The sequence below is a fragment of the Rhinatrema bivittatum genome, chromosome 2 (assembly GCF_901001135.1).
Source record: "Rhinatrema bivittatum chromosome 2, aRhiBiv1.1, whole genome shotgun sequence".
NCBI classification, from domain to species: domain Eukaryota; kingdom Metazoa; phylum Chordata; class Amphibia; order Gymnophiona; family Rhinatrematidae; genus Rhinatrema; species Rhinatrema bivittatum.
This window is the reverse complement of record NC_042616.1, coordinates 340,716,998-340,861,176: the sequence shown is the minus strand read 5'-3', so window position 1 is coordinate 340,861,176 and position 144,179 is coordinate 340,716,998. Positions and strand designations below refer to the sequence as shown.

At 44.5% G+C, this 144,179-nt stretch overlaps 1 long non-coding RNA gene across 1 annotated transcript; it reads left to right on the top strand.

The window, feature by feature from the left end:
- Nucleotides 1-30,063: 30,063 nt before the first annotated feature.
- On the top strand, nt 30,064-143,855 carry LOC115086132. The gene is made up of 3 exons (XR_003855096.1): nt 30,064-30,266; nt 40,244-40,329; nt 142,097-143,855. It is a non-coding gene; the product is annotated as an uncharacterized LOC115086132 (long non-coding RNA).
- The last annotated feature ends 324 nt before the right edge of the window (nt 143,856-144,179 follow it).

Below are 144,179 nucleotides of genomic sequence, written 5' to 3'. Positions count from 1 at the left end.
TGCCTCAGGGATCTGTATTGGGACCTTTACTTTTCAATATATTTATAAATGATCTGGAAAGAAATACGACGAGTGAGATAATCAAATTTGCAGATGACACAAAATTGTTCAGAGTAGTTAAATCACAAGCAGATTGTGATAAATTGCAGGAAGAACTTGTGAGCCAGGAAAATTGGGCATCCAAATGGCAGATGAAATTTAATGTGGACAAGTGCAAGGTGATGCATATAGGGAAAAATAACCCATGCTATAATTTTCACAATGTTGGGTTCCATATTAGGTGCTACAACCCAAGAAAGAGATCTAGGTGTCATAGTGGATAACACATTGAAATCATCGGTTCAGTGTGCTGCAGCAGTCAAAAAAGCAAACAGAATGTTGGGAATTATTAGAAATGGAATGGTGAATAAAACGGAAAATGTCATAAAGCCTCTATATCACTCCATGGTGAGACCGCACCTTGAATACTGTGTACAATTCTGGTCGCCGCATCTCAAAAAAGATATAATTGTGATGGAGAAGGTACAGAGAAAGGCTACCAAAATGATAAGGGGAATGGAACAACTCCCCTATGAGGAAAGACTATAGAGGTTAGGACTTTTCAGCTTGGAGAAGAGACGACTGAGGGGGGATATGATAGAGATATTTAAAATCATGAGAGGTCTAGAACGGGTAGATGTGAATCGGTTATTTACTCTTTCGGATAGTAGAAAGACTATGGGGCACTCCATGAAGTTAGCATGGGGCACATTTAAAACTAATCGGAGAAAGTTCTTTTTTACTCAACGAACAATTAAACTCTGGAATTTGTTTCCAGAGGATGTGGTTAGTGCAGTTAGTATAGCTGTGTTTAAAAAAGGATTGGATAAGTTCTTGGAGGAGAAAGCCATTACCTGCTATTAAGTTCACTTAGAGAATAGCCACTGCGCCACTGCCATTAGCAATGGTAGTATGGAATAGACTTAGTTTTTGGGTACTTGCCAGGTTCTTATGGCCTGGATTGGCCACTGTTGGAAACAGGATGCTGGGCTTGATGGACCCTTGGTCTGGCCCAGTATGGCATTTTCTTACGTTCTTATGTGATGAGGACAAAAACAGTAAATGAATTCAAAAGGACATGGGATAAACACTATGGATCCTTAGAAGCTAGATGATGGAAATGAAGAAAGAGGTGTATGGGGGTAACCTGCACAGACCAGCAGTTACTACTCTTAACAGAAGGCATGGGGTAATCTGCAAGAAGAGGCATTTACTACCATGGGCAACTTACTGGGCAGACTGGATGGACCATTTGGTCTTTATCTGCCATCATTATTATATTACTATGTACAATAATTTCCTATGGAAAGCACTCCACAACCTGAAATTTTAAGAAAACAATAAAGTAACTTTCCTTCTGATAGAGGAAATGACAAATGCTAGAATAGCATCTCCACTGCAGTGATTGTGGGACATTAGAATTGCTAGTGCTTCTGGATCTGCTACAAATAAAATACATCCAAAATGGTGCCCCCTATCGTAGGGATGCTGACTTGCTCCATTTTTTTCAGGCCTTGTTTTACTGAACATGGATTTGTAGTTCTGATTTCTATTTAGATCTATGAGCACATTCTCCCACCTCAAGGTAGGTAATGGAATTAAACTTTATTTTCTCTTTAAAAGGGAAGTCAGAAAAAGTAAGATAAAACATCAGAGGAAAGCCAGTTATGTTGTACATTGTAAATCTTAAATGGAAAACAGTGAAAATTAAATGTTCAAAGGCAAAGCAACCTAGACAAGGAAGGAGCAGAGCAGAACACAGAAAGAAGCTTAGCGAGAGGCAAACTAATCACATAGAGCAGCACTAGTGAAATGAGCAGTGATAGAGGTCAACCGCAGAAAAGGATATATAAACTAAAAGGATGAAAATCTAAAGGAATGAAAATATGAAATATACATTAAATACATGTGTAGTATCCTTAAATACTTAAAAACTTAATTCTTAGCAAAAAAAATTATATTAAGCAGTAGAATACTAATAGTAATTTTCAAATAAACTACAAATCAGATTTTACAGCTTGTGATTTCACAGCTCTCATTGTCAGCGATGTGTTCAGTGATGCTAAAGGATAAGCAACCACATACTGTTGCCATGCTGCCCGCAGCCGGAGCTAAGGCAGCCTCTTACCTGTGGCCCGGAGGCCGCCATCATGCTGGTGTGGCAGGAGCTGCGCTGGGGTGCACCCTCGCGGCAGGAGGCCACAGCCGACGTCCCCTTCACCACAGCAGGGAGCCGCAGACTTCAGCCGGGCCTTCCGTGGCATGGGGCCGTCACCTACGCCGTCTTCGGCAGGCCTGAGACCTGCTCCTTGGTGACAGGATGCCGCCTTTGCTCCACCTCCTCAAGTGGCAGGACGCCGTTGCTTCTATGTCGGGCCTGGTCGGGCCAGCTCCTGCACGTCAGCATCTTCAGCAGGGCCGCTGTCCAGTGTCTTGCACTTCCTCTCTTCCTGCTTCCTTAGGCACGGGGCCGCGCCTCCTCACTGGTTTTAAAGGGCCAGTGAGGGATAGGCCCTCCTGGCTTCACCTGATGACATCACTTTGGATCCACCTCCTTAACCCTACAAAAGGGCTCCATTGCCATTCAGTCTTTGCCTTCACAAGAGCTGGTCTTCCTGGACTTCCTGCATTCTTCGCTCCTGCTTGGCTTCTTTTTCATGTCCTTTGTGGGATCCCTCGTCGTCATCATTTGTCCTGGTCTCTGCTGATGCCTCGTCTGTTCTGATGTCTACATTGCCCCACGCCTGATGTTCCATGATCCTGTCTTCATGTCCTGATGTTCGTTCTATCCAGATGTCTTCCCTGACTTGGCCTTGATCCGTCCCAGCATGGTCTGTGACCAGCCCGGCTGGGCTGTGTAGGGCACGCTGCAGCTCAGTGGTCCATGATCACCCCCACTGGGGTCTGTAGGGCACTGGTGGGTCTTCTTTCATCTAGCGGATGTTCCTTCCTGAGTGTGATATCCCTGCTATTACCTTACCAGTTCAACTGTGCCACATACTAGGATTTAACACCTGTGAACGACATAATATTTCCCAGGATCCGTTAGTAAAAACATGGACACAATACTTGAGTCAATAATAATTCACATAAATCCCGGGATATAGTAGATTTGAATACTATGGCTAAAGTCCAAAATCAGTTTCAAATGCCAATTGTGTCACAATTATAATAGAGACGCAGAAGCCTATTATGACAGGTCATCACAATACTTGAGTAACATCGCACATTCCCCACTCACTGCTGTTCTACCTGGAAATGGTTATCTTTGTCTTAGAAATGTTACTTCCCAAAACCCAATTTCTTGCAACTATACCTATTACACACACAATAGCACGTGGGTATTCATAAAGGAACCATTCTACCTAGACCTCCCATCTCTGACCTTCTACGAAAATATAATTGTTCGACTGCCACTTCCCCTTCCATGACTGAAAGCTCACTCTGTCTAACATGTGTAATGACTTTAACAGAAGCTGTACACCTGGCTACAGAAACCCAGTACACTCACACCTTCAATTCCACATACATTGCCTGCACAGTCCTTAGGTCTGAACTCAACTTCCCTCGCATTCCTTGTATTCTACGAGGAGGACGATTCAATTCTCCATTTGTTTATGGTCCTTATGACAGTACTAATTATTCTGTGATACAAAATTTTATGAACCTTTATGTTGGACACTATTGGTTATGTAATGAAATAGTTTTTCTCAAACTCCCCATGTCATATGATTTTTGTGTGTTGGTTACATTTAATTACTTTACAGAAATTGTTCCACTGTTAAAACCCACTCATGACCGCTCTCATAGAAGTGTTCCTCAACTGTCCCTGAAGAACAAGCAATTCAACTTTCATTAGATTATATTAACTCTACTTATCCTTTAACAAAAACTAGATTAGATGCACTTAGTTATACTTCTTGGTTACCCTTTGCCCAACCTGCAGTAGCTGCTGAGTTAGGAATGGCTATTAGATGTTTGCAATCAGTAATACATGTAATGACACATGAGCTAGGAATTGCATTCAGAACTTTACAACACACTGTTGATGAACTTACCATTGTTTCTAAGTATAACCAACATGGTTTTGATTATATACAGCACAAGGTGGCTTATGCACTATTTTAAACAGTTCAGAATGTTGTACAGTCATAGTAAATCATTTTAATATTGTACATAATGCTATGCAAAAGATACAAGACTTAGCTAGACTTCAAGTAAGTGATTTTGAAGGAGGTTTGTCAGTGCTGTGGTGGAACACTTTCTCTTCCTGGTTCTCTGGTTTAGGCAGTCACCTGCAAGGCCTTGTTAGCTTTGCCATTGGATTCCTTGCCCTATGCCTACTGTTATGTTTCTGTCTTCCATGTATTTGCTCATGCCTGCAAAGACTTTGACCAAAGATGCCTTTCACTTCCAAGATAATGGTTTCTTAGAATAACATTGTGCAAACCCAATGTGCAGAGCCACGTGCTCCCGAGATAGAATCCCTTATGTAAACTAGTGGTATAAACAGTTTGCTAGGCAATGACGGGTAAGATTCAGGTAGCCTACCACTAGGATGGGCCATACTGGACAACCTAAGACAGCCAGATATGGGCAATCCGGAGTGAAGAATTATTAGCAATAATTCTTCAAGAGGGGAATGAGAATAATCTGGATTAAATAATAAAATAAAAGAACAGCTCAGCACAAGTAAAGAATGCATTTCTATTTAATATGAGCAAATAACCTTGAGTGAGAAACTGAAACAGCTGGTGTAGAAATTCGACCACATCTCAAGGCCTGACTGCTGAACAGGGAAGAAGGGAGTGTAGCAGATACTGCACCTGGCAGCCTTAGTTTCAGCAAAAGTTTCAGTAATATTCCACTCCAAAAAAGGAGCAGTTCTGAAAAAAGAAAAAGAAAGAAAAACATTGCCAGCAATACATGTATATAACAAAGTAATGTATCTTGTAGAAACTGAGTAGGGTTTGAAGCACGCCACTGTTAGGCTGTTTCAGCTACTCCCAAGAAACTGTTGTATCCTTTCTTGCTTTCCTTTCTTGTTTTTATTTTATTGCTATTTTGCTAATAAAGATTATTCATAGTGATAAAAAGCTGAGAGTTTTCTTTAGTAGCCAGCCTTCTGCCCATGAGGTATGGGTCTTAGGCTTTGAACTTCCCGAGTGACAAAGGCCTCAGGTAATGATTTGAACTCCCTGAGTGACTAAGGCTTCAGATAATGAACAGCAGTGGAGTGCTTCTCCCTGTGAGCAGAGCACTGTGTCGCAGTGTCTACTGGTCTGATGGATGTCTTTACTAACCAGCGGGCACTGAAGGGTCTTCTCTGCTCATCCCAGGGGAAATGAGCAGTGAAAGGACTGTGACAGCAATCTCAAAGAAATGATAGCACAGCAATTTATACTTCTTTAAAGCAGAAGTACTGTATGTGTTGCACTGCAATGGAAGGGAGCGCTAGGGGGCGCTCCCCAGTGCGGGACGAGGAGTGTGTGCCCTTGCAGCAAGATGGGTCCTCGTCTGGGATGGATTGGAGACCAGTAGGGATGTGAATCGTTTTAGGACGATTAAAATTATCGTCCGATAATTTTAATATCGTCTTAAACCGTTATGGAACACAATACAATACAGATTCTAACGATTTATCGTTATAAATCGTTAGAATCGTGAGCCGGCACACTAAAACCCCCTAAAACCCACCCCCGACCCTTTAAATTAAATCCCCCACCCTCCCGAACCCCCCCCCCAATAACTTAAATAACCTGCGGGTCCAGCGGCGGTCCGAAACGGCAGCGGTCCGGAACGGGCTCCTGCTCCTGAATCTTGTCGTCTTCAGCCGGCGCCATTTTCCAAAATGGCGCCGAAAAATGGCGGCGGCCATAGACGAAAAAGATTGGACGGCAGGAGGTCCTTCCGGACCCCCGCTGGACTTTTGGCAAGTCTCGTGGGGGTCAGGAGGCCCCCCACAAGCTGGCCAAAAGTTCCTGGAGGTCCAGCGGGGGTCAGGGAGCGATTTCCCGCCGCGAATCGTTTTCGTACGGAAAATGGCGCCGGCAGGAGATCGACTGCAGGAGGTCGTTCAGCGAGGGTTCCGGCGCCTCGCTGAACGACCTCCTGCAGTCGATCTCCTGCCGGCGCCATTTTCCGTACGAAAACGATTCGCGGCGGGAAATCGCTCCCTGACCCCCGCTGGACCTCCAGGAACTTTTGGCCAGCTTGTGGGGGGCCTCCTGACCCCCACGAGACTTGCCAAAAGTCCAGCGGGGGTCCGGAAGGACCTCCTGCCGTCCAATCTTTTTCGTCTATGGCCGCCGCCATTTTTCGGCGCCATTTTGGAAAATGGCGCCGGCTGAAGACGACAAGATTCAGGAGCAGGAGCCCGTTCCGGACCGCTGCCGTTCCGGACCACCGCTGGACCCGCAGGTTATTTAAGTTATTTGGGGGGGGGTTCGGGAGGGTGGGGGATTTAATTTAAAGGGTCGGGGGTGGGTTTTAGGGGGTTTTAATGTGCCGGTTTTTCGATTTTTCGATTTTTAACGATTTTTCACGATATTTTACCCCCCCAAACGGCAACAATACGATTCCCTCCCCCTCCCAGCCGAAATCAATCGTTAAGACGATCGAGGACACGATTCACATCCCTAGAGACCAGGCCCCTGCCGACCTACACACTTCGGTGAGACCAACCATGCAAGGTTGGCATCTGAGTAGTCCTCTGACCACTCCAAGCCCTTTTGGACCTGCTTCTGATTAACAGCAGAGGCGGCAGGCTGGACATAAGGCAGAGGTGGTTGAGGACTTGAACATGGATGCTGATGAAGACAGGATGCAGATGAGGATCAGGCTCAGATGAAGATCAGACTCAGACAAAGTGAGGATGAGACAAGTTAAAACCAGGATAAAACTCAGGATGAAGAAGACTCCGGAAAGGCGCTAACACCCACAGCCAGGGAAGAGGCTGCAGTGGCCGGAACAGCCCTCAGGCTATCCACTGGAGCACTACCTGCCAGAGGCTAGGCATAGCCAGAGGCCAGAACATCGGAGGACAATGTACAAGACGGGCCTCCAAGGCGAAGATCCCAGACATCATGGCAAACTCGCCAGACACTCAGCGAAGGGCAGCCAGGATGAGCGAGTGAGACATCTTGAAGACTCCGGTCCCTGGGGGAGACAGGAAAGAACATGATAGGAGCAGCTGTGAGGTGGTATATCTGGATGACATCCTGGTTTTCTCGCAAGACCTTCAGAGCTACCAATTGGACGTCGCTAATGTCTTACAAAGATTGAGAGACAACCAGTTATATGCTAAACTGGAGAAGTGCTCCTTTCACCAGGAGTCTGTTCCCTTTCTAGGCTATGTGGTCTCCAGCAGAGGATTTCAGATGGATCCCCAAAAAACCAAGAGCATTCGGGACTGGCTACAACCCACCAGTCTCAAGGTGCTGCGAAGATTCTTGGGTTTTCACCAACTATTATAGATCGTTCATTCAACACTACTCTATGTTGACCATTCCTCTTACGGCGATGACTTGAAAGGGAGCCAATCCCTCACAGTGGTCTCCTGAAGCCGTGACAGCCTTTCAAAGAGACATTCCTGCAAGAACCATGCTTGCGCCACCCGGACCCCTGACAACCTTTCATTGTAGAGGTAGATGCTTCTGACATCGGGGTGGGGGCCGCCCTAGTCAACACTCTGCCAACCACATGTTACATCCTTGTTCATTTTTTCCCATCGTTTTTCCCCTGCAGAGAGAAATTACGGAATTGGGGAAAAGGAACTTTTAGCAATAAAGTTGGCCTTCGAGGAGTGGTGTCCATGGCTCGAGGGAGCGCAACATCAAATCACAGTCTATACTAGGGATGTGAATCGTTTTTCAACGATTAAAATTATCGTCCGATAATTTTAATATCGTCTTAAATCGTTATAGAACACAATACAATAGAAATTCTAACGATTTATCGTTAAAAATCGTTAAATTGTGTTAGTGCGCACTAACGGGAGTTAGTGCGCACTAACAGAAAATGATACAAATTGACACTTTCCAGGTCAGTAAAGGTCAGTTAGGAATGAATATGTATTCCTATTGGCTGGCTGCCCTCTTATCTATTGATGTTACCAAGGTTCCCACTGAGGTGATGGTTGGGGGGATGGGAAATGGAAATGGAAACTCAGGAACACTAACAGAAAATGATACAAATTATTGACACTTTCCAGGTCAGTAAAGGTCAGTAAGGAATGAATATGTATTCCTATTGGCTGGCTGCACTCTTATCTATTGATGTTACCAAGGTTCCAACTGAGGTGATGGTTGGGGGGATGGGAAATGGAAACTGTTGGTAGTTGACAAAAAAAGTAATGTGATCAGTCAATATGACTAGAACTTGTGCCCTATTCCTGATACCAGGGGTGTTGTGATCTTCCTGCACTTAGTGCCCTATCCCTGATACCAGGGGTGTTGTGATCTTCCTGCACACAGTGCCCTAACCCTGACACCAGGGGTGTTGTGATCTTCCTCCACACAGTGCCCTATCCCTATTAATACCAGGAGTGTTGTGATCTTCCTGCACACAGTGCCCTAACCCTGATACCAGGGGTGTTGTGATCTTCCTGCACACAGTGCCCTACCCTGATACCAGGGGTGTTGTGATCTTCCTGCGCACAGTGCCCTAACCCTGATACCAGGGGTGTTGTGATCTTCCTGCACACAGTGCCCTAACCCTGATACCAGGGGTGTTGTGATCTTCCTGCACACAGTGCCCTATCCCTATTAATACCAGGAGTGTTGTGATCTTCCTGCACACAGTGCCCTATCCCTAATACCAGGAGTGTTGTGATCTTCCTGCACAAAGTGCCCTAACCCTGACACCAGGGGTGTTGTGATCTTCCTGCACACAGTGCCCTATCCCTGATACCAGGGGTGTTTATTTATTTATTTATTTATTTATTTAACATTTTTAATATACCGGCATTCGTAGGACACATCATGTCGGTTCACAATTAACTGAGAAAGGAAATTACATTGAACAGGGGGGTTTAACTGGGAGATATTGGATAATAATTGGATAAAAAGAACAAGGTAAATAGCGAAGTACGAGAGAAAAAGAAAGCAAGCATGGATAACTTAAATTGGAAAGATATGGATTTAAAATTACATATGTGAACTTATTTACAAAGTTGGGGGGAGAGGTGAGGGGAGAGGGAAAGGGGGGAGAATATATGCGAAAGAGGAGGTAAGGATAAGGGAGGGATTTAAAAGGTAAGGAAAGCGGGGAAGGGGAAGGCTGTAGAGGCTAATGGCGGGGAGAGGGGGGGGGAGTGGAGGGAGGGAGTGAGGGTGAGCATGGGGAGTACTGGAAGGGTTACCAGGGTGGGAAAGGTGGGAAGGGCTGTATATAGAATGCAGAATCCTGCATGCGTGGGAGGCCTAGGGTTGAGAGGAGTTGGGGTAGGCCTGTTTAAACAGCCATGTTTTTATTCCTTTTTTGAAGTGGCTCAGGGATGGTTCTAGGCGGAGTTTGGCCGGGAGGGAGTTCCAGAGGGAGGGGCCCGCGATAGAGAAGGCTCTTTCCCTGGTGGCGGTGAGGTGCCCAGTTTTGAGTGAGGGGGTTTGGAGGGTGCCGGCGAGGGCGTTTCTGGTGGGGCGGTTCGATTGCCGGAATTGAGGCATATCTTCAAGCCAGGGGGAGCTGTTTTTGTATAGAGTGTTATGTAGGATGGTAAGTGTTTTGTATTGGGAACGGAATGCAATGGGGAGCCAGTGGAGATTTTGTAGTATGGGAGTGATATGATCGGATTTTCTTGTGTTTGTTAGGATACGTGCCATAGCGTTTTGGAGGATTTGCAGAGGTTTAGTAGTAGAGGCTGGGAGGCCTAAGAAAAGGGCATTGCAATAATCGAGTTTGGATAACATGGTGGTTTGCATAACGGTGCGGAAATCATGGGCGTGAAGGAGGGGCTTCAGTTTTTTGAGGGTTTGGAGTTTGAAGAAGCCTCCTTTTAGCAGTGATTTAATGTGGGATTTCAAGTTTAGTTGGTTGTCTAGGTAAACTCCTAAGTCTCTGACGCTATGTGGTAGTGATTGAGCTTGTGAGGCGTTTTGGATCATATATTGGATCGAGTCGGAAGATTGATTTGTTAGGATAAGGATTTCAGTTTTGGAGGTGTTGAGTGCAAGGTGGAGATTGGAGAGGAGTGAGTTGATAGAGGTCAGACAAGTTTCCCAGTACTGCAGGGTTTCGTTGAGGGATCTTTGAATGGGAATCAATATTTGTACGTCGTCTGCGTATAGGAAAAATTTCAGTCCTAGTTTAGAGAGTAAGTGGCAGAGTGGGAGTAAGTAAATATTGAAGAGGGTGGATGATAGGGAGGAGCCTTGTGGGACGCCCTGCGTGAGGGGAATGTGAGCGGATTCGAAGTCATCGAGTTTGACTAGGTACATTCTATGATCTAGGTAAGAGGAGAACCACGATAGGGCTGTGTTTGATATGCCTATCTCGGATAAGCGTGATAGTAGGATTTGATGGTTCACAGTATCAAATGCGGCTGAGATATCTAGGAGGGCAAGGATGTAGGATTGGCTGTGGTCCATGCCCTTAAGGATAGTATCTGTTATGGCGAGTAGGAGTTTTTCGGTGCTTCGATCTTGGCGAAAGCCATATTGGGCGGGGTGTAAAATATTGTTCTCTTCTAGGAATTCTGTGAGTTGGGTGTTGACCACCTTCTCCATGATTTTGGAGATAAAAGGTAGATTAGATATGGGTCTGTAGTTTGCAGGATCATTGTGGTCAAGGGTGGGTTTTTTTAGTAGAGGCTTTACAATAGCAAGCTTAAGGGGGTCGGGGACTTTGCCGGTGGTGATGGAGCAATTTATAATGTCTGCTATCGGTTTTGCAATGGCGGTAGGAATGGTAAGGAGGATTTTTGATGGGATGGTGTCTGCGGTGTGGGTGGCTGGTCGCATCTTTTTTAGTATGGATTCAATTTCCTTCAATGAGGTGAGGTCAAGGGAGTTGAGGGTACCTCCATTGTGGAGAGGTAGTGGGTCTGTTGGGGCAGGGTTGGATGGGAGCCGAGTTAAGATTTTGGAGATTTTATTTTTAAAATAGTCAGCAAGCTTCTCACATTTCTCTAAGCTGTTTTTAATCTTCCTGCACGCAGTGCCCTATCCCTGATACCAGGAGTGTTGTGATCTTCCTGCACACAGTGCCCTATCCCTATTAATACCAGGAGTGTTGTGATCTTCCTGCACACAGTGCCCTAACCCTGACACCAGGGGTGTTGTGATCTTCCTGCACACAGTGCCCTATCCCTATTAATACCAGGAGTGTTGTGATCTTCCTGCACACAGTGCCCTATCCCTATTAATACCAGGAGTGTTGTGATCTTCCTGCACACAGTGCCCTATCCCTATTAATACCAGGAGTGTTGTGATCTTCCTGCATGCAGTGCCCTATCCCTGATACCAGGGGTGTTGTGATCTTCCTGCACACAGTGCCCTATTCCTGATACCAGGAGTGTTGTGATCTTCCTGCAAGCAGTGCCCTATCCCTGATGCCGGGATGTGTGCAAGAAGATCACAACACCCCCGGTAACCGGGATAGGGCACTGCATGCAGGAAGATCACAACACCCCCGGTATCAGGAATAGGGCACTGTGTGCAGGAAGATCACAACACTCCTGGTATTAATAGGGATAGGGCACTGCATGCAGGAAGATCACAACATCCCTGGTATCAGGGATAGGGCACTGTGTGCAGGAAGATCACAACACCCCTGGTATCAGGAATAGGGCACTGTGTGCAGGAAGATCACAACACCCCTGGTATCAGGGATAGGGCACTGCGTGCAGGAAGATCACAACACCCCTGGTATTAGGGATAGGGCACTATGTGCAGGAAGATCACAACACTCCTGGTATTAATAGGGATAGGGCACACCATTCACTTGCTGGGACTTGGGGGAAGGGAGGAGTGAGGGACAGGCAACTCCCCCCTGTCTGTGAAGCCAGCCTCTCACTAATAATGCAGGGAGGGAGCTGTCTCCGCCTTCACCATCCTCCCACCCCCCACTCACCCACACACCATTCACTTGCTGGGACTTGGGGGAAGGGAGGAGTGAGGGACAGGCAGCTCCCCCCTGTCTGTGAAGCCAGCCTCTCACTAATAATGCAGGGAGGGAGCTGTCTCCGCCTTCACCATCCTCCCACCCCCCACTCACCCACACACCATTCACTGGCTGGGACATGGGGGAGGGGAGGAGTGAGGGTCAGGCAGCTCCCCCCTGTCTGTGAAGCCAGCCTCTCACTAGTAATGCAGGCGGGATAGGGCACTGCATGCAGGAAGATCACAACACCCCTGGTATCAGGGTTAGGGCACTGTATGCAGGAAGATCACAACACTCCTGGTATTAATAGGGATAGGGCACTGTGTGCAGGAAGATCACAACACCCCTGGTGTCAGGGTTAGGGCACTGTGTGCAGGAAGATCACAACACTCCTGGTATTAATAGGGATAGGTCACTGTGTGCAGGAAGATCACAACACTCCTGGTATTAATAGGGATAGGGCACTGTGTGCAGGAAGATCACAACACTCCTGGTATTAATAGGGATAGGGCACTGTGTGCAGGAAGATCACAACACCCCTGGTATCAGGGTTAGGGCACTGTGTGCAGGAAGATCACAACACCCCTGGTATCAGGGTTAGGGCACAAGTTCTAGCCACATTGACTGATCACATTACTTTTTTTGTCAAGCTACCAACTGTTTCCATTTCCCATCCCCCATATATTGTCAGTGGGAACCTTGGTAACATGAATAAATAAGAGGGCAGCCAATAGGAATACATATTCATTCCTAAACTGACCTTAACTGACCTGAAAAGTGTCAAATTGTATCATTTTCTGTTAGTGCGCACTAACGGGAGTTAGTGCACACTAACTCCCGGTTAGTGCGCACTAACCGGGAGTTAGTGCGCACTAATCGGAAAAAACGATTTTTTAACGATTTTTTAACTAAAAAATCGTGCCAAACACGATTTTCTTCTCCTGCCAGACGATTTCAATCGTTAAGACGATAGGGGACACGATTCACATCCCTAGTCTATACCGACCCCAAGAATCTCAAGTACCCTCATCACACTCAATGCCTGAATCACAGGCAGGCTCGCTAGTCTCTATTTTTTAACCAGTTTGATTTTCTCTTGCGGTACCAGCCAGCTGAAAAAAATACCTGAGCTGATGCGCTGTCCCGCTCATTTGTCTTAGATGTTCCAGATACTCCACGCCACATTATTGACCCTTCAAGGGTGTTCCTCTATGCTGGGAAAACTATGGTCCTGCAACTACTCAGAAAGAAGATCCTCAAATGGGCACATGAATCTCTGTTCACCGGCCATACTGGGCAAGCCAGAACGCTGTCCACATTACAAACATTCTACTGGTGGCCGACTATGAAGAAAGATGTATATGCTTACGTAAAATCGAGCCCTACCTGTGCCCATCAAAAACCACCAGCAGGCTGCCCCTGGGGGCTTCTCCAACCACTCCCTGAGCCTAGCAAGCCATGGACACATATAGCCATGGACTTCATTGTTGATCCACCTCCATCCAGCGGTAATAACACCATATGGGTCACCATAAACCGTTTTTCAAAGATGGCACATTTCGTGGCGCTATCTGGACTACCTTCGGTCCCAGAATTAGCGAAACTATTCATCTGCCACATCTTTCGCCTTCATGGCCTACCAAGACACATCCTCTCGGATCGAGGGGTCCAATTTACAGCAAAATTCTGGAGGTCATTGTGCAAGAAGTTCGACATATCTCTGGATCTTACATCTGCCTACCATCCACAGGCCAATGGATAAACCGAGAGAACGAACCGCACCGTAAAACAGTTTCTTCGGGCGTACATAATTTCCAGACAGAATGATTGGTCTGAACTGCTCCCCTGGGCCGAGTTTGCATTAAACTCACACCAGTTGGCGTCCACTGGATCTTCGCCCTTCCAAATTGTCTACAGACACCAACCACTACCGCCTCTTCTAGTGCCTCTGTCGGCACTAGAAGAGTGCCCACTGCACAGATTTCAGCATGGGAATTGCATCAGCTCTGGGAGCACACCAAACAGCTCCTCCATCAGGCTAGCCAGAAGGCTAAAATGTTTTACGATGCTCATCATCGGGCAGCTCCTCAGTTGCATCCTGGAGATAAATTATGGCTCAGTATGCCTGAAACTTCCTTCCGCTCGATTTGCACCCAGATACATCGGCCCATTCTTGGTACTCGCTGCTGGGTCCAGTTACTTACAGCCTCCAGTTACCTCCTTCACTTAAAATCCACAACGCCTTCCACATCTCTCTCTTAAAGCCGCTCATTCTGTTGGAGTTCTCACAAAAAACACCTGAACCTCAACCTCTCGCAGTTACAGAGGACATCACTTACCAGGTCAAGGACATCCTGGATGTCAGAAAACGCAGCAGCTGTTGGGAGTACCTTATCTCATGGCATGGTTTCAGTCTGAGGAGAACAGTTGGGAATCCATGATCAATATTCTCAACAAGGAATTGATCAAGCAATTCCACAAATCTCATCCTAGGAAACCAAAACTTCTGGGGAGGGGCCCTAAGAAGGGGGGTACTCTTACGCCCATCAGTCACAGACAGCTGTGACCACTATTGCTCACCTCTTTCTTTGCTGCCTTGTCAGTATTGGTGAGAACGGTGACCTCTGCCAGCGTTTGCCGACCTGCTTGGCGTTCCCGGGACAGCATGTGCGCTGCCGCCCGCCATCTTGCCCCAGGAATCACATAGGCGCATGTGCGCATGCTAGGGCCACTATTGTACACATCTTGGCGGGAACCTCGGGATGTCCCCTCCTGATGACGTCTTCACTCTGCTGTTCTTATCCCGACTGGCCCTGCCTATCGATGAGTTAGCAAGGAGTTCCCTTGTTGCTGAATCCGCTCTTGCTCACGGACTTCCTGTTCCTGCATTTGGCGTGAGACACCTTGGGTACCTGCTCCTCGGGGGCCCTTCCTTGTCTCTGGCTATCCACTCCTCAGAGGGCCTTCTGCCTTGGACTGCTGCCTGTCACGCTCCTTGGGACCCTTCCTGGAACTACTCTTCAGTGAGTACCTAACTCCACAGATCTACTCTACCAACTCTTGTGGGATCCTCTCCAGTGTATCCCATTCCTCTACTGCTTCATCTCCAGGATTCTCTCCCTTGGTGTACCCTGCACTGCAGGCCACTACCATACCATCACTACGGAGAGACTACTTGGGTATTTCCTGTGCTACCAGTCACTACCATATCGTCACTACTGAGAGACTCCTTCGGTGTACCTGTGCTGCAGGTCACGACCTGTCATCACTATGAAGAGACTTCCTTGGCATACCCCACCCTGCGGGCTACTACCGGATCTCCTTCTCTGAGGTATTCCCTCCGGGTATACCCCTCTACTCTGACCTCACCACTTCTCCTGCACTCCTACTCCGTGAGCTGTGTTCTACCTATCTAATAAAGACTATTCCACAGCTGTCTCTGAAGTCTGCTGGGACCACGCCTCCCGATAGTGAGGCTCACTGGGCTCCTCCCTATGGGTGGTGACACCTCTCACCTCAGCCCAGGGTCCACATACTAACAAACCATAACACCTTACCATAGGATGTGAATATAGAGCACTGATCCAACCCACAAAATTTAGATCCATGTCATATTTTTTAAGCACCTCGAACATAAAAGGTCAGGACAGCTTATCAAAAGCCTTCCCAGCATCAAGTGCCACCAATAAACCCTGGAATTTTTGTCTTCGAGCCATTGAGATAACATGAAAAGCCCTTCTGGTGTTAGCCGTGGATAAATGTCCCTTCACAAAATCTGTCTGATACTCCTGCACCAGCCAAGGGATTATCCCTTCCAGCCGCAGCTGCATAACCTTGGCCATTATTTTAATGTCCGCATTTAGGAGAGAAATGGGCCTACAGGAGCCAGAATCTAGCTCATCCTGCCCTTTTAGGGTATAAGCACTATAGTAGCGTCGGTCAATGTGTGTGTGCAAGTCAGATCTTCCCGTAAATGTTCAAGCGCACTTGCCAGCGGGAGAGCCAAATCCAAAAAGAAAGTCTTATAAAGTCAAGCAGAAATCCATCTGGACCTGGACTCTTGCCGACTGGAAGCTGCTTAACCACCTTATCCATCTCCTTCAGCATAACTGGTGCTCTAAGGCTCTCATTCGGTTGCTCAGCAATTTTAGGCAGATTGACCTTCTCCACATAAGCCACAATGTTGTCTATCATACAAGACTTCCTGTCATCATACAGGTCCTCGTAATATGCACAATAAGTATTATTAATAACTTTAAGATTATTGGATACCTCCCCGTTTGCAACACGTGTTATCATGATAAGTGTGCCCCTCGCCATCCTTCTCAACAAGCTGGCCAGTAACTTTCCTGCTTTGTTATCATACTTGTAGAACCTTTGACAAGTGAAGCGCCTAGCCTTCTCTATCGAGTCAATTTGGAGCAGTTCTAATTCTTGCTTTTGCCCCAATAGCTGCCTCCAGAGCTTCTTAGAACACCTTTACTTATGTAACAGTTCCAACTGCGCAATATCCCTTTCCAATGACCTTTCTCGGGTGACACGTGCCTTTATGAAGTAACTAGTATAATATATAATCCTACCTTGAAGAACAACTTTCAGTGTTTCCCATAAAACCACTGGATTAGTCATCCCCCTCGTGTATTTCTTGAAATACTTTAACCTCACCTGCGATTATGACCTCAAAATCTTCCGGGCCCAACACTGATATTAAACTACCTGTTTCACCCGTCGGTCACAGATGGCTACGACCTCTCATGCTCACCTCTTTTTTCGCTGCACCATCAAATCTAGGACAAGTGGCAACCTCTGCCAGTCACCGCCGACCTTCCTGGCATTCCCAGGATGATGTGGGTGCTGCTGACTGCCATCTTGCTTCTGGAGTCACATAGGTGCACACGCACGGGCCAGCTATGTATACGTCATGGCGGGAACCTCGGGGGCGTCCCCTCCGGATAATGTAGTCTCGCTACCTGCACTTAAGCAGACTGGCCCTATGGACTGATGAGTTAGCAGTTTCCTCATTGCTGAATCCACTACTCTTGGACTTTGGTTCCAGTTCCTGGTTTGCTGTAAGGACACTCCGAGTACCCGCTCCTCGGGGGCTCTTCCGCGTTCCTAGGCTATCCACTCCTCAGAGGGCCTCCCTGCCTTTGAACTTCTGTTTGTTCTACTTCTCAGGACTTTCCTTGGAAACACGCCTCATGAGTACTTTCTTCGTACTTTTGAAAGGACTACCTCTTGGGCCTTCCTGTCCTGCTTTGTGACCTTTGAGCCTTATAGATTCACCTAGTCAGCATTGTGCCTGTTTGGACCTTTTTGTTTATTGTTGCCTGTTCTAGTCCTGTCCTTGTCCAGTACTTGTCTGGTCTTGTCTTGTCCTATCCTGTTCTTGCCAGCCCTTGTCCTGCCCTGCCCTGCCCTTGCCCTGTCATGCCCTGCCCTTGTTCAGTTCCTTTTCTGTTTCCCAGAACTTGCCCTTGCCTTTTGTCTCAGGCTTTGTCCTTGTCCTCTGGTCCCAGCCTGCCTTTGATTCTAGTCTGTGGATTCTGCCCTGCCTGAATACTCTCCTGTCTGCCCTCAGTCCCAGCCTGTGCCTTGTTTCAGCTCCTGGCCCCCACCTTGTTCTAGCTTCCAGCCTGTGATGTGTTCCAGCACCAACCATACTTCCAATTAGGTCCTGCTAGCCACCAAAACCCAAAGGCTCAACCTGCAGGGGAGGTGGCTGGTATAGGCAGAAGACCCAGTCTAGCCTTGCCCCAATCTGGCCCTCCTCCTGCTGGGGGAAATCCCAGCCCAGCCTGCCTGACCCATGACAATATACTTTGGACTGTTTCTATCCCCTGGTGATGGCATTTTGTAGGTTACATCTACATAGATATTGGATCCTTTGATCTCCTGAAAGCAACCTATAGTAACTCATCTTTTCCTTTCTCATTATCAGGATGATACAGAACGATGCATTCGGCCAAGCACACTGTTAAGCCCCCGTTTGGCCACGCGTTTTAGACGTGCTATTATTACCCCTTATACTGTAAGGGGTAGTAATAGCGCGTGGAAAATGCGCAGCCAATCACCCAAAACTAATAACACTCATGACATGCAAATGCATGTTGATGAGCCTATTAAGTTATTACCCTGGAATACTGAAAGTAAAATGTGCAGCCAAGCTGCACATTTTACTCTCAGAAATTAATGCCTGCCCAAGGGCAGGCGTTCACCTTAGAAAGCACTGGGAAAATGTACGGAAAAACAGAAAAGACAGCTTTTCTGTACACCCTCCAACTTAATATCATAGTGATATTAAGTCAGAGGCACCAAAAATAAAAAAATCCAAAAAATCTAAAAAAAAAAAAAAAGAAATTTTTGCCGGCGTCCGTTTTCCAAACCCGTGGCTGTCAGCGGGTTCGAAAACCAACACCAGTAAAATTAAGCATCGGTTGTCGGAGCTGCTGACAGCTGCCGCTTCTGCTAATAAGGAGGCGCTAGGGACACGCTATTGTCCCTAGCGCCTCCTTATTAGTGTGACTCCTAATTTATAGAATCGCGTGCCCAGGAGAAGTGCCTGGGCATGCATGGGGAGAGCGGGCGCTCAACTAGGAGCACCGGCTCTCCCGCATGTTTTACTGAATCAGCCTGTTGGTATTTCAATGACCTATTTTGTCCCCGATATATAAACCTTCCATGTTGGTTTTTTACCTCATTCTCTCATTTCCTTTTTGTTCTTTCCTAAGAATTGCACAAGCCTCTATCACTATCCAACTAGTTCCCTTGCTTTCCCCACTTCAGATTATTCCATTTCACATCTGTTTTAAAAGTGTTCATACTTACTATTGCTTCAATGTACCCACTTGCTAGAAGACTTTCTACACTCTACTCATTTTCAAGCCCACATTCTGATTACTATGGGGGTAACTTTATAACTGCCCGCATTTGTCCAAAGCTTGCAGGTACATTTTATTCACAAACTTTACACTTATTTTAAAAGAAAAAGTACATGCATGCTTTACCTTTGAAACTTAACCTACAAAACTAGTAACTACCCACACATATATTTAAACTTGCTAAAGTGGTGTGGGTAGCTTTTCTGAGAAAATATATGTGCATACTTTTCAAAATGCTTGTCTCCAAATTCCGCACTGCAAGTAAAAGTATACACAGAGAGGCCCTAGGAATGTTCTTTTATGTGCATATAGGACAGGTAATAACCTCTTTTCTGCAAGTAAAATCACTGTTTTATGCATGGAAATTACAGCACTTTTAAAAGCACCCTACCTATATTCTGTTTAATGTGGACCTTTGTAATCCCCTCTTCCCCAAAGAACCTCCTGTTCTAATGTCCATGTTCCATAACATGATTTAACATTTACTGAAATAACAGAATATCAACTTAACATAGTTAAAGCTAAAAAAAGAAAGATTGATCAAATACAATTTACAGATAGATATGCCTCAATTCTAAATCAGGTTACTGCTCACATGACTAGGATGCTTCCTGATACTTATGCTACTGTGTTTAAACTTTATGAAAGAATGTCTGGCAGAGCTAATTGAGATGAATCTCAAAGCCTTTCTGCTGTCTCTGATAAACCAACAGATAAGTACTGCCATTAGTAAAGATTTAGAACCATGTCTCACATGTCTACTATCATTCCATCTCCAGGAGCAGACAATTGCATTTTTTTTTTTTTTTTTGTAGGGATGAAGACTTGGCTACCCACACTGTTTCCCTTTGAAATTGCCTGCAAAGTCCATGGATGAAAAAGGATCTATGTACTTTGCAACAACAAGGGCCATTGAAAATTGTCCCTACTGGGGTCCTATCAACCCATATTATTGTTCCCTGCTCTGTACCACCACTATAGGATAAATGAAACCCTTAGCTCTTCGGTGCTGTTATTATGGTTAAACACAGAAATTCTATGCTAGAACTGCAAACATTTTGAGAGGTACATAGTAATTTAAATGTGTTTATGCTTAGTGGATGGAAAAATAAAACAATCCATATTGGAGGTAATTTTCAAAAGGATTTACATGCAGAAATCTGGGTTTTCCATGTATAAATGGATTTTTTAAAAATCGCCACTTTTTCGCCCTTCACACTTCTGAAATTTCACTGAATTTTCAAAAGGTTTTAATTACATAAATGGACTTTAGGCGAGTTAATGGGCTTCTGAGAAGTGTTACAATATATGCTACTGTTATGTGTATCTCCTTTGAAAATTCACTCCATTATCATTTGTCTCAACCCTCTCTCTCTCTCACTCTCTGTCTTGTAGGTAGTTGTATCTCTGAGGACAGTATAATCTGAAACACCAAAAGAATGAAGCATGAGGCCTGAAAAACCCAAAGAAAGGTTTATCATCAAATTGAACTTTGAAATCAATTAGCGGCTACTGCATATGTATACTGGGACTTTGAAACTGCATGAAGAATTCATTTCTAAGCATAATTAAAGCTGTATGATGTACTCAGATCACTGTGCATTTTGGGATGGCTGTATTACAGGCCAGAATAACTAATGATGCTGTTTCATTATTTAACTGAGGATTTACCATAGAGTATACAGAAAAGCTTTCACAATGGCTGTTTCATAAAGTTGCTGTGTTATTCTGGAACATTTAAAATTAAAATAAATTGTAACAACCACACTAAACTTTAGCAGTTAAGAGCTAATTTAATAATTATCCTGCCAAATATAATGTTGCAAACAGGGCAAATAATCATGACTGATGAGGTATTTATGATTTGACTTAAAAGCTGATAAATTTTTGTCTTTTGGACTCTAACACCACTTAGGGTAGAGTCACTTAAGGTTTTGCAAAGATCAAAATTTGTTTCTTTTAAAGCAAGCTGATACTGTACAGGCCATACCTGCAATTGAAAACAGTCAGCACTCCAGAGTGGATAAGAGGGTAATAAGAGATAACGACCACGAGGTCCATCTGCTGGGTCCATTTTTCTTACCTCTACAATATTGTGAATATGGCTTTAACCATAATTCCTCACCACTAAACATCCTTTTAATTGCCTCATCCTTTCTTGTATTAGTTTATCTTTTCTGGTTCTACCACTTCCACCAGGAGTCTCTTCCAAGCATCTAGGTACCTTCCACCTTTCTGTGAAGAAAAATGTCCTTACTGTCCTGCTCCATTGTCTATCCACTGTCAATAGCACTATTTTGGCTTCTGTCTAAATCCTGCTTGCAAATTTCATATAAAAACTGTTGGAGACCTGTTTCACATTGCAGCTTTCTCTGCCTATCAAGAACTACTTCAAAAATAGTTTACAAAGTTTCCTTGTGCCTACCTCAGTTTAATCTGTGCTCCACTGAGGTATTTTGATTTCTTTTCTTCTAACTCCTCAGAGCTGGATTCACTCCTCCATTGTGTCCTTCTCCATGGCTGCCCTAGAGAGGAAATAATAACAACATTTATTTCTTACATGCTTTCTTGTGGGAGACAGTCAGAGCATGCTACAGCATAATAAAACATAAAATAAATAAAAACCAAATGCAAACTTCTTTTCCCAACTTATAATAAACAACCTAACATTAAACATCCAACATCCAATATCACTCCAAACCCCCCAATATCTCTCTACAAATAAACTCCCCTCTCTCTCTAATGACCTTACCTATGCTGCCAGTGAGGCTAGAACCTCCGCCCACCTAAATCTCAGAGGCTCCTCCCCCAGAGCCCCACTCATGCTTTTATTTGCTATGTTTTCTGGAAGTTGTATTTTTCCTTCCTGCCTCTTTTCTTATAATCTGGGGGCCAGTACCTGCTTGTTACTCACCTTCACTGATGAATCTAAGGGTCCTTTTTGTCTCCTTTAGACCTGATGGAATGGAAGCTTCATTACGCATTACTCCTAAATCTGTGCCAGTAATAAAACATAAAGATGATGGACTGAAGAAACAGCAAGGTAGGCTGTCTAACAAAGCCGTGAGGGCAACAGAACAGAATTAGCAGCCAGATGTCTGATCTGGATTCCTTTATTGAGCAGAGACACAAATTTGTAAACAAGCCTGACTCAGGCCGAGTTTCGCCCTCTTACAGTGGGGCTGCGTCAGGGGCTTAGCTCTATCGTTTTATGGTTTCTGAGTATCCAGGTTTCAGATATAGCTATACATCAAATGGTCTCAAGTCAAAAAAGATATCCTGTGCCGCAGTGTGATTAATGAGCAATGCTCTCCAATGTATTTGATGCGCTGAAGGATCCTATGCACACATCAGCAACTCTGTCTCTCTCCGATCGTCATGATGTATAGCTATATCTGAAACCTGGATAGTAATTCTGTACTGTTGCCATAAAACATAAAGATGCTCATGTACTGTTGAGCTGCGATGGAAGAGAGCACCAGGGGGCGCTCCCCAGCACGGTACGAGAGTTATATGTCCTTGCGGAGATACGGTCCTTGTCTGGGAACTGGAGAACCAAGGACCTCCACCGGACCTGCACGCTTCCATGAGGCCACGAACCTGCCGATGGGTAACGGCAAGAAGCGGCAGGCAGGACAGAGGTCATGGGCGGATAGAGACATCTGGCATTGAGGAATATGAAGACGAAGACATTGAGGAAGACGAACACTCAGGCATTGAGGAAGATGAAGACTCAGGCGTTGAGGAAGACAAAGACTCAGACAAGGCAAGGTATGGTCAGGCAAGGCAAGGTTAAAATCAAGTGTTTAAAAGTCCAGAACCTCCAGGCAAGCAATGTCCCTCCAGCGCCCTACACAGCCCAGCCGGACAAGTCATGGACCAGACTGAAGGACGAGCCTGCCCAGGAAAGGAAGACATCAGGCTTACGGACATCAAGGCAAGGCAGACATCAAACATCAGGAACAAGGCAGGTCTGATGAAGGACGAGAAGACTCCTTGGTGCCGTCAGATGGAAAGAACCACCAGCGCCTTACCCTACTCAACCCTGCCGAGCTGGTCACGGACCATAAGGGACAGGTCAGAGTGGAGCTGAGGACAACTGGATGAAGACATCAGGAACATCTAAAACAAAAAATGTCAGGAACACTGGGACATCAAGGAAAGCTGGAACACTGGACACAGCAGGAGAGACTGGAACATGGAATATCCAGAGAAGAGACCAGGAACGAAGAGGGATCCCAAGAAGACGACAAATGCCAAGCAGGAGCAGGAAACGAGGGTCCTCAGGAGACCAGCTCCAGGAGGACAAGTTCCAGGGAGTAACTTGCTCCTTGCGAAGGCAAGGCATGACTGACCTGAGTAGCCTTTTGTAGGCAGAAGAGGTGGATCCAGGAAGGGAGGTCATCCAGGGCCCACTCCCTCACTCGCCCTATAAGAAGGGCAGAGAGGCGCAGCCCTGCGCCTAGGGAAAGCAGGAAGGAGACACAGCAGGACCCTGGACAGCGCCCTGCTGAGAGAGGAAGAGCCGGAGCTGGGCCATGCAGGCCCCAATGTGGAGGCAGTGTCCTGACGCCGAGGAGCATGTCAGAGGCCTGCCATGAGACGGCATGGGAGGCGGCTCCATGCCGCAGGAGAGCTGGCTGACGTCCGCGGCTCCTGCCGCAGTGAAGACAAGATTGTCGGAGGCCTCTTGCCACATGGGGGATCCCGGCACGGCTCCTGCCATGCCAGCACGATGGCGGCCCAGGCCGCAGAGGTAAGAGGCCTCCCGTGGCTCTGGCCACTGGGGGAATCACAACATGTACTAAAGCTTAGCATGTAAACAGGAAGGATAACTTTCAAACAATGTGTGTATGCATACATGTGTGTATGCATACATGTGTGTATGCATACATGTGTGTATGTGCATGAAGAAAAAGAACACCGAATCGCTATTAGCCACACTAGCGGACACCATTATCTTCAATCTTGAAAAAGGCCAACCTTGCCTCCTCGCACTTCTGGATCTTTCCGCAGCGTTCGACACCGTGAATCACTCTAGCCTACTACAACGTCTAACAGACATCGGCATCACAGGAGCAGCCTTCAACTGGTTTAAATCCTTCCTGGAGAACAGAACATTTAAAGTCAAGATAAACAACGAAGAGTCTCATCCCATTCAAGCCAAAATGGGGGTACCACAGGGCTCCTCACTCTCCCCCACCCTCTTCAACATTTATCTTCTCCCACTCTGTCAACTTCTTACCAACCTCAAGCTTACCCACTTCCTATACGCGGATGATATACAAATTCTCATCCCCATAACAGACACCCTACACAAGACCATGAACTACTGGAATAAATGCCTCTCAACCATCAACGAGCTTCTAACCAGCCTCAACCTGGTCCTAAATACTAACAAAACGGAAATCCTAATAATAGCACCGGAACTATTTACACCTAGCTCCAGCAACTCTCCAGACACATCAGGATACACCACCTCACCTCAAGTCAGAGATCTGGGTGTACTCCTAGACAACAGACTCAGCCTCAGTAAATTCGTAAACAACACCACAAAAGAATGCTTCTTTAAATTACAAGTTTTAAAGAAACTAAAGCCACTTCTACGCTACAGAGATTTCCGCACAGTACTCCAAGCCATCATTCTCCCGAAGTTGGACTACTGCAATTCACTCCTGCTGGGACTTCCCGCCTGCTCCACAAAACCCCTACAGATGGTCTTAAATGCCACAGCAAGAATTCTCACCAATGCCAAAAAAAAAGACCACATCACCCCGATCCTCCAACACCTCCATTGGCTTCCCATCAAATACAGGATACAGTTTAAAACCAGCATGATGATTCATAAGGCCCTACATAACATCTCCCCACTCAACCTAACATTCCAGCTCCAACTACACACTTCTAAAAAGCCGACGAGAAGGGCATATCAAAACAGATTGATCACCCAACCCGCAAAATCCTCCCTGAGAAAACGCGCTTTATCCACAGCGGGCCCGTCACTCTGGAACTCACTACCTCCAGACCTCCGCCTCGAGCCATGCCATAACACTTTTAAGGTGAAACTCAAGACTTGGCTCTTCCTTCAAGCATTCCCAGAGAGCTAAGAACAAGATATAATCAACCTACTGTCCTATAGCATTAATGCAATGTTTATTTTACACTATTTATTATTGGCCTTATTTATATGTTTCATAGGTGAACTTAGTTTGTTTTTTCGACTTATTATATAGCAATCGTTTGAAATGTTCTATGTAAATCGTTTGATATGTTCCATGTAAACCGCCACACGGCGGTAGTTATTTCAGTTACCTGTGAACCGGAGTGATATGTATTTTATACAGGAACTTCCGGTATATAAAAACCAAAAATAAATAAATAAATAAATGTATGCAACCGTGTATAGTTTTACCATTATTTTATAACATGCACTTATCACATGTGTGCATAGTTCCTTATTGTTATTTTTGTTTCATTGTAAGTCGCCCTAGAGGTGTTAGTTTTAGTTCCCTGTAAACCGGTGCGATATGTATATTATACAGGATCATCGGTATATAAAAACAAAAAATAAATAAATAAATAAATGTTTACCCCCTAAACATATGCACGAATGTAGGCCAACACATAAATACATGCAATGCATTGAAATTACATATTTCAATACATTGAACACGCATACTTTACCCACCTATTTTTTAAATGTACGCGTGTATATTTTACGTGTGAAAATAAAGTAAGACTTACTTATGAGCCAGAATTTTAAAACATTGTATTAAATTACATTATGTGATTATTTTAAAACAGTATTGTAAATTGGTGTATTTTTAAAAATGTGTGAGTGAAATTACCAATTTAACTAATTATTCCACTAGTTTGCCCAGTCCTCTCCAGGTCTCTGAGAGCCTCCTGGTTCTTCAACCTGAATTTCCCCCCAGTTCACCCAGAATTCCAATCCAGTCAGTAATACACAATAAACAAGTTTATCACTTACAGCAGATACTTACAGGTGTAAAAATAAGTACATATGTTGGAAAATGTATGTGGGTAAGTATCTTTTAAAATAGCAACCTTCATGCTTGTTGACCCTGCCTAGGAATGCCCTTAGCCCACCCCTTATATGTGCATGCGAAAGTGAAAATACACATGTAGTTCGGACTTTTATAAAATATATGAGTAGCAGCTACTTACACACACATATCCTAATTTTTATGCATGTAATATTTTGAAAATTCACATTTAAAGCTATTTAACGTGCACTCAGAATAGCATAATATATAGTAAGGCTCTGGTGTGCACACTAAACTGGTCCCAGAAGACATTAGCTTTTGTGACCCTAGGGTCCCTAAAATCCTAAATTCTCTAGATTGTTTTTATTCAGCTTAGAAATTTTCACATCATTCTTCAGATATCCTCCTCAAATGTCAGTCTGGACTGGGCAGCATTTTCCTATAAAAGCAGTGCAGCACACGGAGCAGTGTGGCTTTCTTTACTTGTCTTTCCTAGGATTAAGATGAACTTTGGATTCTCCTCTACTTTTAGGCCCCACAGCCTGCCACCAGGGGAAAAATGATCATTTTTGCAGTTTGGTTGGATTTTTCAAACATGAGGAAGATTGGTGCATTGTTGTGTAACCCAGAGGTGTTGCTCAGGAGGTGGACTCTTGGGCAGAGGTGGGGTTGATGCTACCCACAGGGCGAGCCCTACGGATCCCCACAATCGGCAGGTGGAGCAAGCTAATTGATGGAGGCCGGCTGAAGCTTCGCCAATACCAGCCCTTGTTCCCCACAGGTTGAGCCCTTGGGTACCGAGGCTGTATGGTCTTAGGTGGGCCTCTGTCTGAGGTCTTCCCAGAAGCGATGTGAGAATCAGCCAGGGGCCAGCAGCAGTGACTGAGATTGGAGAACAAGTCCAGATGAGGCTGAGTTCAGGAGACCTGGGCACCAAAGGAATTGGGAGCAAGACAGGGGGCACCCGAGTAAGAGCAGGCCGGAGCCTGAGAGGCCAAGTCCAGAGTAGATGCAGTAGAGGCATGGTAGAACAGACTGAGATCAGGGCAGGCAGCAGGCAAGGAGAAGTGGCAAAGGGACATGGGTCAAACCAGGACTCTAACAGGAATGTAGTCAGATGAAACAGAGGTCAAGCCAGGGATCAATCAGAAGTGTAGACAGATGAAGCAGGGGTCAAGCTAGGGATCAATCAGAAGCGAGACATGCAGCAAAGTCACAGAACTCAGGGACAGGAACAGTTATAAGGAGCAAGGCAGGATCAGGAATCAGGAACACAGACGAAGCAGGAACAAACCGGGAACCAGGAACACAGAGGAAACGCAGGAACGAGCAAATAAGTAAACGACTAGCGTGGAGACCTGTTGCCAAGGCAAGGAAGCAGTGTCTGGGCCCAGCCTTATAGACCCAGACCCAGTTACATAATCCGTGGCTGCGGGGTGGTTTCCTGCCACGGCCCCTTTAAAAGTAGACCAGGTGCACGCGCGCCTAGGGAGAGGCGTGGCGTGAGATGACGGCGTCTCCCCGCGGAGCTGGGACATCCGTGGAGGACCTGAGAGCAACAGAGGCAGCCCGAGCATGGAGGCGGCTGGCCATGGCTGCCAGAGAGGTGGAACCAGGCGCTGGAGCAGACAAATGGGAGTAAGTAGGCCCGACCGCGAGCCTGCCGCGGCCGGCACACGCAACCAGAGGCATATCTGTTCTGGCTGGTAGGTGGCTGAAACAGGATTCAGGGATTTGGCTGGTGTGTCTGAGGAGGATTGGGAACTTGGAGGACCCGATGAGGTATCCTTTGGCAGAGGAACATTTTTCTTTACATTTTCTTTTTCCCTGTCAGGGAAATAATGCTTGAAGCAGCATTGTGCTCCTACCATTGTGGCCTAGAGAGGGAGCAGATTATAGACTGCAGAGCAACCATGGCAGAGGCTTGCTGTCTCCTGCAGTGCAGAGTCCTTTGAGCTGCTGCCGGGAGGACTTGGCATTCCCTTCCCTGGCTTGGCAGGCTCTGAAGAGGGTAGAGCAAGCAAGCAGCAGTTTCCCTCTAGGCTGTGGCGGTGAAAGAGGCCATCGTTGGGTTGGTTTCATTTAGTGGCAGTGCCACTGCTGTGAGAGGCCTTGTTTCAGTGTTCCCTGGCACTACAGGAAGTTGGATTGCCAGTACTGGAATTACAGTGACATCACTTCCGGTTTCAGGGCATTGCTGTGTATTCAATTAAAAGGTAAATAAAACTTTAAATAAGTAAAGTCCTGAGCCGAGGTTGGAAAGACCTCCAGAGACTCAATTTTCAGAGCCCAGAATTTAAGTTTGTGATCCCAGCGTCCTCACACAGAATTAATTAAAATACATAGAAATATACAAAAATAAAGTTAAACACCTGACATAAGGAAGACCTAATTTCGATCAGAAAAGAGTTTTGATGGTTTATTTATTTATTTATTTTTTTAATAACGTTATTCGAATAAACATCACAACGGTTTACATAGAACTGAAGAGAAATACAATTAGAAAACATAGCGGTTTTAATACCTGGAAATGAGGACTAAAAATGTCTAAAACAGCAAAATAGATTTAAATAACTGTGGAGGGCACCAAAATAGTGTTTTTGTACTTTCTGTATTTTTGAGATCCTGTGCCTGCCTCGGGAGGATTTTCCCCCTACCTGGGAAGGTGCTGTGACTCCCTTGTGAAGTGCTGTTTCTTTTGGTCCTGATTCTCTGGGAGCAATTCAGTTATCTACCAATTCCTGCCCAGTGTGAGGGTAAAGGTTTGACATTTTTGAATATTTTTAGAGACTTTGCCACCTAAAGTCTAGAGAAGTTTTTACTATCTGAGAGAGAAATAACAGATCCCAGCCCTACTAGGAGCCCAATTCCTAACAGCCAGGAGTGTTAAGGTTTCCCAGTGCTTTCCATCCATAGGGACACTCTCACTGATGTAGCTATTAAACTGAGAAAAGGCACTTTTGGACTGATTATTTTGTATGAAGATTATATAAAGAATTTTGGTTTGTGAATTGGACTTTGATTATTTTTGGTTGTGGTACATTTTTGTTGAATACCCAACCAGAGAGTCCAGCGTCTTTCTTCAGTGGTAAAAGTGCCTTCAAGCACGGATGTGCCAAGCGCGAGAACAGTGGAGTTTGCAACCCAGGAGAAACTGAGATACTATCAGGCCCATACAGTAAGCTGCGCGGGAGAGCCTGCGCTCTGAGGTGAGCGCCCGCTCTCCCAACGCGTGCCCAAGCACCTCTCCTGGGCACGTGATTCAGTATTTAAATTAGGGCCCGCACTAATAAGGAGGCGCTAGGGACACTAGCGCATCCCTAGCGCCTCCTTATTGGTGGAAACGGCGGCTGTCCTCTGAGTTAATATCGCTATGATATTAAGTCGGAGGGTGTACAGAAAAGCACCCTCCGACATGTTTTCCATGCGCTATTACCCCTTACTGTATAAGGGGTAATAATAGCGTGTCAATGGTGCTAATGGTGCGCTCGGCCGAGTGCACCGTTCTGTATTGGCCTGTATGTGATCTGGAGATGGAGAGTTGAGAGTGAGATGTGGCCCGGGACCGTTATTGGGCCCCTGCATTTTGGAAGGTCCCTGAATGGGGGGGGGGGGGGCTACACATGTAAATGTTAAAATTAATGCACATGTATATATAAATAATGAAATATCAGATGCAAATTAGGCTTTAGTAAGAGTACACTAAATAGCCTGTTTTACTTTCCTCCATCTGCTTTTTAGCATGGGTTCTGTTCTGTCCCCATTAATGGGTACATGTTTGTGTTTGTAGATAGTGTAGCCCACCTGTGTTTACCACAGCCCCTCCTTACTAGTAATTGTGACACTTTCAGTAACCCAGCAGAGAAGTCTGAAAGCTCTGCCTTTAAAAGGGAGTATGCCTTTAACAAAAGCCCCCTCCTTTCAGGTTCCCTCCTGAGTCACTGGGTCCTGGGCTCTCTGCTATTGGCTCTCGCCCTTACCTCAGCTGAGGAGAATTTCTCCGGTATTCATTGCCATGACAGTGGGTTAGTCCCAGCCAAGCCAGCAGCAGACTTACGTGCCTGTAACCGTTGTTACAGAACAGCTTTTTACGTTCCTCCTACCGCTTATTTATAAGACTAATCAGCCTCAACCCCACGTTCTCTTTCCCTGCGCCCCAAGAATCTTCACCTTCCTTCCCCTGCCTTCATCCAGCTGCAAGGATCTCTGCCAGTGGCACAGACGTTTGAAACCAGCTCTTGTAAGTAGTTATAAATTAGCTTTACAATAAAGATTTCAAACTTAAAGATCTTTGTGTGAGGACTGATTGGGTGGAACGTTAGCTGCTTTGAATGAGGGAACTTGGAAAGTTTCTGTGAAACAAAACAGTAAAAAAGCTGTATAGTGAAATGCTGTACAGTTGAGAACTGTACAGGTTCACTAAGGCCAAAAATGTAACACCTACCTTGGACCTGGCTCAATTAATAGGATGAATTGTGGGTTTCAAGATGCAGGAGATGTGACTGTAAAAGATGGAGGATGTCATGGGAAAGACAGAGGAAAGAGAGAAAGTGAGAAAGTGAGAGACAGATAATGTTCTACCCTGATGAAGGGCTTCCAAAAATGTCAAATTTGGTAGTATGCTAGAAAATCAGAGGGTGTCAATTGATGGGTTTGTATTAATGTTGTAAATGGTATATGATCCTGTCGTCCCCCCCCCCCCCCCCCCACACTAAGATGTTCAGTTCAGAATATGCCCTTCGCTTTCCAGGTCTGGAATGAGTGTTGTGGTTGGCAAGGTGGAAAAGCGCTGTTATGAAACAAATGGGTCATAAAGTGGAAAGATTTATTTCCCACTGGTTTAGTTTTCCATTTGCCCCATATATTCAATGTTTGTCTGGTGGTTGGAAACATATGGGGACAAGATCTCCACATCTTCAGATCTCGCCAAGGGACGGCAGTTAACGGCATCCCGTCCATCCTAGATTGTTCTATAACTTCCCACTGTTTTATGTCTGTTGCGCCAATCGGTAGCAGATGGCTGCGACCTCTGCTGCTCACCTCTCTTTTCCCTGCACCAGCGATTCTCAATGCCATGGTGGCCTCAGACTGCAAATGCCGCCTTACTCGGCGTTCCTGCGATGGCATGGGCAATTCCGTCCACCATCCTGAATCGAGGATTACCTAGGGCACGCGCACGCACGCCAGGCCCTCTCTTATTCACATCATGGCGGGAACCTCGGGAGCATCCCCTCCGCATAACGTCACTCGCCAGTGTATTTAACCCATCCAGCCTATGCTTCCTACGAGTTAGTAAGGACTTCCTTCCTGCTTATTTCACTCCTCGTGGAGACGCTTAATTCGCTACTCTGAACTCGTTACTGAACTCGTGGACTTAGAACGCTCCTCGTGGGCCTTGTCAAATTCTGGCTATCCGCTCCTCGGAGGGCCTTCCTGCCTGGAGATTTCATCTACCCTGGTTCGGGATCCTGTCTAGTTCAGCGTTTTGAGTACGTTGCTCGTTTCTACCATCCTACTGAAGGAACTGCCGGTGTACCCCGTGTCCCGGGCCACGACCGTGCTTTTCTCAGCTACCTTCATCTACACTACGGAGTGAATACTGTCATCTACCTTGCTCTGCTGACCTCCTGCACCTCTCTGAACTTCTACCTGATGATTCTCAGCATATCCCACGCTGCAGGCCACTACCGGATCTACCCTGAGAGGTGTGTCATCAGGAGAGGAGTTCCTGGCATACCCCGCTCAGCTGGCCACTACCAGGGATATCATCATTGAGCAACCCTACTACTCAGGACTGTGTCTTAACTTCATTTGGTGGGTATTACCCATGTTCCAGTTTAATAAAGTCTCTTATTTCTGTGTCTGTCTCAGCCGAGGCCACGCCTATCGTAGTGAGTCCCCACAGGGCTCCTCCCTATGGGTGGAGTCAGCTCTCACTACGATCCAGGGTCCACAATAATACCGGATAATAACAGATTGCTACCTCCATGGACCCGGCTCAGGTCTCAGCCCTGCAGGCCATTCCTGGCCTGGCCCAACGTGTTGCTGAGCAACAGAAGACCTTAGAGACTTTCGCTAATACTTTTAATCAGTTGAATTCCTGACTGAATAATTCCACTACGTCTGACAAAGATGCTTCATCGCAAGTGGTTTTCACACGAACTGCAGTACCTTTACCAGCCCCCACTCACTTCTCAGGAGACCCCCTGTTGTCTAGGGGCTTTCTCAACCAGCACTGTATGCACTTATCTCTACAACCAACTTACTTCCCTAATGTATTGGCCAAGACCATGTATATCCTGTCTCTTTTAGATGGGAAAGCCCTGGCCTGGACTTCACCTCTCTGGGAACGCAATGACCCAATCCTCAGTGACTTGCCAGGTTTTCTTGCTCTCTTCAAGTCAGTATTCGATGACCCAGCTCGCAAGACTGTTGCTCAGTCTTGCGAGCTAGGTCATCGAATACTGACACCTTCAACAAGGAGCTAAGCCACTTCCAGACTATGTTATTGAATTTAAGACTGTGTCTTCAGAGCTTCATTGGGGCCTGGGGTGCTTGCGTGCAATTTTCCTAGAGGGTCTTCACTCCCTCATCAAGGATGAATTGGCAGCACATAAGAAAATGCCATACTGGGTCAGACCAAGGGTCCATCAAGCCCAGCATCCTGTTTCCAACAGTGGCCAATCCAGGCCATAAGAACCTGGCAAGTACCCAAAAACTAAGTCTATTCCATGTTACCATTGCTAATGGCAGTGGCTATTCTCTAAGTGAACTTAATAACAGGTAATGGACTTCTCCTCCAAGAACTTATCCAATCCTTTTTTAAACACAGCTATACTAACTGCACTAACCACATCCTCTGGCAACAAATTCCAGAGTTTAATTATGCGTTGAGTAAAAAAGAACTTTCTCCAATTAGTTTTAAATGTGCCCCATGCTAACTTCATGGAGTGCCCCCTAGTCTTTCTACTATCCGAAAGAGTAAATAACTGATTCACATCTACCCGTTCTAGACCTCTCATGATTTTAAACACCTCTATCATCATCTATCATCTATCAGTCGTCTCTTCTCCAAATCATTACATGATTTGCTTGATACCTTGGACTCACTTATTGACCTTGCAGGCAGAATTGATCACCGCCTGCGTGAACGTTCATCGGAGGTAAAGAGTCCTAAGAAATATTCATCAGGGAGTATGCACTCATGATCAACACCTGCAACTCAGTCTCAGCTGTCTCTTATCACTGAAGAAGATGAACCCATGCAATTAGGACGCAGCCATCTAACTGCCAAGAAGAGACGCTACCGTAAGAGATTAGGTCTCTGTATGTACTCCGGACAACCTGGCCATGCGGTTCAATCCTGTCCCATCTGTCCGGGAAATATGCAGACCAAGGATCTGTGGTAGGACTCTTCCTAGGTCTTACTACACCATCTCCTCCACTGACTCTCCCAGTCTCAATCATTTCTGGGACCCTGGAATTTCAGACTCTTGCACTTGTTGATTCCAGAGCAGGTGGCAACTTTATACTTAAAAGACTTGTGAAACATCTTCGGATTCCTATCCTTCCAACACCAAGCCACTGCTTCTCTCCTCTATACTTGGCGAGCCATTACCCGGAGAAGTTTCCTATACCCCACAACCGATATGCCTGCGCACTGGTTCTCTTCATACTGAGACCATCTCATTTTTGGTCCTTGACAAAGCCATTCATCCAGTAATACTTGGTCTTCCATGGCTGCAAGATCACACACCCCAGTTTGACTGAGGCACTCTGGAACTATCACAATGGGGAATGGCTTGTCATGACAGATGCTTGAAGAATGTAGCACCTATGCCCTGCATGACAACCTCTCCTTCTCTCTCAGGTTTGCCACTATAATACTTTGCATTTCAAGACATGATTTTGAAAAAAGCAGCAGACATATTACCACTATTAATTTAAAGCCTGACTCGGAGCCCCCTAGAGGAAGGGTATACCAACTTTCTCTCTCACAGACTGAGGCCATGTCGGCCTATATTCAAGAAAATTTGCAAAAAGGATTTATCTGGCCTTCCAAGTCACCTGCCAGAGCTGGATTATTTTCATTGGAAAGAAGGATGGATGTAGCCACTGCCATTAACAATGGTTACATGGAATAGACTTAGTTTTTGGGTACTTGCCAGGTTCTTATGGCCTGGATTGGCCACTGTTGGAAACAGGATGCTGGGCTTGATGGACCCTTGGTCTGACCCAGTATGGCATTTTCTTATGTTCTTATGTTCTTATGTTCTTCGTCCATGTATAGGCTACAGAGGACTTAATGAAATTACTGTAAAGGACCGATATCCTTTACTTCTGATTTCAGACAGACTACAGGGAGCCAAGATTTTCATGAAACTAGACCTAAAAGGGGCATATAATCTGGTCCGCATTTGTCAAGGAGACGAGTGGAAGATGGCCTTTAATACTCGCGATGGCCACTTCGAGTACTTGGTCATGCCCTTTGCCTGTATAAAGCTCTGGCCGTATTCCAAAATATGATGAATGAGATTCTGCGAGATATACTTTACCAATGTGTGGTTGAATATTTAGATGACATACTAATTTTCTCCCAAGATCTACAAAGTCATCAGGTAGATGTCACTAGAGTCCTACAAAGACTACGGGATAACCGTCTCTATGCTAAGCTTGAAAAGTGTGCCTTCCACCAGGAGTCTGTTCCCTTTTTGGGCTACGTGGTGTCCAGTAGAGGTTTCCAGATGGATCCACAACAGACCAAAAGCATACAAGGCTGGCCTCAACCCACTGGTCTCAAAGCACTAGGCTTCCCCAATTATCACACATTCATCCACCACTACTCTACCTTGACTACACTACTTTCTGCCATGACAAAGAAGGGAGCCAGTCCTTCGCAGTGGTCTCCCGAAGCTGTTGGTGCTTTTCAAACCCTCACGGAGGCTTTTCTCCAGCTGTATCCTCGACATCCATTTACAGTCGAGGTTGATGCCTCTGATGTCAGTGTAGGAGCCATTCTTAGCCAGAACAGTGATACCCATACTCTTGCACCACCTGTGCAAGACAAACGCCTCCAGCTGGTCGCCCTTGGGGCCTTCTCCAGCCTTTACCAGCTCCAGAGGAACCATGGACACACATCGCGATGGACTTCATCATTGACCTGCCAGTGTCCAGCAGAAACAACACCATATGGGTCACAGTAGACTGCTTCTAGAAAATAGCACACTTCGTGGCATTACCTGGACTACCATCTGCCCCAGAATTGGCAAAGCTGTTTATACGGCATATCTTTCACCTGCACGGCATGCCGAAGCATATCCTATCGGATAGAGGCATACAGTTCACGGCTAAGTTCTGGAGAGCTCTTTATAAGAAATTTGATATTTCTTTAGACCTGACATCAGCTTACAATCCACAATCAAATGGTCAAACTAAAAGAACGAACCGTACACTTAAACAGTTCATCCACTCCTACGTAAACTCCAGACAAAACGACTGGACAGAGTTACTCCCCTGGACCGAGTTCACCCTGAATTTGCATCCATCAGCCGCTACTGGATCAACACCATTCCAGATAGTGTATGGCCATTACCTCCGCTACCAATAACCTTGTCAGTTTCATCTCCAGTAGCCCAGGCTTCGGCTGAAGAACTCCATCATCTCTGGGAACAAACCAAAGGCCTTTTGCAGAAGGCAGGACAGCGGGCCAAGAAATGTTATGATGCTCATCACAGAGCAGCACCTCAATTTCAACCTGGAGACAAGGTATGGCTCAGTACCAAATTCATCCATCTCAAGCTGCCATCTGTTCAATTTGCTCCACACTACATTGGGCCTTTCACCGTTCTCCACCGCTGAGACCTGTAACTTACAGCTTGCAACTACCCTCTTCCATGAAGATACACAATGCCTTAGGGGTGTGCATTCGTTTTGAAGGCATATGTAAAACGCAACTTATATTTTTAAAAGACGTGTGTCATCAGGAGAGGAGTTCCTGGCGTACCCTGCTCTGCAGGCCACTACCATGGATATCATCATTGAGTAACCCTACTACTCTGGACTATCTTAACTTCACTCGTTGGGTATTACCCACATTCCAATCTAATAAAGTCTCTTACTTCTTTGTCTGTCTCAGTGAGGCCACACTTATTGTAGTGAGTCCCCACAGGGCTCCTCCCTGTGGGTGGAGTCAGCTCTCACTAGGATCCAGGCTCCATAACCATACCAGATAATAACAATGTCTACTGCTTGATGCCAGATTATTAAAGGTTTCACCTGTGCCGCCACATAGTACCAGGTAAGATTGGGCACTCCAAACCCCCATCTGCCTTGTTTTGATAAAGAACCTGTCTATTGACCCTGGGTGGCCTTCTTTTCTAGATAAAACTAAACACCTTTTTTCCCAATACTTAAGAGTAGCATTAGATATAAGTATAGGTAGGGACTGGAACAGGTATAGCAATCTGGGAAGGAAATTATTTTTGATAGTCGAATAATGAATTGTAGTTTACAAGATGTTTCACAACCTTATTCTTCCTGTTGTTCACCAGTAAAAATGTTTATGCAAAAAAAAAGTGAGAGACAGAGAGAGAAGAAAGCCAGGAAAGAAAATAAGAGAGAGAAAGTACAAGGGACAGAAAGAGAAAGGAGAAGTAAATGGGGTAGTGCTAGGAGAGAGGAACAGAGGAGGAAGCTAAAGATTTCCTGGGGTAGAAAGAGGACAGGACCAGCAAAGGTGAGCAAGGAGGCAACCAAGGCTATTGATCTTTGCACTCTTTTCTTGGAAACCCTTTTTAATGTGCTGATATCAATGTTAAATGTGTTTTATTGTCCTGCTCATAACTCCAAGGCTACTGATGTCTGATACTATTCTTTTTGTAAACCCCGGTATGCCAAGGTTCACCTTTCAAGCCTCGGGGAACATTGTAGTTACTGTCCCGACATGGGGAAATAAATCTCCAAGGCCATGAGCTGGGGGCAGGATAACCTGCAGGGCCAGTACCAGGCTGAGGCCATGCCATATAAATAATAAATAATAAACCACTCTCCAAACTCAAGTTGTGCTCCAAATAATAGAATCTTCAGGATCAAACATAATGACAGTGAAAGTTCAAGTAGATGCAGAAGTCAAAAAGAATTACAGTTCCAGAAATCTTAATTCTTTTCCTTATAGCTCCTCTCCTTAAATAAATTATTTCTTACAGCAACACAGTAGTCCTGGTTACTTTGTTTCTCTTCTCCTTAGTCTTTGCACATGCACAAGCTAGCCTGGTACTCTCCTGAGTATCCTTAGTCAGCAAAATAGTTACCCACAAAATGTCCTGCTCAACTCAAGGAAAAATCCATCTGGGACAGCCTCAGGATCCTCCGAGCTCCAAAACAAGTTCCCTCTGGCACAGTTTTACTTCCAGACTGTATTGTGCTCTCTACTTCTCGCCTCTGGGGATATTTAGGAGAAAATCCCTGAGCTCCTGCTGCTCCCATCTGATATTTTGGGTGAGAATCACAGCTCCATTCTACTCTGGAACAGCCCGACTCAGGAGAATCAGGGTCTTTTATTACCTCTGTTGCATAAATGAACCCCTCAGGGGATGTACCCTCTGTCCATTAAGAAGGCAGGTTACACCTCCTGACACATAGCTGGCCCAGGGCTCTGGAATAGTTCTGTGCTGGTTCCAGCTTAACTTTTTGCCCCATGCACATCCTGTGCCCTTCCAGCAGATGTTTACCACTATTCAATACCATTCAAGGCTCCCATCAAGAGGAAACCTGCATTTTACCATCAAATCACATTCTGTGGCATAGGTGCCTCATTTTCTAAATCTGCTCCTCTGCTGTCAGAGAGTCTTGTGGGGTTTCTTCCGCGCCTGCCTCTGTGGTGATTGTTCCAGAATCTAGCTCCTGTTTCTCCATCTGTTCTTCTGGGCTATCCAATTCCTCCTCTATGTCATCTACCTCCTCAAAAGATATAGGAGGTGCATGCTTTGGAGAGTACCTGCCTTCTTTACATCTAATCCATTTCCCTTCTCACATCCCTTCTTCCCCCTCCTGCTTTGTCATTCTCACAGCGCTGTGGAGATTCTAGCAGAAGAACAGTAGCTACATATTTAACCTGGACTAAACAACAGTACTTGTGTTGGGGGAAGGTCTTTGATCAAGTGCACAGCTTTGGGAGGGATGAGCATGGAGTGGTAAGGGTGGAAGGGGACAACTACCTACCCATCCAAATCAATCTTTGCAGTTAATGGGGAGACAGATGTCATAATCAGATTGCCCACACATTCCTCTTGTATTTTTCATGCCATTGCTATTGGTGCCAGTTCCCCTCTTTTTGTGTCCTGAGATGCTCTTGCCACTAGGGATGTGAATTGTGTGATTGATCGTCTTAACGATCGAATTTGGCTGGGGGGGGGGGGGGGAGAATCTGATCGCCTTAGATTTTTAGGTTAAAAAATTGTTTTATCGGGGGAGGGGGAGGGCGGGAAAACCAGCACACCAAAACAACCCTAAAACCCACCCCGACCCTTTAAAATAAATCCTCCACCCTCCCGAACCCCCTCAAAATGTTTTAAATTACCTGGGGTCCAGTGGGGGGGGGGTCCCGGTGCGATCTCCCGCTCTCTGGCCACGGCTGCGTTAAGAGAAATGGCGCCGGTGGCCCTTTGCCCTTATCATATGACAGGGCAAAGGTAGCGCCGGCGCCATTTTGGTTCCTGTGACCCGACGTCACGAGTGCAGGAGATCGCTCCCGGACCCCCGCTGGACCCCCAGGGACTTTTGGCCAGCTTGGGGGGGGGGCCTCCTGACCCCCAAAAGACTTGCCAAAAGTCCAGCGGGGGTCCGGGAGCGACCTTCTGCACTAGGGCCGTATTGCCAATATTCAAAATGGCACCGGCGCTACCTTTGCCCTCACTATGTCGACATAGTGAGGGCAAAGGTAGCGCCGGCGCCATTTTGAATATTGGCAATTCAGCGCCATTTTGAATATTGGCAAATCAGCCAATCATCGTCATTAATCATTAAAGAGTGTGAAACAATAGAAATTCCCCCGATTTATCGTAAAAAAAATCGTTAATCGTCTTAGTGCGCACTAACGGGAGTTAGTGTGCACTAACAGGAAGTTAGTGCACACTACCCATTGTTAGTGTGCACTAACAGAAAATGATACAATTTGACACTTTTCAGGTCAGTTAAGGTCATTTAGGAATGAATATGTATTCCTATTAGCTACCCTCTTATTTATTGATGTTACCAAGGTTCCCACTGAGGTGACGGTTTAATATATGGGGGATGGGAAATGGAAACGGTTGGTAGCTTGACAAAGGGGAGGGAAAGGAGGAGGTGAAGGGCCAAGCTGTCCCACTCCCTGGTCTCTGAAGGACAGATCTCTTCAGAAAATCAGAGCTGCTGAATGCAGGGGCTGTATCCCCCTTCACATCCCTCTCCCCCCCCCCCCCCAGTCACTGTGCTCAAGTTTGCAGTACCTGTGTTAAACTAAACTTCTTTTTTTTCACTAGAGTAGAATAAAATAAAATGAAGTACTTTGTGTATTAAACTAAAGAAACTTTACATAAAATGAAATTAAGTACTTCTCTATATGCTACTTTAGTGAAACAAAACATTTAATAAAGAAACTTGCAACCTGAGCTTCAAAATATTAACATACTATAGAAAAACTAAACAAAAAACTTTATTATTCATTTATTATATTTACAGTGGTTAAATTTAAAGAGCATGCTGAGGCTAGACTGGCTACTGGCTAGTGGCTACTGCTGGCACTTTTTTTCTCTTTCTGGCTAGTGCGTGCTATATCTGGTAGCAAAATGGCCATGGGGGACAGCACCAAGCATGCGCGGCTTAGTGCGCACCTCTAGCTAATGAACATTTCCTCAAATGTTACTTTTAAACCATTAAGTAACAATTTTTGATAGTGTGCACTAACTTGCGTTAGTGCGCACTATTCAGAAAAACAATTTTTTTACCAAAAAAATCATGCCGATCAGATTTTTTTCTCCCCCAGCCAAACCCGATCGTTAAAACGATAGGGCACATGATTCACCTCCCTACTGAAGCCTGCCTGCAAGTTTCATTACACTTGGATAGAAAATCCTAATATTAGAGGCCAAAATGGGGTGCATTGCTTCTCCCATTGCCTTGATAGAAAATTACTGACAGAATGACACAAATATACAAATATATATATTTTTTTTGTTACAGAATCGAACAAAACACATCGCTAAGCCAAACAAACCGAATGTAAAGAACCAAATTGAAAATATTTTCTCAGCACATCCCTAAAATGGGTAAGTGGTTAAAGATAGGATTATTTGACTAAGACACCATGGTTTTATCCTCTGTGACCTCCTTAAACCCAAGCCCATTTCTCCTCTGCAGGGTAAACTATGAACAGACTTATGTTGGCTAATCGGTGTAACTCCAGAGCAAACCTATAGGCCCCCTCATTTGAAGGACAGAGAGTAATTTGAACACTAGTTCTCTCATACTCTGAGGCTATTGTACTAACTGGCAAAAATTAGTGTGCCGTATAGACTATTTAGTACATGCTATTTTTATACTGGTATTTATATGTAAAGAAGCCCTGTAGAAAAATACTGTGGTCCATATTCAGCAATAGTCCATATAGCAAAGTTAACCAGATAAACTTATCTGGCTAACTTGGAGGTATATTCAATAGTGCAGTCAGCACCATTTTGGAAGCTGGCATCGACCAGCCCAGAGCCTAAGAGGCTCTCCACCAGACATCAGAGATAACCTCTAAGGTATGGCTGGATCTGGGTGGGCCCAGGTAGACACCAGGGAACTTTTCTATGTAAGAGGAGTCCAAGAAAGTAACTAGAGTTGGGGGCAACTAGAAACCATGTGTTTCATCTATGGAAGGGGAGGTCCAGGAGGGTTGGATGCCTTGTGGAGAAGAAACCATGGAAGGTTGTTAGAACAGTGGGGTAATTCTTTTCAAGGGAAATCTGGGATGGGGCGGGACATTACCATGCAAATTTAAAATCTTTTATTAGACTTTTGACCCTGCTGGGCTGCCTGTAGAGGCAGTGGGGAGGGAGGGGGGCAGGGGTCTAACCAGAGTGAGAAAGTATTTTACCCTGTTAGGAGGGATCATTTGGGTAGCTGGTGGCCCTTTGAATGCAGCCCTGTAGCATCGGGATGTGCGCTAACATCCCAGTGCTCTGGTGAAAAATTGATTATACCTTTTGATTTGTAGACAGCTTTTCAGCAAATAAAGTAGCTTTAGCAAACCATATTAATTGATTTCACTGGTTTACACATTTTTAGAAGTCATTGATGTTGATGTGCTAAATTCAAATAGGAGAATTAAAGCAGCTTATTGGCTACTTTTCCATTTTTCATCTATGTTTATTGCATAGATAAGAGTTTTAATCATAAATTGTAAACTTAGATCTATTTGTGTATTTATGATTGCAAAATATTTTACGTTTGGTTTATGTAACACTTTGAAAATTAAATCAGCAAAAGGATTATAGAAATAAAATGTACTATGAAACAAAAGGAAAAAATCTATTATGTATATACTGTAAATATGTACATAGTTTAGTCCTTATTCAGTGGCTACTCTGCTCTTCTTGGCTTCTCTCTTCTATTCATTAAATGGAACATATCTTGTCACTGTCCAGCAATAGTCTACAAGCATTGATGGGCTCCATTTGCCCTGATACCATTTTTCCATTGCTGGTGAAATTACCCACCATGCTCATCACTCACTTCTCTGCAGTTTGGTGGAAAAAAAGTCTAGATAACAATGCAAAAAATGTATCTTTAGTGACATGTTGCAGGCAATGCTTTTGTATGCCTTGAGATTTTCCACCAACTCCTCATAGTTGGCTGTAGGGATATACAGCAGGGACGGATTAATCTCATTCAGTATTCGTATTCGTCGGGACCCAAATCTGTTGCATCCATTCTCGTGGGACCCCGATCCATTGATTAGTTACATATGTATTTGTTTCCCAAAAAAACTCCATCCCAACACTTTAAATTTAATTAACTACAACCCCCCACCCTCCTGACACCCCCCCCCCCCCCCCAAGACTTGCCAAAAGTCCCTGATTGTCCACCGGGTGTCCTGGAGCGATCTCCTGCACTCAGGCTGTTGGCTGCCGGTAATCAAAATGGTGCCAATAGCCTTTGCCCTTCTATGTCACAGGGGCTACTGGTGCCATTGGTCGGCCCCTGTCACATGGTAGGAGCACAAGATGGTACTCTTACTGGAGATGTTTAAGTCCCAAGGGCACACAAACTTATTTATTCTCTTTGGGGCAATCATCCAGCTAGCACTTACTCCCATGCTTAACTCTCTATCTTAGGGTGGTTCTTTCTGTGAAGGAAAGCTCCCGCTTGTGGCCCAGACAGTGGTGTGATATTCACCATGTGCTGTAAGTAGCTGCTTCACACAAGGGTGCGAGATGCTGGGATAAACCAGGCAGGACCAGGCTCTGGGTGTTAAAATAAAGTTTAATGATTTTGCAACAATTAAATTAAAGTCCAATTTGTCCATAATATTGAAGTTGTTGACTGATGGTACAAATGTGAGTTTCTTTTTAGGTAGGTGTCCTTTATTTCAGGCATCTGGGTGAAGATTTCCATGGTGATGTTAAGTGCACAAAGCACTCCCAGTGCCTAAATGGAGGGGGGTCCCCTAAATTGGAGGGGTGCCCCCAAACACAGAAAAACAGTCCTATCTGAATCCATCTTATTCCGGGCACCCAGCCTGTCCTGGTCTCTTAAGCGGAGATCCGATTGAGGTCTCTCAGTCTTGATCATTCTCCTTAGTTTTGTTTTTGGGGCTTCTCTTGAAGGAAAAGTCTTTAGAAAGAGGGGACCAGGCTATCTCAGTTCTGGATCCCCTTGGGGAGGGGTGAGTCAGAGAAAACCTTCCCACAAAGCAATTGTCCAAAATACTTTCTTAATGCAAAACTGGATACATCTTCAGCCATCAAAATCTCTCTCAGAAGATGCTGTCACCACTCTTGCACACCTAGGGAGTAGAGTGAAGCTCACAGGTCTTCAGTCCTCTGAACTGAGAGACTCAAAGGGAATTCCGGCCCAAAATCTATTTCTCTGTAACTAATAGAAGAGGGACCCTCTGGCACAGAGAGCATGATGAAGGATCTCTTCATAAAGTTGAAGAACGACATCCTCACTGATAAGAGGCTTTCTAAAACTGACCACAAAGGAAACTAAAATGACTGTACTACATATCCAAACCCTTCAGGTTGGGAGGGGCAGAGACGGATGGAAGGCTCATAGATGTAAGGGTTCTAAGCAAGAACTTAGGGCCATCTAGTAGCTGGCCCAAGGGGATGCCACACATGCAAAACAGCTTATTTTAATTTGGGGAGGTTTTAGGCCAAATTATTGCATGATATCATGAATATCACTCAATTTCACCATGATATGGGTATATCACAAGATAGCATTTTATGGATGATAAATGCTGTTTTTCGCATGTTTTACATTATTAGAGCTTAATAAATTAAACCCTTTATTTTTTATCACAATTTAAATTGTACACCACTTTGATTTGTAAAACAGAAAGGCAGTTTATCAAATAAAGTAAAGTAATTACACCTCATTGAGGTATTAACATTTTTTGCAGATTTGACATTGCGAAGCAAATTTTGCTCAATAGTTTTATAATGCACTAATACTTAATGAGCTGCTTTGCAAAATTTTGCATCACAGCAGCTCATTATTAAGTTAAATAATTTTTTGCAAGTATAAAATTTACTATATGTGAAGCCCAAACATTTTGCAAAAACATGCACTAAAATGGAAAATAGTGTACATTTATACTAATAACATGCACTATTTGCTGTTTTAGCATGCAGAACAGATTTTTACTGGTTAGTACATCAAATTCATTGTCCTGACTAGCATGAGGACCAGAAGTGAAATCAGCAAGCCTTTTTTTAAAAAATGAAATAAAAATGTGACTACTGACATGAACTTTGAAAGTGCAGCTATTATCTTTTGGTATGTAATCCACTTTAAAGTGTCACAAAAGGCAGAAGTTAAATAAACATGTATTATTATTATTATTATTATCACTATTGTGTAATTGCTTGGGAGGAAAGCTAGTCTTCACTCTTGCAATGCATAGCCTTATGTCATTCAGTACTCCTGTAATCTAGAGGAATAATTTGAGGCTTCCTGGAATTCAGATCCTGGTAAGAGCGGATATTTGATCAAAAGATAAAAAGAGCCAAACTACATTGTAGACCACACACTGTAAACACAAATTGATACATGACAGAAACTTTCTCCTAATGGTAGGATCTAGATAAAACAAGAAAATAAAATCACAGTAAATTTCAATTTCCCTTGTCAAGTATGGCAAATACCAAATACTTTTTTATTTCCTTCTCTGAGTTTGAGGGGGGAAGTCTAGGGAAAAACAAACTTATTGGTTACAGATATTTTGAGCCAGAAGTTTAGTTGTAAGATTCAGATCACTAAACTAAATTCCACTGGGGGATCACCTTGTTCTTGCCTAAGAGATAAGGATTGCCCTTGCTCAGTCTGATAGATTTTTGGATTAGACTGTAATGTTTGCTTAGCTTTATCTCTTATTACCGTCTTGTTTGCTGATCAGCAGTTGTTTCTGGATGCTTAAAAATCAGGAAGCAGGATGCAGGGAGCATGAAATGAAACAATGCAGCAAAGGGAAGTCTCATATCCCTTTAATAGATCTGTGAATAAATCATTCAGTGACTGTACTTTTAAGTTTGGGACAAGGGAGGCAAAAATCTGGATGACCATTGTTTTAAAGTGTGAACAATATTTGTAAAAGGTACCTAGATGGCATGCAAAATATGTTCAATAGGACAATGTGTTTGTTTGTTAGCACATGCTAAGCATTTTGACCACCAATAACTAAAATGCTACTATGGCCACTTCAGACAGTATTTGCTAAGTAACTGAGATGATCTCATTCTAGTTGAATGACATTTCTGGTGAACAGTTCCATAACTAATTGTTACATGGCATAACTAACTATGGAACAATTAGTTAGTTATGCCATGCCCACCAGTTTGTACTGTGCATAGAATGGCAAACTGGTGGGCATGGCATTTTAGGAAATGGACAGACTAGATGATGCATCGCTTGTATTTTGCCTATGGAATTTTGAAACAGAGTGGTTAGGTTTATTGGTTGATAGTTAGGGCCATGTATCTGTGACTTCACACTTTGAAACAAACACCAAAGGACTTAATAAGGATATTGATTTTCTCACACATTATCAAATATCAACCATTTAAAATGCAAAGTTTAAATGTCTTATCACCTCTGGCATTCTACCTCCACTCCCTTTCTTTTATTGAACTGTAATGACTCATGCAGACAGCCTAAGACCTAGATGACTCAGTACTATTTAAAACCAGTATAACTGCATTGTTCTTTACTGACCTAATGAAGAGAGGATAACTCTTTAAAGCTTGTCCCAGATTTGTTAACTTAGACCAATAAAAAGGTATGCCCTACAACTTGTTTGCTGACTTTTAATTGAATGACTTAAGTTCACAGTGGAACATGGTTACATCATAAGCCTCACATGTCCAACAAATAATGGGGTAGATATTAAAAGCTACGCGCGGGCGTAGATTTGTGTACACAACCCGGCACGCACAAACCTACGCCTGACTTTATAACATGCGCATGCAGCCGTGCGCATGTTATAAAATCTGGGGTGGGCGCATGCAAGGGGGTGCACACTTGTGCACCTTGCGCGCGCCGAGCCCTAGGGGAGCTCCGATGGCTTTCCCCATTCTCTCCACTCCCCCCCACCTTCCCCTCCCTTCCCCTATCTAACCTGCCCCCCAGCCCTACCTAAATCTCCCCCCATCTTTATTTTGTTTTTTATGCCTGCCTCTTGTGCATGGCCGCTGTGCCAGAGGCCTCGGTCCGCCCCTTTTTCAAAGCCCCAGGACAAACACTGGTCCCGGTGCTTGCGCGCATCACCGGGCCTATGATAAATAGGCTCGGCGCATAACCCCCCTGCGCGCATAATTCCAGCCGGATTTACGTGCGCAGGGCTTTTAAAATCTGGCCCAATTTGTTTCACCTGGAAACTCATTTCATTACACACATTCCTCCTGAGAAAAGAGCTTCAAAAAATGTAAGAATTGGCTTCCAATGTTTGTCTCTATGCTCCTTACATTTAATCTCTGCAAGGCCCATCTTCTTGACTCTCCCAATGTCTCCCAGCCATTCATTCAACTTCAGCGAATTTATATATTTATTTTTGGATAATATCACCCTTCACCAGCAAGGACTAACTTTTTGGTTAACTCTGATTCAATCTCCCCATCCATCTTTGGGTGAGGGGGAGAAGGGACGAACAAAAAGAGAAGGATCTTGTAGTCTTCAAGTAGACTCAACCTAGTGATGCATTTGATGCATCCTTTGCCTTGAATCCAAAAAGTTGAATAACAGGGCATGTAACATACTTCCTCCAGCATAGATTGGACAATGCATCATCTATAACTTTCATTTTAACTGGTGTTTTCTTCATGGCTATGGACCTCTAGCAATAATTTTTTAATGAAAGTTATTAGATCAGCTCATTAGCTCTAGCACCCAGAGATTCTCCATAATCTGTCTTTCAAATCTATCACTTTTTCTTGGAGGACCAGAATCTGATTTCAGAGGACAGAGATGGAATTGGCTGCACTTGATTCCCAGTGCTCTAGGCAAGAGACTTTTTACTCTGGGACCCAATACATCACATTTTTTACTAATCTCATTGATCAATCATCATCTGAGCCTGTTTTGCAAACTATAGGGGCGTGCAGGCCAAAACTTTCATGTCGTGTCATTTCATTTCATTTGGGTACAAATTTCTGTAGGCCCAATATTCAAAAGTATCTGGGTCTGTAATTTAGCCGGATATGATTTATCCAGCTAAGTTACAAGGGATATTCAGCAACATGGCTGAAAATTTGCATACAAGCCGCTACTTAGCCAAAACATTATCTGCAGCTAAGTTAGACCATCTCTATAGCTTTATGGCTGGTCTAACTTATCCGGTTAATTTAACCAGATAAACACAAATATCGCTATTTATCTGGTTTAAGTTAACAAGATAAGTAACTCTGCCTTGATTGACCCACTGCCCACCCACAAAATTCTCTGGCTAAGAGATAGCAGGATAAGTGACTTATCCAGCTATCTAACAACTGCTGAATGTAACAAGATATTCAGCAGCCACTAGCTAGCTGGATAAGTCCTACCTATCTGGCTATTAGGGATGTGCAGAGCAAAAGTTTATGTCCATATGTCCATATGTCCAAAGGGGGTCCCATTTGCGGTCAATATGGACATAAACAGAATTCAATGAGTTGGGTATATGTCCATATGTGCAAATAAAAATTTAAACCCCTCACCCTCCTTAATCCCCCCCCCCCCCCAAGACTTACCACAACTCCCTGGTGGTCCAGTGGGGTCAGGACGCCATTTCTGACCAACTTTGCAAGTAGCACGTGACGTCGGCGTCACGTCGGAGTGACGCCGCGTCACGTGATTCCCCGCGGGGTCGCTTCCGGGATCCTCGTTCGGCCCAAAAGGAACTTTTGGCCAGCTTGGGGGGGGTCAGGAGACCCCCCCAAGGTAGTAGTTAGAGGTTGCAAATCTCATCTTTGTGTGAGTTTCCTCACTCCGAAGGACATCAAATCTTCATAAGAGTATACTGTTCTGTTCATACGTCTCACTCTGAATGTCAAAGTGGTCCCCAACCCCTACACTAATACCTAAACCTCACCTAGATGAGCCTCACATAGAGATATAAATACCTATCTAGTGTGAGGGTATTATGGCTAGGTTATCTCTCTCTCCCTTTCTCCCTCTCCCCCAGGAGGGCCCTGATAGCTTGGCTGGCTCTCCAGGAGCTTAAAATGGCATGACACCACAATAAAGCCCTTTCATACAGCTTTACGCAAATGAAAAAGGTGTCGTTAAAATTCACATTAAAGCCATGCAATACAGCTTCACTAAACTGTGAGCCCACTTGTCCAAAATTCCCACCCAATACCCTCTCCTTTGCATCACACCAAACATTATGGTGCTTTTGCATGTGTTAAAGGCATTTTTTGCATGCAAAAACGCCATATAGCACTTTGATAAATGATCCCCTTAGATTGTAAGCCCTCTGGGGATAGGGAAATACCTACAGTACCTGAATGTAATCCAGTTTGAAGTGCTGTGAAAATTGCAAAAAGCAGAATAGAAAATTGTATGGGGTCAAAGAAAATACTGTACATTTTTCCCTTCTAATTTGATTGCACATTTGCACTGAAACTTCAACAAAAACTGGCTCCTATGGCAATAACTCTTTATTTTTCAGTCAAAAACAACTTCCTTTTATGGTGATTTTTTTCTGACCACATCAGGGAACCCAATGGTGTATCAGCTTCTTATGCAAAGATAGTTATTAAGGTTGCCCTATCCAAAACCTCTGATTGTGACTTCTCCAAAAACCCAGTTAGGTCAAAACTTTCAGATGGTAATTGGATCTTATCTCTAAAGTTGTTACTTTCTCAAGATCTGATACTTAGCATGTCTTAGAAACAGAAGATAATAAACCCTTAGGGATTTTTAAATGTCAAGAAAAAACTTTTTTAACATCTCAAAGCAGTATCTGAGTGTAATCCTCGTTGAAGCGCCAAAAAGTGGAATATAAATAAATAGAATAATCATGGGGCAAACTGAATAGTTTTCCAAATTTTCCAGTTGTTTGGTGCAATATCTGGTTATCCTATCCTTCATAATATCAAACAAAGATGGGGTAAAGTAGAGAGGATTAAAAAATAGATAAATAATATCAAAGGAACTTTTGGCCAGCTTGGGGGGGGTCAGGAGACCCCCCCCCCCAAGCTGGCCAAAAGTTCCTTTTGGGCCGAACGGGCTGTTCCGGCGCGACCCCGCGGGGAATCACGTGACGCCGCGTCAATCGACGTGGCGCCGACGTCACGTGATTTCCCGCGGGGTCGCTTCCGGGATCCTCGTTCGGCCCAAAAGGAACTTTTGGCCAGCTTGGGGGGGGTCAGGAGGCCCCCCCAAGCTGGCCAAAAGTTCCTTTTGGGCCGAACGGGCTGTTCCGGCGCGACCCCGCGGGGAATCACGTGACGCCGCGTCACTCGACATGGCGCCGACGTCACGTGATTCCCCGCAGGGTCGCTTCCGGGATCCTCGTTCGGCCCAAAAGGAACTTTTGGCCAGCTTGGGGGGGTCAGGAGGCCCCCCCCAAGCTGGCCAAAAGTTCCTTTTGGGCCGAACTGGCTGTTCCGGCGCGACCCCCGCGGGGAATCACGTGACGCCGCGTCACTCGACGTGGCGCCGACGTCACGTGCTCCTCGCAGAGGATTGCAGAAATGGCGTCCTCACTCCTCGCTAGTTCAGGGAGTTCTGGTAAGTCTTTGGGGGGGGGGGATTAAGGAAGGTGAGGGGTTTAACTTTTAATTTTGGATCAACAATCGCGATTTCCAACATATCCAACATAGCTATGTTGGATATGTTGGAAATCCGATCGTTTATGTCTCATCACTTTTTTAAGTAAAAAAAAAAATATGTGTAGCGTTTTTCATATGCGGTCAATACGAATGCACACCCCTACTGGCTATAGAGTGCTGAACACGCTTTGAATATCAGGCCCAATGTTGTTTAGGTTTTTCCCAGTTTTTTTTGGTATTTTTGATTTCAGAAATAGTGCACACTATTTTTGCTAATAATGAGCACTATTTCTAAATAGTATGCAATATTTCTGAATAGTGTTTACTATTCTTTTAATAGTGCGCACTGAAAATGATAGAAGAAAAAACACAAAATTTTGTGGGTTTTTTTCAATCATTTTCTTTTGAAAACAACATGCAACAAATAGATATCCCTAGCAAATTCTGCCCTGAATACTTTCAGTTTGGCGAAGATGTGGTCACTGGGATCTCATACATCCCATTGCTGTAAAAGCAGCATGGTTTCCTTTGCAGATCCTGGCTGCTCCCCTGCTCTCTCCTGGTTCTCAGTAGTAGTCTTTAATCTGACCAAATTTATCCACTGTATTCTTGTCCTCTTTTTAAGTCATTTTACCAACAGTTCTTGTTTTAAGTCTTTTGGAGAAATGTCTAATTTTGAGTCATTTGAGAGAGAAAAATGGGGTTTCCCAGAGAGCGCCAGCATAAAGTGCTGCATTACCATTAATGATCACAAGCAATGCCTCGTCCCTATCCTTTACTATCCAGTGCTGTATTATTTTTTTATATTAGTACCAGACCAGTGGCTCATGTTGATGGATTTTGAAACTACTTGCACAACTACTGATTTTCAAAGCTACTGAAATTGAATCAGGCTTCCATCTGTCATTTTGTTGATGAGCAAATATTTCCCTTATTGGTGATTTTTGTTATAGTACCATAATAACAATTGTGTATCATGGATCAATAGAAATCTGAAGCCTAAAAGACTAATTTTTCATGGAAAAGGTCCAAGGAAGTACTGATGTGCAAATTGGTCCTCAGACCTGGGAATAGGGCAAAAGACTAATCAAACCATCTGTTTAATAGGCTTTGTGCTATGCTCCATTTTGTTTTTACCATAAGAGAGAATGTTTAAATATGTTTGAGCAAGGAAATCAAATTAAGATCAACATTTTCACACCATTGTGCCTGTGAAAAACTGGTCAGATTTCATGTAACATGGGTAAGGCAGTACCTGTGCATCTTCCTCCCCCCCCCCCCCCCCCCCCCACCAACAAAGTACAATGCACAACATATGGCTTTACAAAAGGCCACAGTTTATTGTCAAATAAAACATAACCCGAGCCCGAACAATATAAACACAAATATTCACCCAGCCCCCCCAAACCGCATTCCACTATGCCTCAGTGACATATTGAGTTACTGTCCTCCATCATGCCTCATCCTGCCGCATCCCGGCGAGGGTGAGTCTACAACCTGAGCAGCAACCCTCACTGCTCCTCAGCTGCCTCATGTAGCAGCCCCTCTAGCTACACAAGCCCCCGCCCCCATCGCCACCCCTTTAGCAACAAATCATTTCAAAATTTGGGCTCAGGTTTCCACCACAAACAAGGACAACACAAGTTGCCCTTGTTCCCCCATTGTGGCCCACTAACCCCTCTAGAACAACCTTTCCAAAGCCTCCTGAAGTGTGTTGTTGAACAAATCCAACCCCAAATCTGAAAGATGCACACCATCTGGCCGATACAACCCCATCAAACATCCCATGCCCATTCATGTCTTACCCAGAAACCCCCTTGACCCTCCACCCACTGACCCCAATTCACCTATTAACTTTCTTAACACCATGCTTCCAGAGAGGCTCATCCTTCAATTTAAATCTAACAATCATGTCAGACCAGCCCACCCTTATACTTGGCCTATCATTCATTAAACATGCAAAGTCCTTCCCTGCCCTAGACACAAACTCTATGCAAGAATGGACTTCCATGTCATTACCCCCAAGGTGCACCAAAATAATCTCTGGTACCCTCAGCATCTTTGCCAACCCCCAGACTGTTGGCACTTGGTCTCACATCATTCCCCCATTAACAAACCAATGAATCTGAATCCTCTTTGCTTGCAAACTCAGATGTTCCCCATGCAGCCTCTGCGATGCCTTGTGATGAGCCCAGTGCGCAAAAAAGTAGCCTCCAATCCAGGCACACCCTCAGTCAATGAAAGCCTCCTGTATCTCTGAAAGAAAAAGCACATGCAAGCATTATCAGATGCTCGAAACAACTCACCCCCTAGTCTGCTCACCCAATCAAAATTGCATCCTTATGTACAATGCAAAAGCCCCAGATCGCCAACACCCAATAGACCAAATCACATCCTCTGGAAACCCCAACTCCGCTGCAGTTATAGCTATTTTTATTTATTTATTTAAAAGTTTTTATATACCGCACAATAAGGCATTTATATGTCCGTCTAGGCAGTTTACAGTCATACAAGCTACTTCAATATGTAAAGAATGCATCCCTAGAAATGTTATGGCAGGCAATAACAGCCTTACAGACTAATATTACCAATTTGAGTGTGAATATTAAAGAGATGCAGAATGTGATATTAAATATAAACCCTTTGGTTACAAGTAATAGTGTTACACTAGTAAAAGTTGAAGAAGAACTAAACTCTGTAAAAAAGGTACAGGCTAGCATTATTAAAGGTGAAAATATAATAACTAAGAAAATAGAATCCTTGGAAAATGTAGTACGATATTCAAATCTTAGGATAATAAATTTTCCTAAGTGTAAATTAATTTCAACAGTAGAACAACTATAAAACTACTTTTCAAGTGTTCTTTCTTTATCAATTGAAGATTTACCTTTAATTGTTAAAGCTTATTTCATAGGTCAGAGTAATCAAAATGGAAATATAAATCAAGATCGGCCTGAGATTACTTTAAATGTCACAGAATTGATCGAGACATCTCTTAGTGCCCAAGTAGAGAAAAGAGGTACCCTTGTGGTAAAATTTTCTCGGTCAGAGGACAGAGATAAAATTCTTAAGCTCTATATGTTAAATAGGACCTCTCTCTACTTGGGCCAGAGGCTCTGGATTTACCTAGACATAGCAAGGGAAACCCAAGCCAGGCGAAAAAAATTTATTACTTTAGCAACTATTGCTAAAACTTTTGGAATACGAACAGTAATAAGATTTCCCTGTAAATGTGTAATGTGGGTAAAGGAGAAAAAATATATATACTATGATCCTGATGATATGGAAAAATTCTTAGAAGAACAGAAAGCCCGGGGAGATGAGGATAGAAGCATTATCCAGTAAACAACTGTTTGGTATAATGTATAAACACCTGATTTAACTTCTGTATTATATAATGGTACTATTTTCCTTAGAATGTATGCTCATTAGCAGTTCCCCAATATTGTTTAGTAACTGGGAGGAGTGTTTTGATATATGATGTTAAATAATGTTCTAAGATAATATTAGAATTATGTTAACTCCTTTCCTTGAAAATAATTCCATTGTAATGGTAATTACAAGAAATGTGTGATTTTATTTCTGTCAATTAAAATCATAAATAAAGAATTAAAAAAAAAAAAAAAAGAATGCATCCTATACACTTCTGCATTCCATCCCGAACTCGGGATCATGAAACACAGTACCTGCACAGATTGAAATCTTGTTAAGGGAGATCTGTCAGCATGCACAAAAAACAAACTATCCGCCGATGCCCTCACTATCGCAAAAGCCTTCATGCCACATACAGGGCAACTCATTGAGTCCATAGCAGGCACCAAGGCAACCATCTGTCCTCTGCCTCTCTGGTCCACTTTGGAACAGTGAATACAAAAGCACACACAGTTGCTAAATATCCATATATTGCTTAACTGTAATCCTGCCCCACATGCATTATCCTCGGAATCTGCCACAAATTCCCCTACTCTCATCGTCCTAAAAAATGCAAACACAACTGCCACTGAAAAAGGAACTATCTCATAATCCGACCAACACACCCCCACAGGGACCCTGAAGACAGACAATGAAGACTGATCAGGAAGACAGGTACTCAAGACAAGACAAACCAAACTGCCAATGGAACTGGGAACAAGACACAGGAACTCAAAAACACAGCAAGAATCAGGAACCAGGAACAGAAATCAGGAACCAGGTACGTTGAGGCAATGTACTTCTCTAAGGAGATAACCTATTGCCGAGGTGCCGGTGAGTGTCAGAAGAGGTCTTATTTGTGTCAGGACAAATGACACCCTCGGGGGGTACCACGGGATTTCCCACCATGGTCCCTTTAAATTTTGCCGAGAGGGGTATGCGCATGCCTAAGGAGGATGCACTGCAAGAAAGCTCTTAAATGGTGCCTTGGCTGCAAATGCTGCCAGCATGCTGTCATATCTGGCGGCGATGCCACTGCAGCAGACGGCAGCACGGCGCCTAGAGGAGGCCTCACCATGCCAGGATGCAGCACTTTTGAGTAGGCCAGCCTGGACATGAGAGCAGCGGTCCATGGTATGGGGCCGCAGACCACTGAATGCAACAGCTTACCTCTGGGTTACCCCAACCGCGATCATTTTGAAAGAATGAAAAGCCTGCAATGTATGACTGAACTGTTGACATAGAATAACCAGACTGTCAAGCCCCCAAAATGTATTAAACGATGTCCCCATCAGCAATGGATCCCCCAGACCACCCTGCAATGTGCAATCAACAGAAACTAGCACCTCTGCTCGCTACATAAGATGCCCAAGTTGCTGGTACCACCGACATCCTAATCTTTACCCAAGCTTTGCCAGGCCAAAGTGCCACAAGTGCTCCGGGACTGCCAGTCCCCTCTTGTCCACCTGTGCAGCCCAAATGCCAGAAGACTTTCCACTTGCAACAAGAAAGATCTTTGGCAATTAAATTCTCTGCACCCAGAACGTGTCTGGCTATAGCTGAAACATTGCACCTCAGGCACAATAACATCAGTTCTCTCAACAATGCTGACACATGCTTGCATTTTGCTGACTGCTGGTTAATAATTTTGACCACCCCCCAAATTATCACACTAGAAAACAACCCTTTTATCCCGTAATCTATCACCCCATAAGGTCAACATTACTGAATAGGAAACAGCTCCAAGAAAGTTGTTTCTGGTGATCCCTGACTCCAATCACTCAATTGGCTAGCATTCCGCACACCATGCTTCCTTCCAATGTCCCCAAAAACCAAAACCCAGTAAATGAAAACTTGAAAGATGGACTGGCAACAACTGAAGCGCCACCTCAATGTCAGCCTTAGCCATCACCGCACCCCTACTTGCTTTGCATACTAAGGACACTGCCACATTCAAAGATGCATTCTTGATGGAACACTTATCCTTAGGCACAAAGCCATATACTATGCACCCGCCAGAAATGACAAATTTAAAATTAGCCTATATCTGCCCACCTCCTTCTTAGGTACTACAGCCAACGGAGACAAGTGTTTACACTTGTAAGAAGGACACGAAAAAGGTCCTTCTATGTGACACAAGTCCAATTCAACCCTCAATTTATCCTGCACAACTTCAATAAAATGCTTAACAGACCTGTCATTCTTCACCCATCCCCTGGACCCTCATATGGAATTCTAAAAACCTTCCCTAAAACCCTTCTCTAACAATGTGGCTGCTGCCCTGTCGGAATATTTTGATAACCATCTAGCCATAGCTTGCAAACTAACCGGCAATGCTGCCCTCTGTGCTAAAACCTCATGGCTTACTTCCCCTACCTGCACCTGCTACCTGATCCTGACCACAATTGGAGGCCAGGTGACTCCCACCACACAAGGAAAAGGCATGACAAAATTTGTGGTCTGGGAAGAGATGCACTGATTTATTAAATTTCTAACAAATGTCTGACTCGCTCATCTGCAACTCATCTGGGACTCTGGATTTTCCGCTACTGCTACACCCACAAAAGGAGCTTACCTGTACCCCCACACTCCCACTCCCTGACACTTTACCTAAACCCCCGACCCTTTAATAGTCATTTGAGTACGTCACAAATGAATGTCCTGTGTGCCCCATGACATAAAACAGTTCCCCTCCATTTTGTCCCTAAACCTCTTGTTGTAATTAAGCCACGCCCACCACTCATAATTGCTAAACACCCCAATAATGCTGTCTGCATAGGCTATTAACGCACCATACTGGGATGAGTAAGAATGCTCCACCAAGCTCGCCAAACAAAGGAAGCACCTCACCCAATTCACAATATTCCTTAACACCTTCTTGACTGACTTCCCATCCTTACTCTTCTTTTTTCCCTTCTTCTTTCCCTAGCAGTTTGGACATATACACATACCTATGCTTCCTTAGCCTCTTCCTTTACCTCCTCGGAATCTCTTCCCATAGCTCAGTCAATGATGTCAGAGCCAGATGTCCCTAACTAGGGCTGACCCCATGCCCCAGGTCTAAGATCTCCAAAGGAAAACGATAAAGAAGACAAAGATGCAGCGGACGAGGAGGAAGAACTACAATCCCTAGATGTCTTTCTCTTTTTCCCACTACCTTTGGCATTCTCAGAAGTACCAGAACATGTCTCACCTGCAACTGGATGACTTCCACCATCACTAGTGCAAACTTCTTCAACACCTGACAACTTTTCTTGACCCTTAGTCCATTCCGCTCTCCATGCTGCCTGCTGTGAAGTCTGTGGCTGCTTGTCACCTCCATCAAAACCTGAAACGATAAAACCAGAGCCTGCAACACTGCTCATAGATACTGAAACCCCTTTTCTAGGCCACTGCACCCTATCACTTCTTCCTCTGTGCAGGAGCACTTCATTTCATTTCATTTAAAAAAATTTATTAAATGCCTAACACAGAATGGCCTAGGCGATATACAAAATAAACAGACATAATAATAAAAACAATGACATAAAAATAACATACATAAATATAAGTTTCATAGAAACTATCATAAAATATTCCAAACTATCATTAACGATATATCCCTAGAGAATCGCTGTATTACATACATGGAGTAAACTCATCAGAAAAGTTCAAAGGTTGACACACCATGAATTGACAATAGAATTATAGCATGTTGACATTGTAATTATGCACTATTAAATGCACGGGTTAACAAATAATTCTTGAAAGCCATCTTGAATTTTTTAACATCATCCAACACCCGGATTTCAAAAGGGATTGAGTTCCACTGGACTGGAGCCGCAATAGAAAAAGAAGTTTCTCTAGTATTAAAAAGACGTGCCTGACGAACAGTAGGAATTTCTAATAAATTCAACTGTGAAGATCTTAAAGATCTAACAGGTTTATAGATTCGTAAAAGCGCATTAAACCAAACAGACGACTCTGAAGCACGTAATTTGAACACAGTCATACCAATCTTGAACACTATACGCTCTTGAACGGGCAGCCAATTTAGTTTAGCAAGGACAGGAGAGATCTTATCAAAACGTTTAGAAGATAAAACAATTCTAGCCGCTGAATTCAGAATCAATTGAATCGAATGAATGACAAATTTGGGTAGACCAATGTAAAGACCGTTACAATAATCAATGTGAGGGAAGATTATCGCCCGTACTACCATCAAAAAGTCGGTGTCATATAACAAATGACGTAAGCCAATTAGAAGGCGTAGTTTAAAGAAACCAGATCTGATCAATGATCTGATCTGGGGTTTGAGTGACAAAGTTGAATCAAGCAGAACACCCAAGCTTTTAATGGGGTTACAAAGAGAAAAAACTAAACCATCAATAGTAATGGTATCATGTAACGGAGAATCAAAAGGTCTATGAATTAAGAGCATTGTAGTCTTACTAGTATTTAGCGACAATTTATTCTGTTTAAGCCAACGATTAATGGTGTTCATACATAATGTCAACAAATCAACTGTGGAAGACCAGGAATTCTGAACCTTTATATAAAATTGTATGTTGTCTGCGTAGATCTTGAATCCGTCTGAGATAATGGACAACAACTTAGCTATTGGGGAAAGATAGATGTTGAATAACATTGCCGAGAGGGCAGAACCCTGTGGTACACCCGATCTCATTTGTTGTGGGGAGGAACAAACATTGTTGAATTTAAAGACTTGGGAGCGATCTGACAGATAGCTCTCAAACCAAGCCAACACTGTTCCTGAGATACCGCATTCTCGTAGGTGGAACAATAAAATTTGATGATCAATAGAAACAAAGGCGGCAGTGATGTCAAGAGAAACTAGAATAAACTGTTGTCCACTATCTAACTTACGTTTGATAGAGTCAACAAGAGATATCAACAGTAATTCCGTGCTGAGTCCACGGCGAAAGCCAAATTGATGAGGACTTAAGATTTCATATTTCTCCAAAAAATTAGTTAATTGAGCCAAAACTATCCCTTCAATTACCTTGGCTACAAGTGGAAGAGATGAAATTGGTCGATAATTTGCTAAGGTACTAGAGTCTAGAGAAGATCTTTTTAACAAAGGCTTAACTATGGCTGATTTTAACATAAAAGGCAAAAAAAACCAGTGCTTAATGAAGAATTTATCACATTCACAAAGGAAGCTTTCATCAGTTCGAAAATACCTTTAAAGGTTGAAGTCGAGATCTTCAACATCGGACACATAGTGTTATTCAGCTTTCTAATAACGTTAATAACTTCAGTTGATGATGTCAGATCAAAGTCAGACCATACAAATGAGCTATTAAGGGGGACATCAAGGTACCATGGACCCACGTCTTTAAAGAGTAGCAGCAAATTGTCTAGTTTAGCAGAGAAAAAATCAGCAAACATATCTGCTGAAAGGGATGATAAAACCCTAGCGTCAAGATTCTTTTGGGTAGTCAACTTATGAACCAGAGAAAATAAAACTTTAGGATTATGGCCAATTTCATTAATTTTCTTCGAATAATGGGCCTTCTTGGCTGCTAATACATCCTGTTGATATTTCTTCAATGAAGCCCGATACACTGAGGCAGTCTCACAGGAAGGATATTTGATCCATTTTCATTCATTTTTACGTAATTGTTGCCGAGCTAAAACTACTACAGGAGTGTTCCAAGGATGGAAAGCACGCTTATTGGCACGGCGAGTCTCAATATATTGTAAAGGGGCAATCTTGTCTATAGAAGAACTCAAATAGGAAACCCATTCCTCAAAATACCTATTGAAATCATCATGCTTTCTCTGATCGGGGAGATCAGGAAGCAAATCCTTCAGTTTATCGATGTCAACAAAAGAACGTTTCTCAACAACCTTACCTAACTGCCCTGGATCTATAAACTCAGTTAATCCCTGTACAGAAAAGCTGATCAAAAAATGATCGGACCATGGAACTGGTTTAACAACCGGAGCATCTAATAACTGACATTGAGCACCATCGTTAATGAAAACTAAGTCGAGTATATTACCTAAACGATGGGTGGGAGAGGTAATCAATTGGGACCATCCTAGAGAAAGTAAAATCTCCCGAAATAACTGAATTTGAGGGTCAGCATCAACTGAATTGAAAGGTAAATTAAAATCACCTAAAAGAAACATCTTATTTAAACACGCTGAAGATAGAAATAACTGTTCAAATAGCAAAGAAAGATTAGAATGCAATGTCTTAGGGGGACAATAAACAAGACAAAAAGACACATAAGAATTATAAACAAGTAATAATTCTTGATTAGAAGACCCACTAAGATTTTGAGACTTGAAATTGAGATTGTCTTTACAAATCACTAATAAACCACCCCCCCTACCTTTGACTCTAGGCTGAGAGAAAAAATTAAAACCGGGAGGACATATCTGATTTAAAGTGACATAATCTGAATCTAATAACCAACTTTCCACTATACATAACACATCAGCATTCTCGTCAAGGATAAGATCAAACAGCACTTGAAATTTATTTCTAACAGACTGCGTATTAATTAATAAAACTTTCAGATTCCCTCTAGTTAAATCTTGTTGTGAGCCTACATTAGAAATGTCAATCTGGCGGAGAAAAGACTGCGAACGTTTACACAAAGAGTATTTTTTGCTCACTAACGAACCATTTACACCATTCCCCGTAATAACAGGGATAAAGTGAGAACTAACCTTAAACACATCACTGGCATCAACACCCAAAGACAGCAACTGCAGAGCAAGTTAGCAAGCACAGTGACATCAGCACCCCGATATACTGATCAAGGGGTAAGGCAGGAAGAAGAGTGGCAACAAAACACCAAAGCAAGAAGTAAGGTAAGATTAATACAGAAAGAAGAGGGACATCAAAGCCTGAAAGCACCAAATAGGGTAAAAGGGCAATAACAACAGTGGCATTAATATTTCAAGGCACCATGATGGTGCAAAGACGCACCAACAGTGGCAGGCATTCCTAAGGCATCATTATATGGACAATGGACAACAACAGTAGTGGCATGAATATCCCAAGGTACCATGAGGGGGGCAAAATTATGCCAACAGTAGCAGCAGCTCCCTGGGTACCATGAGAGGAGCAAGAGTAGGCCGGATGGTAACAATGGCAGAATATACAGGGTGAGAGAAGAACATAACATATATCTTTTTTTCTTCTTTGTAATATATTTTTTGGTTTTGGACCCAAAATACCCCAGTATAACCAAGAGAAAGCCAGGGCAGCAGGAGCAGGCTGGGCAGGAACAGTGGCAGAGGAATATAGCAAGGTGCTGAACCAGGAGAGAAGCAGGGCTGAAGACGTAAGCTGGGCAGTTAGGAGCAAGAGTGGATCCCAGACTAATAGTGCCGTAGGGAGCCACAAATTTTCATCAAGGCATAAGGGGGAAATTCCTGCAGCAAGGGGCCCTGGGAAAACCCTGATGCTTTTCTTAGGAAGTTACAGGGAAACCCGGAATTGGGCTGCCAATGTTACCTACTGGAAGTGTCCAGCTAATTATTCAATTGATTTATGGCACTAGGCAAAGTCTCCTGTTGTGACCGTCGCTGCTCGACGTCTTCACTCTGCCCTCTTTACCTCTGTGGCGACTCCTTCCGGGTCTGATGGACAGCTAGCTGCTGCGGCATATCTATGCCGTCTCCCTCCGGCGTCCCCGGACCGGCTCGACGCTGCAACTCCGCCATCTTGTCCTGATGCCTGTTGGCGATCTCTCCTCAGAGGGGAGGAGTTAGTAATCTGATGTAGATCTGCTCCTCCAGAGGGGAGGAGTTGGCAATCACTTGTAATTCTGCTGCTCAGAGTTAGCAATCTGTTATCGAGCTCCTCCAGTAGGGGGAGGAGTAGCAGTCTGTTATGGATCTCCTCCAGGAGAGGGAGGAGTTAACAATCTGTTATCAATCCCTGCTACTAAGAGTGGCAATCTGCTATAAGTCCGTCAGAGGTTAGCAATCTGTGATGAATCCTCCTGCCAAGGGGAAGAGCTAGCAATTGTAATACTCCGTAGGTGGAGTTAATGATCTGTGGTGGATTGGCTTCCCACAGAGTGGCAGTTGTATAATACCGCTCTAGTAGTATAAGGGATGACACTGAGATGAATTGTGAATCCCTGGGCTGATGGCAGATGACAGTGCCCTGAGGAGGATATCCTGAGAGGGACCACCGGCTAGGCTGGAGTATGGAGACAAACACAGATAGTTCTTTATTAGACAGGAAGTAGAACCACCAGAGGTGGCAGTAGTGAGCTGATGTGCCCGGCAGGGCTGAAGACCCTTCAATACTGGAATTGCGGTCTCTGGTTTGCTGAGCTGTAGAGAGAGACTATAGGTAGTGAGTAGACAGGATATGCTGGATACATAACCAGTAGAAGATGATACACTCACAATTGTAAATATCTGTAATGGCTTCTACGCAACAGAGTTTTCAGTATATTCAGGAACAGGAGCCGTAGGCGAGTGCTGGTTCCTATATGCAGTCTAAAATGAGAACTCACATTATCTGTGTAGGAGATGGCTTGTAGAATAGAACAGAGTCTTTGGAGGGTTTTAGGAACATAGGCCCTCATGAAGCAAGTACCGGTTCCTATCTGCAATCTAATAGTAATGCACCAGATAAAGATATATAATAACTTCTGATATAGAAGAGAGTTGAGAAGGAATTTAGGAACATGGGCCCTCGTGGAGCGAGTACCGGTTCCTATCTGCAATTTATAATAATGACTCACAATCTCCGTACCTGCGATAATGTCTTAGTCAGAAGGGAGTCTTCGGAGATTAGGAACATAGGCCCTCGTGGAGCGAGTACCGGTTCCTATCTGAAGTAGAACTCACTGTGTTCACATCTGCGATATATATTTCACATAGACAAAAATAAACAGTCTCATGTAGACAAAGTAAATAATCAGTCACCCACAATATGTAACAGGCTTCTCACATCTATAGAGGTATTTATTCTGCTAACAGCAATCTAGAATATGTTGTATGCACGATGGATAAGGTGCTCTTTCAATAACTGTCTGAACTTTTTTGCATCATCCAAAGACCTGAGCTCAAATGGAATAAGATTCCATTGTGTTGGCGCAGCAATGGAAAAAGAGGTCTCACGAGTACTATATAAATGAGCATGTTGAACAGAAGGAACTTCTAGTAAATTTAATTGAGAGGAGCGTAGACATCTTAATGGAGCATTTAGCCAGTAAGAGAGATCTGAAGTTAACAACTTAAAAACAATCATAACTGTTTTATAAGTGATGCGTTCAATTATTGGTAGCCAATTCAGATTATACAAGACTATACAAGAGGAATTATACAAGATTATAAAGATTATACAAGAGGAATCCTCTCTCTTGAATTCCTCTGTAGAGATGATACGGCAATGGTCCGCAGAGTGGGGTACACCGATGAGGGTTCCTAGGTAGTGAAGATACGGTAGTGGTCCGCAAGCGAAGTACTCACAGTGGACGTTATGATGGTTCCAGAGGAAGCCCAAGGGAACAGGGCAGGCAGCAGTCCTAGGCAAAAGGCCCTCGGAGGAGTGGATAGCAAGAGACGAGGAAAGGGCCCCCGAGGAGCGGGTACCCAGGACGACTCACGCCGAGGAAGCAGGAGCTGGAACGGAAGGGCCATAGTGAGCAAAGCAGATTCAGCAATGAGGGAACTCATTGCCAAGTCGTAGGCAGACAGGGCCAGCTGGCTTAAGAGTCCATGGCATTGTCATCCGGGGGGAATGCCCCCGAGGTTCCCGCCATGATGTGCATAAGACTGTCCCGGAAACGCGCGCATGCGCCTAAGGATCTCCGGGGGCAAGATGGCGGTCAGCAGTGTCCACGCCGTCCAGGGAGGCCTGGGAATAGGGGGCAGGCAGGCCGTCGATAGCTGGCGGAGGCCTTTAGTCCTTCTAATGGAGTCAGTGCAGTGAGGCAATTGGTGAGCAACAGCATTCACAGCCGCTTGCGATCGACGGCGTAACAATGTGATTAATATTGTTTACATACATGACTCTAATTCAATAGTGAATGCACATTCATTATAGATTCCCTTCTACTTGTGTTCATATTAGAAGTAGATTGGAGATTATATTCCAAACCTGGAGTAACTAATCACATTGAAGGAGATAATTTCACTCTTCGATTAATCATTCTATGAGTAACTAATACTGCATTAAGGGCCTGATTTATCAAGGTCTTTTCCCACACAGAATGGGAAAAAAAATCCTAAATTAGTCAGCTTCAAATTAATGTGAATGGAGTTTGAATCAACATCATTATTCACTGTGAACACAAATGGAAGCTAATCTGCATTTAATCCTGGAGTAATTTCACAATGAGAGTAGACTATGAAGTGAAGATATATCAACTAATCCAGAAATAAATACAAAGTAACTAACCCAGGAATAGAAGAGCGTGTGCGTGTATACGTGTGTTTGACAATAACAAGGAATCTTCTTAAAGAATTTCAAAATAATGTTTTAAATGGCACAGGATGGATATTATTATGTACCATTTGTACTTTTGAAATAAAGCACAAAATGCACAGTACAGTTTACATTTAAAACAGCATAGAATGACAGGGATAGAAGATGAAAAATATTGTACAATGAGAAATTCTTTAAGAAAGATTTTGCTGAGCCAGTGAAGCAATAAATTAATTTCCCCATCTCATTATTAAATAAAAGTGGCTTTAATTGGTACTGCAAACAGAATTCTGCTAAAATGGAACATAAGTGAAAATAAATTCTACAGCTTGTTTTCATTACACTTATGTAATTTTGGCATGCCTACATACTCTTCTTTCATTAATGAGATTGTTCTCTTTCTGTACATGTAGTGCCCAAAAGTCATTTTGATGAGTAAGACTGCCTACTAGGAAATGCCTCTCTGATGATTTCTTGTGGTCCAAAGAGGAATTATTGATGAGCATGTTTATTCTGTGGCAAGAGACCCAAGTGGAAATCTTTGGTGGTCATGGTAATTGTCTAAGACATTTTTAGAGCCACTGAGAAATTCACAGTCAATAGGAGAACAGGTTGTAAATCTTAGACATGATGGAACAAATAATCATATGTTTTCTATCACTAGTGTTCTACATCTGCCATGTTTGTTTTCTGAACCATTTAGTTAGTGTTCAAAGCCCCAAGAATTTTTTCCAGTAAAATAAAAGTATTTCATTCACAAGGTACTAATGACTTTTAATTATCTGTATCCACAATTTATAATGATGTAAGAATGACATACAACACAGTTGTGATAATCAGGATCACTCAGCTTTGTAATGCTTCTACCTATGAAAGAGAAGTATCAACAGAAACATCACTAATTTCCATTCTTAAGTTGCAGGTCAGGACTTTTACTGGGATATGGATCCCAGCCAGATTTTTATTACTTAGAAAGTGCCAAGTATGACACCATCCAATCAAAAAAGGACCAAAGGAACTAGGTTGGATATGTTATTACATTAGCTAAAAAGAAGGACACACTAGAATAGATAAAGCTAGACAAAAACAATCCACAAATAGCACTAGCAGGCAATCAGTGCTGTTTTTGCCATTACAAGGAGAGGGTTAAACAAAGAGCCTAGGTGCAGGGGATGGGGTGGGGTGAGGGCTAAGGGCCTCTGTAAAGGATGATCAAAGAGGGGTGGAAAGAAGAGACAGGGGAAAAGAAGAAGAGAAGGGAAAAAGATTTTCATGCATGGGGAAGGGGCAAGGAATGACTGGAACAGGAGGAAGCAACTGGTACTGGGGAGGTGGAAGCCCAACTACATATTTCTCCCAGCTAACTTGGTGGTCGACTCTAGAAGTCACCACACTCACCTCGGGCCTCAGCTGCTCCCACCCTGTGCTCCCTGAGCAGCTGGATTTATGTAAGAAAAGTGGTATAGCAATTAAAATACAATTAATTAACTACTGGGGAGGTTGCAGCCCATCTGTATACTTCTAGCTGCCTCGGTGGTCAACTCTGAAAGTCACCACAACCCACCCTGGGCCCGAGCTGCTCCCAGCTTGCACTCCCTAAGCAGCTGCCTAGGAACTGAGAAGAGTGAATTCTTTTCTGATTCCAGAAATGGCCATACCTCACCTCAGCTATGTACTCTCTGAATAGCTGGCTGTCTCTATTTGTATTTTTCTTAGCTTTCTTGGTGGTTGAATCTAGGTCAGAACAACTTACCTTAGGTATGAGCTGCTCCTCCTGTCCTATGTTCCCTAAGCAGTTGGTCAGGTGCTGAGAAGGTTGCAATCCATTTGCATACTTCTCCCAGCTGCCTTGGGGGTCAACTCCAAAAGTCACCACAATCTGTCTGTTCTGTTCCAAGCTGGTGCTCTGTGTGCAACTGGCCAGATAGTGGAGAGGTTGTAATCCATCTGCATACTTTTTCCAGCTGCCTTGGGAGTCAACTCTGAAAGTCACCACAATCTACTTCCACTCTGTGCTCCTAAGTAGCTTTAAATATTGCAGAGGTTACAACCCATTAGTATACTTCTCCCTGTTATCTTGGTGGTGAGTTCTGGAAATCACCACAATCCATATCAGGCCTTTTCTGCTCCCACCCTGTGCTCCTTAGTAAACTACTGGGGAGGATGTAGCTTATCTGCATACTTCTTCCAGCTATCTTAGTGGTCAACTATGAAAGTCACCACAATCTGCTTCAGACCTGGGCTACTCCCAATCCATGCTTCCTAACCAGCCAGCTAGATGCTGGAGAGATTATGGGTTTCTCTTATATTTTCTAAGGCTCTACTACATTTTTTCTTCCTGATGACAATCCTCTCCATTTTTATTCTCTGTTGCAAACCACAACTAACCAAACCAAATCCACTTGCCCCATTTCCTCCATGCTTTATTTTATCTATTATTCTGTCATCTACACTGTTCAGTGCTCTTGAACGTCAACATTTTCTTTCTCTCATCCAGCCATCTCTGTTCTCCCTGACAGCATCTCATCCTTGTCTCTATCATTGCACCTCTACCTTAGAAAATCTGGCGGTAACGGGGGGCGGGCCTGCGAAAGCTGGCAGCAATCGCAACTCCACTGTGCGATCACAGACGACTTTCGCACCCAATAGCACAACCCGTGAAAGGTCATGCTAATGGGCACGCTGCTGGCGGCAAAAGGGGTCCTTACCTTTTCGCCGTCAGCGGTGTCTTTGTGGCGTCCGCCCCAGTGCCGCCCCGACTCCTCCCCTTCTGGTGCGGACGCTGCCCAGAACCCACCCCGATTTAGTATCACAAACAAAAAGTCCCTTTTCGCATGCGATTCACATAGAAAATAACCCCCTTAGACTATTGTAATCTTCTTCTCACAGGTTTCCCAATGAGCCAACTCTCTCCACTACAATCTACCCAAAACTCAGTTGTGCAACCTATCTTTCACCAAAAGTCAAGAGGGGTTATATGAGTGTATATTGGCTCCCTATTTGTTCCTGCATACAGTTCAAGCTTCTCTTATTTACCTACAACACTTAAATCCCATCTAAAATCCCACCTTTTTGTCTGATTGTCCTGCTACAGCCTCATTAATTTTAACCATTGTCTTAATAAATGAAATCCCCAAGTCTCTTTGTCCTTATGTTTGTCTTTATTAAATTGTAAGTTCTCCTGATCAGAGACTGTCTCTTATATGTTTTTTGTACAAACCTGGTTACATTGAGTAGTGCTATACAAGTGTTACGTAGTAGTAAAAAGCACTTTGAAGAACAAGAAGGTAAACATTTATTTTAAATAAAAAGAGAGAAAATGTTTGATTGGTACTGCTAAAACAAATAAGAAAAAGATCTAGATAAAGCAGACAATAAATATATTTCTGACACTGAAAAGGGAGGCTCCGTGCTGAGGAAGAGACTTCTGTATGGGACAGCAACGAGGATAGGAAAACGCAACAAAGGTCTGTGCAGCATGCACATTAAAACCATTTTGCACTCACTAAAAATAGTGTGTGATGCAGCATGTCCATCACGTGCATGTTCCCCTATTACATTAATATGTATGTGCTAAAATTAGTAAAACATTGCATGTAAATGATGGAACATGTATGCTAATGTGACCTTTTGGAATCCATGGAAAACAGCTTGGTATCTCCCAGTGTATCCCATGATCTCAGTAATAGAAAAAAGCTAACACTGCAATCAGGTATTATATTTTCACCGTGCACATTGTGGCCTGAAATCCCCTTTGCTAACTGGCACAGGGGATTTCTTCTCTCCTGCCCCTGAAACCTGACAAGAGAAATTGGCCCCCTCTCAAACCCCCTAAATAAACTGCTCCCTGTCTCTGAGAAATATCATCCCTTCACTGCCGGGTTTCTCTTTTTCCCATTGCACAGCAGCAAAATCCCTCTTCCTCCCCAAGAAAGGCTTTCCCCTCAGAGGGATTCTCTTACCAGCACATAGCAGCAGCAGCAGGACCCTCACCCCACCCCTAGACTGTCTTCCCCCAAAGGCATCCCCCTAGAAGCACTCCCAGCCTAACAGCTTCCCCTCACCCTGGAAAGAGAATCTTTATAGAGAGGAAGGAATTCACATTCTGTGCCCTTCTGACTGTACCTCAACAGCCACTGAATGACACCACTGGGAGGCTCCTCACCATGCTTGGCAATTGACCTGCTTCATAATATATTGCTCTGGCGAGGGGAAGTCTTGAAGGTGTAAATAAACATGTAGATAAAAGTGAGACAGTTAATATAGTGTATTTGGACTTTCAGACAGCATTTGACAAACTCCTCAGGGAATTACAAAATCTTGTGATAGGAGGCAGTGTTCTATTGTGCACTGGCAACTGGTTAACAGTCCAGAAACAGAGGGTAAGGCTAAATGGGTAATCTTTCAATTGGAGAAAGGTCATTAGTGGAATACCACAGGGATCGGTACTGAGACCTGTGCTGTTTAACATATTCATAAATGATCTGGAAAAAGGAACGACGAGTGAGATGATCAAATTTGCAGATGAAAATGAATCATTCAAATTTATTAAAATGGCAAGGGATTGTGAGGAACTGCAAAAGTACCTTATGAGACTAGGAGACTGGACAACTGAATGACAGATGAATTTTAATGTAAAAAAAGTTCAAAATGATGCACATAAGGAAAAATACCCCAACTACAGATACACAATGCTGAGTTCTGTATTAGAAATTAAGAGTGTGCAGAGGAAAAATCTTCATTTTGGTTTATTCATTCATTTTGTAGGATGCTTTCATTTAGTTCATTAGTCTCAAATGAATATAAATGTGGGGTTTTTTTCATTCATTCAATTCATTCATTTACCATAAAAATCTGTGGGGAAGCACTGCAGCCTATTTTGGTCTCTAAAATTGGGGTTTTCTCATCAATTATAATAAAACTGGTGTGTACATATCATCAGAAGGGTGAATGCATGCGAACTCATCAAGACTATGTCAACATGGCACCAAAAGTGGCAAGAACAGGTTAAGGCACTGTAAAGGGGCAAAAGGTTACCAGCAGTGGTAGGAATTCTCCAAGGCACTGTCAGAGGAGTAAAAAAGCAACAAGAATGGGAAGATCACCCCCAAGGCTTCAAAAGAGGGCAAAACAACAATGGCATGAACCATCAAAGGCAGCACAAGAGAGCAAAGTGGCATCAAGAATAGCATCAACATTCTAAGGCATCATGAAGGGGGAATGAAGCAGAAAAAATGACAGGAGAAAATACATTACTGAGAAAGGGAAATAGCAGCACAAGTAAGAATCAACTAGGGATGTGCAAAGCCCGAACCTTTCGGTTGGGACTTCGTTTTCAGCCCGCCGAGGGAAATATTGTACTTCCTGCGGTTTGGGCCTTTGAAATTTGGGAGGACCCGAATTTCAGGTTAGTGCGCACTAATGAGAGTTTGTGTGTGCTAATGGGAGCACTAACCCAAAAACAAATATTTCCCAAAATTTCGGGAAAAATTTGTTTGGGTTTCGGGGTCCCCTAATTCATCCTGAACGAATGCACATCCCTAGTATAAAAACACTAAGATACCATGAAAAGTTCAAAGCAGCCCCACCACAACAGTGCCAAGAGCACCCCAAGGTGTTATGGTATGGGGTATGAAAACAAGGCCGAGTAACTGCAAGACCCTCAAGGCACAAAGTCTGGGTATGAAGGCAATGTTGAGTGGAAGAAAGATGCCTAATGTACAGGATAAGAGGTAGAGCAGCAAGGCAGAGTATCATGGGATATATCTGTCTTCCTGTTGAAGCATTCACCACTTGTCAGATTTAGTACAAGAGAATGATGTTCCATTGGTTTTGGTTTTATGATTATAAGCTTTTATTGCATTCCCTACTTGAAACTGATCATACTGCTGGGTGGAATTTTGGGTTTTTTTGTGAAATTTTCTTTCCAATTTAATTTTTTTTCACAATCAGAACATGACAATGTTCTCTAATCAGTGTGGGTTTCCTGGTAATTTGTGATGTTTGTGTTGTGGGAACGCTGGGGAGCGATCCAGCTTCTGGGAGATGAAGTGACCAATAGGCCTTTGCAATCTGTTGTGGGAGCGCTGGGAGCGATCCCACTTCCGGGAGATGAAGTGACCAATAGGCCTTTGCAATCTGTTGCACAAACAGGCCTTGGCAATCTGTTGTGGGAGGCCTTAGGAACCTGTTGCGCTGGGACAGTGGAGGTGTGCCCTTGGACCTCAGCAAACCAGGAGAGGAGCTCCAAGGAAGCACCGAGGCTGGTGAGACAGAGCCTCATCTGGGCGGACAGTGGAAGCCCAGGCCCCTGCCGACCTGCACAGCCTCAGTGAGTCCAACCACACAAGGTTGGTCTCTGAGTACTCCTCTGACCACTCCAAGCCCTTTCGGACCTGCCGCTGGGGAATGGCAGAGGTGGCAGGCCGGACAGTAAGTAGAGGTGGAAGAGGATATCTGGCAAGCGTGGACACTGGAGACAGAGGAGCTGGAGGAGACAAAGACTCAGGATTTTGGAGTAGACGACAGACGAGATAAAACTCAGAGTGGAGGAACCGGACAGACTCCAAGCAGCAACCACCTTGGACTGAGCTTCTGGGACCGGCGTGATCGACACACCTGACAGGTCATTAGAAGGAAGAAAGAACTTCCGACCTGGCGTGGAAAACGAATCTGAAGGTCTGCCGAAGTTGGACTGAGGGTGGCCTGTTAGGAGGTAAATCCGGAACAGGGCACCTGAGGACGACAGAGGAGGGGGTGCTGTTACGATCCTGCTCACGGATCCCATTCCACGAGCAGGCCTCTCCACTACTCACCGCTGCCTCTCAGGGTGGGAGATGCCGCTTCTGAACATTTCCATCTGCACAGCATATTGCTGCTGCTTCAGACACTACTGGGGCCTTCGGCTGCCACTGCACCGATGGCCACCACTGCCTTGGTGTTTGCGACCTGGTGCCGCCCCGCGACACCCTCGTCTTCACGGCTCCAAGCCACTGCTGCTGACTCTGCCTTTGGCGGGGAAAGACGCCGCCGGTTTGCCTGCAGGCAGCAGGAAGCTGCTGCTGCCTCCTATGCAGCCTGTGCACCGCTGCCAGGACCCCTGCCTGCTTCTCACCTTCGCGACTTGGAGGCCACCGCTGTCCGTGGTCCTGCATTCTCTTCCTGGGCCTCTAGATTTTTTGAGCTCTTTCATCTTTTGTATTTATACTGTACTCACACTCCATTTACTCTATCTCTTTTATATTTATTTTCTATATAATATTTATTACTATATTACTATGTTTAATTGGTTATCTATTCTATTTGTTCCAGCATTATTGTTAGTTCTATTGTTACCTGTTTTATTGTTCAACTGTTCTATGTAAAGCCCACTACTCTTTTTGGGCATTTAAAAGTTGTATGTAAACCGGATTGATTTGTAGTTCCTACAAGAACTTCGGTCTATAAAAATTAAAAATAAATAAATAAATAAATAAATAAATAGACGCCGGCTTGCACCTCTTCACTTTAAAGGGCCAGTGGCGGGAAAAGCCAGCGGCCCCACTGGAAGCCGTCAACATCCTATTTCCTGCTTCAGCCCTATAAAAGGGCTCACTTCCAGTTCCTCAGGGCCTTTGGATCAGATCCCATGGTTGTCCATGTTCTTCTGTGCCAGTCCAGGTCTCCGTAGTCTTCACTTGTCTAAATTGCTCTTCGTTCTGTGTTCCTGGTCTCCTTGTTCTGATGTTCCTGGTCTCGTCCTTCGTCGGAGCTCCTTCATTGCCTGTTCCATGTCCTGATGTTCCATAGTTCCATTCCTGAGTCCTGATGTTCCAGATGTTCCGTGTTCCTGATGTCTTGGTCCTGATTCCTTCGTCTTTGCCTCTGCAACCTGTTCCCTGTTTCCTGCATCTACCTTTCCTGGCATGCCACTGTCATGGTCCATGACCAACCCATGGGGGGCTGTGTAGGGCGCTTCATGGTACAAGGCTTTCTTCTCATCTGCAGCGCAAGTTTCCGGATGACCCTTGTTTTTAATGTTCTGAGTTTCGAGTTCCAAGTTCCGAGTCTTGAATCCTGAGTCTTGAATCCAAGCCCATCTTCAGAGTTCCTTGCCTGCTTCCGTCCATTCCCAAGACTCTGCCAGAACTTGTTCTACTCTAGCATGGTCCGTGACCAGCCACAGGCGGCTGTGTAGGGCATGCCCCGGTGCAGGCCTCTATTGAATCTTCGACATGTTCCAGTATCAAGTTCTACTACTTCGCCTGGAGTCTGCTTCACACTCAGCAGTGTCCGTGACCAGGCATGGGCAGCTGTGTAGGGAGCGCTGTGATGCAGTTCTCACCCAGGATTTTTGCCTGAGTCCTGAAACCTTGCCTGAGATCTTCTGAGTAACCTGAATCCTTGTCCAAGCCTTTCCAAGTTCCAAGTCCTCATCTGAGTCCTTCCAAGTCCTCGTCTTGTTCCTGCCCTCAGCCTCCATCTGGCCTCACGCACTTGTCATTCCCAAGAGGCGGTTCTGAAAGGGCTTTTGAGTGGCCGGAGGGCTACTCCTGAGACCAACATTGCGTTTCTGGGTCTCCTTGCTGCGTATAAGTCCAGCGGATGGCTGATCCTGCTTGGTGCCTGTTCCGAGATCCTTGCTTTAGTTCCAGTCCTGCTTTGCTCCTGCTCACCCGCGCTTGCATGCGCTCCCCTCCCATGGTGTAGCTCGGGGCTCCTCTCTGAGTCGTGCCGTGGTTCAGGAGCTCACGCTCTCCCATGAGCTAGCGGCTGTGCCCGCATTGGGACCTGTAGATCGCAGTCGCAAAAATGTGTGAGATCTCCCATCTTAGCACAAAGTAATCAAGTTACCAAACAATCATCATATCCACCAGCCACCCAGCTCTCTACATTCCTAATGATTGAATCATCAGCTACAATGACTGTCCTAACCCTTCCCTCCTGGGCACATGCCCCTGGAGACATGTTCCCGATATGAGAGGATACTACATCACCTTGAAGGCAGGTCCTAGCTGCAGGTCTGCTTCCTGGAATACCATGGTGATACTCTCTTTCCAGGTGACCTTTTTCTTCCAAGGCAGCACAGAGGCTGCCTGAGTGGAGCTGGGACTATTCTACTATATCCCTAAAGGTCTTTTCTATATATCTCTCTCTTTCCCTTAGCTCCTCCAGATCTGCCACTCTAGCCTCCAGAGATCGGACTCATTCTTTGAGGGTTAGGAGCTCTTTTCACTGAGTGCACACATACAACTACTCATCAAATGATAATCATACATGAGGCATTCAGTGCAAAAGACTGGATAGTTCCTTCTTGCTGCTGGACTACTGAGTGCATCTTAATTTTGTTGGAGGAGTTAGCAATTTACAATTTCTAAGGGAGTAGGATTGTTAAAATTAATTTAAAGTACCTTTAGTCTATTGGTTTATTTTATATCTGTCTGTAAGTGACTCTTAAAACAGTTCACTTAATCTACTTATATATCTGGTTACACACCTTATAGTCTCTTGTTTTGAAATAATTCTCTGTTGGTGCATCAAACCTGTTGTTGTGAATTAGTAGTAAGAGATGATGAGGTACATACACATTAGCACATCCTTTCCGGTCCTCTCCTGCTGGAAGAGAACAGGGCCGGTAGAACCTGGGGCTGTGAGAGCTGTAGCCTGGATGTCTCAAAGTGTCTTCTGGAGTCCTCTGTCAGAGCTGCTGGGAGAAATATGCAGATAAGCCTTCTGGTTTTCTCTTGCTGGAAGAGTGTGGGGCCTGTGGAAGCTGGGGCTGTGAAAGTTGAAGCCTGGATGGCTCGTAGTTTCATCTGGAGTCCTCTTCTGGGGCTGCTGGGAGCACTATACAGATGTAAATATGTTAAAGGTAATAGAAGATGGGGCTTTCAGGGTATCCATTGCTTTGCACACTTGCTGCACCTGGCAGCGAGGGATGCCCTGTGGCTGGAGTCCACTGATGATGGGAAACTATTCCTGAAGAAATTGATAGAGAGGTTCAGGAAAATATCAGCTCCATAGAAGCGTGAAGTCAGACAGTTTCTCTGTGAGAAGAAGGAAGAATTTGGGATGCCTCACAAACATCTCATTCAAGATATTGGCACATGCTGGAATTCCATCTATATGATTCTGCAGAAGTTAGTGGAGCAGCAGATACCCCTTGTTGATCTATCTCTGAAAACAGAGATAGGTATGGTTCGCTCCCTGGGTCATCATAATTGGGTAGTGATGAGACAACTGGTACAAATCCTGAAACCACAGAGGATCTGATTTCCAGAAGTGCCATGCTGGGCAGAGTCATCCCTATACTTAAGGCATACATGCTTGCTACACTTTGTAATCTACAGGTGAAAGGGAGTCTCGCTTTCTAGTCACAGAGTCTTACATTCATGAAGGAGATGCTGGTAGCTAAGCTGTCTGAACAGGAGTTCCAGAGGCAGAGGCACAGTGGAGATGTAGCACAGGAAAGCGTGGCCATCTCAGAGTAGTGCAAGCAGGAGTAGCACCCTGTCAGCTACCATTTTCTCCCCTACTTCAATATGCCAAAGCCATGTTGCCTGCAAAGAATCATCTTTCCTGACATAGGCCATAGCTAAGCTGGCAAGAGAGAACGTTCTACCACCCCAGCAACAGAGACTCCAGCACAAATTTCTGTGACATACCATCTTACAAAGCCATCAAGGACATGGACACAGATGCTCTGGCATATTGGGCATACAAGTCTGCAATCTGGCCAGAGCTAGCCAAGGTGGCTCAGCACTATCTTGTCTACCCATCAATCAGGGTGCTCAGTGACTGTGTCTTCTTAATGACAGGTAAAATTGTGAGTCTGCATCGCTCAAGGCTGGAGCTGAAGGAAAAGCTGATCCATGATAACACTTTAGGGGTCTTGCTGCCACATGCCTTCTTGCCATTCTGTAGATGTTTCAACCTAGGGGTTTTACACATTCTGCTCTGTCTACCTGCCTTGATCCTGATATACCACGTTGGGTGTCATGCTGTTAGTATGCCTACCTGCCATGTACCAGCATGGGAGTTTTGGTGCCTCCATGTTGTTTGATGTTTGGATCTCGGCCTTGTTTTCCCACCCTTTTTTTTTTGTTTGTTGGTTATACTGAGATATTTTGCTCCCAAAAAAAATTTAGAAAAGAGGAAAAAATAGTTTTTCCTCCTACCCCACTTCTTTCCTTGTTCTTCATTTTGTTGCAACCCTCTACAGTCCCAACCTGGTTTGCCCACCCTGTTTCTTGGTTATTCAGGGGTGTTTTGTCTCCCCACCCGAACGAAAATTTGAATAAAGGAATAAATACAACTTGGGGGTCCAAACACAAGAATCTTCAAAGCTTGGAAGGAGCTGAAGCGATGAGGCAAAGCAACATACTGTAGACAATGTAGACACACGATGAAACTCAAAAGACATGACCCAAGCTGAATTGGAGGCACAGGATTAGTAACAGCATCTTAAAGGATGGTCCAGTTCAGGTTATTATTAAAATCAAGACGAGAATGAGGAACACCTCTACAGCATCTTCTTGAGAGCCATAGCCATATAGTGGATTCAAGGCATCACTGTTGGAATTTTGGATGCAAGATGGTATATCAGGAGAATGCAAGCTTATAGATACCAATTGTTTAGGTAAACATTGGTATGAGGAGTGCCAGGAGGAGTAAGACAGTCCAATCTCACAATCAGAACATGACAATGTTCTCTAATCAGTGTGGGTTTCCTGGTAATTTGTGATGTTTGTGTTGTGGGAACGCTGGGGAGCGATCCAGCTTCTGGGAGATGAAGTGACCAATAGGCCTTTGCAATCTGTTGTGGGAGCGCTGGGAGCGATCCCACTTCCGGGAGATGAAGTGACCAATAGGCCTTTGCAATCTGTTGCACAAACAGGCCTTGGCAATCTGTTGTGGGAGGCCTTAGGAACCTGTTGCGCTGGGACAGTGGAGGTGTGCCCTTGGACCTCAGCAAACCAGGAGAGGAGCTCCAAGGAAGCACCGAGGCTGGTGAGACAGAGCCTCATCTGGGCGGACAGTGGAAGCCCAGGCCCCTGCCGACCTGCACAGCCTCAGTGAGTCCAACCACACAAGGTTGGTCTCTGAGTACTCCTCTGACCACTCCAAGCCCTTTCGGACCTGCCGCTGGGGAATGGCAGAGGTGGCAGGCCGGACAGTAAGTAGAGGTGGAAGAGGATATCTGGCAAGCGTGGACACTGGAGACAGAGGAGCTGGAGGAGACAAAGACTCAGGATTTTGGAGTAGACGACAGACGAGATAAAACTCAGAGTGGAGGAACCGGACAGACTCCAAGCAGCAACCACCTTGGACTGAGCTTCTGGGACCGGCGTGATCGACACACCTGACAGGTCATTAGAAGGAAGAAAGAACTTCCGACCTGGCGTGGAAAACGAATCTGAAGGTCTGCCGAAGTTGGACTGAGGGTGGCCTGTTAGGAGGTAAATCCGGAACAGGGCACCTGAGGACGACAGAGGAGGGGGTGCTGTTACGATCCTGCTCACGGATCCCATTCCACGAGCAGGCCTCTCCACTACTCACCGCTGCCTCTCAGGGTGGGAGATGCCGCTTCTGAACATTTCCATCTGCACAGCATATTGCTGCTGCTTCAGACACTACTGGGGCCTTCGGCTGCCACTGCACCGATGGCCACCACTGCCTTGGTGTTTGCGACCTGGTGCCGCCCCGCGACACCCTCGTCTTCACGGCTCCAAGCCACTGCTGCTGACTCTGCCTTTGGCGGGGAAAGACGCCGCCGGTTTGCCTGCAGGCAGCAGGAAGCTGCTGCTGCCTCCTATGCAGCCTGTGCACCGCTGCCAGGACCCCTGCCTGCTTCTCACCTTCGCGACTTGGAGGCCACCGCTGTCCGTGGTCCTGCATTCTCTTCCTGGGCCTCTAGATTTTTTGAGCTCTTTCATCTTTTGTATTTATACTGTACTCACACTCCATTTACTCTATCTCTTTTATATTTATTTTCTATATAATATTTATTACTATATTACTATGTTTAATTGGTTATCTATTCTATTTGTTCCAGCATTATTGTTAGTTCTATTGTTACCTGTTTTATTGTTCAACTGTTCTATGTAAAGCCCACTACTCTTTTTGGGCATTTAAAAGTTGTATGTAAACCGGATTGATTTGTAGTTCCTACAAGAACTTCGGTCTATAAAAATTAAAAATAAATAAATAAATAAATAAATAAATAGACGCCGGCTTGCACCTCTTCACTTTAAAGGGCCAGTGGCGGGAAAAGCCAGCGGCCCCACTGGAAGCCGTCAACATCCTATTTCCTGCTTCAGCCCTATAAAAGGGCTCACTTCCAGTTCCTCAGGGCCTTTGGATCAGATCCCATGGTTGTCCATGTTCTTCTGTGCCAGTCCAGGTCTCCGTAGTCTTCACTTGTCTAAATTGCTCTTCGTTCTGTGTTCCTGGTCTCCTTGTTCTGATGTTCCTGGTCTCGTCCTTCGTCGGAGCTCCTTCATTGCCTGTTCCATGTCCTGATGTTCCATAGTTCCATTCCTGAGTCCTGATGTTCCAGATGTTCCGTGTTCCTGATGTCTTGGTCCTGATTCCTTCGTCTTTGCCTCTGCAACCTGTTCCCTGTTTCCTGCATCTACCTTTCCTGGCATGCCACTGTCATGGTCCATGACCAACCCATGGGGGGCTGTGTAGGGCGCTTCATGGTACAAGGCTTTCTTCTCATCTGCAGCGCAAGTTTCCGGATGACCCTTGTTTTTAATGTTCTGAGTTTCGAGTTCCAAGTTCCGAGTCTTGAATCCTGAGTCTTGAATCCAAGCCCATCTTCAGAGTTCCTTGCCTGCTTCCGTCCATTCCCAAGACTCTGCCAGAACTTGTTCTACTCTAGCATGGTCCGTGACCAGCCACAGGCGGCTGTGTAGGGCATGCCCCGGTGCAGGCCTCTATTGAATCTTCGACATGTTCCAGTATCAAGTTCTACTACTTCGCCTGGAGTCTGCTTCACACTCAGCAGTGTCCGTGACCAGGCATGGGCAGCTGTGTAGGGAGCGCTGTGATGCAGTTCTCACCCAGGATTTTTGCCTGAGTCCTGAAACCTTGCCTGAGATCTTCTGAGTAACCTGAATCCTTGTCCAAGCCTTTCCAAGTTCCAAGTCCTCATCTGAGTCCTTCCAAGTCCTCGTCTTGTTCCTGCCCTCAGCCTCCATCTGGCCTCACGCACTTGTCATTCCCAAGAGGCGGTTCTGAAAGGGCTTTTGAGTGGCCGGAGGGCTACTCCTGAGACCAACATTGCGTTTCTGGGTCTCCTTGCTGCGTATAAGTCCAGCGGATGGCTGATCCTGCTTGGTGCCTGTTCCGAGATCCTTGCTTTAGTTCCAGTCCTGCTTTGCTCCTGCTCACCCGCGCTTGCATGCGCTCCCCTCCCATGGTGTAGCTCGGGGCTCCTCTCTGAGTCGTGCCGTGGTTCAGGAGCTCACGCTCTCCCATGAGCTAGCGGCTGTGCCCGCATTGGGACCTGTAGATCGCAGTCGCAAAAATGTGTGAGATCTCCCATCTTAGCACAAAGTAATCAAGTTACCAAACAATCATCATATCCACCAGCCACCCAGCTCTCTACATTCCTAATGATTGAATCATCAGCTACAATGACTGTCCTAACCCTTCCCTCCTGGGCACATGCCCCTGGAGACATGTTCCCGATATGAGAGGATACTACATCACCTTGAAGGCAGGTCCTAGCTGCAGGTCTGCTTCCTGGAATACCATGGTGATACTCTCTTTCCAGGTGACCTTTTTCTTCCAAGGCAGCACAGAGGCTGCCTGAGTGGAGCTGGGACTATTCTACTATATCCCTAAAGGTCTTTTCTATATATCTCTCTCTTTCCCTTAGCTCCTCCAGATCTGCCACTCTAGCCTCCAGAGATCGGACTCATTCTTTGAGGGTTAGGAGCTCTTTTCACTGAGTGCACACATACAACTACTCATCAAATGATAATCATACATGAGGCATTCAGTGCAAAAGACTGGATAGTTCCTTCTTGCTGCTGGACTACTGAGTGCATCTTAATTTTGTTGGAGGAGTTAGCAATTTACAATTTCTAAGGGAGTAGGATTGTTAAAATTAATTTAAAGTACCTTTAGTCTATTGGTTTATTTTATATCTGTCTGTAAGTGACTCTTAAAACAGTTCACTTAATCTACTTATATATCTGGTTACACACCTTATAGTCTCTTGTTTTGAAATAATTCTCTGTTGGTGCATCAAACCTGTTGTTGTGAATTAGTAGTAAGAGATGATGAGGTACATACACATTAGCACATCCTTTCCGGTCCTCTCCTGCTGGAAGAGAACAGGGCCGGTAGAACCTGGGGCTGTGAGAGCTGTAGCCTGGATGTCTCAAAGTGTCTTCTGGAGTCCTCTGTCAGAGCTGCTGGGAGAAATATGCAGATAAGCCTTCTGGTTTTCTCTTGCTGGAAGAGTGTGGGGCCTGTGGAAGCTGGGGCTGTGAAAGTTGAAGCCTGGATGGCTCGTAGTTTCATCTGGAGTCCTCTTCTGGGGCTGCTGGGAGCACTATACAGATGTAAATATGTTAAAGGTAATAGAAGATGGGGCTTTCAGGGTATCCATTGCTTTGCACACTTGCTGCACCTGGCAGCGAGGGATGCCCTGTGGCTGGAGTCCACTGATGATGGGAAACTATTCCTGAAGAAATTGATAGAGAGGTTCAGGAAAATATCAGCTCCATAGAAGCGTGAAGTCAGACAGTTTCTCTGTGAGAAGAAGGAAGAATTTGGGATGCCTCACAAACATCTCATTCAAGATATTGGCACATGCTGGAATTCCATCTATATGATTCTGCAGAAGTTAGTGGAGCAGCAGATACCCCTTGTTGATCTATCTCTGAAAACAGAGATAGGTATGGTTCGCTCCCTGGGTCATCATAATTGGGTAGTGATGAGACAACTGGTACAAATCCTGAAACCACAGAGGATCTGATTTCCAGAAGTGCCATGCTGGGCAGAGTCATCCCTATACTTAAGGCATACATGCTTGCTACACTTTGTAATCTACAGGTGAAAGGGAGTCTCGCTTTCTAGTCACAGAGTCTTACATTCATGAAGGAGATGCTGGTAGCTAAGCTGTCTGAACAGGAGTTCCAGAGGCAGAGGCACAGTGGAGATGTAGCACAGGAAAGCGTGGCCATCTCAGAGTAGTGCAAGCAGGAGTAGCACCCTGTCAGCTACCATTTTCTCCCCTACTTCAATATGCCAAAGCCATGTTGCCTGCAAAGAATCATCTTTCCTGACATAGGCCATAGCTAAGCTGGCAAGAGAGAACGTTCTACCACCCCAGCAACAGAGACTCCAGCACAAATTTCTGTGACATACCATCTTACAAAGCCATCAAGGACATGGACACAGATGCTCTGGCATATTGGGCATACAAGTCTGCAATCTGGCCAGAGCTAGCCAAGGTGGCTCAGCACTATCTTGTCTACCCATCAATCAGGGTGCTCAGTGACTGTGTCTTCTTAATGACAGGTAAAATTGTGAGTCTGCATCGCTCAAGGCTGGAGCTGAAGGAAAAGCTGATCCATGATAACACTTTAGGGGTCTTGCTGCCACATGCCTTCTTGCCATTCTGTAGATGTTTCAACCTAGGGGTTTTACACATTCTGCTCTGTCTACCTGCCTTGATCCTGATATACCACGTTGGGTGTCATGCTGTTAGTATGCCTACCTGCCATGTACCAGCATGGGAGTTTTGGTGCCTCCATGTTGTTTGATGTTTGGATCTCGGCCTTGTTTTCCCACCCTTTTTTTTTTTGTTTGTTGGTTATACTGAGATATTTTGCTCCCAAAAAAAATTTAGAAAAGAGGAAAAAATAGTTTTTCCTCCTACCCCACTTCTTTCCTTGTTCTTCATTTTGTTGCAACCCTCTACAGTCCCAACCTGGTTTGCCCACCCTGTTTCTTGGTTATTCAGGGGTGTTTTGTCTCCCCACCCGAACGAAAATTTGAATAAAGGAATAAATACAACTTGGGGGTCCAAACACAAGAATCTTCAAAGCTTGGAAGGAGCTGAAGCGATGAGGCAAAGCAACATACTGTAGACAATGTAGACACACGATGAAACTCAAAAGACATGACCCAAGCTGAATTGGAGGCACAGGATTAGTAACAGCATCTTAAAGGATGGTCCAGTTCAGGTTATTATTAAAATCAAGACGAGAATGAGGAACACCTCTACAGCATCTTCTTGAGAGCCATAGCCATATAGTGGATTCAAGGCATCACTGTTGGAATTTTGGATGCAAGATGGTATATCAGGAGAATGCAAGCTTATAGATACCAATTGTTTAGGTAAACATTGGTATGAGGAGTGCCAGGAGGAGTAAGACAGTCCAAATATTGCTCAAGGGATAGAAAGCTGGCCTTGGGGCAATTTCATACTCCTAAATGGCAGATGGCACATGGAGTTGCAGTAGATAAGTGGAGAGAAGAATTGTTCCAGAAGGAGCTGAAGGTCAACAGCATTAAATGCCCAGCTTTATACAAGGGACCATTTCTAGAAGAGGATCTCCAGAATGGCTTGATAGGTGTACTATCTTTCTATGCTGCTTTCCCGCGTTTCTCTTCGCCCACCTGTTTTATTCCCTTGTTAATTGTATTTTCTACTCATTTTGTTATATTGTAAACCGATGTGATTAAATAAATAAATACATGAAAAGTTTAAAGGCTGGCAAAATTTGAACATCCTTTAAGAGCAGTCCTTAGATGGAGGATGGGGTCCTTCCTAATGGAAACTGAGCTGAAGGACAACATAGGCTTTCCAGACAAGCCTGAAGGTGGCAATCACAGACCTAGTCTGGCAGCAAAGACAGCATCAGGTGGATGGATGAAGAACACTTCGGATTTCCCAATCCGGACTCTAGCAGCTCACAAGCTGTGCAAAGGATGACAGAAGGATGGATGGTGGTTTGCGAGCTCTAATTAGTCTGATGACAAGCACTGAGATGAGGAAGGTGTGGACTGAATTTGGAATTGGTGGAACAAAGCCAGGGCTAGGGTGAAGGCGCCTCCTGCAGGTCGTTCAAACCCAAGGACCTGGGGGTGCTGTAATTTAATTCAAGACGTCATATACTCCGTGAAGCGTGATGATGCTCAGTGAAGAAGCAGAAGAAGCAGAACTTGGTAATGGTGATGTGGAAACCTGGGCGCTCCCGGGACCCCCGCTGGACCACCAGGTAATTTTAAAACATTTTTGGGGGGGTCAGGAGGGTGGTGGAGGCTAAGGGAGCAGTTTTAAAGGGTCGGGGTGGGTTTTTAGGTTGTGTCCTAACTCCCGTTAGTGTGCACTAACCCGATTAACGATTTTTTCACGATAAATCGGTGGAATTTCTATTGTATTGCACTCTTTACCGATTAATGACGATTTAAAAAATATCGGACGATATTTTAAATCGTCAAAAAACGATTCACATCCCTAGTAATTTTAAATCTTGATTTCGCCTCATCTGTCCTGCATCGGTATTCAATCTAATCATGGAGTTTCTCCATCAAAGGCCTTGCAAAATAATCAAGTTTTTACATACTTCTTGAATGATTTAAAATATTACTGGAGTCTTAACTTTTTAGGTAATGTATTCCAAATATTTGGGCCGGCTAGGGAAATCACTTTATCTCTGATTTGTGAGAGAAGGGCTGATTGTATGGAAGGGATCAATAATAACCCTTTGTTACTAGATCTTAACTGTCTTTGGGGTCTATGTAGTCTGATGACTGCATCAAACCATTCTGTTGCTTCTCCATAAATTATTTTGTGTATAATGCATAATACTTTATACTCAATCCGCTAGATGATTGGTAGCCAGTGTAAGGAAGACAGTACAAGGGTGTTATGATCGTATTTCTTTATATTAGTTAAAACCCTGGCTGCTGCATTTTGGGGGATCTGTAGCGGGCGAATAGTTGATTGTCGGAGGCCTAACAATAAAGCATTACAGTAGTCAGTATTTGAAAAAAGTAGTGCTTGGAGTACAGTTCTAAAGTTATTTTGGTACAGTAATGGTTTTAGTCTTTTAAGTGTGTCTAATTTGTAATAGCCTTCTTTTAACTTAATAGATATGTGCTTTTTGAAATTGAGTTCGAAGTCAATGATGACTCCTAGATCACGTGTGTTGTTTCCGATTTCGAGACTGATGTTGTTATCTATGAGTGCTATGGTCAGTAACTTGTCATGGCAAGTTCTTCTATCCAGATAAATGATTTCAGTTTTTTCTATATTCAATATTAATTTCATATTCGTCAAACATTTTTTGATCAAGGATAGGTACATACTATCAGTTTAATAGTCGCTTCAATTGTGTTGTGATGCTGCCTGCAGCAGGAGCTATGGGCAGCCTCTCACCTTCCTTTTCCAGCCAGTTTTGTCTCCCTGATGCCGTTTCCACGCCTGAGGGACCTTGCTCACCTGTGTCTGAGTCTCCATGTTCTAAGTTCCTCATCTGAATCTCCACATTCTAAGTTCCTCATCTGAATCTCCACGTTTCAAGTTCCTTGTGCATGCTGAGTGCATGTTCCAAGTTCCTATCTGAAGTGTTATTATCTAGTCCATTTAGTAAATTTACTATTTTTTGCTTAAAGAAATGGGCGATTTCTATATATTTTGATTTTGGTAGAGAATCACAATCTTCAGACGGATTTCTGATGAAATTCTGAACCGTTGTAAATAGTATCCTAGGATTGTGCAAATAATTTTTAATTTTATTATTAAAGATCTCTTTTTTTGAATCATTAATGAGTTACTTATATTGGGCCAGGAGACTTCTATATGCTGCCAAATTCGAGAGTGTGGGATTTTTTCTCCAGGTTTTTTTCCTTTTTACACAAAGTTTATTTTGTACATTTTATTTTTTTATTGTACCATGGTTTGTGTTCCTTTATTTTAGTTTTTTTAGTTACAAATTTCAGGGGAGTTAGTTTGTCAACTGTATTATTAGAGAAGTGCAGCCAAGACGCAGTGGCATTTTCACAATTCAGGTGATTGAAGCTACTTAGATTTTGTTCTATTTCCACTGAGAGATCCTCAATATTTATTGGAAGATGATAGGAAAAAGATTTGTGATGATTATTAGTTATAGTTGATGATCTTGTTTTTGCTGAAAATGAGAATTGAATTAGGTAATGATCCGACCAACGTACTTTAGTATATTTCATGGAGGGTGGGCACTCTGTTTTTAAATTAATAAACATTAAGTCAAGGGAATGACCTGCTTTATATGTGGGACCTGAAGTAATCAATTCAAACCCTAAGGCGGACAATAGTCAATTAACGTATTACATGCGTTAGACAATGGGATATTATCTATGTGAAGATTAAAGTCTCCTAGTATGATCACTGGTTTGTCAGGTTTAAGTTCGTTGGCCACAAATTCCATTATAGGAGAAACGTTATGTTCAAGCAGTCCAGGAGGACAATATACTAAACAAATTTGTAATTTTTCTGATTTAAATAGTGCTACTTCATAAGTGGGTGAAATATTAATAGGAACTAATTTCAGTCACAAATCTTTTTTAGCTATAAGCATCAACCCCCCCTCCTCTACGATTTAATCAAGGTATAGAAAATGTAGAATAATCTGAAGATGCTATTTCGTTTACCAGTACTGTGTCAGTCTTTTTCAGCCATGTTTCTTTTATTGCAATCATACTGGGTTTAAACTGTTCTAATAAATCCAAGATTATAAGTCTTTTCTGTTGAAGACTGTATATTTATTAGCAGCAATTGTTGTGGTCCTGACCGTGAGCACCACGGCCAGGCCCTTACCTCTTGATTTCCGGACCTGCTCCCGCCTCCAGAGTCCTGGTTTGCGGTCTGTTTGGCAGCGTCCCCGCTGGGGCAGCACCGCTGTGAAAGTTCCGGGGGATGCCCTGTTCCTAGGCGCGCGCGCCACTTGGGCGCCTTTGTAGCCAGTTTCCCGCCAGTGCCGACTCCGCCCAATTCCTGACGTCAGACGCTGCGGCCTTGATAAGCCGGCCGCGGCCATCCAACCTTTGCCTTGCAACGGGTTAACATCCTGGTTTCCTGTTGCCTTGCGCCCCGGAGTGACCTGCTTGGCTACGTCGCTCCGTTCCTGCTACAGTACCTGCCTGGTTCCTGCCTGGTTCCAGTATCCGAGTCCTGCTATAGTTCCTGCCTGGTTCCAGTACCCGAGCCTGCTACCGTTCCTGCCTGGTTCCAGTACCCGAGTCCTGCTACAGTTCCTGCCTGGTTCTTGTACCCGAGTCCTGCTACAGTTCCTGCCTGGTTCCAGAACCCGTACCCAGTTACAGTATCTCTACTGTCCTAGTCTGGTTCCAGTTACCTGTCCAGAACCACTGCCCGCCTGAGTCCCAGCGGCCGGGCCCCTACTGGCTCCTCCCATGGGGGGCTTCGGCTTCCAAGGGTGAAGCCACCTAAGTCCCAGCGGTTGGGCTCCTACGGGCTCCTCCCGGGGGAGCACCAGCTTCCAGGGTGAAGAGCATCTACGTCCCGCCTGAACATCTGCCTCCCGGCCAGCTGTTCATCAGAGACATTGTCGATCTTTTCCTAGTCTCCAGCAGGTTGGCCCAAGGGTCCACTAAACTGAGACTCCCACAACAGACTGCAAGGCCACGGACTCGGCAGATGCGCCTGTTCCTCTGGACCTGCCAGGGTTGGCCCAGCAGCTGCAGTATCAGCAACAATACCTCGAGGTCCTCACTGGTTCGGTAGGGGAGTTGTCGGCCCGACTGGATGCCCGGGCTTCTTCTGCCCCAGAGCCAGCAACTGAGGCCCAAGATTCGTCGGTGACACAGCTGCCAGCACCCTCCCACTACGCTGGTGATTTAAGAACCTGCCGCGGCTTCCTGAACCAATGTTTTCTACGGTTCTCCTTGTTGCCTCGGCAGTTTCCCTCGGATGCGGTGAAAGTGGCATACATCCTCTCCTTGCTCGATGGGAAAGCATTGATATGGGCTTCTCCCCTCTGGGAAAACAATGATTCTTCACTAACGGATTTACAATTGTTCATCACGAACTTTCGCCAGGCCTTTGATGAGCCCGCCCGAGTAGCCACAGCTACGTCTGACCTGCTGCAACTTCGTCTGGGGGTTCGCTCCTTGGCAGACTATGCAATGGAGTTTCAAACTTTAGCACAGGAAGTAGGTTGGCAGGATGGTAGTCTTAAGGCCATCTTCCTGGAAGGCCTTTCCGGATGCATTAAAGATAAGATTGCGGCTCGAGATTTGCCAGAGGACCTCAACGCCTTGATCGAGATGGCTGCTCGTATAGACCGCCGCCTACAACGGGCTAAGGAGCAGCACTCTTCTCCCCATAGTCCGACGCATGGGCCGAGACCTGCACCATCTCCTAAGAGTTCTCGTCCAGACGTCCCCACCAGCAAACCCATGCAGCTGGGACGGGCCTCGCTTTCTCTTGAAGAAAGACAACGTCGCCGTTCGTTCAAGTTGTGTTTATATTGTGGCCAGAAGGGCCACTTCTTGGCACGCTGCCAGGAGCGTGCGGAAAACGCCAGCCTAGGAGGTCGGGAGGAGCTCCTCCTAGGCTGTGCTACAGCTCCTCAATGCACTGTTCCTGTTATTCTGGAATACCCCGGAGGTTCCTTTGAGACGATGGCATTCCTGGACTCCGGAGCCGGAGGTAATTTCATCCTGCATGACTTAGTCTCCTAGTTGCTCATCCCTACGCATAGACAGGAGGTCCCATTACGAATTACCTCGATCCAAGGGACCCTCCTTCCTGGTTCCGTCCAGCTGTCCACAGCACCCATTATGGTCCGCACCGGGGCGATCCATTCGGAGGAGATAGCCTTCCTAGTACTGGATAAGGCTGTCCACCCTGTGGTGCTAGGGTTGCCGTGGTTACAGAAACACTCGCCCACGATTCAGTGGGATACGCTACAGATTGTTAAATGGAGTCCCTTTTGCCTAGCTAATTGTATAAAGGTGCCTAGGACCCCCACACTTCCGTTGATGCACTCTGCTGTGGGTCCCCCTGCACCTTATGAGGACTTCACCGATGTATTATCTAAAACCAAGGCGGAGATCCTTCCGTAGCACCGTCCATATGACTGTGCTATTGACTTGCTACCTGGTACCATGCCCCCTCGAGGAAGGGTTTATCCCTTATCCATACCTAAGACCCGGGCCATGTCCGAATACATTGCAGAGAATTTTGCCAAGGGGTTTATTCGCCCGTCTAAGTCACCTGCAGGGGCAGGCTTCTTTTTTGTTAGCAAGAAAGACGGCTCACTGAGGCCGGGTATAGACTATCGAGGCCTGAATTCCATTACCAAGCGAGACCGCTACCCGCTCCCGTTAATCCCGGAGTTCCTTGACCAGCTTCAAGGAGCGAAGATTTTCACAAAGTTGGACTTACGAGGAGCCTATAATTTGGTCAGAATCCGTCCTGGAGATGAGTGGAAAACCGAGTTTAATACCCGAGACGGGCATTACGAGTACCTCGTGATGCCTTTCGGCTTATGTAATGCCCCGGCGGTGTTCCAGCACCTGATGAATGAGGTGTTGCGGGACCTTCTGAACACCTGTGTAATTGTTTACCTCGATGACGTGTTAGTCTACTCCCAGGACCTGCCGTCACATCGTCAACATGTCCGCCAGGTGCTCCAGATACTTAGGGAGCATGGTCTATATGCGAAACTGGAAAAGTGCAGTTTTGAGAAGACCTCCCTGCCATTCCTAGGCTACATAGTCTCTGCAGCTGGCTTTCTAATGGATCCTGACAAAGTGGCGGCTATTAAGAATTGGCCTCGGCCCAGGGGTCTTAAAGCTTTGCAACGCTTCCTTGGCTTTTCTAATTTCTACCGTCACTTTATCCCCAACTACTCCCGTATTGTGGCTCCATTAACTGCCCTCACCCGAAAGGGGGCTAACATGGTGGATTGGCCTCCTTCTGCCTGCCAAGCTTTTGAGGCCCTCAAGGAAGCCTTCTTACTAGATACATGCCTTCGTCATCCGGATCCCAGCCGGCCCTTCGTGATGGAGGTTGATGCCTCCAATGTGGCCGTGGGGGCCGTACTGAGCCAGTACTCTGATTCTGGACAGCTGTTGCCCTGTTCATATTTCTCAAAGAAGTTCTCCCCGGCTGAGAGCAACTACTGTGTAGGTGACAAAGAGTTGCTAGCCGTGAAACTTACCCTGGAAGAATGGAGACACTGGTTGGAGGGAGCCAACCACCCGGTCACGATTAACATCGATCACAAAAACCTAGCATTCTTGAGGCAAGCCCAACACCTGAATCCAAGGTAAGCCCAATGGTCGCTGTTTTTTGACCGGTTTGACTTTACCTTACGCTACTGACCCGGCTCTAAGAATTTTCGAGCTGATGCGCTCTCACGCTCTTCTGAGGTCGAAGAGACCCTGGATACACCTCAGAATATCTTGGACCCTGACAAAGTCAGCCTTGCTGCAACCTTGGTGTCCTCCCAAGGGAAGAACGTCGTCCTGTGTCGCTCCAGGAGAGCAGTCCTCACTTGAGCCCATGACTCCCTCACTGGGGGCCATGTTGGTTGGAAAGGGACGTTAGATTTGTTAAACCATTTCTATTGGTGGCCGACGGTGAGACAAGACATCCAAGCTTTTGTGGGTTCATGCCCTACTTGTGCGGTTCAAAAACTGCTCCCCGGGAAGCCCAGGGGCTTGTTGTAACCATTGCCCATCCCGGTGGAGCCTTGGACACATATCTCCACTGATTTTGACGTAGATCTGCCTGTCTCAGGAGGTAATTCGGTCATCTGGGTAACCGTGGACCGATTTTCCAAGATGGTGCACTTCGTTCCCTTGCCAAAACTTCCTTCTGCCCCTGTCCTAGCTGGTTTGTTCGCTCAGCACATCTTTAGACTTCACGGTCTTCTGCAGGATATCGGCTCCGATCGAGGACAACAGTTTACAGCCCGCTATTGGAAAGCCCTACGTAAGAGCTTTAATGTGCAAATTAGTCTTTTGTCTGCATTCCATCCTCAGAGCAATGGGCAAATGGAACGAACCAATCGAACCCTGAAGACGTTTCTCCGTGCCTTTGGGAACGAACGACAAGATAATTGGGCCAAGCAACTCCCTTGGGCGGAGTTCTCGTATAATAATCACATGCATACTGCTACGGGAAGTTCCCTGTTCCTCATCGTTTATGGGAAGCAACTTCGTCCGCCTCTACCTTCGCCTGAACCCAATGCACTCCCAGCAGTGCAACTTTCAGCTCGCCAGCTCCGGGCCTTGTGTAACTCTACCCAGAAAAAGATCCGTAAAGCCGCCCTGTCCACCAAGAAGTGGGTGGATAGGCATCGCCAACCAGCACCAATCTTCGTCCCGGGAGACCGTGTTTGGCTTAGCACCAGAAATCTACAGATACGAATTCCCTCTCGAAGACTAGCCCCGAAATTCTGTAGGCCTTTTCGAATCGCCGAACAAGTGGAAGCGGTCTCATACCGTCTACGCCTACCCACCTCCATGCGTATATATGATGTGTTCCACATGTCATTGTTGAAGCCTCTTGTGTTGTCCAGATACCATTCCAGGGCTCCTGAACCCTCGGACCCTGCAGTACTGGACGAGGTTACGTATCAAGTACGTGAAGTTTTGGATGTCCGGTTCCATCAACGCTGATGGGAATATTTACTTGCATGGGAGGGTTACAGACCCGAGGACAACTCTTGGGAGCCGGACCGTAATATCCTCGACAAGGACTTACTACGGCAGTTTCATTTGGACCACTCCAGTAAACCCGGACCGGCTAAGAGGGGGCGTAAGAGGATATGTACTGTTGTGGTCCTGGCCGCGAGCACCGCGGTCAGGCCCTTACCTCTTGATTTCCAGACCTGCTCCCGCCTCCGGAGTCCTGGCTTGCGGCGCCGCCGTGAAGGTTCCGGGGGACGCCCTGTTCCTAGGCGCACGCACGCACGCGCCACTTGGGTACCTTTGTAGCCAGTTTCCCGCCAGTGCCGACTCCGCCCAATTCCTGACGTCAGACGACGCGGCCATCCAACCTTTGCCTTGCAACGGGTTAACATCCTGGTTTCCTGTTGCCTTGCACCCCGGAGTGACCTGCTTGGCTACGTCACTCTGTTCCTGCTACAGTACCTGCTTGGTTCCTGCCTGCTTGCTACAGTACCTGCCTGGTTCCTGCCCGGTTCCAGTATCCGAGTCTTGCTATAGTTCCTGCCTGGTTCCAGTACCCGAGCCTGCTACCGTTCCTTCCTGGTTCCAGTATCTGAATCCTGCTACAATTCCTGCCTGGTTCCTGTACCCGAGTCCTGCTACAGTTCCTGCCTGGTTCCAGAACCCGTACCCAGTTACAGTATCTCTACTGTCCTAGTCTGGTTCCAGTTACCTGTCCTGATCCACAGCCCGCCTAAGTCCCAGCTGCCGGGCCCCTATGGGCTCCTCCCGGGGGGGCTTCGGTTTCCAAGGGTGAAGCCACCTAAGTCCCAGTGGTTGGGCTCCTACGGGCTCCTCCCGGGGGAGCACCAGCTTCCAGGGTGAAGAGCATCTACGTCTCGCCTGAACATCTGCCTCCCGGCCCGCTGTTCATCAGAGACATTGTCCATATTTTCCTAGTCTCCAGCGGGTCGGCCCAAGAGTCCACTAAACTGAGACTCCCACAACAGCAATGATAAAATTAAATAGTTATTAATGGAAGCAATGTTATTGCATAAAATGTTCGTCAAAGTCCTGTTTCTATGGTACCTTTCATTGTTCGTCTTCTTATACTTCTTTCTCTTATATGTCTGTTCAGTTTGCTATTTTCCATTATAGATATAGACTGCGATTGAAGATGTGGCTTTGGAAGACATTATAGCGTAGAATGGCAGATCTTAGAACCTCACTGGGGCTTCACAAAGGGGTGCACTAAGGAGCATGCCCCTTAGTCACACTCCTTTGGTGCGCTCCATTAGTGCACGGCGCCTTTGGCCCAGCGACCATGCTTATGACCCCCTCGGTGCCCCTTGATGATGTCAGGTGGGTGGGGTCAGCATTCGAGGGGGGGGGAGCGGCATGGCTAGTTCGTCCAGGGGGGATGACAGCGGCAGTGTTCAGAGCAGGCAGGAGAGCCAAAGCCTTGGATGAAATTAAAGGCAAAACCAGCAGATGGATGACACCAGGCAGTCCTCTCTCGGCCCCGATACCGTGCTTATGACCCCCTCTGTGCCCCTTGATGATGTCAGGTGGGCAGGGTCAGCATTCGAGGGGGGAAGCGGCTCAGCTAGTTCGTCGGGGGGGGGGGGGGCAGACAGCGGTGGTGTTGAGAGCAGGCAGGTGAGCCAAAGCCACGGATTAGATTAAAGGAAAAACCAGCAGATGGATTACACCAGGCAGTCCTCTCTCAGCCCCTAACTGCATGCTCACAGTAATTACCATTGGAATGTTTGCAGGCTGTGGGACACTTTCTTCCAGGAAAGTTTCTGCCAGCACTGGCTTACAATTTTGTACCATGCCTGGCCCCTGCCTAATTGCAGAACCACGCAGTTGAGTTGTCGAGCCGGCTTACCTGGTGCCAGGCTAGCCACCAGCTTCGGTTGCATGCTGTGCTGGCAGTGCTCCCCTGTCACCACTAAAGTGAGGGGAAACAACCACACCTGCAATGCAAGCAGGAGTTGGAGAGACCACGTGACGATCTAGACCGGCCCTACTGGGGCATGCCCAATCTCCCAATAAGCCAATCCATCCCGAGGCATTTTAATAAACGTAAAATTTCTTGAATAAATGTGACAAGTAGATTTTGCAAAAAGTTAGTATATAGGTTGACCCACAAAGCCGCATGTAAAAATTTATAATCTATATCCTGAAAGATATGGTAGTGCTGTCTGTCTTGGTACTTGTAAGCACCAATAATTTAGGAAGGTGCAGGAGGGAGGTTGTGGAAGCCAAATTTAGAAAGTTGAAATCCAGAACGTCCAAAGTAGCATTCTTAGAAATCTTTCCCATTCCACGTGCAGGAACACAGAGGCAGGTAGAACTCTGGAGTCTCAATGCATGGATGAGACAATGGTGCAGGGAAGAGCGCTTTAGATTTGTTAAGAACCGGTCAACATTTTGGGGAAGGCAGGGCCTTTTCAAAATTAATGGGCTCCACCTTAACCAGGGTAAAACCAGGCTGCTGCACTAACCTTTAAAAAGGAGATAGAGTAGCTTTTAAACTAAGTGATGGGGGAAAGCCATCAGTCGCTCAGGAGCACATGGTTCAAAATTATTTGTCTTTCAAAGATACTACAGAACAGGGAAATTAGGGCTTACCAATAGAGAGGTTGCAATAAATGCAAAAGTGGCCCAGGTGCTATTAAGTAAAAAGCAGACAGAGTGGAAAGATTCCAAATTCTCCCTCTCAACCTACAACTTGTTAATTCAAACAAAAGCATACTTTGAAATGTCTGTATACAAATGCTAGAAGCCTAACAAATAAGATGAGAGACTTAGTGGTGGATTTTAAAAGGGCTGCTCTCGCAAAAATGGCCAGATACACGCATATGTGGGCCGTGCGCAAGCAACGCACATTTTAAAAATCCGCAAAGTACATGCATACATACCTGTGCACATGTCAAGAATAAGGAAGTAGAAAAGGGGCAGGGAATGGGCGTACTGGGATGTGGCCAAGGCTTACGCCCATAACTCCAAATTTTGCAAAAGCTGACCATGGTGCGTCAACGTGTTATCCACTTAACTTTACTGCTGGTCCTGATGAGGAGCACTTCTGGAGATCTCAAAACTTTCAGCACAGCATGAGGGTTTAGGCTCAATTGGGGGGCTTGCAGGATGAAGAACCAGAATGGTCTTGAAGACCTCAATATGAACCTGACAAATTGGTGGACTAATTGGAAAAACTGTTTTTTCCTTCGCATGAGCATGTTTTAAAATCTGCCTACATACGTATGTAAAAGCCACTAAAGCCCTAGCAGAAATACGCTCAGGACATTTACTCAAGCTGCCTCTTAAGATTACGTGCACACATATGTGTGGTGGGAGCATTTTAAGTGATAAGCACTTACATGCATGCATGATATAAAATTGCAGTGTATCTCCGCTCGTATGCCAATATGCGCATTTATGTGCACACATACATTCGTTTTAAAATTAGCCAGTTAGAATGTATGGCACTGAATGAAGAGGTGGATATAATTGACATCTCAGAGACCTGGTGGAAGGAAGATAACGAATGGGACATTGTGATATCAGGGTACAAATTATATCGCAAAGATAGGATGGATCACATTGTTGGAGGGGTGGCAGTATATAATAAAGAGGGATCTGAACTTGGACCAGTGCTTTTTAATATATTTATATATGATTTGGAAAAGGGCACAATGAGTGAGGTGATCAGATTTGTGGACGACACAAAAATATGCAGAGTAGTTAAATCTCAAGCGGATTGTGATGAATTGCAGGAGGACCTTGTGAGACTGGAAGATTGGGCTTCCAAGTGGCAGATGAAATTTAGCATGGACAGGTGCAAAGTGATGCATATAGGGAAAAATAACCCTTGCTGTAGTTACACAATATTAGGTTCTATCTTAGGAGGTACCACCCAGGAAAGAGATCTAGGCATCATAGTGGATAATACATTGAAATCGTCAGCTTAGTGTGCTGTGGTGATCAAAAATGCAAACAGAATGTTAGGAATTTTCAAGAAGGGAGTGGAAAATAAAATGGAGGATGTCATAATGCCTCTGTATCGCTCCATGGTAAGACTGAACCTTGAATACTGTGTGCAGTTCTGGTCACCACATCTCAAAAAGGATATAGCTGCACTGGAGAAAGTGCAGAGAAGGGCGACCAAAATGATAAGGGGCATGGAACAGCTGCCCTATGAGAAAAGGCTAAAGAAGTTAGGGCTGTTCTGTATGGAGAAGAGATGACTGAGGGGGGATATGATGGAAGTCTACAAAATCATGAAAGTACTTGAACAAGTTAATGTAAATTGGTTATTTACTCTCTTAGATAATAGTAGCACCAGGGGGCACTCCATGAAGTTAGCAAGTAGCTCATTTAAAACAAATCGAAGAACATTTTTTTTCACTCATCACAGAGTTAAGCTCTGGAATTCATTGCCAGAGGATGTGATTACTGCAGTTAATGTAACTGGGTTTAAAAAAGGGTTTGGATAAGTTCCTAGAGGATAAATCCTAAAACTTCTATGACAGTAATTAATAAGCAATAGTAGCTTGTGATCTATCTAATGTTTGGGTACTTGTAGGTACTTGTGACTTGACTTGGCCACTGTTGGAAACAGGATACTGGGCTTGATGGACCCTTGGTCTGAACCAGCATGGCATATCTTATGTTCTTATGGCATTGAGTCAAAGTGATACACTTAAGGAAGAGCATTCTAAATTATAGCTACACAATGCAAAGTTCCAATTAGGAGTCACCACTCAGGAAAAGAATCTAGGCGTCATCGTGGATAATACGTTGAAATCCTCTGTGCAGTGTGCGGCAGCAGCCAAGAAAGCAAATAGACTGCTAGGAATTATTAGGAAAGAAGTGGAGAATAAAACAGAGAATATCATAATACAGCTATATCACTCCATGGTGCAACCACATCTTAAATATTGGGGGTAATTTTCAAAAGGATTCACATGTGTAAATGTAACTACTATTGTAGCAATTTTCAAAAGCCATTTACTCAATGCACTTATGCAGGTTAATCCTATGGACAATTCAAGGGCATATAATGTCACATTGTGTAAAGTGCATTTACACATGTAAAACCCATTTTAAGCGTGTCAATGCTTTCGAAAATCAGTGTGTTCAATTCTGATCATTTTAAACAAATAAAGCAGAATTAGAAAAGCTACAGTAGAGCAATCCTTCTATGAAGAAAGGCTAAAGAGGTTAGGGTTCCTCAGCTTGGAGAACAGGCGGATGAGGGGAAATGTATTTATTAATTTTTATATACCGTCGTTCTAGAGGTAGATCACAATGGTTTACAAATATAGCTGTTGTGTCCGTTGCTGCTCGATGCCTTCACTCCGCCCTCTTTACCTCTGTGGCGACTCCCTCCGGGTCTGATGGACAGTTAGCTGCCGCGACGTCTTCTTGACGTCTCCCTCCGGCGTCCCCGGACCAGCACGACGCTGCGGATCCGCCATGTTGCCTGATGACGTAGGGCGCGCACGCCCTACGTCATCAGGCAACCAGGTACCAGCAAGGGCGCGAACCTCGGGGGTGTCCCCCTGGGATGACGTCATCCGCTTCCAATATAAAAGGTCTCAGTATTCGCTAACGAATCGAGTTAGCAAGGGGATTGCTTCGGCTTTTCTCCCAAGCTACTCTGCCTCCTCGGACTTACCAGGGGTACCCGCTCCTCGGGAGCTTCGCTCTCTTTTCTTTATTTCAGATTGCAGATAGGAACCAGTACTTGCTCCTCAAGAACCCATGTTCAAGAACACTATGAAGATTCTCTACTGCCTGGAAGCTATCGGAGATACAGACATTTGTGAGTTACCATCGCTGTCTCAGAGCTTTCCCTGGAACCAGGTACTCGCTCCTCGAGGGCCTAACCCTTTCCAGCTACTGAGCTTCTTTAAGACCTTATGTGAGTTTTGTCATCCAGTTCTGGCTATGAACACAGCATACGCTGTCTACTCACTATCTCTACAGCTCAGCTACCCTGGGATCACTGTTCCAGTTCCTGAGGGACTTCAGCCCTGCTGGGCATATCACCTCACTACTGCCACCTCTGGTGGTTCTACTAACCTGTCTAATAAAAGAACTATCTGTGTCTGTCTCCATACCCAAGCCTAGCCGGTGGTCCCTCTCAGGATATTCTCCTGGGGGCGCAGTCATCTGCCATCGGCCCAAGGATCCACCTATCTACATTCCTCTACAGCTGAGTGCCCTCTTCAAGCACTCCGCTGGTAACAGATTGCTACTCCTTCCCTATCAGGAGTCTTCAGCAACAGATTCATAACAGATTGCTATCTCCGCAGTCAATACCTTAACAGATTGTTAACTACTACTCCTACAGGAGCTGAGCATATCAGTTTGCTAACTCCTCCTTCCACAGGAGCTGAGCATATCAGTTTGCTAACTCCTCCTTCCACAGGAGCAGATTCATTACAGATTGCTAACTCCTCCCTTCTTGAGGAGTAGAGCATAACAGATTGCTAACTCCTCCCTCTACAGGAGCCGATTCATAACAATAGCATTGAATTACATTTTCTCTTTGGTGAGTTGTTTCTTCGGACATATGGTTTTGTGTGTGTTGGGAGGCTGTGGGAAGTAAATCAATTTGGCATGTGTGTGGAGGTGTGTGAGGAGGGTGATGGGTATATTTTATCTGTAAAGGAAATAGTTATCTTCCTGCGAAAAAAGTGCACGAATGTGTTAAAATGGAAGTGAAATGTGGACCTGGACTGGCGAAATGATTAGTGTAGCATGTGTTAGTGTAAGGTGTAACAGATGGCGCTTACGTCCAGCAGATGTCGCTGTTTTCTCGAAAAAAATTGTAAACCTATTTTACCTGTCACAGGTGTGACATATCTGTAATGTAAGTATAGAAGAACCTTCCTGTATGTGAAATGAAGGTTGTGTCCAAATTTGAAAGCAATCGGTTCAGTGGTTTCTGAAATTAGCGATTTTGTCCAAACTATTTAACATTTTTATTTATATATATATATGGGCTTTCCTGCTATCTTATTACAAGTTCTTTAGCTGATAAAGAATGCTGCTGGTTCTTCTCGCATCATCACATTACTCCCAAATTACTTTCGTTACATTGGTTACCTGTATCTTGGAGAGTGCCATTTAAGATCATTTCTATAACTTGTAAAGTTCTAGTTAATGATTTTCCAACTCATTTGCATTCTGTCCATACTATTTATTCTCGTGCTTGGTAGTCTTCTCCGTCTATATTGTCAATCTTCTATGGACAGCTATCTTGGTTGTCTTTCTCCTTAATAGCAACTTAGGGGCAGTGCAATAATCATTGACCAGATAATAAGGGATTAATATATATATAAGAATCAGTACACATAAGAAAGGAATACTTTAAGAGTACCGTTGCATAGCAGATTGAGCTATTTCAGTGTTTACTAGGAGATCGATATTTAGCACCACTTAGCCAGATAAGTTCAGACTTAACCAGCTAAATGGCACTGTTTGAATATTCTGCCATGTTCAGCGGCCATCATTTTCCTGGATAGCTATTGATCCAGCTAAATAGTTATCTGGCTAAGTGCTGGGCAGGATGGGGGCATTCCAGGGCATGGCTACTTATCTGACTAACTTATATTCAGCCTTATCCAGCTAATTTAGCCACATAAGTTAGACCTATTATTGAACAAGTCTAAAGTTAGCCGGATAAACTTATCTGCCTAACTTTTAGGTAGCTGGGTATATTCTGCAGTGTGGCTACACTGCTGAATATCCATGGTAAGTTAGTTAGAATATGTTTATTCAGTTAACTGAGCAGATATGAAACCTTCTGAAAAACCTTTACAAGGAAAAGAATTTCAGATGGGGCTAAATAAATGTTCAGCTAAGCCAAGAATGACTTACACTGCTATACAACAGGAATTTTAAACTATTCCTTGTACACAACACATAATAGTTTATTCTGTAAATACATAGCCTAGGAAAAAGTAAACCCTGAATACTTGTCATTCAACCCATTCAATCTAACTTTCTGGTCTTTAAGAGCAGAACATCCAGCTCTTTTTCCAGTACTCCACTTTCCTATTCATCAGCTTTATCAGCTTGTATGCTCCTGGTGATAATTCTGCAGTTTTTCTCTGCCTTTCTGCTATTTTGCATTTCTGTTCTGATGACTTTCCCTGTCTTTTCTCATGATTTTTGATGATTATGTTCTCAGGGGATGAAAAGCACATGATCTGACAGTAGCAGTATTACATTTTCCATTCCCATTACTTTAGAGATTTATGAAAGGAAGCTCCCAGCTGGGCACGTGAATCAGATTTATTCTGCTTCTTTTTATTCTATCAGTGATTTATTTCTCTGGATGTGCTTATATCCTTAAAAGAAAAAAATTCAAAGAGGTCTAAATGATTCATTGGATTGAAAATGGCAGCTTAAGTCTTCCTATAGGTCACGTGATCAATACAGCCCAGGTTAATAATGACAGAAATTCAGCGACAGCTAATGATTTTTGTGAACTATAAAAAATGAATGGGAGGTCTTATCCTTCTTGCAAGATCAGCCTGATCATGGGAATATGGAGCCGTCTGGCAACTCTAAAACTAGCCACAATTGTAACACAGGGAGTCTGATGCAAACCCATTCTCATGATATTTAATCTGTTTGGTGTGAAACTCTGGGACAATTCAAAGGCATCAAAACTTAGCAACGAGAATGAGGCTGTTCTGTGAAGGCATCATTGGAGGAGGATAATTAATGCAATGCACATTCTAAATGGGATGGATAGAGAACAATCTCTCAGTAGCCTGCAGAAGAGCACAGGCATGAATGAAAAACCATAAAATTTAGTTTCATACAGGCAATAATATTTTCAGGTGGTTGTGATCCAAACCAGTATTCAAAAAGGGACAGATTTTCAAAGGGTTATGCGTGTAACTTATGCGTGCAACCCCGAAAACCTGCTCCTGCGTGCGCCGAGCCTATTTTGCATAGGCTCGGCAGCGCACGCAAGCCCCAGGACGCGCGTATGTCCCGGGGCTTTGAAAAAGGGGTGGGAAGGGGGTGGGGTTGTGGGCGTGGCACTGGTATGGGGGCAGTCTGTGGGCGGGACCGAGGCCTCTGGCACAACGGCTGTATCGGGGGATGGCTGTACCAGGGGATGGCGCGCCGGCAGCTGGCCGGCATGCGCAAGATACGCCTGCCAGAGGGAGGTGTAAATAATTGAAACAATGTAGGGGAGGATTTAAGTAGGGCTGGGGGGTGGGTTAGATAGGGGAAGGGAGGGGAAGGTGGGGGGGGGAGCGGAAGAAAAGTTCCCTCTGAGGCCGCTCCGATTTCGAAGCGGCCTTAGAGGGAATGGGGAACGCCATCGGGGCTCCCTTAGGCTCGGCACGCGCAAGGTGCACAAGTATGCATCCCCTTGTGCGCGCCGACCCCGGATTTTATAACATGCTCGTGGCAGCGCACGCATGTTATAAAATTGGATGTACATTTGTGCGCGCTGGGTAGCGTGCACAAATGTACCCCATGCGCGCAGATTTTTAAATCTGCCCCTAAGTGAACTACATTGCGCGATAGCTCCTTTTACATCACTTTCAACATGTTCAGCGCAAATGCTGTGGTCTAGAAATGCCCCGTCAGTTGATTGTGTGTTAAGCAGGAATAAACAATTCTGCTTTTATCAACTTGCATTTTTCTTGGTCCCTTCATACCAAGGAAACCTTTTATAAGCAAGCAGTGTCTGAGTGAGTAAGAGCTATAGTTGAAACGTTTGTTGAAAGTTGAAACTTTTAATCCATTTTCTGCTGCTAGGTATGATCCCCAGTGCCTAAATCATCCAAGAAAGCTATTTGTCTAATCTTCTCTTGAAAGCTTGAGTATCACACATGCAAAAATTAAATCTTAGGGTCCAACATATGCAGGCACATAGATCTAGCATAATATATATTTTGGGGCCTATGGAATAGAACTTAAACTAAAAATGTGATATCATTTGAGTCAGTAAAAATAGAATGTGCATGGTAAAACACCGGTTAACATGGTATGCCATAAGTTTCATCAATTGCTTTTTTACATTGTTGCCACCCTAGCATATCCAAAGTAGGAGTATGCACATTTCTCAAAAAGACTATGGTATATATTCCAGCTACCTGCCTCACTAACTAGCCCTTTCATTTTGGGATGGTCAACTGAGGGGGAGGCAGTGTTCCTCTCCCACAGAATCCTGACACCACCCCCTCCAAACCCTCACTGGCATAACAGGAATCCCACCTCCCCACAAGATGTTCATCCCCCCCTAAGATGGTATCTTCCATTATGAGGCTTCTCTCCTATGCAACCCCTGCTTACCAGGACACGCCAGCCCAGCCTTTCCAGAAACAGATCTTTATTAGACCAGCAGGGAAGATTCTTCATGAGCAAAAGAGATGTCAGAGATCACCTGCTCACCCCATAGCCACCACCAAATGATGTTGCTAGGGTGCACTTTCCCATCCATGTTAAAATGCATCATTCATAAGAATATAAGAATTGCCAAACTGAGCCAGATCAAGGTCCATCAAACTCAATGTCCTGTCTCCAGCAGTGGCCAATCCAAGTTGCAAGTACCTACTGGATCCTGTAAAGTAGATCTAATTCCTGTTACTTAATTACTCTTAAGGATAAAATAGCATTGTTTAGTCTAACTGGCTAATAATGTGTTATGGACTTTTCCTCCAGGAACTTGTCCAAACCTCTTTTAAACTCTGCTATGCTAGTTGCCTTGATCGCATCCTCTGGCAACAAATTCCATAGCTTGATAGTGCACTGAGAGAAAAAGTACTTTCTATGATTTTTTTTTTTTTTTTTTTTAAATCTGCAGATTGTCACTGGCATGGAGTGTCCCCTTGTTGTAGTAAGGGTAAATAAATGTCCTTTATTTAACCATTCCAACCCAGTCAAGAGTTTATAAACTTAATCATGTTCCCTATCACCCATCATTTATTGAAGCTGAAGAGCCCTAGACTGCCTAGCCTGCCATCATAGGAGAGATGTGTCATCCTCTTTATCATTTTTGTCGCCTTCCTCTGCACCTTCTTTAGTTCTGCTATGTGTTTCTTGAGACTAGGTGACAAAAACTGCACACAGAACTCAAGATGCGGTCATGCCATGGATCAATAAATTTGTAACCCCCCTTTCATCAGGGGCCACCTTCTCAGCTTCGGGGAACCTGGGGTAATTCACCCAAAGCTGGGTCGTGGGTCGGGGGCAGATATGCTGCAGGGCTAAACTGGATGCAGGACACACACACACACATGCACTTCCAAAGAGACACTGTCCACCTCAAGGATTGTGCTCCAAATGAAAAGATAGTTTATAAGAAGAATCTTAAGTTCATGTAGAAAAAGAATAAAATGCAACATCACAGGAAATTCAGCAAGACTTCACTCTCAGTCTTCCAGAAAACATCAAACCAATTATGTTACAGTCAATATATATCACTCTTCAACACATACAAGGCCACATGTTCAAAATCTCTTGTTAGCCACAGTAGACCTCAAAGTACTCACTTTAACTCTTGGATGGCTTCCAGCTGCACACTTCCCCTTCTTATAGGAGGAAACTGGAGACTTTCCACCCTGTTTCAAGGATCCAACTGGGCACAAGTTTTCTTTTCTGATACCAAATGCTTCATTCATATTTCCTTTCCTTTTATATATTTTCTAGTTTTAGATCCAATTTACAGTTACTTCAGTCAGACTTCCTGAGACGCTACTGGGGTATCTCTGCCAGCTCTCTCCTCTATTCCCTGGCATCCCAGGAGAGGGTCCCAGTTGCTCCCTTCTCTTAACTTAGTGACTCTGAAGGAGCTCTTGCCCTTGCTCTAACTAGGGCAATATACCCTTTCCAAAACCCAACCCTTAGGAGCTGAAATAGTCTGACCACTAAATGACCCCACACTTTCTGGAACCTCTCCCCTTTCATCTTCCCTTTTAGCAATTTCCTTTAGAAGGAAACAATAACTCTCATCATTATATACTCTGCAGTCTTTTCTGTGGCACACAGGGGACGCACATAGGCATTAAGGCAATAAGATATTTTCCGTTTTATTCTCCATTCCTTTTCAGATCATTCCTAACATTTTTACTTCTTTTTTGACAGCAGCTGTACACCGAATAGAGGATTTCAACGTATTGTTCACAAAGATTCCAAGGTCCTTCTTCTAAGTAGTGACTCCCAATAGGGAACTGCATTCATGTGAAATAAATGGGTAAAACATAATGAATGTGCCCTGTGGCACTGTGTGCAGTCAGAATGATCAGAGAATAGGTGCAGGCTAGGCTCTGGCTGAATATTCAAGAACTTTTATTAATTCACAATAGAAAAAGAAGTCTGCATGTTTTCACAGCTCATAAACAAAGAAGTAGTACTACAACTTACAGTCTCTTGGTCCAGGCCTTTCCTAAGGCTCCTCCTGTTTCCCCAGGGACAGCCTCTTCTCTCCTGAGCCTGGCTAGATATAAACCTTCCAGGGGCCTCCTCCTAGACTAGCATTCCCTGTTGTCTGGGCTTAAGGTGGACTGGACTAGAACTTAAGATATTCTGGGAGTTTGTGGTGTATATCCCTTCACATATACTGCCCCTCACCCTTAGTCAAGTGCTTGCCCTTACTAAGGGTGTACTCCTAAGAAGACCCCTGTTCCTCTCTTCACTCCCCATCCTATGCTGGGCTGCTTAACCAGTTTAAGGTTTCCCCTTCCCAAGTTATTTGGGAAACTGCTCCAGGATTCGAGTGGTGCTCGCTGTTCCAATCTGGATTTTAAATTGAAAACAATCGCATCTTAAAATCTCTAGATAAGGGAGCTTGGGAAGTAGTCTCGCTTCCATATCAGTTTGTCCTGCTGGTGTTGACAGCAGGATATGACTGGTGGGGTACTGCTATTTGTTGCCGTGTACACAGATCAGCAGAAGGTACAGAGAAGGGCAACCAAAATGATAAAGGGGATGGAACAGCTCCCCTATGATGAAAGGCTGAAGAGGTTAGGGCTGTTCAGCTTGGAGAAGAGACGGCTGAGGGGGGATATGATAGAGGTCTTTAAGATCATGAGAGGTCTTGAACGAGTAGATGTGACTCGGTTATTTTCACTTTCAAATAATAGAAGGACTAGGGGGCATTCCATGAAGTTAGCAAGTAGCACATTTATGTCTAATCGGAGAAAATTCTTTTTCACTCAACGCACAATAAAGCTCTGGAATTTGTTGCCAGAGGATGTGGTTAGTGCAGTTGGTGTAGCTGGGTTCAAAAAAGGTTTGGATAAGTTCTTGGAGAAGTCCATTAACTGCTATTAAACAAGTTGACTTAGGGAATGGCCTCTGCTGTTACTGGAATCAGTAGCATGGGATCTACTTTGTGTTTGGGTACTTGCCAGGTACTTGTAGCCTGGTTTGGCCTCTGTTGGAAACAGGATAAATGGCTTGATGGACCCTTGGTCTGACCCAGCATGACAATTTCTTATGTTCTTATGTTCTTCTCATTGATATCCTCTCTCTCTTGATCAAGTCTTTATGAACAAGTGTTTTACTACAGTCCTGAGTCTATCAGTATTTGGGTGGGAACTTCATTCAGCTCCACCTGTATCACAAATTCCTTAAGTTCCTGATTTGCGATATCCACCAAATTATAGCTTTGAAGTTTTGTGAAAATGTTCTCCCATTTCTGTTCCCACTTTTCATTCTCATTCTGGGGGTCACCCTCTGCAACCAGTTCCTTCTTGCGCTGTTCCACTAGCTTCCGCTCCCACACATTGGGGCGAATTTTAAAAGTTGCTTGCATTAAAAGTTCCATATACATGAGTATTTGGGCCGAGCACAAATGGCACATATTTTAAAATGGGCCAATTATGCATGAATTTGCACATGTGCAAGCCTCCAGATGTGCAGGAAAAAGGGGTGGAGTCAGGCTGTGTTAGGGACATTCCGGGGTGGGGCCAATATTTATGCATGTAAGTCCATGTTTTAAATCTGGTGGTTGCAGCACATGGCAGTTGTGTATATTTACTTCTGCTCTTGATGAAATGTAAGTCTGCATAAATCTCTTTTTAGGACTAAAGTGACTGGATGAGAGGTCTGGGTAAACAGGTGAGTGCAGGCTGAAGAGCCAGAGGAGGCTGGATGACCTCAAGATAGACTGGGTAACTTGATGGACTAATTGGTAAAATTGGGATTGTCCATGGTTTAAAATCTGCTTATGTTCACATGTTAAAGCTAATAAAGTCCTAAGGAAGATATACGAACTACGTTTGCTTGTGTAACCACTTAAAATTAGGAGCACACATACACACAGTTGGTGTATTTTAAATCATATGCACGCAGTTGTGCACACAATTTAAAATTCCTGCATATGGGCACTCACATATGCATACTCACATATACATGCATCTGTCTTCAAGCCATGGGCACTCTTCAATCATGTGGTCCTCTGCTTTACAGTAGAATCATGCCCACGAGGGGGGTTCTGTTTAACTTTACCTGCTCCTTCCAAGGGCTCTTCATTTTCTTCTTTTCCATATGGACAGCATTCTTCCTCATGTCCACTCCCCACATAAAGGGCACAGAAGGAGAATGTACCTATATTCTCATTCCTGGGTTGTACCAGTCCTTCCTAGACCCACTTGTTCTTTCACCTTAAGGACTGACCAAGCTTAGGAGATGTTCCTTTGTCCAGATGGACTTTAGTCTCTAGTGTCAGCTGTATCACCGTGTTGATGTCCATTGCTTTGCTTTGGTCATACCTGCAATATCTGACCAAGTGACCTCTCCTTCCTTTCAGTCAGTGAAATAGGTTTTGGAGATTTTGCCCAGGCTACATAATGCCCCGCCCAAACTGTTGCTGGAAGGTTTCTGAAGTATATCCTACCCTTTCTAGATGGCAGTCTTGACTTCCACATAGGTGTCCCTTCCCTCTAGATTGGCCACTTGAAAGGCCACTTGGCTTTTGCCTGTGAGCAAAGTTGCCAGGTATGTATTCTTGTTAGCTTCTGGCCAACATGTCATGTGGGTGGCTCTTTCAAAGTTTCTCAGGAAGATCTATGGGTCCTCCTCTTCTGTCTTCATCTTAAACAAGATGGGAGGTGGCAGATTCCCTTGGGGTGTGACAGCTTGCAGCTGTGTGAACTGTTCATATAAATTTTGAACAAGCTTCTGGAGTTGCTGCTGGCCTTCTGCCAGGCCATGTATCACTCATTCCATGTTGCCTTTTGGTCCTGGATGCCCAGTAAGTAATCCATGAAAGGATCTTTGCTGCTCTTGAGCACCTAGGCAAGAGCCCTTCTTTTCCCTTTTCTTTTTTCTTGAAAAAAAAAATCTCTGCCTAGGGTTGACTTACTGTTAATTCCCTTTCTATAGGTGGAGCTATTCTCCTTAGCTTATTTAAATCCCTCTCCCAGGCAGCTGCTGTCTCTGGAGCCCCAGGAAACAGGAAAGAAAAGACAATTTATTTTGTTTGGCATGGGTTTCTGGCTGTGCTTAACTTAGAAATCCCTGAACTGACACCATATATTCAGCCAGAGAATAGATGCAGGCTAGGCTCTGGCTGAATATTCAGGAACCTTTATTAATACAGAAAAATAATCTGCATGTCTTTATAACTCATAAACAAAAAAGCAGTATTACAACTTACAGTTTCTTGGTCTGGGCCTTTCCCAAAATTCCTCCTATTACACTGGGAGCCTCCTTTTCCCTCCTGGGCCTGGCTAGAGTCACCCCATTCTGTACCCCCCAGCTCCACTCTGGTACACTGGGGATCTGAATCAATGCCAAAGGTTTTTTAACAAATGTTATATTCAATTAATGCTCCAAGCGTCACTTTTTCTTGATGACCTCCTGAAGACAACCTACATATTCTCTAGGGATGTGAATCATTTTTTGACGATTTAAAACAATCGTCAGATATATTTATATCATCAAAAATCGTTAGAGCCGCGATACAATAACAATTCCCCCGATTTATCGTCAAAAAATCGTAAATCGGGGGAGGGGGGAGGGCAGGAAAACTGGCACACCAAAACAACCCTAAAACCCACCCCGACCCTTTAAAACAAATCCCCCACCCTCCCGAAACCCCCCAAAATGTTTTAAATTACCTGGGATCCATTGGGGGGGTCTCGGCACGATCTCCCGCTCTCGGGCCACGGCTGCGTTAATAGAAATGGCGCCGGTGGCCCTTTGCCCTTACCATATGACAGGGCAAAGGTAGCGCCGGCGCCATTTTGGTTCCTGTCACCCGACGTTACGAGTGCAGGAGATCGCTTCTGGACCCCCACTGGACCCCCAGGGACTTTTGGCCAGCTTGGGGGGGCCTCCTGACCCCCACAAGACTTGCCAAAAGTCCAGCGGGGGTCCAGGAGCGACCTCCTGCACTCGCGCCGTATTGCCAATATTCAAAATGGCGCCGGCGCTACCTTTGCCCTCACTATGTCATACGACCCGTATGACATAATGAGGGCAAAAGTAGCGCCTGCTTGCCCAATATTTGTTCAAATTGGGAAATCTCAGAGCCTAGGATCTAGTGGGGAGATGATCCTAGGCTTCACTATGCCTGTTCCCCATCACTGTGAACCACCAGAATTTCACCACCCTAGTGCTAGTGGATTCTAGGGCTGGGGAAAACTTCATTTATTTATTTATTTATTTATTTATAACTTTTATATACCGGCATTCGTAAAAAAAAACATCATGTCGGTTTACAGACAACTGAGAAAGGAAATTACAATGATAGATGGAGGAAGGATAGGAAGTTAAAAGGTGACAACTTTACTGTAGAGCCAACGGGCGCCACAGTTATTAAATGAGATTACATGTGGTTAACCAGGTTGGACATAAATTAATTATATACAAGAGACGACAAAGTGGGGGGTAGCGCGGGGTGGGGGATGAAGCGCATAGGGGAGGCGGGGTGGGGTAGGAACTGTACAAGGGGGCAGGGGGTGGCGATGGGAAGGAGATGGGAAGGCGATGGGAAGGCGATGGGAAGGAGAGGTGGTGACTGAATATCATGATGAAAGAACTGGTGGATCATCTCTGGATCTCCATTGTCCCAAGGAAGTCTCCACTTATAATCTCCTCCATCTATGGGGATCCTTTGCCTGGCCAGATTACTCTTACCACAGCTCCACTGACTCTATGTACTGGTTTGCTCTATAAAGAACAGATAACATTCCATTTCATCGCCCGAGCCATTCACCCAATTGTGCTTAGGCTTCCCTGGCTCCAAAAGCATTCTCCACAGTTCAATTGGACATGCTGCAGCTTTCTCACAGGGGGCAGCAATGCCATGACTCATGCTTGGAACATATGGAACCTTCACTCCACCTAGTAATCACCACAACCTGTCTTGGGCCTTCTTTCCTATTCAGTGACTATGTTCAGTGACTATGAGGACATCTTCTCTAAACATATGACCGAGAAGCTACCCCTCCCTCCCCATCTGTTATAAGACTGTGCAATTGAATAATAATAAAAACTTTTTAAAATATATCCAAAGCAAGAAACCTGTGAGGGAGTCAGTTGGACCATTAGATGACCGAGGGGTTAAAGGGCTCTTAAGGAAGATAAGGCCATTGCAGAAAGACTAAATGAATTATTTGCCTCCGTGTTTACTAATGAGGATGTTGGGGAGATACCAGTTCCGGAGATGGTTTTCAGGGGTGATGAGTCAGACGAACTGAACAAAATCACTGTGAACCTAGAAGATGTAGTAGGCCAGATTGACAAACTAAAGAGTAGCAAATCACCTGGACCGGATGGTATGCATCCTAGGGTACTGATGGAACTCAAAAATGAAATTTCTGATCTATTAGTTAAAATTTGTAACCTATCATTAAAATCATCCATTGTACCTAAAGACTGGAGAGTAGCCAATGTAACCCCAATATTTAAAAAAGGCTCCAGGGGCGATCCGGGTAACTATAGACCAGTGAGCCTGATTTCAGTGCCGGGAAAAATAGTGGAAACTATTCTCAAGATCAAAATCGTAGAGCATATAGAAAGACATGATTTAATGGAACACAGTCAACATGGATTTACCCAAGGGAAGTCTTGCCTATCAAATCTGCTTCATTTTTTTGAAGGGGTTAATAAGCATGTGAATAAAGGTGAAGCGGTAGATGTAGTATATTTGGATTTTCAGAAGGCATTTGACAAAGTCCCTCATGAGAGGCTTCTACGAAAACTAAAAAGTCATGGGATAGGAGGCGATGTCCTTTCGTGGATTACAAACTGGTTAAAAGACAGGAAACAGAGAAAAGGATTAAATGGTAAGTTTTCTCAGTGGAAAAGGGTAAACAGTGGAGTGCCTCAGGGATCTGTACTTGGACCGATGTTTTTCAATATATATATATAAATGATCTGGAAAAGAATACGACGAGTGAGGTTATCAAATTTGAGGATGATACAAAATTATTCAGAGTAGTTAAATCACAAGCAGACTGTGATACATTACAGGAGGACCTTGCAAGACTGGAAGATTGGGTATCCAAATGGCAGGTGAAATTTAATGTGGACAAGTGCAAGGTGTTGCATATAGGGAAAAATAACCTTTGCTGTAGTTACACGATGTTAGGTTCCATACTAGGAGCTACCGTCATGACATATCTTCTAGTTCTACAGCGGCTGAAGAAAACAACCTGTACGCTAAACTTGAAAAGTGCCTGTTCAAAAGGTAAAGTCTACCCTTCCTGGGTATATTGTATCCAGGTTTTCACATGGATCCAGAAAAGGTTAAGAGCATTCAGGACTAGCCCCATCCAGTAGGTTTGCAAGCCCAACAAAGGTTTCTGGGCTCGCCAACTATTATTGCCACTTCATTGTAAATTATTTGAGGAATGCAGCACTACTCACTGCCCTCACCTGTAAGGGATCTAATAGTAGGGATTGACCTCCTGAAGCACTAGCATCCTTTCAAGTAATAAAGGATTCATTCTTAAAGAAATCCCATCTTAGCCACCAGGCCCCTACATGCCCATTCATCCTGGAAGTGGATGCCTCCATTGTGGATGTAGGGGCCATATTAAGCCAGCATTTAACCAAGGGAGTCCTCCATCTTTGCTCATTCTTCTCTAAAATCTGTACACCTGCAGAATGCAATTATGTCATCGGGGACAGAGAACTCCAAGCAGTCAAGCTAGCACTTGAAGAGTGTCATCATTGGCTAGAGTGCCAGGTGCCCAGCACCGTATCACTATACACACGAGTCATAGGAATCTGGAACACCTTCACCATGTCCAATGACTAAATGCATGGCAGGCTCGCTGGTCTCTGTTCTTTGCATGTTTTCATTTTGAGCTGAAGTATCAGCTGGCTCTCAAAAACATCCGGGCAGACTCCCTCTCATGCTCTTTCCAGGCTGAGGATATCCCAGAACCTCCCAGGCACATCATCAACCCAACTAGGATGCTTCTAGCCGCCTCTATGACTATCCCTCCAGGGAATACGGATGTTCCCATTCAACTCTGCAAAAAGGTACTGAAATGGTCCCATGACTCCCGTATCGCAGGTCATCCTGGGTGGGCTCGAACCCTTGCTCTGCTTCAACCATACTATTGGTGGCCTCAGATGAAGCAAGATGTTAAAGCCTATGTGGATTCTTGCCTCATCTGTCCTCAGCTGAAAGCTCTGTTGGACTGACCCTGGGGGCTGTTACAGCCATTGCTAGCCTCTAGGGCAATGGTCCGCAACCCTGTCCTGGGGGCCCACCAGCCAGTCGTGTTTTCAGGATATCCACAATGAATATGCATGAGAGAAAATGTGCATGCACTGCCTCCATAACATGCAAATTTTTTTTCATGCATATTCATTATGGATATTCTGAAAACCCAACTGACTGGTGGGCCCCCAGGACAGGGATGGGGACCACTGCCCTAGGGAACCCTGGACCCATTTGTTCACTGATTTTATCATGAACCTCCCTCTCTCAGATGATGCCACCATAATTTGGGTGATTATCGATCACGTCTCAAAGATAGATCACTTTGTCCTACTCCCGGGTCTTTCTTCTGTCCCAGAGTTAGTACAGCTCTTATCCCTTCATGTGTTCCATCTCCACGGCTTACCCAAACACATTTTATCTGACCAAGGAGTACAGTTCACAGCTAAGTACTGCATTCACTGTGCAAAACGTTCAATATCACCTTGGACTTCACAACAGCATACCATCCACAAGGGAATGGACAATCTGAATGTATGAACCACACTCTCAAGGCCTTCCTCCAGACTTATATAAATAGGTGGCATGATAACTGGGCTTCCCTTCTGGCCTTGGCAGAATTTGCACATAATTCCCCCATCTATGCTGCTACTGGATCTTCACTTTTCCAAGTAGTTTATGGAAGACAACCGCTACCACCTCTGCCTCTTCCTTCTCTGGTAGCTCAATTATCTGCAAGACCTCTAGACTTGCACCAGTCTTCTCATTCGTATGGTGGTGGAGAGGGCTAAAAAGACCACAGATGCACACCGAAGATCTGGTTCCAATTTTAAGGTAGGCGAAAAGGTGTGGCTAAGCACCCACAGCATACAACTGAGAGTACCATCCATGCAGCTTGCTCCGCAATTGAATTTATTGGCCCGTTCCCAATAATTCACCAGATAGGTCCTGTGACCTACCAACTGAAACTTCCGCCCACATTGGGCTTACACAACGTCATTCATGTATCATTGCTGAAACCAGTAATACTCTCCTGACCTTCTAGTTCACCTCCAAGACCTCAAGAATTGACCACTGAAGACAGCACAATCTATGAAATAGAGGAGATTCTGTACTCATGGCACAGAAATAAAAAAATGGGAGTACCTCATTGCATGGAAGGGATATGGCCCCGAGGAGGATTCCTGGGAACCCGCTTACAACATTCTGAACCCCAATCTGCTTAAGGATTTCCATGCCCGTCATCCCACCAGACCAAGACCTTCAGGGAGGGGTTTTAAGAGGGGGGTACTGTTGCATTTGGTGGTTTTTGGGTTGCTCCTGCAGCAGGACACCACCAACTTTCCAACATTGCTCTAGACATGTGCATGTCCTTTTCTGATTTAAAGGGCCCATGGCAGGAAATCCCCATAGCACCCATGGATGATATCATAGCCTGTGGCTCATATAAGGGCCTTTCTTCCTACAGTCCATGCCTTGGCAATAGGTCCACTACCTTGAGAGAGCATGTTGCCTCAGCATCTGTTCCTACCGGTGCATTGGTTGGCCCCTGTCACATGGTAGGAGGCATCCATTGCTCCTACCATGTGACAGGGGCCAACCAATGGCACCGGTAGCCCCTGTCATATAGTAAGGGCAAAGGGCCACTGGCGCCATTTTGATTACTGGCAGCCATTGGCCCAAGAGCAGGAGATCGCTCCTGGGACCCCCGCTGGACCACCAGGGACTTTTGGCAAATCTTGGGGGGGTCAGGAGGGTGGGGGTTATAGTTAATTATTTTCTTTTTTTTATATTCGTTCCATAAGACGCACAGACATTTCCCCCCCACTTTTGAGGGAAAAAAGTGTTTTTTATGGAGCGAAAAATACGGTAAATGTTATTACTGAGAAGCTTGTATAAATAAATAGGCCTTTAGCATCTTCCTAAAATCAATTAAAACTGTTTCTTTTTTTAACTTTTTAGATAATGCCTTCCACAATTTTGGTCTCTGAATACCAAAAAGACGATCCCTAGACTCTGCTAGATGAACACATTGAAAAGAAGGAACATCTAGGTTCATCTGTGATCCTGACCGGAGTGTTCTGTTTGGGCAATATACCTTAAGGGCAGTATTCATACTATGAGTTTCAATGCCTTACACTCCTTTGTATACTATCATTGAAACTCTAAATTTAATCTGTCAGGCCATAGGAAGCCAATGATATTTAATAGATATGGAGTAATGTGAAAATAAGATGGAATTTGTTCTATTATTCTCGGGACCTTTTGTTGACTCCAAGTAGCATTCGTGCATCGCCTTCTTTAGTTTGTGTGTTACCTTTTTCAAACTGAGTAAGAGATGTGACTGGTATGATCAAAAAAACACTGGCATTTGGTACAGGACTTTATTGGACTTGAACAGGTTCTGATTTTCTCATTGAAGAGATCTCAGAGCTTGCTCTGGATTCCCTACAAACTAGAGAGGATTTTATCTTTAAACTGGCCAATAAGGGTGGGGGTATTGTTGTATTGGATAGGGTAGATTATGAGCAAGAGGTTTATCATCGGTTAACAGATCAAAGATTTTACTATAAGTTAATTATTGACCCTAATCCATCTTTATTTGAATTGATTTTGGGTTTGGTCTCTGAAGCACTGAGCGTTGGCTGGATTACTGTGAAAGAAGCAGCATTTTTGGTTCAGCGCAATCCAAGAATTCCTGTGTTCTATATACTTCCCAAAGTACACAAGTCATTGATTTTCCCTGCTGGAAGACCTATAGTCTCTGGAATGGGATCAGTGTTAGAATCTTTGTTGGTCTTTGTTGACCATTTTTTATAACCATTTGTCTCAATAGCACGGTCTTCTATCAGGGACTCTTCTATTTTATTGAAGTGATTAATAGGCTCCCTGAGGTGCCAGAATCCTCTTTTCTTATATTGATGGATATTAAATCATTGTATTTCAACATCCAACAACAGGTAGCAGTTTGTGTGATTGAGAGTGTTTTAGAAGATGGAATTGATAAGCGTGTTCCAACCTCTTTTCTAATGCAGCTAGCATCCATTGCTTTTACACGTAATTATTTTTTATTCAAGGGAGAATTTTTCAAACAGATTCATGGGACAGCTATGGGGGCCATGATGGCCCCCGATTTACCATGTTTGTATGTCTCCAGATTTGAGGAATGTTTTATTTATAACTCCCTTTTGTTTAAGATTGTAGTGGTTTGACATCAATACATCTGTTGCGGTCCCGGTCGCCAGGCTAGCGACCGGGTCCTTACCTCTGTCCCAGTCCTTCCAGTCACGCCACGAACCGCGAGGAAACGGGCCTGCCTGGCCGCATGGCAGCGGCGTCTCCCTCGTGGAGACGCCGCCAAGGCCCGAAACCGACTCTTCCCCCTGCTGGGGAATGCGCGCGTGAAGGCACGCTTCTTGTAGGTCCAGCACCCGGAAGTGCTGAACCGCCCTCCTCCTGACGTCAGACGCCAGCTAGCTATTTGAACTGGCGTCTGTCTCTCCTGCCTTGCCTTGCAATGAGGTCGCTCCCGGTGAGTACTTAGTTGCTGTTCCTGATTGTTCCTGCCATCCTCTGGTTCCTGCTTGTTCCTGTTTGTTCCTGCCTGTTCCTGCCGTCCTCTGGTTCCTGCTTGCTCCTGATTGTTCCTGCAGTGCTCTGCTTCCTGCCTGTTCCAGCCTATCTATGGTTCCGCCTGTTCCTGCCTCCACTCTCCCGGATCCGCTCCTGCTACTCCAGTTCCTTGTCTTGTCTTCAGCCAGCCTCGACCACCGGACCTCTTCTCGATTCTCCTTGTCTTCAGCCAGCCTCGACCACCGGATCTCCTAAGTCCCAGCGACCCGGACCCCTACGGGCTCCTCCTGGGGGTGTCTCGGGTTTCCAGGGCGAAGACCACGTCATCCGCTCTGGCTCTGTTCTGCCTCCTGGCTTCCTTACCACCTTCTGGAGTCCACACTCCAGTTAGCCAGCCCAAGGGTTCACCATCAGACTCTTTTCGCAACAACATCGACAACATTTTTGTGGTTTGGTGCATGTCTGGATTTTGAGAAGTTTTTTCATGATTTAAATCGATTTGATTCTAATTTGAAATTTACATGTAACATTCATGAAAACTGCATTCCTTTTTTGGATATGTTGGCACATTTGAGGGAAGGGCCTCTATCTAATTAATTATATAGAAAAAGAATGGATAAAAACAGTCTCCGGCACTTTAGGAGTTTCCATCCAAAATTCATTAGAGAGAGCATTCCCATTAGTCAATTTTTTCAGATATGAAGGGTTTGTTCCACTATGAACAATTATAAAAAGCATTCATCTAATTTGTCGATGAGATTTTTGGCGAAGGGCTGCCTTGCTGTGTGGTACGTCAAGCATACAAGATGGCCCAGTTTATAAATTGGGAACTTTTGTTGACTCTACATGGCATTCATGCATTGCTTTCTTTAGTTTGTGTGTTACTTTTTTCAAACCGAATAAGCAATGTGATTGGTGTGGCTAAAAAATACTAGCATTTTGTACAGGACTTTATTGGATTTGAACAGGCTCTGATTTTCTCGTTTAAGAGATCTCAGAGCTTATGTGACATTTTGGTTCATTCCGATGTGAATCCTTTAACCGAATGTGATATATTATCTGCAGGGTATTATTTATTTATTTATTTAGTTATTTAACATTTTTATATACCTGTTGGGGTCCCGACCGCCTCCTCCATGTTCGCAGTCGGGTCCGCTTACCTCCACTCATCATCAGGCAACATGGCGGATCCATAGCGTTGTGCCGGTCCGGGGACGCTGGAGGGAGATGGCAAGAAGACGCCGGGGCAGCTAACCGTCCATCAGACCGGACGGAGTTGCCACAGAGGTAAGGAGGGTAGAGTGAGGGTGTTGAGCAACAACAGTCACAACATCCACAATGGCAAGAGTTTGGAATTCAAGGGTTCTGGAGATAATCGAGACTGGGAGTGTCAGTGGAGGAAATGGTGTAGTAAGACCTAGGAAGAATCCTCCAGCGGATCCTAGGTCTGCATGTTTCCCAGACAGATACTGAACCGCATGACCTGGTTGGCCGCAGTATATACAGAGACCCGTTCTTTTACGGTAGCGTCTCTCCTTGGCCTAATTGCATAGGTTCATCTTCTTCAGGGATCGGTGTAGGTAAGACTTGTGCTGCAGGAGTGACATGTGGGCGCGTATCCCGGAGGGGTGTCTCTTTGGGCTCTTAACCTCTTGTGATCGTTCCCATAGGTGACGATCAATTCTCCCAGCAAGGTCAATAAGTGAGTCCAAGGTGTCAGGTAACTCACGTGCTGCCAATTCATCCTTGATGCAGGAGTTAAGGCCCTCTAGAAAAATTACATGTAGACACTCTGGATCCCAATGAAGTTCTGAAGATAGGGTTTTAAAGTCAATCACATAGTCCGGGAGTGGCTTGGCTCCTTGTTGGAGATGTAGCAAAGTAGATCCGGTGACTGTCTTTCATGCGGGGTCATCAAATACAGACTTAAAGAGAGCAAGAAACCCAGGCAGGTCGCTAAGGATCGGATCACTGCGTTCCCACAGAGGTGAAGCCCAAGCCAGGGCTTTTCCATCTAGAAGAGACAGGATATAGGTGGTCTTGGATATCGCAGTAGGAAAGTAAGTTGGTTGTAATGAAAAGTGCATGCAGCACTGATTGAGGAAGCCCCGGCATAAAAGGGAATCTCCTGAAAAACAAGTAGGGGCTGGTAGTGGTACTGCAGTTCGTCCTGAAACCATGGATGATGAGGCATTTTGTTCAGACATAGCTGGAATATTCAGTAGAGAATTCAACTGATTAAATGCATTAGCCAAAGTCTCTAAGGTCCTCTGTTGTTCAGAAATACGTTGGGCCAGGCCAGGGATGGCCTGAGGTGCTGAGTCCTGAGCCAAGTCCATGGAGTTAGCAATCTGTTAGAAACTGGTATGTTGTGGACCCTGGATCACTGTGAGAGTTGGCTCCACCCACAGGGAGGAGCCCCCTGGGGACTCACTGCGATAGGCTAGCCTCAGCTGAGACTGTCACAAGCGAAATAAACTTTATTATACTGGAAATGTAGAAGCTTCCCACCAATGGGAAGAGAGGCACAGTGCAGAGTACCAGAAAGCTCAAGATGATATCCTCGATAGTGGTCTGCAGAGCAGGGTAACCCAGGGAATCCCTCCTTAGATGGAACTTCTCTGTATTGATCCGATAGTGGCCTGCAGCGCGGGGTACACTTAGAATCACAGGAGAAATGTTGAAGGTAGAGCAGGAGGTCAGCAAAGTAAAACAGCTGGTGGTACTCACTCTTGAAGCGTGCAGAGATGGTTGCTAAGGAGTGCACAGTAGTGGCCCGAGGAATGGGGTACACCGAGGTTCCATCAGCAGAAGTATTGAAGTCGCCAGGCAGAACCAAATGCTCCCAGAGCAGGTGAAGAGAACTCTAGGCAGGAAGGCCCTCCGAGGAGCGGATAGCCAGAATGTGACAAGGCCCCCGAGGAGCGGGTACCTAAGACGTTCGAGAGTCAGGTTCAGTAGCGTAGCGAAGCGTCTCCAAAGGAGTGGAATATAGCAGGAAGGAAGTCCTTGCTAACTCGTAGGAAGGTTAGTTAGGCAGGCTTAAATACACAGGTGGAGATGACATCATGCGGAGAGGATGCCCCCGAGGTTCCAGCCATTAAGTATATTTGAGAGGCCCTGGCATGCACGCGCGTGCCTTAGGTAATCCCAGTGTCAAGATGGCAGACGGAGTTGCTCATGCCGTCTTGGGGATGCCAAGGAAGGCGATGTTTGGAAGCGGAGGCCGAAATCGTCCGAGAGATACCAGCTGCAGGGAAAGAGGAGGTGAGCAGCAAAGGTCGCAGCCATCTATGACCGACGAGCACAACATTTGGCTTCAATTGTTGTGGAGAAGGCATATCCAAAATAACATATTTCTTTTTGTGATATTGAGTGTCTCAGCAATTCCGTCCATGATTTGGCTATTGGAGCACAGAACTGTTCAGACTCTTTGCTAAATTGTAATTTGTACCAGAAGGATATTCTTTTTCCCTTTAGTGAACAAGGTCGGAACTGCACACAATACTTGAGGTGCGGTCACATCATGGATTTATATCAAGTCATTATGATATTCTCAATTTTATTCTCTATTCCTTTCAAAATAATTCCTTACATTCTATTTGCCTTTTTGACTGCTACTACACACTGAGCAAAGACTTCAAGGTATTGTTCACAAATACTCCAAAGTCCTTTTCCTGGGTGGTGACTCCTAATACAGAACCCAACATTGTGTATCTGTGTTTGGGATTATTTTCCCCTATGTGCATTACTTTGCAGTTGTCCACATTAAATTGTATCTGTCAAATAGAAGCTTAGTCTCACAAGGTCCTTCTGCAGTTTTTCCACAATACACTGCCATTTTAACAAGTTGAAACAATTTGTATCATCTGAAAATTTGGTCACCTCACTTCCTTTCTCCAAATCATTTATGAATATGCTTAATAGCACAAGTTTCATTACAGACCCCTGAGGCACTCCACTAATTAACTTTCTTCATTCGAAAAACTAACCATTTATTCCTACTCTCTATTTCCTGTCTTTTATCCAGTTACCAATCCATAATAGGACAGTGCCTCTGAATCTATGATCTTCCAATTTCCTGAGGAATCTCTCATGAGGGAATTTGTCAAATGGCTTCTGAAAATCCAAATACATATATCAACTCGCTACCTTGTTTATTTATACCCTTAAAAAAATCTAGTAAATTGGTAAGGAAAGATTTCCCTTTGCAAAACCCATGTTGACTCTCCCCCATTCAATCATGTCTATTTATATGGTCAATAATTTTGTTTTTAAGAATAGCTTTAAACATTTTGCTTGATGAAGCGCCAGATAAGTCATGAGAGGGGTTGGTTGAGAATTGAGTTTTTCTCAAGACGGGTCAGGGCTTAATCTGGAGGGTTGGATCTATCTAATGGGGTGAAGGGGGGAGGAGAGTTAGGATTTTAAGAGAATGTAAGGCTAGATCAGAGAAGCCAGAGGGATGTAATCTCCAGTACTGGCTCTTTCACTTCATTTCAATTAACATGGGAGATTTCAGTGCACTGCATGCTCGCACGCAATACTTTGTGATAGCATGCATATGTTTTTTACATGCCTGCTAAGGAGGCTTTTTTTTAGCAAGTGTGCAAAAAATGTAGTGAAGCCTGCATTAAGTGAGTTTTTATGTGTTGATATTTAATGCGGTTTACGCATATAAAACCCAATTTTGCATATATAAATGGCTCATATAAAATAGATCTGGTTTCGTACATTCTTTTACACAAACTGTAGAAAAGCATTCCAGAGAGGAGGAAAGAACTGGGGTGGAATTGGAACTTACACGTATTTTGTGATTTCCAAAAGTGTGCACATAAGGTAATCTGCATAAGTTATATCTTCCAAAAAGGAGGTGCAACTCTAAGTGAGTTAATCTATACATATACTGGGTTAATTACCCAAGAATTTTCAAAACAAATTAATGTGTTTATGTTCTCTTTGAAAATGCTGGCTAAAGGCGTTAGCCAGTACTTACAGAGTTAGAAAATTACCCTCCTTGCATGAATGCTGAAAAGAACCTTTGCTCACGTTTTAATGCATAGGTCCCTAAATGTAGATTAATATATTTAAGTATGATGAATTTCATCATACAGAACAGGTGTCCCGTGCCTATCACTCTTCCAAATGCCAGATAAAGCTATTTAACATGAAAACATACTGTCAAAATATTGCCTTTGTTTGACTTTGACAGAGGGTATGCCAGCTGCAGCAGTTCATTTGGAGCATTTTGGTTTATTCTGACGGTTTTTCCTAGGCTTTTCAAACACTCCGATTTCTTCTGTAGAGAGCAGCTGGCAGACCCAGTAGATGCTCATCGTTTCTTAAAATTCTTAGAAGTCTCCACATTTTTCATTTCTTCCACGCGTGCATATGGAATGGTGCTTTTGTTCCATTAATTTTAGTCTTCTCTTCATTTCCCCTTTGGATCCTAGAGTATTTATTGTCTTTTGCTGTATGCTTGAGCTTTATTTGTGTTGGCATTCATATTTTAATTTAAAATCTGAATTTGAGTCAGATTCTATGTCACTTATATACTTTGTGCTCTGCATAGAACCAGATATGTATCCTAAGAGCATATGCTCAGTATATCCTGCTTTGCTTCACTTTACATTTTTCTTATTAAATGTTCAGGTAATAAAAGAAAAATAAATTAAAAAAAAAACACAAACAAATGGTGTTTTGCAGAAACTGATTTGTTCTTTACATTGAGATTTTTTTAGAATTTTTTATGTTAAAAGATAACAATACTTTCACATTTAAATGAACAGAATAATTAAAAGAAATGCATTGACATCTCATCTTTTGCATATTACTTGCTATATGACTCTGTTGTATGCTGCCCAAGGCTAAAAGTATTTTTAGAAACATGTCTGACCTGAGTTTGGTGCCACATCACACACTTATGAGTACTTGTAAATGAAACACTGGAGTTGGTATTCAGTGTAAAAATGAAAAGTAGAAGAAAAAAGATTTAATCCCACCAGAACAAATTTCAAAGTTAGTCCCACAAACCTGCTACAAAGTTCCTTCTTCCAGTGAGGACAGCATGCTATCAGTCTTAAGCTTATACAGTGCAGAATGCAGTCCATTCTCACTGTATGTGGTATTTAAACAACAGAATCTCAGGTTGCTTAAAATGACCTTGCAGTAATGAGATTCACTACAATGCAATTCAAAACTAAATATGGTCTTTGGGGAATTGATATCATCTCAGACAACAGCATAATTAGTATATGATGATCTTAGAGTGGGAATGAATCGCCCAGAGCTTCTCATACTGTTTTGTCTGTTTCACTGTTTTCTGTTACTGCTGTGTGTGGCAAACGATTGTGAACTGATGGATGAAGCAGATATGACCACCTGAGAGTAACGTGATGCAGTCCTCATGTATCTTTCTCATAAATGAGTTTAGAGCACTACTATCAGGCCGATACAGTAAGGACGCGGTAGAAAGAGTGTGGCAGTGCCGGGCGCACCCTCGTTTGCCGCACACACAGTTCGGATCACATACCGCTCGATACAGTATTTAAATGGCACGCAAATGCAAGCTGCGTCCAAAGCGCGTCCAAGAAGCGTCCATGAAGTGCAATCCATTTTACTGTATAGAGTGCTATACAGCGCCTATACAGTATCCTGGGTGCGCTGGTACCTGTCATTTCAAATGTCATTTCAAATGACATTTGAAATGACAGGTACCAGGAAGTGGATCCCAACTGTAAGCAAAAGAAAAGGATCAGAGAAGTATCAGCCAGCCATTAACAGCAAGGGTCATGATTTAGCAAGACAATTCCCCTAGGGGAAAAAAAATACAATCAAATCAGACCAAAAAAAAAACGTATTAGGAAGGACATGTTGTTTCCAAGCATAGCCTAAACTCTTGCCTGCCCAACCTAAAATCCAATGCACCGGGAAAGCCACTCTTCAGATCACGACTAATCCCATCACTGGAAGGACAAAAGATTTTTTTAAGCATCCCAGTTCCTCTCTCCACTATGTCTTCTCCTTTCCACTGCAATGCGAACAGTATTCTGAAAAATAACTTTCAAACCCAGGGTGGTGGAGCATTGTTGTGCTTGATAAAACCTGCACTCAACAGGATCGGTCAAACTTTCCCCCAGCCCCTGCTCACCTGCCCTGGCCGCGTCCATGGGTGCCAGTTTCCAGAGCAGCCCCAGTCCTCTCTCCCCTTCTCCCGGGGCAGCAGGCGGCGAGAGCGAGAGCGGCTTCAGCAGCCCGGGGCGGATCGGGCACTCCCCATGCAAGGCGGCTTCCAGCAGCCCTCGCCGGCGATGGTGAATGAGTGCACACCGTGACCTCGGACGTCCAGCCGTGACCTCGGACATCCAGCCGGGCACTCAGGTCACGGTGTGCGTTCATGCACCCTCGCCGGCAGGGGCTGCTGGAAGCCGCCTCGCATGGGGAGAGCCCGATCCGCCCCGGGCTGCTGAAGCCGGTCTCGCTCTCGCCGCCGGCTGCCCCCAGGAGAAGGGGAGAGAGGACTGGGGCTGCTCCGGAGACCGGCACCCATGGACGTGGCCAGGGCAGGTGAGCAGGGGCTGGGGGAAAGTTTGCCCAGTCCTGTTGAGTGCAGGTTTTATCAAGCACAACAATGCTCCACCACCCTGGGTTTGAAAGTTATTTTTCAGAATACTGTTCGCATTGCAGTAGAAAGGAGAAGACATTGATATAGCAGAGAGAGGAACTGGAATGCTTAAAAAAATCTTTTGTCCTGCTAGTGATGGGATTAGTCGCGATCTGAAGAGTGGCTTTCCCGGTGCGTTGGATTTTAGGTTGGGCAGGCAAGAGTTTAGGTTATGCTTGGACGCAACCAGGGCAGTGAGCGGGGGCTGGGAGAAAGTTTACACGATCATGGTTCCTCTAAAGGTCTTGTCCGGGGGGTGAGGGGGTCGTTTGCCCATGAAATTTCGTCTCTCTGACCTGACGCTCCACACTAACGCAGGGGTAAGGGTAGGCGGTAAATTAGCAGGTTAAACCCGTGGCAAAACTGCAGGTTAAAAAGGCGATAATTGGGGCGCACATTACTGTATGGGAGGGAATAGCTAATCCGATCGTTTACATATCATATACATGCCGCGGGCTGAAAGGATTACCCATTGATTTAAAGAAGCGGTAAGGATGGGTTAAAAGGGATAGAGATGAACATATGGAACAAGCAGGGGCAGCTTCGGCAGCACAAATTACATCTCTGCAGACAAGTGGGGCCACTTTCATTAAGGACTCTTTGATGATGTACAAACAAATTGAAGGTTTAGAAAATAGCTTGAGGAGTAAAAACTTACGGTTCTTGAACTTTCCTTATACAAGGTTATTATCAGCACAGGAATTGTTCAAGAAATACGTAAAAGAAATTTTGGGAATACCAAATGATCTGTTGATTTCCAAGATTTATTATATTTCAAACAAGAAAAGAGTGGAGGAAGTACCTGAAGGTGGAATAGACCAACTATCTGCACAAAGCCCTAATTTGACATCATTTCTTGAAGCGTCACAGGATGACATCCAAACAAGGGCCACATTGATTGTGGCCTTTGGTTTGGAGCAAGAGAAAAATTTGGTAATGCAGAAATATTTTAAAAATAGAGGCTTTAAATTCTGTGGTCAAATAGTTCAGGCTTTTCTGGATGTCTCTAGGGCTACCCAGTCAAGAAGAAAACAATTTCTTGAAATGAGACAGAGGGTGGTTTCTCTTGGAGCCACCTTCTTTCTCAAATTTCCATGCAAATGTATTATTGTATACCAAAAAAATAAGTTTATCTTTCTTGACCCTGCACACTTAGAAGTTTTTCTTTTAGATAAGAGTGGATGAGGGAAATATAACAGCTTATTGGGTAATGTAACTGGTTAAAATGGATAATGGCTCTAAGTATTCAATGTGTGAATTTTCCTTAGTAATAATTTTTTACTAGATGACTTCCCATGTGGTGGACTTAAAAGTTGGTAAAACATAAATGTATTTTCCTTTACTATAATGTTCTGAAAAAGTTTGGTTTGTTTTTCCAAAGTATTACCTTTCTTTCTCATTGTAAATGTATTAAGAAATTGAATAAAGTATAAATTAAAAAAAAAAAAAAAAAAGGGATAGTGAATCACGGGTTGGACTTACGCGGCCAAATTGTGGGTACAAAGCGGGTTAGAAGCAGGGTAACCGCGGCCGAGCTTTATTGTATCTGCCTGATTGTTAGTCCTGGAGACAACTGGCTCTTTTATTGGGACAACAAACAAGGGGGCCGATGCAATATAAATCGCGGAAAGCGGGCGCTGAAAAGTCAGTGCCGGGTTTCCTAACGCGCACATGGTGCCCGCAAGGGGGGCGCCATACAATATCCAAATTAGGGGGTCGCAATAGCAAGGAGGTGCTAGGGTTGCTTGCACGACCTTAGCGCCTCCTTTCTCACGCAACCCCACCGCGGCTGCCAGTTATGAAGACCAACACTGGTAAAATCGGCATCGGTTTTCAAAACCTGCCGTCTGCCAGTAATGAAAACGGCCACCGAGTTATTTTTTTTTTTAATTTTTATCTTAAAAAAAGAAATACAGAAAAACTGTTTTTTTCTGCTTTTCTGTACTTTTACCTGCGCTCAGCTATTAACGCCTGCTCCATGCATTTGCATGTGATGAGCGCTATCTCATTCACTCTGCGTCGGACTCGCGTTAAATAGGCGCTAATCCCCCTATTTACATTAGGGGGTGAATTAGCGCCAATTTAACCCATGTCGGAGCGCACTGTATTGCATCGGCCCCAAGGAGTGGAAGTACATGAGCTTTCACGCTTCCTGGATCCCTTTTCAGATGCATTGTTAAATCAATTTGAAATGCCTTCCATTTGAGTTTGAAATGTATTTGAGTGAGGGCACCTGAAACAGAAACAGAAGGTACTTCAGGCCATTTGACAGAAAGGCAAATGAGGGCATTACTATGAAAAACCCATGAAAAAGCAAACACAGATTCTCTGATTTCAAATTCTTTATACCAATGAAGAGCCACTTAAAGATGGCAATAAAATAATAAAGGCTAACAGGTGATTGATGTGCTGCTAATTTGTTATCAAGAGGCTCTCACCAGCTCTGCTCGTTTCAGTAAGACACTCGTAATTTTTATTCAATTATTTAACATGAGACTCTTGAAATACCTTCTCTCCCTTCCAGCTGGGAGCCCCCTCCAGCATCACTATATCCAATTTTAAAACAATCCAACTATCATGGCAAATAATTTACCATCATGTCTATAATGGATTTATAAAATCAGTGTCAATAATAAGCTTGTACATAAAGCCCAGAGACACATGGCCCTATGGTATTCTTAAAAGATGCATTTCATTGCATTCCCAAAGGACTTGCCAGAAATATGGGCTGCTAGGCTTATCTTGTTTTCCTTCTTTTGGAGTTCATCTAACTTCCCGTTGCCAATCAAGTCTTCCTTGGGAGTATTTGAGAAAGTGCCCAAATGGAAGTGTGGCCTATTGAGTTAATGTGAGAAGAGAAGATAAAAGAAGAAAGCAATTCTCTGTATAATCCCCTTTTCATTGGGTGTCACCTTTGCCAGCTGCTGAGCGACTCTTCTGCAGCTCCAGAATAGATTAACCAACCAGCCGGAGACCAGAAAAAGCTGGGAGACCCAAGGAGAGACTTGCCCTCTTTCAAAACAGAAACCAGAGGTCCACATCAGATTTATTGTTCGAAAACAGATAGAAAATGTATTCGAAGTCCACAAGAAAAAATATAAAGTCTAAGCAGAGCAGAATAACAGTAGGGAAAAAAATGAGCTTCAGTAGCACAAGTCCAGCAGAGAAGTATAGTAGCTTTTTACTCCCAATCTCTACACAGATGTTAGGCAAGGGTTCTCGTTACTTGTCAAGAGCTTCCCCAATCCAATCACACCAAGATCCTTACTCCTCCAGACCTTCGATGTAGTGCTGGATTCTCCTCTCCTGGCACACCATTGTCCCAATCTATGGGCTCTCCAAGGCAGGACAACAAAATCCCAGGCTACCGAGGGATTTGCTTATCCCTTTGAAACTTTCTTGGACTTTCTTATCCCTTTGAAACCTTTAATGAAAAAGGAGCTCACTCAAATTAAAGCAGAATTAGCAACAACTAAAAAAGGCTAAACAGGAATTAGCAACCACCAAAGAAGCCTCATCAACTTTACAGCATTCAGAGAATCTGCCCTCACTCCCACAGAAGATTCAGAAACCCTGCAAAAAGTGGTTAGGATAAAACCTGTGACCCTGAGATGCCCACTCGTCCCAATGGTGCAGCTAGGATGTCCATCCCCACTCCTGCAGAGCATTCAGAAACCCAGGAATAAATAGATTACAGTGGGCTCTGGCAGGACAAGATCTGTGACACAGAGATAACCACTCTCTCAAATAATGCCAGTAAAATTGCCTTCTCTGTAATGAAATATGAAGATGCTCTATCAATGGTAACTGAAGTGGTATCTGAAAGGAAAGAAGATATCCAGTGCACATAGAAACCCCCATAATACTAAAAGAAAGCTTCTTGTGCTAGGAGACTCGGTCATTAGAAGCACTAATTTGGAAATTGATTTTGATGGAAATATAGTTCAATGTGTTCCAGGATCCTCAGGTGGTAGAAATGCAAATTAGATAGTCAATAAAATCAAAGAAGGGTGGAGACTAAGAAGGAGGAATAGCCTAGTGGTTAGAGCAGTGGGCTACAAATCAGGAGACCATGATTCAAGTCCCACTGTTGCTCCTTGGGCAAGTCACTTTACCCTCCATTGTCTCAGGTACAAGCTTAGATTGTAAGCCCTCTGGGGATAGGGAAATACCTGTAGTACCTTAACACAACAGGGAGTTGACACAACCTGCAGGGAGGAATCCTGCAGGTCCCCACTGTCAGAGTGGAGGCCCAGCTGGAGCTTCACCTCTACCAGCCCACATTCTCCTTAGTTGTGCCAGGACCAGCTGGACTTAGGCATGGGCCTCTGGGTGGATGAATTGTACACAGTGCAAGATGGCAGGCCAGGAGCAATAGTGCAATGCCAGGTGTAGCTGAGGTCAGGACAGGGAGCCCCTGATATCTTCTCGCTTCCCCTTTTTTTTGTCTGAACTGTTTGTGAATTCACTGCCAGCTACAAACTTGGTGATGCATTTTCCTATTATTTTGTTTATTAAGCCAGTTAAGATGTTTAAAATCTTTGATTGTGATCTATCTGTTGCATTTGCTGTTTATTGACTATATATAAGTAAACGTTCTCAGTGGTTATTACTGGTGTGGTGACAGCACTGGGTGTAAGGGTGTAAGTGTGTAAGGTGTTACCAATCAGGAATTTCAAGGGATGAAGGGCATAATCCCCGCTCGGTTGCACGAATCCTTTGACACCTAATTCTTTTCTCCTTTGTGATTCCCTTTTCCCCTGGCATAGGGAAAAATTCAAATACGTTTGGGAGTGGGGGTGGGGGGGGTCACAATTATTTTCATTTTACCTGTCCTTATTTCTGTAGCCCAGATTAAGCTAGTTGCTATAATCTTCAGTTTATGCACAGTAAGACTCTTATTTGTTTTGCCAGTTAATAAAGTTTGGAGTGATGAGGTGGCCTCCTCTGTCTGTGATTAAGGACCAAGTTAAGCTATCTGTTAAAGCTGGGCATAGTAAACAAACAGCAGAGGCAGAATAATGCCAAGAATTGCAGAGTCATGCATTTGGGGCATGTGTTGGGGGAGGGGGAGATGAAAGACTGATGTGCACGAACTAGGGGAGAGACGTTAGAGTAATAGTGTCTGATGATCTGAAGGTAGCAAAGCAATATGACAAGGCAATGTCTAAAGCCAGAGGGATGCTGGAGTTTATTGAAAGAAGCATAGCCATGTTGCGTCCGTCGCTGCTCGACGCCCTCACTCCGCCCTCTTTACCTCTGTGGCGACTCCCTCCGGGTCTGATGGACGGCTGGCTACCAAGGCGTCTCCATGCCGTCTCCCTCCGGCGTCCCCGGACCGGCTTGACGCTGCAACTCCGCCATTTGTCCTGATGCCTAGGACGCGCACGCGCGCGCGTCCCGACTCTTGTACCAACAAGGGCGCGAACCTCAGGAGCGTCCCTCTGAGATGTCGTCATCTGCTTCAAATATTTAAAGGTCTTTGAAAACACTAACAAACTAAATGAGCAAGGAAACGCAAAGGGATTCATTCCAAGCTACTCTGCCTCCTCGGACTTACCAGAGGTACCCGCTCCTCGGGGGCCTCGCTCTTTTCTTTATTTTCAGATTACAGATAGGAACCGGTACTCGCTCCTCGAGATGCCCATGTTCCTGGACACTGAAGATTCTCTACTGCCTGGAAGCTATCACTGCTACAAACAAATGTGAGTTACCATCGCTCTCTCAGAGCTTTCCCTGGAACCAGGTACTCGCTCCTCGAGGGCCTAAACCTTTCCAGCTCCTGAGCTTACTTGAGACCTTACGTGAGTTTTGTCATCTAGTTCTATTCATGAACTCTGCCTACTCTGCCTACTCACTTTCTACAGTTTCTCAACAGCTCAGCCATCCTGGGATCATTGTTCCAGTACCTGAGGGACTACAGCCCTGCAGGGCATATCAGCTCACTACTGCCATCTCTGGTGGTTTCTAATAACCTGTTTAATAAAAGAACTAATGTGTGTCTGTCTCCATACTCCAGCCTAGCCGGTGGTCCCTCTCGGGGTATCCTCCCGGGAGCTTAGTTATCTGCCATCGGCCCAGGGATCCACCCACAACTATATCAGATTCATTACAGATTGCTACTCCTGAGCAAGACGATATCTGAGACACTACAAGATTGCTGACTCCTCCCTCTCCAGGAGCCCGCTACACAGAGCTTTCTCTATAGATTGCTCCTCCTATCTGATTGCTCCTCCCAGCAAGCATCTTCTCCATACAGATTGCTAACTCGAGCAACAGATATACAAGATTGCTATCCCCCTAGCACATTGCTAACAGATATATAACAAGCCAGCAGAGAAAAGGTGGTGATAACTCCACTGTACAGATCCATGATGAGGCCTTACCTGGAATACTATGAAATCTCATCTCAAAAAGGATAAGGACAGAATAGAAGTGGTTCGGAGAAAGGCAACAAAAATGTTGTGGGGTCTGTATGGAAAGCAATATGAGATGAGGCTGAAGTATCTTAATATGTATACCCTGGAAGAGAGAAGAGATAGGGGAGATATGCTAGAGACCTTCAAACACCTGGAAGGAATTAATGATGCACAAAAATCAAATCTTTTCTGATGGAAAGGAAGCTGCAAAACTAGGGGGTCATGATATGAAATTCCAAGTGAGAAGATTCAGGAACAATGTCAGGAAATGTCTCTTCAGAAAAAGGTTGGTGGATGCATAGAATGCCTTCCTGGAGGAGTGGTGAAAACAAGAATGGTAATGGACTTCAAAAGGGCATGAGACAAACACAGAGGATCCCTTCTGGCTAGAGAATGGAAATGAAGAAATGGGGTAACTTTTCAATTACACCTAAAGTTTACATTTCTGCTTGGAGGTAAGGCAGTTTGCTACTACCCTAACAGAAGGCTTGGGGATAGACTGAATGGAACAACAGTTGCTGCTACCCAAAAAAAAAACTTGCTGGGCAGACCAGATGGACCATTTAGGTCTTTATCTGTCGTCTTTCTCTTTATTTTTTTTTCACTAGTTTTTACTCTTCCACTAAGGCTTTGTGTCACAGCATCAGTACTACAGGCCTCTTGACTCGTGGTAGTCTCAACCCTTTGCTTCTCAGTAAATCCAAAACTGCAATTCTTCCCAGGTGCTTGTGGAAGTACCTATTATAACTTCCTCCCAACCCATCCCCTTTAGGGGGAAAGGAATTCCTTGTCACTCTCTACCTTGTGCACACCTCTAGAACCTCCCCCCCTCTGCAAAGTTCCTCATTTTAACCAATACCCCAGTATACGTTATAGTAAGGCCTAAGCTGCCTTACATCTGATTGGCTGAGTCTCTGGCAATGCTTAAACATCAGACAAGGGATTTTAAAATTCATTAACTATGATGGGGAAACTGAAGTGTGGCAGAGTGTATATGGTGCTATAGCTTTAAGTAGTTTTGGACTTTTTAAATATCTTTTAACTCAGAAAGTAATCTTTTTCTTTAGAGGTTTTAGCTTTAGTAACTACTGTCATTTTTATGGCCACTATTCTGAGTAGAACATTGCCAAAAAAAATGTATGGTACAGCCTCAAGATAGCAATCAGTGCAAAAAATTATTTGGAAGATGACATTCTATAATTCAACTTCAGGAGGTAATTGATACTAAAGTTAGCTTTCTACTCTCTAAAACTAATTGGATTTTAAACTCAACCTTAAAAATTGCTGGATTCATTGACTGAATACAGTGAATATGCTTCACTAATGCACTAGTTTAGATAAGGGTAAAACATGTGTCTGATTGCCTAGCAACGCCTTAGAAAAATCTCTATCAGCATATCAGCAGCACTGTAGACTTATTTTGGCATGTTTGAAAGGAAGTTGCACACTTTGCAGAAAAGTGTATGCAACATGGTCAATTGCATAAATATCACCTTTGTGCACTTTTTATAACAGAGCGTGTGAGGGAAAGTTTTGCCCCCAGTTCTTCACAGTTGTTTTTTCCTAGTGAAAAATGTGATATTTTACTGATAGATCTAGCATTCCAGTTGCACTGAAGCAACTGGAACAAAACTTTGATTAAGAGATCAATATGGTTTTCAAAAGAGGTGGCTGACGAAAGGAAGGGCAAAAGGATTTGCATTCAAACTGTACAAGGGATCTCAGAAGAGAAAAAAGATGAATAACTGATAAAAACTGAAAGAGGTGAGGAAAGCTGTTAGGATGGCAAAGGTGCAAATGGAATAAAAGCTAAAGAGTTAAAGTGAAGTGACAAGACATTTTTCAGATGTTAGTGAAAGGTGGAAGGCCAGAGGTGGGATTGTAAGATTGAGAGGAAGCTAGAAAAAATGTGTGGACGGGGAACAAAGAAAAAGCAGAAATACTAAGTAAATACTTCTGTTCCGTATTCACTGAAAAAGGGATTGGAGGAAAACCTCCATTATCTGGGAACTTTGTCACTTCTGTTCACAAGGTTGAAGTCTTTCCAGTATCTGACACTCTAGCACTTATGTGCACACAGGATTTTCTCCACCTGAAACCTTTAATATATATATCTGGATATCAAAGGACATGGGCATAGCATCTATAGTGCACAGTGGTCCACAGGCACCACCAACTGCTTGGTAGCCTAAGAAGAGAAGCCCTGTCACAGGGCAGCATGTGTGCACTTCCAGAGGAGCGGCAACAGAAAAGAGGAAGAGGTCCATGAGGTCACCGGCAGCCAAGAAGAGAAGCAGGACCTAGAGACTGCCGGCGGACTCCATCCCATCAGCGGCCAAAGAAAGAAGAGTTCAGGGAAACTGCCGGCGGATCCCATCTTACCAGTGGCCAAGAAGAGAAGCAGGCCCAGAAAGATGCTCACGGACGAGAAAAGGAAGGAGCCCATTCTCCCACTCCTCTGCCTGCCCTCTGGCATTCAAACCATGTGCAGCTAGTAGGTGCTCTAATCTGATCTCATGCATCGCAAGATCAGCATAGAGAAAGTGCTAGCCCCGCAAGTTTTGAATACCGCTGTGCAGGCACATGAGAAGCAACAGCAGCAGCAGAACAGGTTCCCCCTTCTGCTCCTGATGGGGAGTCTGGCTGTGTTTTATCTTTATGTGAATGAGTGATTGGGAGCCTGCCTGTGTGTGTATAGGTGTGTGTGTGTGTGTGTGTGTGTGTCTGTGATGGTAACCTGCCAGGATGTGTGTGTGTGTGTGTGTGTGTGTGAATGGCAACCTATCTGGTGTGTTTGTGTGTGTGTGTGTGTGTGTGTGTGTGTGTGTGTGTGAATGGGAGCCTGCCTGGGTATGTGTGTGAGTGTGTGTGTGTGTGTGTGTGTGTATGTGTGTGTGTGAATGGGAGCCTGCCTGGGAATGTGTGTATGTGTGTGTATGAATGGGAGCCTGCCTGGGAATGTGTGTGTGTGTGTGTGTGTGTGTGTGTGTGTGTGTATGAATGGTAGCCTGCCTGGGTGTGTGTGCATGAATGGTAACCTTCTTGGGTTTATATGTGAATGGTAACCTGCCTGTTTTGTGTGTGAATGGGAGCCTGTGTGTGTGTTAGTGTGTGTGTGTGTGTGTGTGTGTGTGTGTGTGTGTGTGTGTGAATGGAAACCTGCCTGGATGTGTGTATGTGTATGAATGGGAGCCTGCCTGGACGTGAGTGTGAAGGTGAATGGAGGCTTGCTTGGGGGATGTGAATGAGATCCTGCTTGGGTATTTCTGTGAGAGAGAAAGAGAGAGTGTTAGGATTTGTAGGTATATGGGCCCTGGGCCGAGGTAAGAGATGGTACCGTCCACAGGGAGGAGCCCTGTGAGCCTCATCGTCGGGAGGTGAGGTCTCAGCTGACGTCAGACACAGATGGATTACTAGAGTCTTTATTAAAGAAGTAGAGTGGTACTGCCCGCGGAGCGGGGAGTGCAGGAGAACATAACATAAGTATGAGGGTGCCACAGAGCCTTTGAAGTGGGGAATACCCAAGGAGGATACCTCAGTAGAGATGATACGGTAATGGTCCGCAGAGTGGGGTACACCGATGAGGTTCCTCAGTAAAGATGATGTGGTAGTGGTTCGTGGAGCGGGGAGCAGGGTACACCAATGAGGGTTCTTCAGTAGAGATGATACGGTAGTCGTCCGCGGAACGGAGTATACCGATGAGGGTTCCTCAGTAAAGATGAAACAGCAGGTCTGCAGAGCGGGGTACACCGATGAGGTTTCCTAACTAGAGATGATATGGTAGTGGTCCGCAGGGCAGGGTACACTGAGGATTCCTCACTAGAGATGATACAGTAGTGGCGCCGATAGCCTTTGCCCTTACTTTGTCACAGGGGCTACCGGTGCCATTGGTTGGCCCCCTGTCACATGGTAAGATCAATGGACGGCCGGCGCCATCTTGTGCTCCTACCATGTGACAGGGGCCGACTAATGGCACCGGTAGCCCCTGTGACATAGTAAGGGCAAAGGCTATCAGCGCCATTTTGAATACCAGCAGCCGACAGCCCGAGTGCAGGCGATCGCTCCAGGACTCCCGCTGGACCACCAGGGACTTTTTTTCAAGTCTTGGGGGAGTCAGGAGGGTGGGGGATTGTAGTTAATTAAATTTAAAGGGTTGGGAAGGGGTTTTTTTGGGAAACAAATACATATTAACTAATGAACGGATCGGGGTCCCCCGAGAACGGATGCAACAGATTTGGGTCCCCCCGAATACAAAAACCGAATGGGACAAATCCGTCCCTGTTGCAAATCCCTAGCAAATACAGACTAATTCAGAATCTGTCTTACCCCCATGGAGCATCACCTCCCAGCCAACAAGTGTACAGTACAGTATGCATCCTTTGATATCGCCATAGCGATACTCTGCAAATGCGGCAGAGGGGCCAAGACCGATATTGAATCCGCTTTCTGTCTTCTCCCCGTACATCCCAGCAGCTTCCCATTATTGGATTTTCATTCTATGGGTGCATATTATTTCGCAAATGCATGCTTATGGGTTGCTCAGTGTCCTGTGCTTATTTTGAGCTCTTTATCTCACAAGAGTGGGAACAGGGAGGAGGCTGGCAACTACAGACCGGTCAGCCTCACTTCGGTGGTGGGAAAAGTAATGGAGTCACTGTTGAAAGAGAGAATAGTGAACTATCTACAGTCAGGAGAATTAATGGACCAGAGGCAACATGGATTCACCAGGGGAAGATCCTGTCAGACAAATCTGATTGACTTTTTTGACTGGGTAACCAAGGAATTGGATCAAGGAAGAGCGCTCGATGTCATCTACTTGGATTTCAGCAAAGCTTTTGATACGGTTCCGCACAGGAGACTGGTGAATAAAACGAGAAGCTTGGGAGTGAGTGCCGAGGTGGTGACCTGGATTGCAAATTGGTTGACGGACAGAAGACAATGTGTGATGGTAAATGGAACTCTCTCTGAAGAGAGAGCGGTTTTAAGCGGTGTACCACAAGGATCGGTTTTGGGACCGGTCCTGTTCAATATCTTTGTGAGCGACATTGCGGACGGGATAGAAGGTAAGGTTTGTCTTTTTGCGGATGACACTAAGATCTGCAACAGAGTGGACACGCCGGAAGGAGTGGAGAGAATGAGACGGGATCTAAGGAAACTGGAAGAGTGGTCAAAGATATGGCAGCTGAGATTCAATGCCAAGAAGTGCAAAGTCATGCATATGGGGAGTGGAAATCCGAATGAACTGTATTCGATGGGGGGGGAAAGGCTGATGTGCACGGAGCAGGAGAGGGACCTTGGGGTGATGGTGTCTAATGATCTGAAGTCGGCGAAACAATGCGACAAGGCGATAGCTAAAGCCAGAAGAATGCTGGGCTGCATAGAGAGAGGAATATCGAGTAAGAAAAGGGAAGTGATTATTCCCTTGTACAGGTCCTTGGTGAGGCCTCACCTGGAGTACTGTGTTCAGTTCTGGAGACCGTACCTTCAAAAAGACAAAGACAAGATGGAGGCGGTACAGAGAAGGGCGACCAGGAAGGTGGAGGATCTTCATCGGATGACGTATGAGGAGAGATTGAAGAATCTAAATATGTACACCCTGGAGGAAAGGAGGAGCAGAGGTGATATGATACAGACTTTCAGATACTTGAAAGGTGTTAATGATCAAAAGACAACGACAAACCTTTTCCGAAGGAAAAAAAATCAGCAGAACCAGGGGTCACGATTTGAAGCTCCAGGGAGGAAGATTCAGAACCAATGTCAGGAAGTATTTCTTCACGGAGAGGGTGGTGGATGCCTGGAATGCCCTTCCGGAGGATGTGGTGAAGACCAGAACTGTGAAGGACTTCAAAGGGGCATGGGATAAACACTGTGGATCCATAAAGTCAAGAGGCTGCCAATGAAGAGTGGGTGACTCGCCAGAATGACGGCTACTGCCTGGAGTCAATACCCTTATTAAATAAACATACACAGGCTTACTGTGACTCCAAAATCGCTCTAAGCTTCAACAGCAAGAGGAAATGTGGAAAAAAGGATTCACACTCACAAAGAGGGGAGTAGCTGGCTTGTTACGGCGGTTACTACCCCAAATCAAATAAGCCTGATACTTCACTTTCAATGCATATACAGCATAGTTCTCTGATTCAACGGCAGGGGAGAAGAAAAACTGATACTTCACACATCCAGAAAAGAGGGTTCGCACTCGCAAAGCAGGGAGTAGCTGGCTTGTTACGGCGGTTACTACCCCAAACCAAATGTGCCTGATACTTCACTTTCGATGCATATCCAGCATAGCTCTCTGCTTCAACGGCATGGGAGAAGAAAATCAACCAATAAGGGCTGTATAACAGTCTGGGTAAAACAAATAAACATGGGTGCAGATTGCTTATTGCGGCGGCTTCTACCCCTAACTAATCAAGCTAGATATTTCACTTGGATGCAGCTCCATCACTGCTCTCTACATTAAAGGTGGGGGTGGAAGGGAAATAGAACCAAGAGCTAAGAGAAACAGATAAGTATGAGAGAGAAAATTTGCGGGGCAGACTAGATGGGCCATTTGGTCTCCTTCTGCCGTCATTTCTATATGTTTCTATGTTTCTGGATTGGGCCACTGTGCAGAAGGCCGGTCTGACGAACATCGTGCATTACCTTGACAATTTTTGGTTCATTGGCCCCCAGGACTCAATGGCATGTTCTTGTTTGTTGTCTGCATTCCACGATCTAGTCCGCGATTTCAGCGTACCGCTGGCCCACAAAAAAAACAAGGGTCCAACCATGGTCATCAAATTTCTCAGGATTGAGCTGGATTCAACAGAGATGGTATCCAGATTGCCTCATGACAAACTGCTGAAGCGCAAACTCCTTCTGGGGCAGGTGCTGTCAGCCAAAAAACCGACGTTGGCAAAAGTCCAGTCCCTCATCGGCATATTGAACTTTGCATGCAGAGTCATACCAATGGGGAAGGTGTTCTTAAGGAGACTAAAAGAAACAACGACGGGCACTAGTTGTCCAAACCATTACATCAGGCTCATGCAGGCGGTGAAGGATGACTTGGCCATATAGGTTTCATTCCTAAACAAATTCAACGGAACATTCATATGGCAGGATCCACCCATCTCCATTCGGAACTTGGACATATATTCGGATGCATCAGGGGGATGGGGTTTCAGTGTTTTTTGCCAAGGTTCCTGGTCGGCAGAGCAATGGCCTTCAGAATGAGTCAAAGCAGGCCTGACAAGGAACATTACCTTCCTAGAGCTCTTCCCCATCCTCAAGGTTTTGGTAATTTGGGGTGGCAAACTAAGCAACAAACACATAATATTCTGGTGCGACAATATGGTTGTAGTGCAGGTTATAAATGTTACGATTGCTGCCTGCGGGAGGCCCCTCCCAGTGTCCCTGGTCCTGCCATGCTGCCCGGGACCTCCAGTCAGGATTCCTCCTCCAAGCAGGCCTCTCCACTTGCTCTGTGGAGAGACGCCACTGACAGCACCATGCCCCCTACTAGGCGTGCGTGCAACTCTAATTCTTTCATCACCCTCAGCGTACTTAAGCTCGAGCAGCGCTCCTAAGCGTTACCTTTCCAACAGGTCTCTTCGATTCCCTGTTGATCAAGTGCTCGTTGCTTCTAGAGATTCGTCTCTGCCTGTGTTCCTGATTCCTTGTTGTTCCTGGTTCCTGTCTCTTCATTCCTACCTTGTTCCTTGCTATGGATTGACTTCACGGACTTTGACTCTGCTTTGCTGACTCTGCTTTGTGACTCTCTCCAAGCCTGACCTCTGCTACTTCCAAAATCACCTGCCTTCTTCAAGTCTGACCTCTGCTACATCTGACCTCACCTGCCTACTCCAAGCCTGGCCTCTACTACGTCCGACCTCACCTGCCTTCTCCGTGCCTGACCATTGCTTCGCCTGACCATGCCTGCCTTCTCTGCACCCTGGCCATTGCTATGGATAACCTTGGTATAAACTCTTACTTGTCCAGAGTTCTACATTACTCACCACAGCTTCCATTGGCCGCCAGCCTCCATCTGAGTTTGACAGCGACACCTCTGCCTCTATCCTCTGGTCGTGGACTTTCAAGGCTTTGGCCTTTCTTTGCTCAAGCACCTTAAGTTTCTCCTAGTTCCCTGGTGCTTGGGTTCCAGTTCTGCAACCCATCTTGGATAGACTTATGCCACCTGATGGCTGCTGTCTCTGGGCTGAACCATTTAACTTAAATATACTATCTCAAGGCCCGCCTATGTCCTGGCTGCCCCGGCACCCAAAGGCTCAACCCAAGGGGAATGTGGGCTGGTATAGGTGAAGCTCCAGTGGCCTCTAGCTTCAGCCCACTCCACCTGCTGATGGTGGGGACCCGTGAGCCCTTGCCATGGGTTGCGTCAACCCCACCTCAGCCCAAGAATCCACCTCCAGCACAACAATAAACAGGCAGTCCGCTAATTCCATAAGGTTGCTGAGCTATTGAGAGAGGTGCCTTTACCTGAATACGGTAATACAGGTGTGTCATGTACCAGGAATCCATAATGATATTGCAGACACACTGTCATGAGCTAAATGGGATTTGTTTCACTAATAGGTTCCAGGAACAGATGCAGAAGGACTACCAGTGCCGAACCGCCTAGGGAGCATTGGAGTGATACCACCAGAGACCTCTTGCAGAGATCGGTAGCCCCGGCTACCTGGAGAACATACTGCAAACCTTACAAAATTGTGGACAATTTCCTTAGCAAACAGGGTTGGGTCGAGGAGCCTGTTCCAGAGGAATTAATAATCAAATATATATCCTGGGCTAAGGAGGGAGGAAAATCGAGAGATACAGTGTTGAATCAGCTAGCGGGATTAGCTTTCTTTTAGAAGGTCCAGGGATGGGGGGACCCAACTAAGAGTTTCATGGTAAAGAAGATGCTGACAGGATGGGTGAAAAAAATGGGGACACTGATCAATTCAAGGTGTTCAATTACACACAATCTGTTGATTCAGTTATAGTAGGTTCTATCAACTATAAGCAATAGAGATGTGAATCATGTGCCTGTTCGTCTTAACGATCGGGTTCGGCTGGAGGGAGAAAAAAATCTGATCGCTGGAGATGTGAAGCGGAATCGGTTCCAATTCACATCGTTAATTTTTTTTTAGTGAGGCACGACCCTTTAAAATTGACCCCTTACCTTCCCCCACTCCCCCCCCCCGAACCCCCCTAAAACTTTTTACGAGTACCTAGTGGTCTAGTGGGGGCGCGGGGACCAATCTCCCGCTCTCGGGCCATCAGCACCATTTTGACTGCCACTCAAAAATGGCGCCGATGGCCCGATTAAAAAAAACCTTACCCGACCCTTTAAAGATGACCCCTTAACTTCTCCCAGCCTCCCGATCCCCCCAAAACATTTTTAAATTACCTGGTGCTCTAGTGGTGGTCCCGAGAGCGATCTCCCGTTCTCGGGCCGTCAGCTGCTACTCATAAAGATGGCGCCGATGGCCCTTTGCCCCTACCATGTGACAGGGTATCCATGCCATTGGCTGGCCCCTGTCACATGGTAGGAGCACTGGCTGGCCGGTTTTCCCGCCCTCCCCCCAAATAACTCCCGTTAGTGGACACTAACGGGAGTAACGATATTTCACAATAAATCGTGAAAGTTTCTATTGTATTGCGCACTGTACTGATTTTTGACGATTTAAAAAATATCGGACGATTTTTTTAAATCGTCAAAAAACGATTCACATCCCTAATAAGCAATTCCGACTTTGAGGTCAAGCTATTTCAAGCTGCATTCTCACTATCATTTATTGGTGCGCTGTGTATCAGCGAGTTGGTAGCCACTTCCAAAAAAGACACGGACTACCAAGGTATACTGATGCAGAATGTCAAGGTATCCGAGCAAGCTGCGCAGTTGAAAGATGGATCAGGTGAGTTGCGGCACCAGGTTTTGCTTAAAATGAGTGGCAGGGTATGTTACCTGCCCCGTGAAGAATCTACTTAACTTCTTGGCAATGCGACTGGCTGGCAGGAGGTATCTATTCATCCATGCATATCATCTCCCTCTCACCAGATATCATCAGTTTTCAGCCATACTGGCTTCAGCCTTGACCGCAGTAGGGTATATTACTGACAACTTTGGGATCCTTTATATTAGAATAGGAGCAGCCACCAACACAATTCAGGCGGGGTTGCAGATTGATACTATACAAAGAATTGGCAGATGGAGGTCAGACGCAGTATATACATACATTAGAACTAACCATGCATAACCTGTTTTCTTATAATCTCTATTTGCAGATTCATCACAGGGGCAAAGGACCACCTGGATTGTCGGACACTCCTTGTCCACTGGGCAGCAAAAAGGGCTTTAGCTCGCTCATATAGGTCGCATCTGGGTGTCACCATATGTGATATGCGTATACTGCGGATGGGAGAAAGAGGAATGTTCTGGGATCAACTCCTGCCTTTTGTAAAACAAAAAGAATATGCTATGCAAGCCGAATGCGATAGTTATACACCTGCATACAATTGATTCGCCGCATTAAGAACAATTTAAGTGAGTTGCCTGTCTGGTTTCCCAGTACATATTTTATGTGCTCAGATATTATTCATCAGATACAATGGAATGACAATAAATTATAGAAATGGGGTCATAAAAAGATAAATCGGCAGGTGGGCATATGGGTGCAAAAGCTTGGTGGGTGACAGATACTGCATGAATGGGCAAATGAGCCCTATGAGAGCCCTTATAGGCATGACAGATTTCATCTTTCTGACATAGGCTATGATCTTTTCAATAGCACAATACAGGAAGCATTGGAATGCATCTTCGGGTGAATAGGCTGCAGCTTTATGTTGGGGGGCATGAGGCAAGTGTCACTACCTCATGCTGGTGGTATGTCCTCTAACTGGCTGGCCAATTTTTCCAGTCGTTTGTTGGCCCCCTTGCCAGGAAGTCACAGTGGGGGATCGGGCACGTTAATCTGTTTTGTTAGGAAACATGGCGGACAGCACTGGGGCAGACACGACTGGTAGGGATGTGCAGACAAAAAGTTTGCGTTGATAAGTTGATAAGTTGAAGTTGAGGGTCGATTTCGTTCAATATGGACATATGGAGAATTCCATAAGTTGAGGGTCTGTCCATACATTCACCGGTTCCCTAAATAAAAATTTAAACCCCTCATCCTCCTTAAACCCCCCCCCCCCCCCAAGACTTACCAAAACTCCCTGGTGGTCCAGCGGGGAGTCAGGAAGCCATCCCTGTATTCCTTTGCGAGGAGCACGTGACGTCGGCGTCACGTCGGAGTGATGCGGACGTCACGTGCTCCTCCGCGCCTCCGCTCCCGGATCCCCGTTGGACCCAACCAGAACTTTGGGCCAGCTTGGGGGGGCCTCCTGACCTCCTGACCCCCCCAAGCTGGCCAAAAGTTCAGGTTGGGTCCAACGGGGGTCCCGGAGTGGAGGCGCGGAGAAGCACGTGACGTCCGCGTCACTCCGACGTGACGTGGACGTGACACCGACGTCACGTGCTTCTCCGCGCCTCCGCTCCCGGACCCCCGTTGGACCCAGGTCAGGAGGCCCCCCCAAGCTGGCCAAAAGTTCCGGTTGGGTCCAGCGGGGGTCCGAGAGCGGAGGCGCGGAGGAGCACGTGACGTCCGCATCACTCCGACAAGACGCCGACGTCACGTGCTCCTCGCAAAGGAATACAGGGATGGCTTCTTGACTCCCCGCTGGACCACCAGGGAGTTTTGGTAAGTCTTGGGGGGGTCAGGAGGGTGGGGGGTTTAAGTGCTTATTTAAGTTCAACGTATTCAACATAGCTATGTTGAATAAGTTGAAAATCGCAATGCGTTGCGCATCATCACTTTTTTAAGTTTAAAAAAAAAAAAGTTGCGTTTTACATATGCGTTCAAAACGAATGCACACCCCTAACGGCTGGTGTCATTTGAAATTAGGAGGCTCGTGTATGCAATTCACGTTAATTAATTATATTTACAATAAAGCTGTGGCCTTTATACCTATTCTTCACCTCCACCTCAGTTTTCTGAAGGGTTATGATCCCCAGGCAGGTGGGGGCAGGTACCGACAATTATAGTGGGTGTCGATGTTAATACTGCTTTCCAACCAGTCTTAAAGAAAAGCCTAATCTGGATTTTAAGAATTTCCATCCTATCTCAAATCTTCCTTTTTAAGCCAAAGTTTTGAAAGAATCAGTGTTGTTACAACTATATGCTTTCATGGATGAGTATTCCATTCTGGATGCTCATCAGTATGGTTTTAGAGTCAGTCACAGCATTGAGACATTATTGCTTTCAATTTTTTGATATCTTACAGCATGAGTTTGACAATGGCTCCAGGTTTTTTCTAGTACTACTCGATTAACAGCAGCATTTGATACTTTTGATAATGCATTGTTGTTGAAGTGATTGAGACAGGGCAGGATCAATGATCTTGTCCATAAGTGGTTGGCATCCTTTTTGCATGAGAATACTCGAAGGATTATAATCCTGAATGCTAAATCCTCTGTTTTCCCATTACACATGGGTGTTCCACAGGGCTCAGTTCTGTTCATGTTCCTTTTTAATATGTATATTTCACCTGACTGCCAAGTTCTTACCAATTTTGATGTTGGGTACCACTTATATTTGGACAACATTCAATTTTTTATCCCAGTTAAGAACTCTTTAATGAAGAACTTAGTAGGGTTTCTGAAAGTTTGTTGATTCTAAAAGCTTGGCTAATCGACCATAAATTATTGTTAAATATGAGTAAGACTGACATTTTATATCTTGCAAATTCCACACCACAGATGTCCCAAGTTTCAGACAAGGTGACAAGTGCATAATTTAGGGGTAATTATGGACACATCACTTCATCCGCAAGTGAGCAAGATATTTAAGAGTACTTTTTATAATCTCTGAATGCTGCTCAGGCTTGAAGATTTAGGTTAATTATTGCTTTAAGAAAAATGGCTCATGTTGATTAGTAATTGGAATAACAAGGCCTGAAGAGAAAAAAAAATGTAATTGTCAGCTCAAGGCTGGGAATTGTGTGAGAGTGCAGAAATGAATGTGAGATAAGGTGCCAAGAAAGTTAAACAAGAAACAAAGTACTAAGTAAGCAGAATGTGTGATGTCTGAAAGGCGCATGACCAGCTGACATAGGGGATGAGCAAGGGGTGGGGTGTCAAGCCATGTTTAACAGTGTATAAAAAGATTAAGGCAAATTTAAAACATTGAGTAAATGGCATGGCTCACGAAACAGTATATTCTGTAAGATGAGCTCGTTTACTCCCATAAGGAAACATAATCTCTTGATTCCTTATCGTTTCCACTATCTTAACTTGTATATGCATGAAATAAACAGATACTGCCAATTCTTATAAGATCTCTAAGCTACTACTTAATAAAATGTTAAGCTTTTGAAACCGAAAGTCTGTTTCATCACTGGTAACTCTGGGGAGGAGAAGGCGGAGTAAGTTTCAAGGTATTTTAACATTTTTAGTAATAGAGGATGGTTGAAACAAGCCACTGTTAGGCAGATAGTGAACTCTCTGAAAAGTTCAGGTAATGATTTGAACTCCCTGAGCAAAGCAGCGCTCAGGTAAATGAACATTATTGGTGACCCCGACGTGATCAGATGAGATATGGTACCATCGTGATTATGGGATGAGATTGAGGTAAGCAAAAAAATTGAAGAAATAGCACTCACCATCAGTACAGTTTTGTTTTCTCATTTTATATTGTTGCTATAAACGTGTGCACTCTGCTTATTGTTTTATTAAGCTGCTTTCTATTGTGAAGTTCTATGTCTTTATTTTTTTTTCTTAAGATGTGACAGTTTTGTACAAAGATAGTTACCACCCCGGTGGATGCGCCAGTTGCACAAGTAATTAGTTACCATTGACCTAATGAGAAGCAGATACAGAAATGTTGGTTTATTATGATTAAGATTTATTTGAATTCTGACAGTGCATGCCAATTCTGAGATGCTTCCTTTAAAGCTCCAGTCCCCGCTAACCAACCCCCTCCACCCTATGGTTGATATCACTTATTGGCTATTACATAGTAGCTTAAAGTTGGCAATTTGTTTTTCTAAGGCATTCTAAGTTTAAATTTATTATGTCACAAGGTACAGGATCCCCCAGTCCCCTAGCATTAGTTTGTTTTGTGAATTATTCCCACATGAAGTTAAAATCATTACTATGCATTGTAAGAAACTGGCAGTGTGAGGATGTCAGTTTTACAGCCTTAGTTTTGCAACAATTACCAAAGTTCATTGCTCATAGTAGCTAGTTTTGTTTGAAGACTGTAGTTTCTCAGCTTTGAGTGCCTTTCTCTTTCAACAAAGCAGATGTTTTGAAATTGTTTATACAGTGATCTGATAGAGATGAGAAAAGATTCCTTTTTACTTTTCTGCTTTAATAAATTAAAAGTCCCGTGGTTAGAACAGGTTAGGATTTCTTTCTTTAAGTAAAATATTCACAGTAGTTTCTTTAGTAAATTAAAAAGTTTTCCCAGGTGATTAGACTTAAAAAAGAAAGTGTTTTTACTATTTGCCTTTATTATGGTTATTATCTATTGGCATTCCTGCTTCCTGCTCTGCACTACATAATTGTGAGACATGCTTGTGCAAAATGTGCTCATTTGAAGCTATTTTCATATACTAATTAGATTTAGAAAGGCTTTGAGTATTTAATTTATTTTCCTTGTTTCAGAATTAAAAAGCATTCCTAGAGGAGTTAATTACTAGTGTTAAAGTTTAGAACTTGAAAGGATACTGGCAGTTAAGGGTTAACAACAGAGAGGAAGGGGGTGAGTGAGGAATGCAAGAAAGTTTGTTTTCTCTTGAGAACCAAACGGAGGAGAAAACTCCATTCAATGAATTAATATTTCAGTTTAAAAAAACAGATTGATGAGTAATTTAAAGATATTGAGAATGAGAATGATAATAACCTTGATGTAGCAAGAATATTTAATTTCATTTACAGTGAATAAAAATCTGTGTCTTGTCAGTGCAGGGAATGTGCAATTGAATGAGCTTTTCCTTTTTTTATTTTAAAGAGTTTTGTTTGTTTGAGCAGACTACTGTGAGGTTTACTTTTTAAGGTGCGCGTAAGTGAATCTGATGGAGTAGGTTATGGCATGGTGATGTTATTCAATGTTAAAGTATGTTAGTTAAAGAGTATGTTATATCCTAATGATGCCAGATCACATCCCTGTTTATCATTGGTGGGAGATGGTCTTAGCAGTCAGGGCTTTGGCTATTACAAAGCATTCAAAGATTTGGTCATCACACTGGCACACCTAAAGCACCCCCTAGCCCTTTTCTTGCAAGTCCAAATTGATTTTATCAAATTGTTTATGAATTGCCTTTATTAATGACTTGTGGTAGCGCCTTCTGGAGGCATAACAATAGAAACAAGAAAATAGCATCATGACCGCTATTTGCTGAATTTCACTGTAACCATTATTTAATTTTGTTGTATGCCAGGCTTATATTTTTCCAGGTTGACTCTGCCATGAAAGATGCAACACTTGAAGATGACATTTTTCCCAGCTTGATTTCTTTTTATTTTTTTTTAAACAGATCTATTTTTAATTCTGACTTTTGTTTTATCCTGGATTGATCCAAACAATTCCATACACTCCCCAAACACTTTTTGGTTTAATTCTGAGCTCAAATATGTGTTAATTATTGTTTGTCTTGTGTTATTTGTCAGTTTAGTGAAATTTATATTTCTATGTAATGTCTGAACACTTACGTTGTTATGATGGAATCTTCTCACTGATTAATTTGAATTTGTTTTGATTTTATATTAGGTTTTGATTCATAACATACACATCTCACTTATTAATGAATTAAGAGGCTATGCTTCGATGTCAAAGAAATGAACCATACTGAGAGTTGTCATTGATTTCAGAAATCATCCCATCCTTTGCCATAGAAGCCATCTTGCACCCTTCATTATATGAACTGAAATGTTTACACTTCTTGCCTGATTTTCTCTTTATGTTTGTTTTGTTCTATGACTTACTTAGATGCTATTTTCTTTGTTTTATGATATTCTAGTCAATATCTGGTTAGGTACCTATTTGCAGATGCCATTGTTTAGATTTTCAAATTATACAGTCTGAATTAATGCAGTTTTTATTAGTCCCTACATTCCAAGCATTTATGCAGCATTTTCCAGTCCTAGAATTTTTAATATGTATATGCATTTACTTACTGAGTCAGCTCTCCTCTATCTTTATCTATGGAGCTAGTCTGATCACATTCAAGGTTCAAGAGGGATCAAGAGGGGGTATATAATTCTTTCTCCCTTATTTCTTGTTTTTATTTTCCTGACTTTCTTCACTTTCTGGTTAGGTAGCCCTACAAGGGCATTATTTTGTAGCATACCGAGCACTTCAGTGCAAGTTTTTTATCCTACACACACACATTATCTGAATTTGTCTGTAATTCCAAATGTTTACTCTAATTATTCCTGATTGAAGAGAGAATTGCAACAGTTGTTAGATCACCTTAATTCTAACAAAACCTCCCTATTAGCCATTACAGGTGTCATTCCATTAGTTACAGGGATTCCTTTTTAATTTATGGTACAGAAATACAGCGCTTACAAGCCACATGCAGAAATGAATAATTATTTGTTTTATTGTAAAAGGACAAAGGTTGTGTTTCCATTGATAATTCTGAATTAGTAATGGATTTGGTCTATTTGGTGGGAACAACTGGTAAATTGGCTCACATCCCTTGGCAGGGAGGGTGGAGCGGGAGGAATTTGCAGTGTTTTCTTGTGGTTTGCTCTGGTTCATCTTATAGGTGTGATAGCAGTGTGAATGTGTTTGCCTACCTGTTTATTGTTTTATGGGCCTAAACAATGTCTCCTATCACCTTGAATACAGTCAACATTCAGAGGTCAAGAATGACACAGAACCTCTATGCTTCCCTTAATACAGCAGCTTCCCTGGAAAGGGACCTCCTCAGGATGAGTCATATTGACAATGACGGATAAGATCAGAGTACACCCTCTGACAACCTAAGACAGTCACATGGCCCTGAGTGTGATCATTGTCCACAATCATCAAGAGGGAAATGAAGATGTAGGTTAATTATTGCTTTAAGAAAAATGCCTCATGTTGACTAGTAATTGGAATAACAAGTCCTAAAGAGAAAAAAAATGTAATTGTCAGCTCAAGGCTGGGAATTGCATGAGAGTGCAGAAATGAAAGTGAGATAAGGTACCAAGAAAGTTAAACAAGAAACAAAGTACTAAGTAAGCAGAATGTGTGACGTCTGAAAGGCACATGACCAGCTGACTTAGGGGATGAGCAAGGAGGGCGGTCGAGCCATGTTTAACAGTGTATAAAAAGATTAAGGCAAATTTAAAACATTGAGTAAATGGCATGGCTCACGAAACAGTATATTCTGTAAAATGAGCTCCTTTACTCCCATAAGGAGTAAAGGAGCTCATTTTAATCTCTTGACTCCTTATCATTTCCACTATCTTAACTTGTATGTATGCATGAAATAAACAGATACTGCCAATTCTTATAAGATCTCTAAGCTACTACTTAATAAAATGTTATGCTTTTGAAACTGAAAGTCTGTTTCATCACTGGTAACTCTGGGGAGGAGAAAGCGGGGTATGTTTCAAGGTATTTTAACATTTTTAATAGTAGAGGATGGTTGAAACAAGCCACTGTTACGCAGATAGTGAACTCTCTGAAAAGTTCAGGTAATGATTTGAACTCCCTGAGCAACGCAGCGCTCAGGTAAATGAACAGGCTGCACCCATTTTTGACTGAGATTGATTTTAAAGCCATCATGCATACTCTAGTAATCTCATCACTTGATTATTGTAATGTCTTATAAGTTAGGCTGTCTCAAACAACTCTGAGT